We start from the raw sequence: 142,257 nt of genomic DNA on the forward strand, positions 1-142,257 counted from the left end.
CGGATTTGATCGAATTCCAACTGGACTGGATGGCATTGCATGTCTTACAGAGAGGCAGGTTGGTTGCTGTTCCCTGAAAATAATTTAGCAGTAACCATCGAATATACAGATTCCAGTCTATCGACATTAAAAGGCTGCCAAGAAAAAAACGACACCAGGAATTGTCGCAGGGTTTCGGAATTCACATGCATCACAGAATCACACAGATCCCAGCAGCCTCACGTTTACAACGAATTATCAACTGGTCCAGAAAATAGCTTTTATAAATAAAAAATAAAAAAATAAAAAAAACAAAAAAAATACATGATTTTGAACCCGTGACCATAAAAACAGAAGAACATGAAAATAGTATGGAAATGGAAGGACAGACAATCCACCATGCAGATGCAGTTTTGTTTTTGGATAAGATATTAATGTACGAACCGATTAATTGGTTCGTATTCATTTGCACAAAGATTACAGGTGCAACTGTACGTGGGGTTAGCTCAAGTTTTAATGACGGTCAGAAAATGGCTAGAATTAGGTCAAGGATTTTATTTCCAATTTTTAATTGTAACCAGAAAATATAATTACAAGAATAACAAAAGTTATCGCTTAATATTAGAATTTAATAATATTATTCTTTACTTGTAAGTAAGAGATTTTAAGTTCGAATTTTGAGTTTGACAACCTCGTAACCAATTTTTTTCCAACTCCATAGCGTAGATATATCATTACAAGCAATATTACTATTTTAAGTTAGATTAAAAAAAGAGAAAAAGTCTGAATTTAAAATGCATTACATTAACGATGAATGACCTATTCTTTTTACTGGGACAATTCACCACGAAACATTCTTATTTGTAGTTCGAAAATAACTAAATCACAACTGAAAACTCATATCATTAAGAAGATATGTAACTAAATAGTCGGAGTATTTCTGGATATAATGGAAAATTAAGGATTTGATGAAGAAATGAGGAAAAGGAAGCAGTACGTATTTAGGGAGATATTTCAAAATCATCTAGGCCATTGAATGTGGACTGGTTTTTCAACAAATTTGACGGTTAAGTATCAAGGCAGAGTATCATAGGTAATTTCTCGTTTTTTGTGCACATGCAACAAATGCAACGCCTCATCATCACAAACTTTATAGCACAGTATTGAAGATTGTATGTCTGAATCCGAAGCGCCTTTACTTCATCGCCAAAAGTAAGATCAAATGGCTAAATTGATAGAATTGTGGAATAAAAATCCAACGGCTAAAAAGATTCTCGAAACCCTAAACAAGAAAAAAAAGACGAGAGCGACGGCCGAAACTATATGAGTATGCTACTTATACAATGTTTCTGTACCACATTTTCATACTAACTTAGGTGACATTTGATGTAGATAACCACATCATTTGAATTAATCAGATTTTTAAATTTAGTTCATTATTTAATAAACTAATAATTAAGAAAAATTAGTTAATTAAATGATAATTGTGGTATACGAGAAGTCTTTCTCCTTTATTTTCTTAGGTTTTGCAATTTTTTTCAAATAATATGGCTGTCTGCATCAGTTTTCACCTAAAATAGTATAAAAATATGATATGAATAACATTACTTAAACTTTATAGCTTTTATGTACACACGCCGGACCTCAATGATTTGAAGGAGGGAGATAATATCATGATAACAAAATGCATCTGTTACGAGGGAGTAGGGGCCACAGAATAATATCTCATTTATTGGCTTATTAAATGGAGTGTCATATTTTCCACTCAAATAAAGCGTGTTGGAGGCTTTGGATGCTATCTTAATTTTTATTTTATTTTATTTTATTTTATTAACAGAGGGATAATTTGTAATAAGTCATGATTATTTTTTTCTTTCGAGTTCGAAGAGATTATAAGAAATTTTATCTTGTTCATGGCAACAGTCAAGAAGACTCACCAATTTAGAGTATCGAATTCCAAATCTCTCATATTTTTCTGTTTATTAAGAAACTGCAGTTTGCACTCTTATCATTGGATCACTTGTTGCGATTTTGAATGTGATCTTGGTAGAACAATGTGTCTTTTGGTAAAGAAAATGAAAAGTGCAGATAAGATTGCTGAGTTGGCTTCTTGACAGCGATATCAAATAATGATATGGATTATGGGTGTTTGAATATATGACAATCATTTTCGCTATAGGTAGTGCCAATGAACAATATATTGATTTCAAAAATATTTTTTTCGGTCCTGCGTGGTTACTCATTGTAGTTAATCTACCATATTGATTAATCAAACAGATGACAACTGCTAAAATTCTGCATATCTCAAACAACAGTCAATAAACGAATTGCACGTCGACAACTGTGAGTGTTGTTATTTGGACCACATTCATTGATTACACTCACATTCATGGAACCCACCTCTTCCCTTGCATCGACTTCGATCTGTAATAGTAACTTCCATGCGACCTACATTTTTGACAAGACGAACTACTTGAACTTACAGAGATGGAGATTCAAATTTTGGGACGAGAGAACAGACACATTGCCTTAACCAACTAGCCTAATACACGTCAACTCATTCCCTGAACATTGAAGTGTGCGATGAATCTATCAGCCAAATAAATGAACGACTCGAAATTTCAACGAAAATTAGATAGAAAAAGATTGGGAAAGGTTTCTGTATTAACCTAACATTGCTGTAATCGTTGCAACTTGTAAAAGGAACCGAAATATTATTTCTGTCCTCGATTCGAAAAACCTGTTACAACGGCGTGCAGTTGCATAACTAGCCAAGAGCAAAACAGCGATTGTTTTTTGAGTTGGAAAGTTCTTTTCTGTGGCTTCTCTGTATTTCAACTTACTCCACCTTCTTGATAGTTTGGGGATCACTTTCTTCTTCAGATATCACCGCACTCTTCGACTCATCGAACGCCAACAGCTGCATCAATAGAGATCGGAATCTCACTCAGAGTATTTCAAAAAATATAAAAAGATTTACAAATATGTACAAGAAGCGACGCACACGACTAGTTTTCACCCCTCTTTTGGATTTCATCGCTTAAACCGTTAGCTTTAGTTTTCGTTTCCAATATTTCCTTCACCCCAAAACTTTTAGCCCCTTTTAACATCGACTTCACAAACATATATGATAGCATATATCTAACAAAAGGATTCCTAAGTCATTGGCCCGTCACTTGTACAAGAACCAAAACCACTAATGGGATTGCATATATTTTTTTTTCCTGGATTTATGTTGATATTATTACAGATTGTTTGAATGTAATGTCACAAGTAAAAATATTCATAATCTACTTTATGTAATAACATAAACCAAATACATCAAACAAGAAGGCATGGATGTTGGCACATACCGGTTTGACATCGCCATTCCATATGCAGTGAGAAGCCAAAAATCCAATAACAGATGGTACAATATACAACAGTGCAGGCTGTAAACAGAGAACAGAAAGGATGGATCAGGTAATTAATTAGTTATGATTTACGGAGGAGACAAAAGATTAACGTAAAATAAGAAGTGGTCACTATAATAGATTGGGAACTTCAATTAAAATCAAGCCGGCTATTCATAGTGAGAACTAGGTGAAAAGTAATACAACAAACATAATTATGCCAAACTCACCTGTGCTGCCTGAAACCAGTTCATTACAACAATTGTGAGGACCAAACCAACCGTGTATCCCAAAAATGCACTCTTGAAGTACTGGCCCTTTTTCCCCCTAGATACATCAAACCGCAAAGCCAACGCCACGAAAATGCCTGAAGGAGGATATAACATTAAAAGTTAGAACCAACAACCAAAATGAAGAGATTTTACCGAGTCATTCTCAATCAGTAAAATCATTTTCAAGTAATTGATCGATCCCTGTTGTCCACAATACCAGAATATTATAATTCCGTGATAGGATTCAAAAGCAAAGAAAATAAAATGAGAAAATAAAAGTACAAATAAACAAAGTGAACGCAAATGTTTCTGCTTCACAGCATTCCTCAACTATCCAAAAGTGGGAAATATAGATGCTAAATTAGGGAAGACAAAATCAGGTGGCTTGTGGTCCCAGAGGATTCAAAACAAATGTCCTTACAAAATCCATTATGCTTAGGTAGCATATCAAATGGAAAAGAACGAGACCTGTTAGAACTTAGGTAGCATATCAAACCGTCTATTATACATAGATTTTAGTTCCACATAATATAACACTCAAACTCTATAGAACGAATTTACAACAAAATGAGAAATAAAAACCTATTAGAAAAATCATGCAGTAGATACAAGATAATGGCATAAGAAAGTTTTAACCTTACCAGGGATAACAATATCACCAAGTCCAAGCATAGAAAATGGACGTGCAGCATCTGCTGTGGGGAACAACAGCTGCAGACCAATTAAATCATGGTTGCAGGAAGAGCATTAGAAGTTTTTCCACATCAGGAAGCCGACTATTTATTGGTAAAAAGATCTTTGATTAATCGGGAGTACAAACCTTTATAGGCGCATCAAAAGATTTGGCAACACTGACCATAACTGGAGTGAAGAAAACCCAGAAAATATCATACACAAAAAGTCCAGCCTGCAATGCACAAGGACCAAATAGTAAAGAAAATACATGCGTATATATATATAAATACACACGTGCATATACATGGAGTATTAGCATCCAATATTGCAACGGTCAGCAAGAGGAAACAAGGGGTATAATGATAAAATCACAGTGACCCGGAAACCGAAATACTAGATCAAGAGTTAAAGCAGTGAAAACAGAGATAAAAAGGTAGGTTCAGCAGCACAAGCGGTGCTAAAGACAAACAAAAGCAGATAAAAATACGTCAAATTTTTTTTGCAGAAATCCAAGGGTCCCTCTTCTTACCAAAAGGATAGCACCAGTCTTAAAAGACCCAAGAGAAAGCATTTCAATTCCCTGAAAAGAAAAATAATGAAATTCTTCAATACTCGGATTAAATAAACATTTCACAACATACGCAAAACATATAGACAAGAGAAGAACAGATTATTAGAGAGGATGCTAAACATACTCAAATATCTATTAATCGGATGCTGACAGACCTGAATACAGAAGGCGAGCCCCAATATATTGTTAGCCAGCCAATGCTTCTTTGAAGCATACCATGCACAGAAAAAGGTTCCAGGGATTGCAGAAACAATCTGAGATTTTGTGAACTCAATCTCCAAAGCTGTGAAAGAAAAGGTGCAAGGAAATTATCATTCTGCAGGATGCAAGCAAGATAATGTCAACTAGTTCAAACAAAAACTCAGATCACAAGACAAACTGCTTTCACACAATGGTACTCATGTTAAAACAAGAGAGTCATTGATCCATAACGAAAATGTTTTTCTACCTTCCTAATAGTTCTTAGAAGATCCACTAACTATATACACAACACTTCAAGCGATCATATTAATTTCTACACTCAGAAGAATTATAGCATAAAATAAAATCGAATTCATTGACATTGACAGTAAATCCAGAGTTTCAAAAAAAAAAAAAATAAATAAAAAAAAAAAAAAAAAAAAAAAAAAACTCCTTTGCAGTAAAAAAACTGAAAGGGACATCACATACACCGGAAATAAGGAAAACGCCAGACGATAGGGTCCTCATTCCAACTCTCTGGCAAATATCGTGCAATAGCAGGTAACAGTGTTGCCCTGTACACATAAGGGATGTTAAAAAGTATAACAATAATATACAACCACCACAACAACAAAGCCTTATCCCACTAAGTGGGGTCGGCTAATATAACAATAAGAGTAAATTGTAGCTATGGTCCCTTAACTTTAACTCAATTGGAGCAATGGTCCCTCAACTAAAAATCCATTACCATTGGTCCCTCAACTCATCAAAACGTGCAGCTATGGTCCCTCAACTAAAAATCCATTACCATTGGTCCCTCAACTTTAATTCAACTGGAGAAATGGTCCCTTAACTTTAACCCAATTGTAGCAATGGTTATTCCAACATAACTCATTTTGACAAAAATTTTGACGTAGTTGACGAAAAGGACCATAATTACACACTGTGATGAGTTGAGGGACCCTAATTATATAAATGGTTATTCCAACATAACTTATTTTGACAAAATTTAGACGAAATTGATGGAAAAGGACTATAGCTACACATTTTGATAAGTTGAGGGACCAATGGTAATGGATTTTTAGTTGAGGGACCATTGCTCCAATTTGATTAAAGTTGAGGGACCATTACTACAATTTACTCTAACAATAATATAGCAGTTGAAAATAAACTATAAATAAAGGACCTACGAGAGAGCGATGATCCCAAGAACAAAGAAATAGCACGTCAATACAGCATTGACCAAGTCTTTGGATAAGAACTTAAAAAGTAAAAATAGCGATAACAGCATTGCACTCCCCACAAATGGAAATCTCATGGCATGTTCATTAGACATTGTCTCCTGCATAATTGAATGAACGTGAATTTCTAAGCAGGGACAAGAATACAAGGACAGATGCATCACAAAACGAATAAAAAGGACAGTTGTACTTACTGAAGGTGGAGTTGGCTTCACAGACCGGTAGCAACCCACAAAAACCGTGAGACATGCAGGTTAAAACTACATTTAGGTTTGGATCTACCTTCACAACAAGTGGTGCTAACGTTAAACCTGCAGCCAAAAGCAACTTAGTCATTTAATTGCCGAGTGATAACCGTTCCACCAAACCTCAACCATGGCATCTAAACATTACAGAATATACACTGCAAATTTTACTAGATAACTAAGATGCATTGCACTTATAACACTGGGATTGGGCATAAAAACAGATAGGCACGTAATCTCACATACTTTCCCCAAATTCGCTAGTCAAACAAGAACCGTGAGAGTGTACCAAGAAAATTTTCATCCCCTTTTCATTTCAAATACTTAAAGCAACAAAAAACATACAGAACGAAATCTGGCAGTGCATAAACTTTATTAGCCCACTTATCTCAACCACCAAGCATAGCCTACAACATATCGGTCTTAAACCAAATCAATGTGTGGTTCTGTCATTGCCTAAATCCTGTTCATCATATCCCTACTTTCATAAACTAAAAGCAAGGCTATAAATAGCCAATTATATTCTAGTTCTTCAAGATTAGTCCAAGGCCACCAGATGCTCCTCAAATTTTGGTTCTTTTTAAACAAAATAAATAAATAAATAATTTGAAGCTTTTAGAGACTAGAGTGTCATTTTTCCTCACTGAAAGACCCATCAAGATTAGAAATTTATGTAATTCTACTCCCCCACAGATCCATAGCCCAATGAACAACTCAGTCTCAAACATAATTTTTCCTATTTATACCCACAAAAAGAACCCAATAAATTAAAATTGAGAAAAGAAATTTAAATTACTGCTTATAGAGAGCAAACCTGCTAAGGCGATATTGGCAATCCGCTCAACGTTCTTCATCGTTAATGTAATCACTCGAAAGGAACCCGCTTCGAACTGCAATTCCGATCAAATCGAACTGGACTAATACTCCTCCTGAAAACCCTATAAATGAGATCAAATTACAAGGTGAAAAAACCAATCAAATTGCCCAAAACGCAATCTCAATTTCAACAAAAGACGCCAGATTTACACTCAATTTTGAAAATTGACGAAACTACCGCTCTTGTAAGAGAGGGAATTGATAGTACCAGTGGGCCGCGACGCAGACGATTTTCAAACGGCCTCCTTCCGTACAGATCGGAGATCTTGATAAAATTTGCAAAATTAGGGTTTTACCTGAGGAAAGCAATTGGGGGATTTGGGGGGTTAAAGTTACAAATCAGAGCCTGTCTAAGAGACGGGGCTGTTACGTGGGATTTGGTGACGGCCAATAAGGAAAGAGATTTTGTGAGAATTAAAACCGTGGTGTGGTCAAAGCTGGGCTTTTCATACGTGGCGGGAGATGATTGGCAGTTGTTTAAGGAACTTGAGTTCGTTTCTGCAATGTGGATCGTTTTGTCGGTCACAAATTTGATGACCGATTTATACCCTTTTTAAGTAAGCCACGTAGGTCGACGTCTAGTAGCCAATCATATTTCGCCATGTCGGATTTTGGTACCTCAAAAGATCTGCTTTTCCAAGACTTTACCGGCTGATGTCAAAGCTTTTCCGTTTCTCTTTTTGGTCAAAACCGTACTATGGAATTTGTCCCATGTTGCTCGAACATTATAGATTGGGGCTATTGCCCTTCTCCTATAGCACCTCACCCCCTTTTTTTTTTCCTGGTTAATGGAGACAATTGGTGGTGAATTACTGTCATCTACATATTCAGGCTCGAAAAAGACTAGTTGAGAATTGCACTATACTTGTGACCACGATCAATTAGAATCACAGCTTATAAAATATCGGACTTAGGACCTTCTTTTTTCCTTGAGAGAGCTGTTGTTCATAGTTTTTTTTCCCTCATAATTACTCTTACTTGACTAACACTAATATTTTCTTAAAGTCAAATAAAAAATTTTAATTAAAGTTTATGTATAAAGAATATTCAAATTGAGTGGTGGAAACGATAATTGTGGCGTGGTGTGATAATTATGGTAATGATTTTGATGATAATTATTGGAACGGATATGGTGTTAGAGAACTTTTTTAGTGTAGCCTTAATAAATTATCAACGTGCACATTTTATAATAAGCTTGTATATTTATAATACTATGATAATGTCAATAAAATATTAATCATATCATTAATAAGCATGTATATTTATAATACTATGACTTAGTCAATAAAATATTAATCATGTCATTCATTCATGTTAAAACATGTAAAATTAGTCTTTAAATAAGTTCTTTGGTTTGGATTTTTAGTCATTATATCTATTCATTGAATAAGTGATGATCCAATGGTTCTTACTCAGGGAATTTTGGGACTTAGACTTAGTTTGAAAGGGTTTTATTGAATCATCGTGGTTTTAGTATGAATCTGAGGTTTTAATCAATTCTATAGGGTCTTAACAAGAGAATTCCTATCAATAATAAAGAAAACAGCAGTAAAGCCGCATTACACATAAATAACACCAAAGAAAATAGGTAAATAGAAGATTCAAGAGGCCTATAACGATCAATATATAGACGAATGAGCCGACTTGATTTTTTGGCATTATAACCACAAAGAAGAGCTTTCGGATTTTTATTCTTTAGTATCTTCAAAAAAAAATTGAATCATAAATCATAACTTCAAACTTTATATTACACACATCCGTTAGAACTAGTATTTGGGTGTTTCTGTTTGAGCCGTACGAGATGAAATTTTCATATACGGTTCTCCGGGGGGGTCCCCTTGATTTACCTATCTCAATAAAATCTATGATTGGTTCGAAGAACGTCTTGAGATTCAGGCAATTGCCGATGATATAACTAGTAAATATGTTCCTCCTCACGTCAACATATTTTATTGTCTAGGGGGAATTACGCTTACTTGTTTTTTAGTACAAGTAGCTACCGGGTTTGCTATGACTTTTTATTATCGTCCGACCGTTACGGAGGCCTTTGCTTCTGTTCAATATATAATGACTGAAGCTAATTTTGGTTGGTTAATCCGATCAGTTCATCGATGGTCGGCAAGTATGATGGTCCTAATGATGATCCTGCACGTATTTCGCGTGTATCTTACCGGCGGCTTTAAAAAACCTCGTGAATTGACTTGGGTTACAGGTGTGGTTTTGGGTGTATTGACCGCATCTTTTGGTGTAACTGGTTATTCCTTACCTCGGGACCAAATTGGTTATTGGGCAGTAAAAATTGTAACAGGCGTACCAGACGCTATTCCTGTAATAGGCTCGCCTCTGGTAGAGTTATTACGCGGAAGTGCTAGTGTAGGACAATCCACTTTGACTCGTTTTTATAGTTTACACACTTTTGTATTACCTCTTCTTACCGCCGTATTTATGTTAATGCACTTCCCAATGATACGTAAGCAAGGTATTTCTGGTCCTTTATAAAGAATATATACCATCTTGTAATCAATCATCTATCACTTGGGGTAGGAACACTAGTATTTCATTGCTACAAATATGGATTATTGAAAAAAAAATAAGACATGTATTGGGATATTTCTCTTCAACTCTACAAAAATGTATTATTTTTTTGACACTCATAGTTGAAGTGAATTTTCCGAAGATAAAATGGATTATGGGAAATTTTATATTACAAAAGGCATCATCACATATATTTTCTTTAAGAGAGTTTTAACGAAAAGCTCACGGTACTGTTCACTTTAACGAAAAACCATATTTTTACACTAAAAAGTCAAACATAATACTATTCACTTTACCCTTTATTTTGTTCTTATCGTTAAAACTTAAAGTTTTCAAGCCATTTTCATTAGTTTTTATTTTCTTTAACTCTCTAAGCTAGGGTATATTTTGTCGAACAAATACAAGTGCATGACAACATTTTTGGGTGATTAAAGTGGATGTCATGTCGAGTAACCAACAATGGCACATGTTGACTACATAAAAGTGTTACTACACCTATTTGTCATCGTTGATCAACTTAAATGTTAAGACACTTGTGCACTAAATCGCACTTACACTATTTGTAGTAAAACCTCATTAATCGGTTCTCTCAAATTTATGCATGAGAAGTGACTTTTTACTTAAGGCTTAATTTTCGCTCTGCATTTAGTTTTATAATTATTACAATTACAATAATTGATATGACTTATAAGTCCGTCCACAATGATAACTCCTACTCAGTGTTGTGTATTTTATGCAAGATTTAACTGTTATAAAGATTCATTAAATCCCTATATGCAGTAACTAACCGTTTGATTTTTCTAAACTACTCAATGCTACGTACCATAGAAGAAAAATCATACATAATGGAAGAAAAATTATACATCATGTACATAAAAACCAAAAGAACAAACTTGATGAAACAAACCGAACTGATGCAGAGGGGTAAAATGGACATTTACTAACAACCTAAGGAAGAGAACATTGGAAACCCAGCAACCTCCACAACGGAAGCAGAATATGTCCCAGTTTCTCCTTCAGCTCCACAGTCTTCAAACACTCACTAAACCCAGCAAACTCCAATCCATACCCAGCACCTGTTTCTCTCACCATCCCAACCTCACCACTTTTCCTCAAAAACCCACCATACCCAACAAACTCCACCTCTCTCTCCGCCCCTTCTTCCCTCCACCGCTGGATTCCCCATAGTAGTATGCAAATCCAACGGCTCAGGTAAACCCTAACACTCCATCTTTTTCGCTGCAGCCAGTTGTAGTTGGGTTTTTTCAGTTTCTGTTTTATCAACTTATATAGTATGTTTAATTGCTAGACAGGCCTAGACTTCGATGTTCTGTCACAGCCAGAAGAGCGAGGAGGAAGCCGCATCGACGCACCAACGGAATATTCTGGATTATACTTGCTAACATTGGAATTTACTTGGCTGATCATGTGTTTCAGGTAGTGTTTTTAGTGTTTAATTAATCCGAAGTTAACAACTTTGTAACTTGTAATTTGTAATTAGTTCAATGTCTAATTGGATTTAAATTTTTTGATTTGTTTACGGTTGTGTTAGGTTTGCGCGATTAAATGCTCTACTTGTAGCACAATTGGCCTACTTGGTACCAGTTTTTAACAGCAACATTCTGTCATGCTAATTGGTGAGACATATGAATGATATTGTAACAAATTATGGTTGTGTCACTTATGTTGCTGGACTATGAATCTGGATCATTCACTTGGGTTGGTTTTTGTTAGAATGCATGGTTTAGGTTCCATTTAGATTCACAGACGACGTAAGTGTAGCAAGAGAGCATTGCGGTGTTAACTAGTTTACATGTATGTACTGATTCAAAATTCACTATGCATTATTTTCAGGAGACATCTTTCGAGCACCCTTTTCTTCTTGTATATTTTTGGTGAGGGTCATTTTCTTCTTTTCCAATAGGGTCAATTTAATACTGAAGCAAAGGAAATTGGTATCCGACATTTAAAATACCTGTTGAAATTAGATAGTGTCTTTCTTGCTTGAACAGGAAGCTAGTTGAAGAAGAGGAAGGGAATTTTGCTCTGTGGCTTTGTTATATTCTTATTGGGGTTGGAGCAAAGCTTGTTTCGTGACTTGTTCTACCAAGAAATGCAGTTTCCATTGGAGCCTCTGGTGCTGTTTTTGGATTATTTACATTCAGTGTCCTTGCCAAGGTGATTTCCGATCTTGGAATTTTTGTATCTCTTGACGGAGATGAATCAGTATATGCTTAACCAGTCAACCCTTCTTTTGATCAATGTAGATGTCTTGGGACTGGAGGAAGATCCTCGAAGTGCTTATATTGGGTCAATTTGTTATAGAAAGGGTGAGCTGAGGTTTTCAGAACGCTGACCTTGTTGCTCCTCAAATCCTGTTACAGTTTTGTTATAATTTGTGTCAAATTATCTGGGATGACAGGTAATTACACTTCAGACATCTGTAGTTTTTTTGTTTACGTGTACGTGTGTGCGCATGTTTATTTTGTGTTTTTTCGGTTCTTATTTTTCCCAAGATCATTCACCATATGTCCCAAGTACATATTTGGGTACAGATTACCAATATGATTCTGTTTTTGTTGCTGTTTTTGGCCACAAGTAGGTTATGGAAGCGGCCCAAGCTTCTGCTGCATTATCGGGATTCGTTGGCAGAAATTCGTTGATGAATGTCAATCACATTGCACATCTCTCGGGTGCTCTTGTTGGTGTTTTTCTGGTATGGATTATTAGCAAGGTTACTTCTGAACCTCCATCAGAGGAAGGATCAAATTTCCAAAGCAAAACAGGCAGAACTCGATTATAGTTCGATATCAAAACCACACTTATATGCTTGTATTGCAGCATTTAATATCCTGCTCACCATTGTGCTCTATTTTTTGTTGATCATGTGTACATTATTCTGATGCTAATTGGTTCAATACAAAGAGGATATAATTTGCCCCAATTGGGTCAATCTTGGTCTGAACCAGATGCTTTTTCAAATATAAGCTTGATGTTTAGACCAATAGCCATGGGCTTGAAACTGAATCAAGAATGAATGAATAAGGGAAATTCTGATTGGCCCATAAGCACTTTTGTTGGCAGTGCTTTTTTTAGAAGCACTCTGAAATGAAAAGCGCTTAAAAGTATTTTATAACCTGAAAACAGTCAAAGAATTTCTCCACTATTTTTGGTTACCTGAAAGAATTTTTAATTTTTCAAAATGCATTATCAAATATGCCCTTTGACATGCTCCATTGAGCGTGAGTCATTTTTCAAGACAACGACGATAGTCTAAACTACTCTTAAGTTACACAAAAAGTGGGAGAAGCAGCATCACTACTCTCCATGTTCTCAAGAGTCAATAAGTATATTGATGATTAATGTGGGAAGGTACAAGGTGAAACATTTCATTTACAACATGTAATCAACATGCTCAAAAAGAAGCAAATTTCAATGAAAAGAAACTCTCTTCACTATCTACAACATTTATATGCTGAATTTTCCTCGGAGAGAATTGTATGACTCTGTTTACATCCAAATCGCATCGTTCCTTCAGTTCAAGAACACAACTGTACATTGCTGTGCAAACTGACCATACACACCAAGCTGCGCCTGAGATTGCTTCCTGCATATAATCGGTGATCGCTCCCCGAATTTACAATTATGCGACAGATTCATAGACTTTGCAGCAAGCGATGATACGTCCAATGAGAAATCACCATCTCTTAAAACCATTCTTCCTTTTCTAGTTGCTGAAGCTAACCCCTTTTGATCACTTGCTACAGCTGATGGTATCTGTAAAACATTGGGATGAAATGCACTTGCAGACTTCTTTTGATATATTTTCTCCAAGCTCTCAAATGGCTCCTCTTCTTGTTTAACCTGAGGAGTCTTTTCCATACTTCTTGCAGAACCCAGCATCCTGTTTGCCTCTTTTGTTAATCCAATTGAACGCCAAGCGTCTGCAACAAGCGAGACAGTAGATTTCTCTGGCTGAACACCAAACTCTTTCATAATCTGGAGTATTTCTTCAGCTTTCCATGGCAGCTTTGCTTCTCCAAATCCCCATATTAGGGTCTCAAACGTCTTCAAATTGGGAGAAATACCGGACTCATACATCTTATCGAAAACTTTAATCGCGTTCTCCATTCTGCCAGAACTGCACCATCCACTTATGATGGTTGTGAATATCACAACATTGGGACGAACTCCTGATTTGATCATGGTTGCCAATAGTTCTTCAGCTTTCTCAACTTCTTGAGCACGCACGTAACCTTTGGCAAGAATGCTGTATGCATGCGCATCAGGTTTTATGCCGGCCTTCACCATGTCGTCGAATATTTGCCTACACTTCTCCATAAACCCTGCCGTGCTCCATGCATTCATGATGGTGCTGAATGTTATCACATCTGGTTTGACCCCAAATTCTTCCATCAACTTCAGCACCTGCAAATTAACACACATTATTTGTGTCAATAATCGAAACAAACACCATTTCGTGCAATCCAATAGCTATGCGATTCTGGAGGTCAACTCACCTGATCAACCCCATCTCTATCCATGGTGTCTACGAAACCTTTAACCAGCGAGTTAAAGACAACGATGTTCGGGCGCAGACCAAGATCTTTTATTCTGCGCATAAACCTTAAGGCCTCCTTCAACTTACCTTCCTTGCAATACCCGCTTATGATAATGCCACAAGTTCGCTCGTTCGGATACAACTTGTTGTTCTGCATCTCTAAAATCAGGCCTTCTGCCTGACTTGTCTCTCCATTTTGTGCATAAGCTGTTGCTAATGTGTTGTAAGTAACAGCATCAGGCCGCATTCCAGAAGCAACCATCTTATGCACCACGCTCCATGCCTCTGTGATGTTCTTCTTCTTACACCATGCTCTGACTAGTACATTATAAGTCCTGATATTCGGCTTCACATTTTCCTCTCGGGACATCATCTCTAGCACTTTCAAAGAATCCTCAGGCTTACCCGAAATCCCATACCCTTTGATCAATGTGTTATAAGTACTGGTAGTGGGTTTCAATCCACTCTCCTTCATCTTCCTAAACATTTTCATTGCTTCCTCTACGTTCCCAGATTCAGAAAATGCATTTATAACAGCATTGAAGAATATCAAATCAGGACTCAATCCATTCTCTTCTACCTGTGAAATAACAAAAGGAATGGACTCGAAACGCTTCTGGGCAGTCAAGGCAGCCAACAGTGTAGTGTATGATATCAGTGATGGCCTGTGTCCTCCTTCAATCAAACCATTGAAAAGGGACTGAGCCTCCTGAGGCTTCCCTCTTTCCACCAAAATGTTCATTAGCCTAGTTCTCGAACGCACGATTCGACAACTCTCTTGGCAATGCAGATAGCACAATGGGATTGTCTCAATGAATCATTAGACCTTGAAATCAGAGGCAACTGATCCTTATCATCTGGGTAATTTCCCTGTTGGGTTAAAATTACAAAAACATAAAAAAAAAAAAAATATTTACTAAATCAAACCCTCTAAAAACTTCAACTGTAACAAATCAAGCAAAATAATTTACAGTGATTGGAATCAAAGCAACATATAATCATATCATTAAGCTAATTAACAGAAAAAAGTTACCTTGATGGGTAACTCTTGGACCTTTCCATTTACAAAAGTGGCAGTCTTTTCTTCATTTTTGTTGCCTGATTCTCCCATAGGGATGTTTATCTTTGCACTGAACAAAATACCAGGAACATAATATTAATTTTTTAAATAATTTTAATTCTTTTTTTAGCTTTCACAATTTTGGTTTTCTGGGTAGAAAACAATCAGAAGACACCAGAAAATCAAAGCTTGGTTCTTCATGGTCAAATCAACTTGAACATTAAGGAAAAAGATTACTGAAAATATATAAGATTAACTCAAAAAATAGCATCTTGGGCAATAATAATACCAACTAATAAGAAATTGTATGGAAAAGTTATAATCTTTGCAGCAGGATGTGGCATTTTGAACATTTCTTGAAGAGGCAGAGACAAAGGTTTTACCTTTTAGCTTGAGATTGCAGAAATTTGCAGGCAGCGGAGAGAGAGAGTGTGGTTGGAGTTGCAGAGTTGTAAGGAATGGAGGAGTACGGAGACCCACGAATACAGAAGGAGAAAATATAATCTAATCTCGGAGCGGGTGAGAGACAACGCGATGGGATAAGGGGGACAAAGTGAGGCTCTAAAAAATTTTCAGGAAATTTGCTTCTCATTTATCATTTTCCTTTAAAAAAAATCATTTATATATAGAAGGAGAAAATTTGTCCAAAAAAAAAAGAGAAAATGACGAGGCTTTTATAACTTCAAATTGTCTTTCTTCCATTAAATTTTAAAAGAAAAAAATAAATTCACAAAAAAAAAAAGAAAAAAAAAAAGAAAATCACCTGCGTAACAAGGATCAGGATCCTCTCATGAGCTAAGGATGAGGATTCTCTTGACCAAGTCCATCGGACAATTAAAATTTTATCCAACGGTTACAATTATTATAACTTTTAGAGGAGCTCATTGTTTGTAGCCGTTGGATAAAATTTCAATGGCCCGATGAGCTTAGTCAAGAGGATCCTCACCCTTAACTCAGGAGAGAATCCTGATCCGTGTAACAAGACTGCAGGTGTTTAGCAAGTTTATTATTTTTTATTTTTTCCAAACAAATTTTTTTTTTTTTAAAAGAACAAATTGTTACACGTATTGCAGGAAAGAGCGTCGTAAAAGTGCAAGTGTGCACAATTTTATTATGATTTCTTTTTATACATATAATTAAAAAGAGAAATATGAGAGTCAGTTGTATATTGGTGCATAAGCTGATCTAAGCATTCGTGTTTGGACCCATAAAGCAAGAACATTTATATTAACATTATTTTCGGCATGACATGATTTGGCAGAACTGGATTTGATAGAACCCTAATTCGTAAAAGAACGAAAGTGCAGAAAAAGGAAATAAAAGCAAAGAAATTGAAATTCATTAATTTCATTCATGCCTTTCCAATAAAGGTTCATAGCCTCATCACATTCAGTAGAAGCCTAGAAGCATCTAAACCAGTAGTAATCCGAATACCCAACTATATATTGACCTGAACCCATTGGCCCATTAATAATTAAAGTAAGTTTCGGATTCCACACATATTCTAAGCTCGATTCTTGACGTTAGGAATTGTACGATGGTGGCTAGTAGGGTCTGAAATGATTTTGTGAGTCTTTCATATCTCCAAAAGTGTGGACTACAGTGACGTTGCCACCAACGTTCTTTTTTTTATTTTTTATTTTTTTAAGGAAAAGAAAAGTAAACATAATTGTGAAGTGTCCGGCCTAGCCTAGCCAACATTTGTTCACACTTCACTGATTATGTCTACGTAGGTGTATGATTATATCACTTCTCTAATGCAGAGTGACATTCTATTTACATGATGCTGTTTGTGACATGGTAATGTTCTTAAGCGATTATTCTGTTGTAAATGTACCAAAACACTTTCTGATATGAATCACGCTATTCAGCCTAATACCGTGGGCACAGAGTTCCCTAAGGTACTGTTTGGTACGTGGGACGGGACATAATTGAGTGGAACGAGGCGTTCCGTCCCATGTTTGGTGCGCCTAAAATGGATGGAACGCGTTGTTCCATGAGACAAGGTTTGGGTGAATTTTCTTTCCATCTCACCCCCTGGAACGACTTGTTCCACATCCGTGGAACACAAAATTATAACATTTTAAGACAAAAATGCCGCTCTCCCATTGTCTCTTTCCTCAGATCTCAACCTCTCCGTCTCTTTCTTCTTCCTCCTCCCTTCCATTCGAACCCTAGTTTTCCACGACATCTCTCAATATTTAGAAAATGGGGAAGCCATCCAAAGGCAAGAAATATGAGAATTTGGAAAGGGAATAGTCACCCCCGTCCAAATCGCCTTCATCGTTGACCGATACCTCTGCGACAACAACTACTTGGTAACCCGCTCTCTTTTTAGAACCGAAGCTTCGTCCCTCATTGCTAGATCACCGATTCGAGACGTACCCACTTGGTTTTTCCCGATGATTTGTTCTAAATCGGTCTGAAAGATTTCTTATTTGTCTGATTTAGGATTTGGGTTTTTCTGTTTTTTGTAGGCACCAAAGAGTTTGCTAAGCGTGATGAACACTTACAATGTCGGCGGAAGCCCCACAGTCTCTGCACCTCGGTTGTGGCTCCGAAGTCGATGCTTATGGCTACTCTGTCTCACCTGTTTAATGGATCTGTTGCAGGTACAATCCTAAGCCTCCCCGTCTGGTTGTTTGCTTAGTGTTTGAAAAATTGCCTGAATGAATTGAGAAATCTTGTGGAAGTTGCATGTTTAGGGAGATATGCTTCAACCTGAACTCGTAGACTACACATTTTTTTGCCTTAACTAGTTATTTGAACCATTGATGGCTACAATATACAATTGCATGTAATATCTTATTGTTTTTGTTTGTGTTTGAGAAATTTGTTGCATTCATTGACAATATAGTGAAAGTTGTAAGTGACTTTTGAGAGCTTACATGCTTCAACTATCTGACTGTTTCTGGGAATGACTATTAGGCTGACATGGTACTGGAATTCATGTAGAAGATTTCTAATCGTGTTAACAACTCAACAACTTAAGAGTTGCTGTATCATTAGATAACACATGGTGCACTGCTATTTTATTAGCTCGAATGATAGGAATTGTATTCTTTAGCATTACACAGGGGTTTAGTATGGATGTTGAAGTGATTGATATCAAAGGAATGGTGCAACGTGGAATGGCGGAGAAATGATTGGCTTTAATCATTATACAATGCTCGCGCTTAATGGGTACCTGTGTATTTCCGGCATTCCCTTTTTGCTGCTATATCTCCCGATCAAGAGTACGATGGCTTCTTTTTTGAAGGCTACTGTGAATTAATAGACCACATTACCATTGTTCTTTAGGCAATATGAAGGAGCTTTGGAGAACTGGTTTGAAAGGGAAATGGAAGCAGACTTTTCTAATTGTGATTTGTGTAGTTTTTTTGTTTTATTATTACTTACCAATGCTCTTTGCTTTTCGTTTTATAGGTCTCCATGTATGGTGTTGCAGCACGTTAGTTCTGTTGGGATTGTAGGGATATAAGTTAGTTGGTTAGTAGCTTATGAGTGAAGCAAAAAATACTTGTATAAATAACAAAAACCTCTTTCTCTGTAATTCATTCACTGTTCACGGAATACAATCTTTAGTCATTCACTTTCTCTCTCTAAATTCTCTGCCATTGTTTTTCGTTTTGCTTCTTCTGCAATCTCCAAAAGCTAATCATGGTATTGTTATGTGTTCAAATATGTACAAGTTCAAAAAAAAAAAATGTCTCGTCTTGTCCCACGCATAAACATTATACCAAACAACAGACAGAACAAGGGTAAGTTAGTCATTCAATCTTTTGGTTCTGTTCCGTCCAACGCGTACCAAACACAGATGGGACCAACCGTCCTGTTTGGTCCTGCGTGTACCAAACATAACACAGAACCTCTGTTCCGTCCCGTCCCATCCCATCCCATTCCATTTCGTACCGTCCCATCTGCGTACCAAACGGTACCTAAGTTTTGGAATTTCTCAACATTTTATTTTATAATTACATGATCAAATGCATGCTCACAAGAAAATACTAGCAAATTTATTGGTAAGGATTTTTTGGGGGAAAAGATCATACATTCTGAGTGTGTGGACATGTGATTTTGCTGGTATTTTTTAGATCTCGCTCCCACATCAAATGGTGTTGTAGAATTTTACAAAATAAGGGAACCAGTGATGGCAGGCATTTGAGCCTCCTCCTCAAAAAATTTTAGTGTGTTTCCTCTCCTTTCTATGCTGACAGAGACAGTTTTTGAGTTTGGTTTTATTTTCTTTTGCAGGTATGAAGGTTTGGATCGATATATAAGGTCAAGACTTATTCTGCAACCAAACTCAATTTCGGTTTGTTGCTTCTAAAGTGGCGATTGATGGGTTCCTTTTTGGGCCATTGGATTTGCTTGTGTTTTTCACATACATGGGTTTTTCTGCCGGAAAGAGTTTTCCTCAATTCAAGGAAGATGGTAAAAGGGATTTTCTACCAGCCTTTGTTCTGGAAGGAGGCGTATGGCCGATTGTGCAACTAGTAAATTTTCGGTTTACACCTGTGAGATATCAGCTCCTCTATGTCAACTTCTTCTGCTTGTTGGATAGCTCTTTTTTGTCATGGCTCGAGCAACAACAGGACGCTTCATGGAAGCAATGGTTGAAATCCCGTGTACTTGTTAGCAAACAAAAGGGTGAAGGCGATTGATTGCCCTTGGACTACAGATTCAGCTTTCGTTTGAGTCCTCGATGATTACAGTGGCTCACGTCAGAAAAGTAAAACAGTTGAGTGAGAGAACTAAGATACCAACTTAGTTTTTGGAAGTTGGGAATTCAGAAAAGGTGGATTTGCTCTCATGGTAATCCAGTTTTTACTTGCGATCCAAGTTTTCTTTGATTTTTGTTTAACAGATATGAACAAGCAAATAACAGCTGCTACTTCAAACCCAGGAAGAAAGTTACTGTAAAATTATTTACCAGAAACATTAATGTAATCTGTAATTTTTTTTTTTCAGCAGGCAATTGAAAAAAATGGAATATACATAATATAAAATTGAACAAGCAAACAAAAAAAAAAAATCATTCCCCAGAACACAAAGGTTTCGGGATCTTAATTCTTAACTCCAGACCGTTCGTTGGCCCTCGCTGCTGGAGCCGGAAGGGTTAAGACCGTACTCACTGGTAGTATCACTGTACCTACTGATATCATGGTAGCTGATGAAGCGATATTATACTATATATTTTACCCTATTCTTACTTATAGTTTATTGGTTATTTTGGTAGAATTTTAATACTTTGTTATATATTTTTAATGTAGGACATTCCACTTTCTTTGGAGTAAAAAGTAATCAAATGGATGAATTTTGGAGTGGTTCCAATTGGAGGATGTTTGTGAGTCTTTCAAGATGATTGTGTCAAAATTTCAGATTTTTCTACCAAGCCGTTTGACTGTGGCGAAGAAAAGAAAGCCTATCGCAGCTTTCCCAGATTGATGATTTTGGATGTTTTGGGTATTTTGGAGATCAAGATGACATATTTTGAGGAAGATTCCTTTTGAAGATTTGTTAGAGACGTCTTATGCTTTAAACAAGATCTTTTCGGACCAAATCGGAATTGATTTGGTTGGTTAAAAGTCTGATTTTCTGAGAAGTCCGAATTTCAGTTCAAATAGGAAACCTTTTATTTCCTTGTTATCTTATTCTATTATGTTTCATAGTTTTTAGAAGACATTTTCTAAGTAGGATTTTATTTTGTAGTAGTATAAATAAGGATATTTAGCCATTATAAACGAACGCATCAATTTGGAGAACTTAGCTAGGCTTTGACGTTTTAAGGTGTTTTCTATCTTTTTTTATTTCAATAAAATTCCTTTTGTTTTATGGTTGTTCGTAACTAATTTCCATTTACTAGGACAATGCCTTGAGCCTTAACATGAATATGTAGTCTTTATTTAATTGCTTACGATATTATGCATGCATAATTTAAATTATTAATCACTATGTTTAAACTGTTTCTGTATCTTAATGCTTAGCTACCACTAGGATGTTTAGATAAGTAATCGGATGCAATTCGGTCGGAATGCCACCGAAGGATTGAGTATTGCTTCTTGTGATTGATAGTTGTAAGTTTACCTAGGGTGAATGCCACGTCTTAGGGGTTGCATTCAAAGGGTTTTGACTAAGCATAATGAGTCATGCATGTTTATATTTGATCTGAATGCCACAGACGGATTGCATGTTTGATATACATTCTAGCTTGAATGCCACAAGTAGAATATGCATAAGGAAAACCTAACCTTCAAAGTTGCATGTGCAATTCATAAGTAATTAGTAAAACTACATAAGATTTTTAAGGGGATGGTGGAACCCTAGTGCTTTTCCAAATTTGTTTCTCAAAACCTTTTCTTTTTTATTTGATTTCTTCTTAATTGGTTATTAGTTGTTTTTCCTAAATTAGTTTTGTTAAATTCGTCTTTATTATTTTTAAATTAAAAATCAACCTCTTCCAATCTTTGTTTCAAATAATTAACTAAGATTTTGGTTTTGCATAAATTGTTTTAAATAATCCCTACAGAAATGACATTACTTGAGCCATTTATACTACAACTACCTTGTTCTTTTGAAAGTATTTTGTGTAATTTGAATCTCTTTGCGCATGAACTTAAAAATCCTATCAGTAGCTATTGTGTATTGTGCTGTTTCCTGGTGTGATTCCTTCATGAAGCTCCGTCAAGGAAGCGACTCATTCCAAAGCATGGACAACCTGCCCAGTTCGGATCAACTGTAAAAAATTTCAGTTAATTAGATGAACACTTATGAGCTTGGTTTGAAGAAACTACTGTCATAAGCTATAACAGTGAAATAGGAAAAAGGAATTACTTGGCATATTCGCAGTCAAAGCCATGCTGAATGGCGTAAACAAGCAGCAGCGCAAGTAACGATTCGAGCCATCTCATTGCTGTTGTAGTCTTTCTCCAACCTTGGATCAATAAGAGCACTGAAATCGCCATCTTCCAGCGCTTGAGTGAGCAATGGCTTGGCTTGCAATGTCAAAAATGAAAGTTCAGTCAGTTGTTCACTCAAATTTCTGCACTCGAGGACCACGGCTGATGTTTTGCATCCATTGGACAGTCTGATTAGTGATTAATGAAAAATAGGTGAGGGAAATGGTAAGAAACACAGCAAGAGAAGAGAATGCTTTGAATGTGTTAATTGTATTCTTCTCATTCTGAGGTATATATAATCATGTACAATCCTACTACAATAAGGAAAGAATAATTACAAGCAATCTACAACCTAAACTAGGAAATCCAAAATAATAGGAATCCCTAAATTAAAGGGAAATATTATACAAGTCAACACTCCCCCTCAAGTTCGTGCATTTATGTCACACATGCCCAACTTGTCTAAGAAACTTGAGAACTTGTCACTAGAACCAGCCTTTGTGAGTATATCAGCCACTTGATCCCCGATCCTAATCGTGGGAAATTCAATTACTTTTCCCTCTAATTTTTCTTTAATGAAGAACCTATCAACCTCCACATACTTCTTCCTATCATGTTGTACCAGATTATGAGCGATATCCCTAGAAGCCTTGTTGTCACAAAATAACTTCATCGGCAAACTGTGGTTGACCCCCAAATCTTGTAATAGAAACTTAAGCCACAAGAGTTCACAAATACCAAGAGCCATACCTTTATATTTCGCTTTTACACTCGAACGAGCTACTACATTATGCTTTTTACTTCTCCATGTTACTAGATTACCACTAATAAAAGTGAAATATCTTGATGTTGAGCATCGATCGTCTACTGAACCTGCCCAGTCGGCATCGGTATACCCTTCGATTCTGAAATGCTCATTTTTCATAACCACACTCATATGTTGCTCCCTTGGATCATGCATATACTGACTGATTATGCTCAATGCATGAGCAAGATTAGGTCTTGTATGTGCCAAATACATCAATCTCCCAACTAATCGTTGATATCTTCCTTTGTCTATCGGTACTTGATTCTGGAGAAGACTCAACTTCATTCCTTCAGCCAATAGAGTTGCAACAGGTTTACAAGCTGACATCCCGGTTTCCTTTAACAAATCAATGATGTTGATGCACAAAATTGGGTCAATCTTGTACCAACGTAAATCCAACCGTAAATCACATAAATGCACAAGAACACAAAGATATATTGTGGTTTACCTCAAGTTAGGCTATGTCCACATTGGTGTCGATCCAGTTTCACTATGTAAATTGAGGGTTACAATATGGAGGCTAGGGTTTGCTCTATTTGCTATATCCCTTAAAGTGAGGCAAATGATCCCTTTTATAAAATAAGGGTTCGCTTTACCTCATACATGCTTTATGGGCTAGGTCGTGAGGCCCAAATACTAGGGCCCAATATATGGTACAATAAGAGTCTCCCAAGTCTTCAGTCAAGAAAGTCTTTTGGCTGGAGACTTCAAATCCAATCCATGTGAGGGCCGAAGTGACTAGATGTCGTCCAAAACTAGTGCTCGACATAAGGCGGTGCTCAATGTGAAGTAATACTCAGCTTGAGGTAGCACACATTTCAAGGTTGCTCTACTAAAGGCAATGCTCGCGGCGAGGCGGTTGCTTGGCTGGAGGCAGTGCTCGTTGCGAGGCGGCTCGGCTCGTGGCATTCCTCGTTGTGACTATGCACTCGACGTCAGCTTTTACTCATTATGAGTTAACTCTCGACATGACTCGGGTCCACTTGTCAATTTTGCATATTGGGTCTATGTGTCGGGTCCACGGATCGGGTCCATAAGTTGGGTATTTGAGTCGGGGCCATACGTAGGGACTTTGAGTTGGGTCCAAAATTTGGGTCCATGAGTTAAGGTCCGAGTTCAAGGGTGTCCATGTTTGTGGGTGTCCAATCTCGTAGGTGCCTGAATGAATGGGTGTCCAAGCTCGCGGGTGTCCGATCGCATAAGTGTCCAAATGAGTGAGTGTCCAAGCAAGCGGGTGTCCGGCCAAACAAGAGATCACTGTTCGGACTAAATTTTGGTCACCATAAGCATGTGGCTCATAGATCTATAAGCTGATCAGTAGTGTGGACTACCATAATTTTGGTCCCTGGTTAATCAATAATATGTATGAGCATCGTATACAAGCAATTAATCGTCAAAGTGTGCATATTGCGAACATTGTCATACATAGATTATATAAACATATAATAATGTAGCATGCCTAGTGAAAAGTTATATGACAATATGATTCAATGAAATATAATAATGTAACATGTGTGGTGCGGTTGCCATGTACGAATCAAGCAGCTAAAATCATGTTAAAAGAACATGAATTATCTCATTCGTGGGTTTTCCCAGAGAGTGGGACAGTGGTATATATGTAATTCTGTATTTGTACCCTACCATGAATCACTAAAGTTTCACCCTAACATTTAAATAATGAATGTAGTGGTCAGGAATTATTAAAGATATGCCATTCTAAGATGAGGTGGCAAGACTAAGTCACGTGTCAGACAAGTGGTCTTGTAATAAACATTAAATAATAATATAAAATTTTAATATGAATTAGGTTAGATGACGTCTTATCTTTCTCCTGGGTTGGTGGCTGATAGTTCCAGGATGCAGGGCCTGCTCGCGATGAGTTTGCCAGGGTCGACATCGATTATTCGACAAGTTAGCCAACGTCGGGTTCGCTTGGGTTGAGTAGGGACTTGATAGATCCGAATCCCTCAAACTCGCAACTTCAGCGACCTCTGCGAAGAATCATCCATCGACACTTACGCTGCAACTCCCGGCTCATTTCCTAACGATTTGACTACCTCGTCGATCCGAGTGGCTCAAAGATTCTGACATCGATTCCCCAACCTTACATAGCTTCACTATAGACAATGATTTCACCACTTAGCTTGCATCGTAAGCCTTCTCTCCTCCATCGATCTGTCGATCTCCGTCAACTTACCTTCAACCTTCATATAACTCAAAACCCAAGAAGAGGTTGGTGGTGAGAATAGGTAGTTGTGGGTCGGGTTTGTGAAGGGTGATGGCTTCGATGATGGAGACCACTTCAAAGCCATTAACGGCGACAATGGTGATTTTGGGTCTTCTTCTATGGAGAAGGCTAAGCCTATGGAAGGTTTACGTGACGTGTGCTTTCACTCGTTCTTCTCTTAGGCTTTGATGGTTGAGTGTTGCTGTGAAATTTAAGGGAGATAAGAGATGAGGTGGTGGCTGTGTTTCCATTGCTACTACCATGATCGGGAGCTGGAGCGGAAGGCATGGGTTTTGCAGTGACTGTATAGTGTTTGGTTCTTGGGTTTCTACAGATTCACTATGGAGGTTGTGAGGGTTTCACGGTGGTGAGATGAACAAATGAGAGAGAACCAACATGACTTTTCATATTGATTCCCATAGACAGCGCCAAATGTTGATGCACAAAATTGGGTCAATCTTAGACCAACATAAATTCAACCGTAAATCACACAAACGCATGAGAACACAAAGATATATTGTGGTTCACCTCAAGTTAGGCTACGTCCACATTGGTGTCGATCCGGTTTCACTATGTAAATTAAGGGTTACAATATGAAGGCTAGGGTTTGCTTTCTTTGCTATATCCCCTAAAGTGAGGTGAATGATCCTTTTTAAAGGTTCCCTTCACCTTCTACATGCTTTATGGGCTAGGTCATGAGGCCCAAATACTAGAGCCCAATATATGGTACAACAAATGATATACTTTCTTTGCGACAATAATATTCCAGACTTGCCTCTTAATACCTCGATCCCAAGAAAGTATTTCAGAGATCCAAGATCTTTCATTTCGAACTCCGTAGACAAATACTTCTTTAGAGTAGATTGTTCTACTAGGTCATTCTCTGTAACCACCATGTTATCCATATATACAATGAGTGCTGTAATCTTTTCATTCTTTTGTTTCAAGAATAAGGTATAATCCTAATTGCTTTGATTATACCAGAATGCCTTCATTGATTTAGTGAATTTGCTGAACCATGCTTTTGGTGACTGCTTTAATCTATATAATGACTTCTTTAGCTTACATACCTTACCCTTGTTCATGCCTGTTTCGGTACATCCCGGTGAAAGCTCCATTCTTCAGTCAAATCTCCATGTAGGAATGCATTTTTTACATCGAATTGTTGAAATGGCCATTTTTGGTTCGCTGCTAAAGACAATAAAACTCGAACAATATTGATCTTAGCTACTGGAACAAAGGTGTCTGTGTAATCTATGCCATATTTTTTAGATTACCCCTTTGCCACTAGTCTTGCTTTAAACCGATCGACCGTTGCATCTGCTTTGTATTTCATTTTATAGACCAATTTACATCCCATTAGTTTCTTGCATGCTGGCAAGTCTGATAGTTCCCAAGTAGCATTCTTCTTCAGCGATCTTAGTTCCTCATTCATTGATTCTTTCCATCTAGGATCGACTAAGGCTTTCTGCACACTATTAGGAATATATATAGTAGACAATTGATTCACAAACGACTTATTTGATTCAAACAGGTGATAAATGGACACATAGTTGTTTAATGGGTACCTAACTTTTGAGTTATGGGTTTGTTTGCTCACGAATATTTAGTTTTACACGTAGGGTCTGCCTCATAAGTAGGTTTAGGAATACCTTGATTAATCCTTTTAGGGAGATTATGAAGCGGTGGTCCACCTAGAGTAGAAGACGATTGGTTATAAGAATTACTGAGAGACGAGTTGGCATGCATTGTTTCTTATACAATTGTGGGTTTCAACTGCAAAGGGACTGATGGGGTCGTGTTTTTTGCTATCTCGGGTTTGGCAGAAAGTTGTTGTACAGTAAAAACCTGCTCGTAGCTTGGCTGTTGTGTAGTCGACATTTGTTTGGTGGTAGGCTGTTGTGTAGTGGCTTACTTCTCGGTGGCCGACTCTTGTGCGGTAGCTTGCTGCTCGGTGGTAGGCTGCTGTGCAGTGGCCTATGGTTCGATGATGGGTGGTTGTTGCTCGGTTCCATAATCAAACATACGAACATCATCACCTTGAAACTCCCCCTGAAGTGAGGACTTAAAGGAACCAAAATACATCTCCGTTTCATGAAAAGTGACATCAGCAGTGATAAACATTTTCTTGGTTGGAGGGTGATAGCATCGATAGCTTTTCTAAGTAGTAGCATACCCCATAAACACACATCGAAGAGCTTGAGGTTCAAGTTTGTTTTGCTGTTGTGAAGAGTGCACAAGGACGAAAGCCATGCAGCTAAGAACACAAGGGGAAAGGTTAAGGACCAGTGGTTAACTGAGTAGAGACATAAGAGTCTGAAACAGTGTCTGAAAACTTGAAAGTACAAGAAGGAAGCCGATTAATAAGGAAGGCAGCAGATGTGAGGGCCTCACCCCAATAATATAAGGGAAGACGTGCCTCAAGAAAAGAAGCACGAACCATTTCTAACAAGTGTCGATTTTTCTGTTTAGCCACCCCATTCTCAGCAATACCGTGCATGTCAAAGAAAGAATAGAGTTCAGTATTAACATACTCGCCTCCATTATCACTTCGAACCACCTGAATTTTCATATTGTATTGTATTGAAACCATTTTGTGAAATTTCTGAAAGGCCATCCTAACATCACTTTTTGATTTTAACAAAGTAATTGAAGTCATTCTCATATAATCATTAATAAATGTGACAAACCAATGAGCTCCACCAAGAGAGGCGATTTTGGAAGACCCCCAACCGTCTGAGTGCATAATCATAAAAGGAATGAAACTTTTATTTAAACTTGGAGGGAAAAAAGTTCGATGGCTTTTGGCCATTTCACACACATCAAACTTAAATTGAGAAACATTGTTTTTCACAAACAAACTAGGAAATAACTTATGCAAATAACCAAACGAAGCATGGCTAAGACGACGGTGCCATATCCATACGTCGGACCCTTTATTATTCTCGGTTGGAGTCCCAGTCATTGATATTGCTTGAGTGAGCAATCCTGAGCTACTAGAATTCAACTCGAGGAATTACCGCTTCCTTTGTCTAATACCATAACCAATCGTTTTCCGGGTCCGGATGTCCTTAAATACACAAAAATAAGGCCAAAAAACCACCAAACAGTGTAGGGCAAGGGTTATTTGGGCAACTAACAATAAATTATAATTCAAGGAGGGAACCACAAGGACAATATCAAGTTTCATGGTATCAAAAAGGGAAACCGTGCTTTCCCTAAGAACTGGGGCGGCATCACTATTAGCCATATTAACCTCGGTGTGGGTAGAGTTTTTTAGTGAGGAAACTTGTCTAGAATCACAAGTCATATGTTTAGTAGCTCCAGAATCAATTATCCATGTATTATTCATAACAGAAGTAGAGACATTAAGTGCCTTACCATCGGTACCTGTCGCGGGAATCAGAGCAAATGCTTTGCTTGATACATCCGTTGAATCATTCTTGGTTTCTGCAACAGAAGCTTGAGGTTTGTTGAAGCGAGGGTCAAGTGTCTTATCCCAATTCTTGGGATACCCAATCAGCTTGAAACACCAGCTTTTGGAGTGTCCCGTTATACCACAATGTCGACATTTACCCTGAGGACAATCACGATCGGTTTGGCCGGTTCTTGGCTGCCTAGTTTTAGTCTCGAACCCACCTCGGTCGGTGCAGTTAAGGGGGCTCAGGCCTTTGCTGCCATTGCAACCAGTTTTGAGCTTTGGCCTTCCATCTTCATAGCTTCCTTGCAATCCGCTTCACGACGGACATACATATAAGCAGTCTGAAGTCCAAGTGGTGGATCTTTGCGTAGTATTTCTCCACGAACCTGATCAAACACATCATCAAGCCCACCAAGAAACAAATACAACCTTTGTCGCTTGTTTTTCTTCTGAAAAATCAGAAGATCTTGTTCACATGCAATGGCCACTTTGTTAAAGTGGTCCAATTCCTGAAAAATCTCTATCAATTATCCAAAGTAACTAGCCAAAGGCCGCCCATTCTACTTGAGACGTGAAGCTTTGTGATTTAATTCTCATCAAATAGGCAGTCTTAAGAGCATCCCAGATTTCTTTTGAAGTTGACAATCAAATATAACATTTCATGATTTCCAGCTTTATCGTTGACAAGAGCCAATTCTTAATTCTCTGATCTTTAAAGAACTAATCATCATATTTGGGATCATCCTTTGCAGGGGCTTTAATAGACCCATGAAGATATCCAATCTTCTTCCTTCCAGCAATATGAATCTGAATAAGAGGAGCTCATAAATCATAGTTCTTCTCATCCAAAACCATCATAATGTTGAAGCTTGAATTATCCAGTTAAATCATGACTGGAGTGTTGATGAAAACAATCTGGTTATTCTCGACAGACATGTTCCACGAAGGATATGGAACTCGTGTAGCAGCAAAGGTACTCGGGGCAGCAACGACATAAGTTGCTTGATGCAAATTTGGGCAAAAACTCGAAACACAACAATGACTTCACGTCGCTCGCTATTTGTCAGAGGCATAGCGGTGGTGCTGGGCACGGTGCAGTAACAAACCCGGTTAAGGTTCAAAAATTTCTTTCCTTCTTTACGACCTGGCTCTGGTGCTAAGAAAAGAATGCTTTGAATGTGTTAATTGTATTCTTCTCATTCTGAGGTATATATAATCATGTACAATCATACTACATTAAGGAAAGAATAATTACAAGCAATTTACAACCTATACTAGGAAACCCAAAATAATAGGAACCCAGAATTAAAGGGAAATATTATACAAGTCCACAACAGGGATATAAAAGAACTCACCTACTGAACTAGGCCCTTGTTCCTTGTGGATTCTGAAGTACTAATAGGACAGCGTCTAGTGATCAATTCTAGAAGTACAACCCCGTATGAATACACGTCTGATTTGTTTGTTACCTTACCGCTTGATGCATATTCAGGAACCAGGTACATGTATAGATTCAAACAAAGAACAAAGAACAACCGAATAAGGAAGTTCCTCCCAAACTTCCGACAGATTGCAAAGCAAAACTGGCTATGGCGTTGGAGTAACAAGTAAAAAGAGTATCATGTTCTTACCTAAACGTTCCTACTACTTGAGTGGAAATGTGAGTCATGTGAGTGTTGGTATCTAAGAAAGATTTTGCCAGTCTAAAGCCCGAAACCTAAACATAATATCAAGTACGTAATCAAATTATCGCTATTAACACCAATTAATTTGTCAGCTATGTGAAAGGAAAAGTTAGTACAACAATGGCATTAAGTCTTACCTTTGCTTTGAAGTTATGATCCAGAAGAATATTAGCTGCTTTGATGTCGCGATGAATGTTTTTTGTAATGCCTGCAGCCGCAAATGAAGTAGTAAAAAATATGCGCAACTGATTTATGAGGCGAAAAAGATAAAAGCTTCAAGAGACATGTGAAAGGAACTCACAATCTTCATGGATATATGCTAGTCCTTTTACTGATCCAGTAGCAATTCTCAGTCTGATTTCCCACTCCAGAACAGGCCGCTCCCTCCTAAGATATCATTGGCTTATCGAATTATCTACTGAGCGATGAAAATTCAATAATACACAGAAATAGGTGCACTATTGGAGTAACTCCTAATATAACAATAAAAGCAAGACTTGTAGGCATATCAACTCATCAAATGCTTGCATCAGACTCAACTGAATTAGATCAATCACTCGAAATTGGACTTACCATGTAAATGGAATTCCAAGGTGTTTAGGATAAACTCATAAACAAGCAACCTCTCCGTGCCGGTAATGCAGTATCCAACCAAAGAAACCAGATGCTTGTGTTGAACCCGGCTACTAGTGTCAACCTCTGCGTGAAATTCTCGCTCCCCTTGCTGGCTTCCAGTCTTCAACTGCTTGACTGCAACTTCTTTCCTACTTGGAAGTACTCCCTTGTGAACGAACCCGAAGCCACCTTGTCTAAGAAGGGTTGGCTTCAGAAAAGTCGTTAGTTGCCACCACCATTTGATCATATGTGAAGATCCTATATGAGACATCGAAAGGTGAACTAGCAGGCTTTTGAGTTTGAGGCGGATGCGGAAACTGATATCCAAATTTGATCGAAGCAGAGCCGACATCGTTGCTCATTAGAGATTGTGGGACATTGGAGCTGGATAGCACCTTGATAAGATGGACTCATGGTGAAGGAATATTAGACAATGCAATAGAGAAAACACAATAAATCAGTAAATTAAATTAGTTTTTATACTAGGGAATGATATTATTCTTTAACGAATCTAAACTGAGGAGAGGATATTCGAACTCAGGTGTATAGGGGAGAGCACATCCCCTCTAGCTAATGTGGTAAAGACAAAGTAATCACCTTTTGTGGCGAACGGTGGTGTTTTATGGTGATCCTCCAAAAGGGCAATGTTGTTTTTGCTTTGCCTACTATTGTAATGGAGAAACAAAATGGCAGGGGATGAGCGTGACATCGACAAGGCCGGCAATGACACACGATCTGACTAGGAAAGCCATGCTTATGTTTGATCTTGGGTTGTGGACTTGCAAGGTAGTTGGCATGGAGGATGATAGTGGTAGATGCAGTATTGATTGAGGCGGCATTGGCAATGTGGTTGGAGGTGGGTTTATGGAGTTATTGTTGTTGGAGGAAGATGGCTGCAGAGTGCTAGCCAATGTGGTCGACAATGCACGTGGTGGAGAGTCATTGCTTGGACTTGATAAAGGTGATGTTTGAATGGTGGTTGTTGGTGGAATAGGAGTTGGCAATGCAAATGGTGGTGGAGCGGTTAATGGGATTATAGGAAGGGAAACATTTGGTGGTGGTGGTAAAAGTGGTGATGGAGGCAGAACAGTTGATGGCAGAGGAGTTAGTGGTGGTGAATGTAGTGGAGGTGAAAAGGTAACTAGTGGGTGGTGGAGGAGAAGAAGTAGCTAAAGGAGGTGGTGGAGGAGTGATCGTAGCTGATGGTAACATAACGGACAATGGTGGAAGCTAAGTCAGTGGAGATGTTAGAGGAGGTAGTGGTGGTGGGGAAACATGATGGACAGTTTATAGGTGGCAGGGTATGAGGAGTACTAGTGGGTGAAGATGGTGCTATTTAGGGCAATGTTGACATCAACGGTTGTGGCAATGGTGACAACAACAATGGCAGCTGAAGTGGAGGAAATAATGGCAACAATGGAAGTGTTTTGGTTAGAGGAGAAGCAGCATTAAGTGGTGACCATGGCGGAGAAGTCATGGTTGGTTGCAGAGTAAGTTTATAGTGAGTTTATTGATATGTATTGTAATTTATATTTGTATAACACTAATACTCATGTGAGAGAACATATTATATATACTAAAACTTTGTTTTGGATTGGCACTGTTTATCTATAGTGTGCGGATAGAAATGCCCTTGGTTTCTTCTCTGTTCCCATTCTCTTGCCTCTTTGGTATAGCGAAATGATAGTTTTGTCCATCATCGAACTCCATTCAAAAACCTTCTGTCCCTTTCGAACAAGCCCTCCTTCATTCTCAATTTCCTCCCCCTCAATGATCATCTGAAACCAATGATACTTATAGTTACCCATCATCGAACTCCATTCGAAAACCTTATGGAGCGACTTTTCCTCACCAAGCAGCCATTTTGCTCTAGATGTTTCCAGTTGAAATTCCTTTCTTTCACCCTTTGCATGTTGAATTTCACTTCAACATTGGATTCGAGTTTTTTGACGATTCCGGCTGACGCCCACCATCGAGTTTAGTCTAAAACTAAAAGGATTCATACCTTATATCTATATTGCATGTTAAAATTTGTTTCAAATTTGTGATTTAATATAATTAGGCTTTAGAAAATTTTTCATGATTTTGTCTAATCGAATTTAAGGATTAAATTTTTTTCATAATGTTCTGGGTTTGTTGGGGGGATGAGGTTTTTGAATGTGATGTAGAGAACTTGGTTGAATGGACTACACCCTAAAGATTAGCCACGGGGTGCTGGTTGAATTGGCCGAACATAGAAAGGAATTAGAGAAGAAGACGAAGTCTGTTCTTGATACTTTGAGCATCCAGTAGTTTTCTACTTTGGTTAAATTGGTCACATTTTATTTAGATCCTAGAAAGATTGGGAATTTTATGAGATATGTATTTGTGGAGGATAAAGCTTTGGATGTTTTAGCAATTGAGGACAAGAAAAGGCAATATGCTGATGTGGAGAACTATCTCGAAGATGTATTGCATTCAGCTCTAGCCACTTCGGAGTAATGTACCACTAGACTTATTGTTGTCTGATTGTGTCTGTAAAACTATATAGTTTTGTTTGCATTATTAAAGAACTGGTAGATCAAACTCCAAAAGGGTATTAACAAGGCTTACTTGATTCAATGAGTGTGGAAGTTTTGAGTTTTGAAGAAGCAGAGGAGGAGAGTTGTTTACCAAACAACATTATCCATGTATTAGGATGTTCATTCCTTTGTACCGAAAAAGAAATTATGAAAGTGGCTACTTCTCTCTTAGTGATTAAGTTTGAGTTGGATGCTTAATTTCATGCTATTAGTGTGTTGGTTCTTCTATGATTGTATTTCCCGTGGTGGACTGTCATTCCTGTTTTATGGTTCTCCATCAGATGTTTTTGTGTCAACTCTAGATTCTAGACTCTAAACACAATGGCACTTCAATATAGTAAGTTTGGGTATTAAATATCATTGTCAGAAGACATTGTATTGGAAGAGTTCTTTGTCATTATAATTTCTTTGTTTAATATAAAGTTATAAATCTACATCCTTCAAATTCTGAGATAAGTGGAAAATTAATTTAAGGGTAGCAGTAGACGATTTAGTGCATTTGATACATATATTGTATGCATTGTTTATGTTGTAGGATCCAAGATAACTACAGAATTAGAACCATACTATGGTCGCATCTTTCTAACTTATGTCATTTTCTGTAGCTTTCTTCCTTGCTTTCGGATTTAGGACTTAACATCTGTGAAGCACATGTATTCTCGACAACCAATGGCTACTCTTTAGATGTATTTGTGGTGGATGGATGGTTTGTTGAGGTAGTTTTCTTTTACTATATAACTTGTTTATCGATATTCACTATGTATTGGGTTTTGTTTTCCATTACAGGAGTTCTTTTATCTTTGTTGTATCTTTTGTCAGTAATTTAGTTGTTTTCATACATGCCATGCTTCAATCATTAGTCAGTGGATTTTACCTCTTTAATTTCTCTGATAATGAGGATGGATTTCAATGACATCTTTCGAGGATACCAATAAGCAAAACCATTTAATTGATCAAATTAGGTGTGAAAAATCAAATTTTAGGGGAAAGTGTAGGCATGTAAGATGTCTCCAATTCACATAAATTGAACAATTTGATGATATACTAACAAATGTTAATTGATTTATAGGAAATAGAGTCAAACTTTTTGTTTTGGAGAATTCTTGCTACTGCTTGAGCAATGCTTAGTTTATACCGTGCTTTGCAATCTTTGGCATTCTATATCTGTTAAACTGCTGCTACATGGCAATCAAATTTCGAATGTATTTATTATAATTTAAATTCCAACAAATTTGACTGCCATCACCATCACCATGCAACAGGTTCATAATCGACCTTCATCTCCATCTCCATCGTTATGTTATTTGTTTCTTTTTGGCTGTGGTTGAGGTAAACATGAACAGAGAGTGACATAACACAAATGTATTAAAAGCGTGAGGTGTGGGTGAGGCGTCTGAGGCGAAACCCGGCCTAGGTGTGAGGCGTGAAGTGAAATCTTACAGGATTTAATTTATATATATATATATATATGTTTTATATATTATACATATAATTGTATAAAAATTAATACTATGTAAAATAAACATCCATTCTCAATTTTTCATTCAAATCCACGGTCATTCAAAAGATAATATCATCTAAATTCATCATTCAAAGGTAATATCACCCAAATCGTCATTCAAAAGGTAATACAAACAAAGAAAAGCAATCATTCATCCAAATCATCTTCATATAAATCAAAATACAAACAAAGATATCAATCATTAATCTAAATCCTTGTCATCTAAATAAAAGGCAACATCATCCTCTTCATTGCCAACTCTAGATGAACTTGTCGGGTATGTCATCATGTCATCAAAAGAATCTTCCGAATCATATTCCACATTTCTTCTAGTTCTACTTAAGGATTCTTCATCGCCCTGTTTTCTTTTGTATGTAATAGGACCCTAAGGTTGAGTAGGCTCGTGAGGAGGAGGAGGAGTAGGCTCACGAGGAGGAGGAGGATGAGAAGACTCTCTAGGCTCTCGAATGTATGAGCCACCTTCATAAACCGAGAATGTATGACCTCAACATTATACAATAACTCATCCTCAAGCCATGTAGGATCTTCGGGAAGAACGAGATCTTCTATCTCTGTTATCCATTCATCATCGGAGGACAATTTCTTCCACAACAATAGGATCATACTTCTCCATCCTTTTCTTACTTCTTTGGTGTAAAGCCAAATCGTACTTGACATAGGCTAAAGCATTAAGTCTTTTGTGTTCAAGCCTATTCATTCTTTTTGTATGAATCTACAAATAAGTCAATTCTATTATTCAAGTCTAATCATCTTAAGCAAAAATGACACTTAAGATACTAATAATATATTTACTTACCATTGAAAATGTGCTCCAATTCCTCTCACATCCCGATGCACTACAAGTAAGGCTTAGAACTCGGATAGCAAACTTCGTTAATTCGGGTGTTTTGATGCCCAAAGCACTCCCACCAAGCCACTAAAAAAACAATATTAGTAAAGTAAGTAATTTAAGGGTTAATGATAAAAAGATATTAACAATTGACTAATAAATCTTACTTGGTGTTCGCTTTTTCCTAGTTTGCATAGCCATAGAATCCGCAAATGAACCACACCTATTAGTAAATAAATCCAATTGAACATCGGCCTCTTCATGTTCTTTCCCTTTCCTAAGCATCCTATCCATGTAAGCAAACAACCTATTTTGCACGTCATCAGTATCTGAGAAATTATCCTCATATCGAAATTGTGGGTTTAAGTAATAGCCCGTCGCATGTAGTGGTTGATGAAGTTGATCGTCCCACCTACGATCTATCTTTCTCCAAATAGGCATATATTTTTTCTCCACTTTGTTAAGATTGCTTGCAATTTTCTCTTTTGCGGCCTCCATCAATTCATATATAAAACCCATGGGGGTTTCTCCTCCAAATCAACCTCTCTCAAAACACAAACAAGAGGAAGAACACCCTTAATGCAAAAGGAAACTCGACCCCAAAACTCACAATTATATAACACATGATGCTTAGCCAACTTTGCTTCACGGGATTTTGCATAGGTACTCTCCGACCATTCTTGAGAGGTAAACAAAGCAACAAGATTTTCCTTTTGCTTTTGTAAGCTTTGTAGTGTAAGGAAAGAAGTGGCAAACCTAATGACCGCCGGACGAAGAATTTCCAAGTTGTTAGTGTACTTTCTCATCAAAGCTAGTACCCATTGATGCCCATATAGATACTTTGAAATACTCCTAGCACGTTTGAGTGTGTCATCAAACCATGCCATCTTAGAAATATCTTCTAGCATCAAATCAATGCAATGCGCCGCACAAGGAGTTCACCACACCTTTTTTTTCCTCTCCATAAGTTTTGCCCTGACATTCTTGTAGTTCAAAGCATTGTCGAGTATAACTTGAACCACATTCTCCTTCCCAATTTCTTGAATAACGTCATCCAAATAGCCATACAACAAATCTCCATTCTTAATAGAGGCTGATGCATCAACCGATTTCAAGAACCAAGTACCTTGCAGGCTATTGACAAGAAAGTTGATTAAACACCTACTTTTGCCATCCGACCATCCATCCAACATAATAGTGCATCCATATATCTTCCAAGCCTTTTGATGTTCTTTCATCATACTTTGTACATCATCAACTTCTTCTTTGAGCATCCAAGTTCTATATTCATGGCTTGTAGGAGCATCAAAGCCGGGACCAAAATTGGATACCAATTTCATTGCATTAACATAATATTCATTGTTTGCCGCATTGAATGGAATGGCAGTAGTGTAGAACCATCGAGCAAGTGCTCGGGATGCTTGTCTTCTTTCCTCTTTTTTGAAAGGTGTATTCAACGTGGTTTGACGAGCTTCCGATGTAACATACCTATCAAGTGGTCCCCTTGACCTAGGTGGTAGAAAAGAACCGGTTTGTTGTAAATGTGTGGCACTCGTACTCCCACTCCCACTACTTACATATGGTGTCCTTTTTGTGCCCATATCGACACTTTCACTTTCTTCTCCACCACCACAACACAACTCATGGCTAGCTTTCCTCTTTTCTTTAGTTCCCATAACATTAGCAAAGCATTCTTCCTTCACATTGGGTGAGACTTTTTTACAACTTATCATTTCTCCCGAACTTACACCACCCAAGTGATGTTTGAATCTAGAAATTGAACCCGTGCATTTGTGGTTACAAAAAACACAATAGAAGTGCTTGGTGACAGGATCCAAATCTTTTGTCCATTGCCAAGCAAAATCTTTCTTAGAAGAAGAAGCGATATTCTTCAATGCCCTAAACAATAAACATTAGATGCATACATACAGTTAATGAACCAACAATTTATTAATTAATTTATATACCAACAATTTTCAACAATTTATTAATTAATTTATATACCCTTATAGTCCCAACTACTTAGGCCTAGCATTTTGCATTTAGAAATGTTTGGGTTCAGCTAATTGTATCTAAGTGCCAATTTATGGCACACAATGTAGCATTAAATTGTTGATGTATCTAAGTACCAATTTATGGCACACAGTGCAACATTAAATTGTTGAGAAGTTTTATATTGTATTTGTATCTGGTTCTTCTAGTGGCTTTCCTAGTGGGTTGGTTGTGCATCTTTCATTGGTTATCTGACTCTATTTCTCTCTCTATCTCAACTGATGTTTTGCATTTATATACCTATGTTTCGCAGAAAGCTTTTGAAAAACCTTCCCTAGAAAACTTCTTCACTACATGCAAATTTTCAGTCAATCTTAGTTAGGTAGCACGCAGAGGCAGATTAATAACTTTTCTGTCTAACTTTTAACCCCTCTATTATAGCAAAACCTTCCCCAGAAAACTAAATCCCTAATTTCAGAATTTTAAAAACCCTAACCTTTAGGATTTTGCTGACGGCTAGGGCTGGGGTGACGGCGGCGGGTGATGGCAGCATGGCAACGTGGCTACGATGTTGCTCCAAGCAACGACGTGGCGACCAGACCGGTGTTCTAGGCTTCTGAGCTTCTAGCGTGGGGGAATAATAAGCAAGAAGGTAGAAGGCAAAAGGCAGAGGTAGAAAAAGGGGATCGAATTCGAAGGTATGGTATGAAGACTGACAATCCTTACCCAAATGACGTCGTTTTGGGTTTGGATGGTTTAAAAAAAAAAAAAAAAAAAAAAACGGTATGACAAGGCAGTCCAGACGCCTTGAGGCACACCTCTGCCGCCTCGCCATCTCCGGCGAAGCATTTCGCCTACTCCAACAAAACTGAGGCGTTTGCCTCACCGCCCAGCCTTAAGGGCGCCTTAGGCATGCCCTGAGGCGAGTTCTTTAAAACATTGCATAACACACACGCATTCTCTTCTATGGACATTTCCTCACTCCAAATGCTTTTATGCGTATTTTAGTCCTTGCTAATTAAGATTTGTGGTTTATCTTACCTGCACTTTATATTTTTGTACTTTTTTTTTTTTTTTTTTCAAAATCTAATGAACAACTGACCTTTTCTATATGAAACCTCAATAGCACGTTCATAGCGTGTGAACCTCAACATTGCTTGCAACTATTAGAAGGTTAAGAGTTAAAGGAATTCAAGTTTCATATAAAACCATTAAGTCTCTCTATCTCTCTCTGTGCGTTGGTTGTTATGTTGGTTTGGTACTAATAGATAGTGGCTGTAAATAACAGTGCCCATTAAATTTGATATAAGGGTTCAGATTAAAACACTTTCATTTATTCTTTATTTTGGACATCAAATTCAATGACGATACATTTGCCGCTGATTTAGCAAAAAATTTTCAACAGTCTTCGATTATTAAGTTGTTTCGGAAGTGAACCACAACGTAAGTTGACAAAAAAAGAGGTAAAGACTGTTTAAAATTCGGACTACTTAGTAGGCTAGATTAACGAAGATAAGCCTAGTAATTTAGTACTAAAAGAATATTATTCATAAATAAATATTAGATAGATAATGTTGTAAAATCGGCAGTATGTGTGTAGTGGAATAAAAGTAAATAAGACATAATATTTACGAGGTTCCTCTACAGTCAATATGACTGGAGTACGTCATCGGGGCAGCAGTGGTGCTTTTATTTTGTAATCTGGAATAATAGGAGTACAAAGATAACTCTCTATTCTCTCATCTCTTCTTCCTCTCTTTTTCCTTTCTTTTCTTTCCTCTTTCTTCCCCTTTCTTTCTTTCGTTTGTTTTTTCTGTGTGTGCTCTCCTCATTCTCATTCATTTTATAGGCAAATGAATCACTATTCATGTGGGCCATTCACATATTATTTATAACACTCCCCCTTAGATGGCCATATGTAAATATCGGTTGCCTTGTTAAAATCTTGATCAGTTTTGGATGCTCCCCCGATTAGTATCTCCCTTGATTTCAAATTCTTTAGGCTAATGCATGTCAATGCAATACTTGAACTTTGTGGGCTCATGGTTGATTCTTTTACTTCAGTCTCTTGCATAGCAGAAGTGGTGCATAACCTTTGCCTTTGAATGATCTTTCAAAACATCACTTCTCAGCGACTCATCCATGCTTGGCAGATTTAGTGTAAAGAGCCAACATCATATCAATTGTTCTGAGGTATTTGTTAAGGAAATTCGAGACCTAACAATAGTTGAAGATGACTACTTGAGAGCAATGCTAGGTATGCAATTAGGCAAAGGTTCCAGGCAATCAGTTTTAGATCAGAAGTTTGATTTTAGGTTCCGATTGACTACTTTCTTTCTCCTTGTCTTGCAAGTAATAGCCAGGGCAAAGGAAAAGACAGGAAAAAAACATGATATGAGATACTTTTACTTTCGACACTAATGATATGAGATACTTTTGCTCTTAAAGAAAACAATAGAAGGTTTTGATACTGATGCAAAACTTCTTGATCAAAACTATTTTCTTGTTGAGGAACGTGAGCATTTTAAGTGACTTGGTTGAAGAGGTATTCTTGGAGAGGAAGAAAACTGAGTATTTCGAGATGCTTCGTTGAAAATGCACTCTTGGAGAGAGGAAGAGTTGGGTACTCTTGCAGGTCTGCCTTGCCATGGAGGACGGAGGTCAACATATATAGAGATTTCTCAATAGCAAGTAGTGGTGTTGTTGAGATCATTTCCTTTATGCTTGTCAGCAACAATGGTGTAATTGGAACTGTAAAATTCATGCGTTTCAACTTTGTCAGAGATCTTTGACAAAGTTGCCCGTGATATCCTAAAAGTTGAGATTACGTCTAAAAAGTAGCAACGAACTTTATTCATGAAAATATGACTTTTGAAATTCGAAGACCGATGCTTCTTGGATTTTTGAACAAGTGGCCCTGTTACCTCTTCTTTTATAGAGGCACCAATTGTGTTCAAAATACACGCTTGGAAAGTTGCTTGCTGTAGAAATTTTCCCTTTTTGCACTTCTGAGATTTCAATTTATCTGACCTCTTTTTCCTTTATCATTTCTGAAAATGGCTTGCCCATCTGACTGTCGTTTCAATTTGAATGTTATGGAGGATGCAAACATGTCTCCTCAAGACAATATATGGCACTCATCATTCTTATTCGCTAATAGTCCTTTTACGGTTGGGGACCTTGTGATGAAGAATGACATAACCACTTTAGTGGTAGCTAGGAATCTTCTCACTCTCAATGATAACAAGATACTTTCAAAATGGTCCGATGAATTGGTTGTTCAAGACTATCTGGCTTTTAGTGTTCAATGTGCGAGCTCTGTATCCAATATGGGTCAACGTCTACTTGCTCGAACTCGTCAAGTGGAATCATTAATGGTTGAGGTGGGAAGTCTTAGACAAAAGATCAGAGGGCTCAAGCACGAAAATAAAGAGTTACACATGCTTGCAAATAATTACTCAAATAGCATGACAAGAAAGCTTGACGAGCAGCAGGAATCTGAAATTTAGATTCAAAGTGGCCATCAGAGGTTTGTGTGGCTTTCCACTAATTGCCTTTGCCATCTAGAGTTTTATCAAGTATTGAGGTTCCAAATAATCAACCTTTGGTGCCTCTTCTTTCTGGAGTTCCACCAAGTACTGAGGCGTTACATGATCAATTGCCAGTGCCTCCCCTTTATGGGGTTCTGCCAGGTACTTGAGGCTTCACATGAGCAACCTTTGTGAAGGCTCCCCCCTGTCTGTTTGTTTTTGTAGTTGTAACTCATGTGGATGCACATGTATGTAATTTCTCAGAGATGTCAATAGATAAGCTTCATTTCATTCAATGTATTGTGCTAAATACAATAAAACATATACTTCATTATGATGTGGTACTTCTGGACCAAATATCATTTCATCTTTTCCCTCACGCAGATAAATGATCCTTCTTAGAGTCTAAATATTGGTTAATCATTTGAGTATTCAACTCATAATCTTCAATTCATATGGTTCTTTAATATCATAAACATCATAGATAAGATTCGTGTTGGCAGTGGCGAAGTCAGGAATTATTGAGGGGAGGGCGAACTTAAGAGTGCAAGATTAAAAAAAATGGCAACAATCAAATCCTTTTATATAGTAATATCTTTCATAATTTATCAATACAAACAAATTACAATTGTTGCTGGCGAGGTTTCATGTCATAAAAATGTCGCATAATAGGCTCATTATCAATAAAAATAAATACATCTTTCTCTATGTAAACTCAGTGACCTCACTTTGTTGGGAACTACCCGGAATACTTGAAGAAAGAATATCAGGAATATTCAAAGTAGGACTACTCGGAATATTCGAAAAAGGATTAGCCAAAATATTCGAAGGAGGAGTAGCCGGAATATTCAAGAGAGAACTGGCTGGAATATTTGAAGAATGATTTAAGCATTGTTTCATAGTGTCGTTTCATTATGTCATTGTATAATAAGAAAAAAAGAGTCTTAGACTCTTAACCCTAGAGTAAAATGTAGTATATGACTACTAACTAATTAAACCAACAATTCAATTAATCAACACCATTAATCATATAAGCTATTCAATAAACCAAAATTCAATCCAATTAATTAATATCAATAATCAATAAATATGATTCTATATTAATTAGTTTTCAAAAGGGAATGGAGGGACTTAATGGCGTGAAGGTAGAGGTAACGGGGGAACCCGTGGTCCCCACTTTAATTTATTTTTTTAATCAATTAATGAAACAACACTGTTTGGTTATGGAATATTTTAAATTTTTTGTCACTAAATGAAACGGCGTAGTTTCCTTCAAGGATTTTTCTAAAAAAAAAAAAAAAAAAAAAAAAAAGAATTAAAACGCTGCTGCAGTAGCAGGAAGTAGGAACCCAGAAACCAGACAGCAGGTTGAGCAACCATAACTTCCGACGGGACCAGAGGGGTGAACCACCGCTGCTAGGCTTAATTTCTGACGAAGGGAGGGGCGAATGCCACTCCTTTTCCCTTTGTAGCTTCGCCACTGCGTGTTGGCATATTGGTCAATCTGTGGCTCATGACAATATTCCTTTCAACACTTTATAATCTTTCTAGACGCTTCAGGAGTTCCAATCTAACATCATCAACTCTTGCAAGAGATTTAGTGTGTTGCAACAATATCGTAATGATAGTACTCACTAAGGTAATTTATACCATTCATTGGTATTGAGTACATAATTTATGCTATAGCCTTCCAGGGCTTGCTTCAAGCAACTTTAATCCTTCATGGATTTTCTACACTTCATGACACATTACCCTTTTAGAACTTATACAGAGCAATTTGCTCCCATGTATACTTGAGGGAATTTACTTATGGAGATGACGTGGGCATCTCACAACCCTTTGTATATAATTCTCCATTCACATGAACTTGTTTACAAGAGTATAATTTTAGGTTTCAATTCGTAACCTTGTGTCATATCATATGAGTGTATTTTACTGTATTACAAATGTTCATATGTAACCTTCTTGGTTCAACATCTTTTGGCTATTTGTATTATGTACATATATATAGGTCCATTTTCCCACGTTCTTACCAAATTGCAATGGAATTGCCCTTCTCCATTTTTGGTCAATAATTTTTCCTTTCGTCGACAAAAAAGGAACGAGACTTAATATCAACACAGCTGATTGATGAATTTAGTAGCTACTTGTAAAAAATCAAAATTACCATTGGTTATGATCAATCCGTGATCCCATATTCTCATGCATAAAAACTTTTCATTTTTTTGGATATCCATTGCCTCTTCAAGGGCATCGAACTATCTCTTATAGGACAATCATAGTTTAGAGAAAGCGGATCATATCCTCTTCTTGAGCGTTATAGAGCTTGGATTTTTAATCTCCACTTCCAGAAGTTGAGTCATTGTAACCTATACGTTCATCATGCTTGATGTATGAGACATCAACATTCCTATGTCCGCGGATTGTCCTTTTGGGACATGTATGCATGCAACAATTATGCTTCGAGAATGCAATAGTTTAGTAGTGCCATATTCTTCTTCTTTCGAATGACTGAATCTTTTGAGTCTGAAGGTCTGCCACGCTTTAGGCGTGCAATAGATAAATCATTTGTTGCCACATTATTTTGTCCAATAGAGACATCAATTCTTGCAGACACATTTAGAGCTAGTATATGTGATTTTATTACTTTTTGTTGCATCATTAAATGCATCTGGCATTTGATTGGCAATACTTTGAAGATGAACAATTATTCTCACTTCATTTTCACATTGATTTCTTTGTAAATCAAAATAAGACAAAGTGGGTACATCCCACGACAATTCTCGTCATTCTTTTAGAATGATCTTTTTTCCCCCTAACGGCCGGAAAACTGTCTTATCAAAATGACAATTCGCAAACCGCACATTAAACTTATCCCCAGTTAAGGGTTCCAAATATTGAATGATAGATGGTGAATCAAATCCAACATAAATTTCCAATTTGCATTGATGCCTCATTTTAGTACGTTGTGGCAGTGCAATAGGCATATAGATAACACAACCAAAAACTTGTAAATGTGTAATGTTTGGCTGGTGCCCAAACATGAATTGTACTAAGAAGTATTGATGGTTGGCACCAGGTCTCAACCAAACTAATAATGCATCATGTAAAATGGCATGTCCCCATGTAGAAAATGGCATGTACTGAGAAATAAATGTGTAATGTTCCGCTTAATAAATGATTCTGCTAAATATTTTTTACTATGACATGACGAACACAGCTGTTCAACATCAATGCCCAGTGACATGCAATAGTCATAAAAAATTTGAGATGTAAATACTCAAGCAAATATACATGGATTATATCATCATTTGCATGAATCAAGGAACTTCTAGTCCTTATTTAATAGTCTGTGGATTGAGACTTTATGGCTTTATTATAATTAAGTTGTGGCACTGCGGCACTTCAAACTTATGGTACTCATCAAGGAACTTCATGTCCAATCTTGAGGATCAAGGAACTTCATGCTTAATCTTTTTGTATAATGATGATTAAGGAAATTTAGGTCCGTTCTTTTTACATGATGGAATTTCGGGTCCAATCATTTTATATGATGATGATCAAGCAACTGCAGGTTCTAATCTGATCAATGAACTTCAGGTCATGTATATACTCATCATAACAAAAAGAATTACAATAAATAAATTAAAGCAATATGCGGTAATTTCAGCCAATGGTAAATAAATTGCCTTTAAGTAAATAAAGCTTGTGACAAAGGCTTTAATTCATCACCATTCATATAAATAAATCAAAACTTAAAGCAAAGGGCAATAATTCCACTCACTGTAAATAAATTGCTTTTAAGTAAATGGAACTTTTGAAAGGGTTTTAAACCAGCACCATTCACATAAAAACAAAAGTATCATACCCTTTTAATAAAGAAATGCACTTACGGGTCCATTTTGAATATCATCATTTTTCTCTTTTCACATGGTGCCAACTGCAAATACACCATTCCAAAACCTTTTTCTATTTTTTTTTCTTCTTTTCACATGGTGCCGACGCACCATTCCAAAACCTTTGGCTATTGTTTTTCTTCTTTTCACATGGGGAAAAAGGTTTTGGAATGGTGTGTCAGCACCATGTGTAAAGAAGAAAAAAAAATGATGATATTCAAAATGGACCCGCTAGTGCACTTCTTTATTAAAAGGGTTTGATATTTTTGTTTTATGTGAATGGTGCTGGTTTAAAGCCTTTTCTTTTGTTTCATTCCTTTTATTTTATTTTATTTTTACAACTCTTTAAGTTTTTTTAGTTACCCAAGAAGTCATAGTAACAATAAGTCTCAATTTGTGTTCCTCCTCCGGTGAGTTTCGAAAAAGTCTAAACGGTTCCCATAAGTTTTGGAGTCAAGAGTAGTGTCTGCAACTTATGAGAAGATCAAACCATTAGATTTAGTTCAAATTTTAGTATGATATGGATAAGAGGATACTGAACAACTTTCGTGAAGAAATAATTTCAATCTGAGCTACTGAAAATGGAGTTTCGGTATGCATAAGATGGTTGTCCAGCTTTTTGCAGAATTTTCAGACATCTGCAACGATCGCACCGTTGGAATTTTTTGAAAATTTGATATGTTATAGGTACTGAGCCGATGAACAACTTTCAAGAAGAAAGTATTTCAATCCAAGGTCAGCAAGTTAGAGTTCAAAGGTTGTTTACATGGCTGTCAGATATTCTATGGATTTTAAGTCTGTACCCTTTTGCTTCTACAAAGGATGACATACAGTCATACAACAAGATACATAGTTGCTTCAAGAAAATCAGTAGTACAGAGATTTGAAGATGAAATGAAAAGATTTTCTTATCTGTGAGATTCTAGCTGATAGAGGTGAGATGTAGGTAGTGCTTCATCGGATTTGTGGCATTGTGCTTTCCACTGACACGAGAGTTTCTCGTGCTGATAACGTGTTGTAAAATCGACGGTATGTGTGCAGTAGAATAAAAGTAAATAAGATATGATATTGATGAGGTTCCTCTACAGTTAGTGTGACTAAAATACGTCCTCGTGGCAGCAGTGATGCTTTTATTTATAAACTGGAATAATAGGAGTACAAAAATAACTCTCTATGCTCTTATCTCTTCTTCCTCTCTTTTCTTTCCTCTTCCTTCCTCTGTCTTTCTTCCGTTTGTTTTGTGTGTGTGCTCTCCTCCTTCTCATTCATTTTATAGGCAAAAGAATCACTATTTATATGGACCATCCACATGTTATTTATAACAGATAGGACATAATTGAGGAGAGCCCGTGAACGAAATTTTAATTATTTTTTAATAAATTTCTTCCAACTAATCTTCCAATCAACCTCTCACTTACTTTACTTTTATATATGAATGGGGAAGCAACATGTGATCAGTAAGACAGTAACTAGTTGCTGTTGTTGTTGGTGTTGGAAGTGGAAATCCCGTTCACCTTCCATTGTCTCACTAGGGCTATAGGCCACTATGAGTTGATATGGGAAAAGAGCTTGGGTGGACAACATCACGATAACGTCATTCGTAAGATAATTCTCACAATATAAAATTTAATTCTACGTTTTAATAGAGAGAACCTTTGATAGAGGTGTCATGCGATCCAGCATTTAAGACAAGCTAATAAGACGTCGCCACAGTTATATGTATGAAACCAAACCAACCGAACATCGTTAAGGTTTGTGCGTGTTTGCGAGGGGGAAATGGAATCCATTGCCCCACTGAGATTTTTCTACCACCGGATTCCATGCTTGCTCAATCTATGTGAGAGCTGACCTAATAAAGCAGTTATACCGAAGTCTCTCTTTTGATATAGGTGCCCATATTAGATAGTTGAGTCTATAGACTTCAATCATAAAAGTCATTAGGCATCCATCACTCACCCATTCAGTGTTTATCCTTAAGCCCTCTTCACTTGTAAGTCAGATGTCTTAGTTCGATTCTTATCAGAGACAAATTTAAACCACATTATTGTTAGCCCATTGTGAGACTAAGCACATCCCCTCTCCGTTAGTATAGATAATATGGTTTGTGAAAAACAAAGCCTCTTCAACTTCCCAAAGTCTCAAATTCAGATTGAACAAATTTGCATACAGGGCTATTTCACATACAAGTTGACTGACTTTTCTTGTTAGCACTGTTTCTACTGGGAGATGCTCCAATTAATAAGAAGATACAAAGGAAGATGTAAAATTAGGGCAGATGACAACAATGCTTGCTTGGTTCCCATGATTTAGGTTACAAGATTTGGATGCTGTCTTTCTTCTTGAAGTACTTCTTGTCTTTCATCCCGGATCAAAATCTAATATGTTTTTTTCCGTTCCTCGAGAGCCACTTAGTTCTCCGAAACAAGAGATCAAAGCGATTGTCCTCGTTTTTTCAAGTAAGTCGCCAGTGTTACACCGTTGGGATACTTCGAGTAAACTAGAGTATGTATAGGATACATCGGCGCTAAAACCTTTTTTCAGCTAATTTCATGTCGTTCAACCTGTCAGATAATCCTGCTCTTCGATAGCCGGCAACCACCAGATCATAAGTTGATTTCGTAAGTTCATAAGAACCCTCAATACGTTCCAAAAACAACTCCAGCCTGTCATGAGCGGAGCACCTGAAGTACGAACAGATTACCTTTTCGACATCATCCTGATGTTTAAATGACAATCCTTGCTTCAACATCCTCCCAACAGAGTACTCTACATCATCCAATCTATCCAATGCAGCATTCAACCGTATAATTCCACAGTGGACCAGCAACAGAACTTCCGAAACTTGATTGGCCTCCGTAAGAATTACAAGCAACTCCTCCAATTTCTCCATCATCTTAAGTTCAATGTACAATCCCACAACCATCTCAGCCATCTTCTCGTTGATCTTCAATCCGGCATCTAGCACCATCTTCAAAAAGTCTATAACTAAATCAAAGCTTCTCTGTTTACAAATCCCTTCCACCATACTTTCCAATACAGGCAAGCTTGGCATGTGCCCTGATAACACCATTTCTTCATAGAACCTATCACCCAACTCAAAATTGTTTGATTTAATGCACCCTGAAATCAGATATTCATAGGTTTGAACACCAGAAGTGAATCCGGCAGCCTTCTTGGCCGAGTACCAAGCTTGCACAGAATCAGCATTGCCCAACTTTGAGAATGCAAACATGAATGCATCATAAGTGTCGGAATCGGGTTTAAATCCCTCCGAGCTCTTCATTATCTCATATAGGCTTAAAGCTGTCAGCACATTACCAGAAGAGAAGCAAACACGTATAAGGGAGTTGAAAACGGCAGAAGTGGGTTTGATTCCATTAGCCTCCATAGAAGAAAACACTTGCATTGCAAGTGGGAGATTGTGAATTTTTCCACACAGAGATATCAGCTCGGAGTAACGATCATGATCTCTCTCATTCGCCTCGAGCAACTTCTCCAGTTTCCACTCCAAAACCTGACTAATCAAACAATGCGCAGACATATATAAGTAGAAGTTGGTTTCAATCTTCTAGCCAACCAAGAAAAATGCAAATTATCCAATTAGACTAATCAATCACAGGGCCTGTTTGAAAGTGCTTTTACTAAAGCCCTCTTAGATAACCAAAATCGTTTATGGCAATGTTTGTCACAAATTTTTTTTTGCTACTTATGGATTGTAAAATATTAGAAATTGTTTCCACTCCACGTTCTTCCAATAAAAGCACTTCCAGTAAAAGCGCGTATGGGCATTCCGTATAAGCCCAATCGAGTTGAGTTCTGGACTCATTTCCCCACTTAAACAACATAAACCATTTCATTTTCTATTAATTTTATCAGCAACCAAACAGCGGGTGAGAAAATACAAACACTTCTCAAGAATCTAACTTTGAGCTACAACTATCGTAGTTAAGGAGCGGTAACATTACCAATCGGGATTTCTCGGGAGAGGAAGAAGAAGCGAGAGAACTGACGAGGGATTCCCAGGAAAAATCCGAGCTTTGGAGGGCGGAGAATTCATCGGAAGAGAGTAAGGATTTGATGCGTGAATTGGGTTCCTCCACCAACCTCCCAAGGAGAAAGCTTGTTTGGTTGCTCAGCCAACGCCGAGAGTGAGGGCTACTCGCCGAAGCCTTGTGCTTTAAACCCCTTCTCGCAGCTGATAAAACTCGGCAGACTAACGCCATGGCTCTGTTAGTTCGTCTACTCTGCTGGAAAGTCGGAAGAAAACCAACTCACATAAGCACCAGAGAAGTGCAGGCCCAAGCCCAAGTACAACCCAGGCCCAAGCTCAAGTCCAACACAGGCCCAAGCCAAATCTTTCACCTACCGATGACAATGTGGGGGCGGTGGAGAGGGGTAAGGGAAACGATTTTTGCACATTTGTTTTCGCTTTTAAGATAACCTTGTATGCTTCTGTCTCCGAATTAAACAAATTAGCTGATACAAAACTATATGATAGCACCCAATTTTTTTCGATTCGGCAGTTCGACACAACATAAAAGGCAAAAGACTGAGGTAAACGAAGTTTCTCCAAAATAAAGAGCTTGTCAACTCTATGGTCCTTCCCAATCCCTTTGAGGGCTTTTCGCTTTTAAGATAACCTTGTTTGCTTTTTGTTTCCGAATTGGACAAACCATAGGAGAATCAATGAACAAGAATAAACAAGCGCGTACAGAAGTCGTTTTCCATGCCATTCACGTTCTCACCCTGAATAAACAAGAACCCCAACTAGTAAAACATCATGATGTAGTGCAAGGTGCAAGGGTACCGGCTATCGACATGCGTGCGAGTCAAACGAGGTTGTAAGGAAGCTGACTGACGAGATCCCCTAAAGGGGTTGGTTGATAAGTGGGAATTGGACATGGACATAGCTCACTCTCCTGAAGAAACTGAAATCCAATTCCAAAAGTATCTCTACATTACAATGTAAAACTTTATTCTGCCTGCTTAAAAAAACGGAGCACATGAATTTTACACGTCATAGTACTCTCCAAACTTCACCAGAAATTTGAGGGTGGTGGTTTGGGGGATACAACAGAAATATCGGTTCCGGTTTTACAATAAAAGAGGAAAATTTAACATTACGAAAAGAAAAATCCACTCACCCCATATGGAATCTCATGTAGAATATCTGCATCCACAAAATCACACTTGCGCACTTTTCCCTTTGTTTTCGGAGGAAACTAATCGAAGGGACTCACTTGTGCTCTATTTTCTGCTGATGTGAACTAAAACGATCATGGCATGCCAAATTTGGACAAGGCAGACTGGAACACGGATGAAAAGGGTTGAGTTGCATTTTGATCATCGGCTTTAATCTTTATTTGAGCTTTGGCGGATGATGTGTTGACTATACACTCTACCAAAAATGTAGAAGATTCTTCTGCCTTTTGTGCGAAGAAGAAAAACTTGAAGTTGGGGGATTGACCACCGGACGCAATGCAGTGGATGGATTGGCCTTGCATATGCCGTAGGAGAGCTTGAGGCGTTGTCAATGCTGCAACTCCTTGAGGATTAATAGAATACTCCTGCATCAAATGATAGATGAAACTTGTGAAAAAATAAAATATAAAAAAATTGTACAGAAATATAAATCCAGGTATCCAGGTGTAAACATTATGCAGGCCGAATATGGATTCCAAGGTGTACCTGTGATAAAGATATCGGCAGTTGGCGCCACTTCTGCTGGAAAGTTGTTGGATCTAAGACAGCTTTTGGATTAAGCTTCAATGGAGGAGGTGAAGGTGCAGGCGCAGGTGCAGTAGGTAGTCCCAAGCCAAGGAGATCATCAATTGCAAAGCTAGGCTGCGGAACATTTCCAGACACGCTAGGGTTTGAAATTGCCAACTCCGACAGTTGAGAAGTGGGAACAGACAAGGACGAAGCATCATATGAAGGAGCACTATATGCAGAAGAACTATTATTGAGACCTCTTGTCTCCTCCTTCTCTGAAGTACTTAATAGCAGATCCTTATCATTAGCTTCAACTCTATTAGGAACAACAGTATCTGTAGATTCTGTCCCAATAGATAAATTTCCAATTTCATCTGAAAACTCAAACGGTCCTCTGTGTTCCTTATAAGTAAACATGTAGGATGGCTGCAAGCATTTCAAAATATCAATCTTTGTGAGGCCTCCCTTCAACAAAGCTCTCAATATATTGTAAATAAGCGAAAACATGGCAATCAATAAAGGTAAGTACATATGGTTTACAGTTATATTCAGTAGTCACATATACAATGTGTGTGCCTTTTGTTCGTCTATCCTGACACCCAGGAAGGGGAATGGGAGTGTTGTTTTCTTTTAATATGTAATCATTTACATGGGAGGGGAATTGTTATTACCTTTTGATATACCACAGACAGACTGTTAAATTCGTCGAATATCCGATCTTTGATTTCACTGCTCTGGGTATCAGCAAAGACAGAAACAGCTTGCTTTGGAGGGTTCACAACTCGTTCTGCTACACTTATGTTATATTGCAAAAGCCTGTAGTAGAATAAGGCTCGATCATGAACATCCTGCAACCAATTGATAGTTTACTGAACATTCCTAAAGAAAATATGACAAAATTCTCACCAATAGAAAATAATTGTAGAAGTAGAAGACTTTAAAGTTAATCATACAAAATAACAACAAACACACAAGAACAGGCACCTGATGAAAATCAGCAAGGCCTGCAGCCAATGCAGCTCCCAAGGATTTTTGAGTCTCAGGCGCCCTCTTAAAAAAACACTTCATTACTGCTGTGAGTAGATGTAAACGAACCTGTGCAATGAAACTGTTCCATCACTCAATAGTATATAAGTAATTAATAGCACAACAAGAGGTTTAATTCATGAATTTGTACCATTAGAGGTTCAAAAGTATATCTATAGCTGTAAAATGCAAGAAAGAAGACCACAAGATCCTAAACAATCCCCACATTTTATACATTTAAATACAGAAATACTAGACCCCAGTTTTGTTATTAAATTCCAAGCACTAGGATTTGAACCCACATTGGGTGATCAATTGAGACAGCAACACAATACTTTTTCTTTTCATTCATAAAACCCGAGTATATTCTGAGTAATTTATAACCATCAAGAGGCTAAACAGGATATGGATCATCATCAAAACCAACTAAGATACACTTCACCAAAACAAAATAACTTAATATCTTCTGTTTGCCACACGAAGTGAAGACATTGACATATAAACTGTGGCTCATTAAAATTTCAGCATATGTTTAGACGGAACAAAAAATGGAAACTTGGTAAATTACCTCAGCTGAATGCTCATCTTCCCAATTTTCAATCAAACCCTCTAAAATATAAGGTGCATCATGCATTTCGTGAGAATACTCCCCCAGCATCCATATAAGAGCTGCCTTGGCCTTGGGTTCTTGAACATTTTTGCTGCTGATGTTCCCAACAACCGCAATACAATCCTGACTCCATTGTGGATATTTCCTCAGCAGATCTTTTACAAGAACCTGTATAAAAGAACTCCAAACTTGAGTCATTCTGGCCAGTTATTGAGTATATAAAAATAACATGATCATTACTTTGCTTTTATTTTCTATTTTCCTTCACTTTCTTTAACTGACCTATACAATCTCTAAGCCATTTAACATATCATTCACAGGAATGAACCACAGTAAACTGGTTGCTCAGAATTACCATTATAAGTATCTAACAGAACTAAAAAATGATGATTTACCAGAGCTTCAGCAGTTACATAGTCCTTTTCCATCTCCAGAAATTGAAGAAGTCGGTCAACAATTGCATTCACGTCATACTGTTGTAGAGCTATTTTCCCAACTGCACGAATCGACTCTCTTGCAATGGGAATATCAACATTTGCAGCATATTCACATAATTCCGTCACTGAAATGGAATCAAGATCATGCATCAAACTTGAAAGCTAGCAAGAAAAACAGCACCCGTGACCAAACCAAAGAAAGGATCACCTTAAGAACACACTTTTACCATGTCACAGACAGACACAAATACACATATACACATACACTCAACCTATTGCTCAAGAATCTGTAAGGAATTTCAGGTGGTGTTTTCTTACCGATTTCGTAAGTGTTACTCTCATTTGCCACCGCAGTCAACATCTCAAGCTTCAACTTTTTAACATAAGATGGCTCATTGTACTGGCAATAAAAGTGTTTATAGTCTGAAGAAAATATGAAAGGTGCACGCATCACCAAAAGATGCAGATGGCTTAGAACCGCATAAGATTGCTCTGGACTTCCTGAACTCACTAAGGTCAGGAGAGGAGCTTTGATGCGTTCATATACCTAACCAATAAAAAGAGGGAAAATAAACTTTAATTAGAGGAGTTAATCTTATAAAATAGCACGAATAGTACACGATGGTGCAACATGGATCATAGGCATAAAAGTCAAAATCATCAGATCCTCAAATGTTATTTCTTTTCCATGCTAGAATCACTTTTGATACCATATGGATTATTTTCCAACTAACAAAAAAAGGGATGACTAGCAGCCGAAAGTTCTTCTATATTGCTATATATAGAGTAGCTCCTATATGATTATGCAACTACGAGAGGTTACCTTTTCTAACATTAAAACAGCTATATTTCTTCCTACATTTTGAGTTGCAAAAATAAAAGTTTAAATGATATTATCTTTATGTTTACCTGCTGATGAACATCAGTCATTGACAGAGTCAATTGAAGAAATACTTTAGTGGTTGCTAAGACAACAGCACCATTTGCATGCTGAAGTCTATCCTCGAGCAGATTCATGACATCAAATATCTCATTGGGATCTGCAGGTACATACTTAGCTACCAGCTCAAGTACCAGACATTGTGCCCATTCACTAAATTCCCTAATCCTGCATAGGAGAACATGTACCAAACTCAACTGCTGTTTTTTTCATCATTAGTTAAGTTAAATGGAATTATTGATATTAAATCATTTTGAACAATTAAAAATTGGCCCCGAGTGAGAAAGTTGTCATATTACTTTGGCTTTCTACTTATGCACTATGTGGAGGAATCACCATTAGATATTATATTCACTATACCAGCATGATGCAGAACCCATATGGAAAAGAGAAGAGAGAGAGGGAGAGAGATAAACTACCGGTTCAAAAGATAGTATATAACTGGCTTGCTAAGCAAAATTTCTCTTTCCCTGGATACTTCTTCAGACGCGCTTCCTTCTAAGCTCCAAATCTCTTGTAGGGCAGACAAACAATTTGCAACCACCTGACAATATAAGAATATGAGAATCTCTTACCTAAAAAAACAGACGAAACTTCCTGAATCATCCATAACGTTCAATAAAACATGGTGAAAAAAATTAGGCAACATTTAAAAAACTGGAACATGTATAAGTATACATCAGATAAATGATTATTTGATTATTATATCTAAAGCATTGAACTTCGTTCTTCAGCCGATGCTTTATCCTTTTAAAATACAATTTTAGGACAGCATCAAAATCAGCAAAACTTAATATAAAAACAACCCAAAGTAGGGAGATTGTTGTCAAGTTACTTTATAGTTGACCAAGTAAGGAGTATCACTGGTGAAAGAGAGGCCTCAGTATAATAGTTTCAATTGTCAAAGCATCCTTAAGCAAGACATTGTGAGATAAGTGAAATGACCTTACCTGAGTATCCCGGTCGTTAAGCAACAAATGCTTAAGCGTGGTTGGAAAATCTGCATCAACACAAGTTGAGGCCGATATATGATATAACTTCAGAACCCCCATAACTGCTATCATCCTCACATAACTATTATTGTCCTTCAAACCTGCACCTAAAGGCCCCACCAAATACTCCACGAGGTTTGTCACTCGTAGCGAACACAAGCTCCTCAATGCAAGCCCTCGGATCATCGGGTCCTCATCTTTGCAATCTCTTTGAAGAAAATTGATCGTCAAAAGTGCAAGGTCCGGATTGACCTTTGCATAATTCCCAACATAAAGGTAACACATTTTCTTCAAAACTATATCCGACGTTGCTGAGCACATCACCATCTCTCCAAAAACAGACGAGACATCAATGCCAATCGTCATGTAAGAGATAACCTTCTTGAAAAGCTCCCTCTTTGAATCATCAACTCCCGGAGCTCGGCTGCCGGCAAGATTCCGGAGCTGCGATTTCACATCAGCAACTTCGCCTTTTCTGCTTGGAAAGTAAGTTGTGAGTATGGAATCAAATAATTAACTGATGAACATGCAGATTGTTAATGAGAGATTAAACCACGATACGAATGATTCCCAGAAAATGCTGAAACAATTGGAGTAGAATTTGCTTTCTAAGTTCAAATTACGGCTTTCAAAAGATATAGAAAGATCATAACTTTACTTTGAATTCAGCTGTGCTCGGTTTTCTTATCGGAATTTGAATATAACTCTTCAAAACAGTTCCTCAGAAAGTAAATTACTAAATACACTGATAATTCACATACAGACGACCGATGAATGCAGGAAATGAGATTGACCCAAAACTAATCGAAATTTCTTCTACTGTTATAGAAATGCCAATTTTCTATAACAAAATTTTCTCGGGAACCAAACAGGTGATCAGCGTTGGAGACTAGGGTTTAGAGAGAGAGAGGGAGGGAGGGAGGGAGAATCTGGACTTACCCGGAAGGCTGAGACGGTGAAGAAGATCGCTGAGCCTGCGCCGGAGGAGCCATGATCGATCGGAATTGAGGTCGGCCACGGCCGTACGACTGCGTCCAGTGAGCTCGGAGATCTAATCGAGGACGAAGAGTTGGCCACTGAATCTCAGAAACCAAATTGGAAAAACTTGAAAGAGGAGCATCCAAGCAGCCTTCCCCACAGGAGAGAGAAACTTGTCGAGACGATGACCTGACGTGGCTGGATGGTATTGGTTGTCTGTAAATTCTCCCCTCTTCTGTGCTGCACTGGTACAATTGGGCTCCAGGTCCAGAAAGCAATGAACAAAAGTACAAAATAATTGGTTTCAATGGGCTTTTTCCTGGAAGGCCCAACAGCCCAACAATATCATCTAGAACGGGTTTTTTATGTGCTCTATTGTAATTGTCATGGCAAAGCCACCAGCTACATTTTTTTTTTTTTTGTTAAAAAAAAAAAAAAAAAAAAAAAGGCTCAAGGATGATAGGAACATTGGTGAGGAAATTGACAGAAGTTAACATATTTTGTCCTTGAATGAGAACACTTTGAAAACCATGGGAATCAAGTTTGCTGAAATTGGAAATATAGGGATGAAAGTGAAATTTGTTTGTGTTACATGTAAGTTATGTGCAACGCTTAGAAAAGACGTGAAGAGTATGACTCAGTACGCTTTAGATGAATGATAGTGTAAACTAGTATTATAATGATACTACTACACATGAATTGTACGCAAGTACATTTTTTGTGACTTTTTGACATAAAGTTGCTCAGTAGAAGAAGAAGAAAAATGTGAAATCTATGTTACAAGGATTGTTTAAACATTACATTTTGGAGTGGATTTTTTATGTTTAAGATATTGGAGACAACTATAATATTGTGTGGATAATGATATGTACACGAGCGTACAGTTACTTTACAAGTGGAAGAAAGTGCAGTCTATGAGCTTGCCCACATAGTTTCAACATGTCAAAACTTGATCATAAATACAGATAAAACTATGCCTCTAATCAAAATACATATTAGTTGGCTTTGGTTTTTAGGATTACGGGAAGCATTAATCAAAGCAAACTGTATCTTAAGCCTACAACTAGCTTAGCTAAAATTGTGCAAAAGCTGGAGTTGAATATCATGATATTATGAGTTTGTTATTTGGTTCTTGGTAATAAGAATGGTTGTTTGTTAGTATATTAAGTTAGGGTCTGAACGAGAACTAACAATCTTACTCTATCTCATAAACCCTTAACATCATCCCGAGTTCTTTTTGATTGGATAACATTATCTAAAGTTCAACTCAATCCTTAAATTTAAAACTGAAAATATAACTTTAGCCCCTAAAACTTAATTTTCTCTACCTAAAACCCGAAATATGTTTTTTTCTTGAATAAAACCCATTAACTAGATCCACATCAGCAAATTCATTAATTATGTTTGACTTCACACATTAAAAAATTTCGGATGCCTAAAATACCCCTATTTGAATTTTTTTTTTTTTTTGATAAACCCTATTGAATGTTTGATGTACATAATTAATGCCATGTGGATAGATGGTAAGAGAGAATTAATGATTTTACAAAAAAAAAAAAAAATGTTACAAATTCATTGCCTAATATATAATAACATAAAATATGTCTAATGTATGTTATTATACAAGCTTTATTGCTTAATTAATTCAATAAAATTATATTTTACAGATTAATGAAGGTAAATTATTTCGCGCACACACACACATATATATATATAAATGCTTGATATATGCAAAATTCATGCAAAATAATTTACCTGCAAAAAAAAAAAACATTTGATTCAAATAGTGCACCTACTATTAAAATTTTAAAATATTAGATTGCTTAAAAAAAGAAAAATAATATACCCAGTATATGTAAAATACATGAAAAATAATTTACCTACATAATAACAAACCCATACATGCAAAATACATAAAAACTAATTTACCTTATAAATTCATTGTTTTATTTTTAAAAGAAACAATGTTTCTACTAGGTTTTTTTTTTTTTTTTTTTTTTTTTTTTTTTTTTTTTCCAAAAATAAAGTACCTATTATTTAATTTTTACGAAAATTGTGTACCTATTGTGTAATTTAAAAAAAAAAAAATTACACATTGTTTATTTTTTTTTATGAAAATAATGTAAGTATTGTTTAGTTTTTACAAGAAACAATGTATCTACAAGTTTATTTTTACCTTTTTTTTATTTTTTTATTTTCACAAGTTAATGTATCTACTTTTTCAATAGAATGTATATTGAACTAATTAGATTTGGATTAGGCGATTTCACATAAAAGAAGAAAAGAACTTCTTTTTTCTTTTTGTTTTTTTAAATTAAAAGCAAAAAAAACTTGAATTAATTGAATGTTGTTGACAAACAAAAGACAATAAATTAAAAGTCTACAAAAAAACCGTAATAGCCATATTAATGTTGGTGGCATGGTGTTGTAAATAAATTTAAATGTATGGACATCTTTTATCTTACATGACATCAAATTCAAAATTTGGGTTTTATTTAGATGTTTTAATATAGGTGGGTTTATGTCTAGAGTTCAACAGTTGTAAGGGGCTAAATCTAAAGCACCCAATTTAAAATACATATAATCTTCGACAAATTTTAAAATCCATATAATCTTCGAAATTTCAGGTGTAATAATATAGCATTGTCATTTAGATTTTCAATGTTTCCCCTACTTATAAATAGAGGACGTATCCTAGTTATTTATTTACAATTTACAAAGAGGGAGAGCAATTGAAAGAGGGCAAAGTCTATGAGAATTTGCTTGAAGAAAAAAGGCTTAGCTGTTAGAGTTTTTACCTCAACCAAATCAAAGCAATGAATAAAAATGTGGGTAAAAATGCTTAGCAATTAGAGTTTTTACCCCAACCAAATCAAAGCAATGAATGATAAAGGTAGAAAATCGTTTGCTCTTCTTCATATTGACTCCCCATTTTGAGTGAATTGCAAAAAATTATGAAGTAGAGCATATAGGAGAATGGGAGTGAGTGAGTAAATATTCTCTATATGATAAGCTCGCTTTGCTTTTTGTTTAAGGTTTGATGGGTGACTCTATTCTCCTTTAGAGTTGTGTTAAAGTCTAAACAAGTGTCACCAGATGCGCAACTTTCAATTAACTCTTTAATATGTCAAAACTTTATCCAACAAGTGAAGTCGCTCCATTGTGACATCCCCACTAGGAACACCCCTTGATGGTTACTTTCAATGATCAAATGAAGGATTGAGTATTGTCTAGGGATGAATTTTGGACGGTAATTTTCGAAAACTCTGAATTTTGCTTACATTTTTCTATAAGATATTGAAGTCTACAATGGATGCTAGGCTACTCAATTTATTCTATAATGAAATATTTATCTGCAATTTATTATTTTTCAACCCATACCTAAGCTCGAATACACTATTTAAAGATAAAAGTATTTAGGGTTTGAATTGTATGTTTATTCTTCTCTCTAGGAGGTAAATATATAGTTGTACAATATCCCACATAACAGGAAATAAGAATCCCAATTATACAAGGAATAAATTATAGGATTACATTCCTAAACGAAATAGTTGACTCACGCCAACACTCCCCCTCAAGTTGGTGCATAGATATCTCCTAAGCCCAACTTATCAAATGAGTCTTGAAACACCCTTGCTGAAACTGCATAAGTTAACACATTTGCTAATTGTTCTTCAGACCTCACGTATGGAATATCAATCAATTTGACATCTAACTTCTCTTTGATGAAGTGTCTATCTACCTCCACATGCTTTGTACGATCATGCTGAATGAGATTATTGGCTATTTCTCTCATAGCTTGATTGTTGCAGTATAATAACATAGCTCATTAAGGCTTGAACCCAATCTCAGTGAGAAGAATCCTGAGCCATAACAATTCATAAATTCCATGTGTTATCCCTCTGTACTCTGCCTCAGCCGTGGATCTAGCCACTACATTTTGCTTTTTGCTTCTCCAAGTTACCAGATTTCCTGCTACGAATGTGAAGTAGCCTGATGTGGAGTGACGACCAGTAATGTTTCCCACCCAATCAGCATCAATAGACCCCTTTACCTCTATATGTCCATGTTTCCTGAAGATCAGTCATCTACCCGGTGCACCTTTTAGATAACTCAGTATACGCATCACTGCTGCCATGTGAGCCTCACTAGGAGCATGCATGAACTGACTTACAACATTAACTGCAAACGCAATATCCGGATGTGTAAGTGATAGGTAAATCAACCGTCCTACCAATCTTTGATATCTTTCTTTATTGGTAGGAACTTGATTCTGGTATATCGCCAAGTGATGATTCTGCACAATAGGAGTTTCAACTGGTTTACTAGCCAACATTCCAGTTTTAGAGAGAAGATCAAGAACATACTTTCGCTGAGACAAGTAAATACCATCACGAGAATGAGCAACTTCAATGCCCAAGAAGTATTTCAAGCCTCCTAGATCCTTTATCTCAAATTCTAATGAAAGAAACCCCTGCAACCTTTTTATCTCTTCTGTGTCATCACTAGTAACTACCATATCATCTACATAGATAATTAATAAAGTAACTTTACCTTCCATGCGTTTGATGAACAGAGTGTGGTCTGCATTTCCCTGTCTATAGCCGTACTTTTTCATTACTTCAGTGAACCTTCCAAACCATGCTCTGGGTGATTGTTTGAGTCCATAAAGAGCATTTCGGAGTTCCCTGCTTCATTCGGTGTTTCATATCTTGGTGAAAGATCCATTTATACTTCTTTTTCTAGATCTCTATGTAAGAAAGCATTCTTCACATCAAACTGTTTCAAAGGCCAGTCCAGGTTAGCTGCTAAAGATAAAAGGACTTGAATAGTAGTCATTTTTGCGACCGGAGCAAATGTTTCTTGATAGTCAACTCCAAATGTCTGTGTGTACCCTTTAGCTACCAATTTTGCCTTGTATCTATCAATAGACCCATCCGCCTTGTGCTTTATGGTGAACACCTATTTACATCCCACTGGTCTCTTCCCATGTGGTAGTGACACAACATTCCACGTTCCATTTCTTTGTAAGGCTTCCATTTCTACTCCCATGGCTTCTACCCAACGATGGTCTTGCAAAGCCTCTTCCACTTTTGTTGGAATTTTAATCCCAGCCATTTGATTCACCATGGCTTGTACTTGGGTGATAGTCAATGAGTGGACACATACTGTGCAATTGCATATCTCACTTTTCCTTCTAGAGAAAACCTGTCAGGTGGTTTCCCACGGTTTTGCCTAGAAGGTAAAATATAGGAATTTTCAACAATATCTAGAGTATAAGAACGTACCTCTTGGATATCCGCGGGGACATGAGCGTGTACTAATGGAGGAGAATAAGGATTATTTTCTGTTTGCACAGTCTCAATATCACTCGCGGACCCATTACCTTCTACTGAATCTATAAATGGTGTAGGCTCATTATTCAACGCTGCATGAGCTATCTCTTGGTCAGGAGTTTCACGGTCAAGATCTGCTGGGCTTTGGCTTGTTGTGTCGTTGGTCACTACTAGGCTATGAACTGCTGCGTCGCGACCCTTTGGTAAGGTGTGGTTAGGTGGGTTGCTCATAACATCTAAGTCTTCAATCTCGGTCTTGTCTGTACTATTAGGACCATGCCAACTGTCTCATTCATGTGGAACATCAAATCAACTGTAGTCTTCGTATTTACTATTCAACTCCCCTTAAAGAGTACAGTGGGTTTGATCAGAGATGAAAAACAGCTTAGTTTGGGAAAACATTACATCCATGGTGACATAGAAATGCTTAGTAGGTGGATGGTAACATCGATATCCCTTATGTTGGCTATTAAATCCTAGAAATGCACAACGAACAGCACATGGATCCAATTTACTTCGTTGATTCTTGTGAAGATGCACATAAGCCACACATTCAAATATGCGAGGTGATAATTGAAAAGAAGATGGTAGAGTGACATAATCCGTCAAGACTTCCATGGGAGTTCGGAAGTTATGAACTCGACAGAGCATTCAATTAAGAAGATAAACGGAATACATAACTGCATCCACCTAATAGGCATGAGGAGCATGAGCCCCAATTAGAAGTGCCTGTGTAGTTTCCAAGATATGTTTGTTCTTACGTTCTACCACACCATTTTGTTGAGGAGTTTGAGGACAAGTAGTCTCTTGAAGTATGCCGTGCTCTGCGAAAAATTGTGATAGTTCAGAATTAAGATATTCTCCACCATTATCGGATCTCAGGACTTTGATAGGAAGAGAAAATTGATTTCCAATCATTCGATAAAACTGTTGGAAAATTTGCCCAACGTCACTCTTCTGTTTCATGGTATAGAGCTAAGTCATTCTGGTGCAATCATCTACAAAGGTAACAAACCACCGGATACCGTGGCGCGTCGCAATTGGTGAGAGACCCTATACATCAGAGTGAATTAACTTAAAGGGCACTGATCTTGTATTGAGACTCAAGTGGTAAGAAGTACGATGACTTTTTGCAAGAATGTAATCCTAACACTGAAAATCAGAGTCTGAAACGCCATTAAATAAAGACGGAAGTAATTATCTTAAATAACCAAAAGATGCATGTCCTAGTCGACGATGCCATAACCAGATTCTCTTAACCTTGTTGTTATGACCACTACTCACTTGGTTGACTCCGCCTGGTACCACATCATCCACATAATATAACCCTCTCCTCTTAGTACCACGCCCAATGATCGTCCGTGTTTGGATATCCTGTAGGAGACAAAAAGTGGGAAACATGAGTACAACACAATCTAATTGTTCCGTAACTTGACCAACAGAAAGTAAATGATTCGATAGTGAAGGAACAAGAAGAGTGTTATGCAGAGATAAAGAGGGAGTAAGGGCGATCGAACCAGCTTCTGTAACTGGACCAATTTCACCGTTTGCTGTGATAACATTCTCCATGGGTGGCACGGTTAAGTAGTGAAACAAGGATTCATCATATGTCATATGATATGTAGCCCCAGAGTCAATTATCCAGCCAGAATCTCGGTTAACAGATGATGTGAATGCAATGCCAATTTTACTTGGATCATCGGATTGTTCTTGGGACAAAATCAAATTTAATAATGAAAGTTGCTGGTCCATATTGTTTGGGTCCGGTTCTAATTCTTGGTGGTCTTCCGTTGGTGGGCTAAGTGGGCCTTTGCCTATTCTGCTGCCACCATCATGATTTGCTTGCCGTCCAACTGTGTGGGTTGTAGGCGCACCTGCTTGCTGCCCAATTGAATTATGGGCTTCGTTTGAGGCAAGAACTGGATCCATGATGTTCACGGTTTGGTTGTTAGCCATGGAGGAACCGATCGGTGCTTCATATTCCTAGGATGGCTACAACATTCATATGTATTTAAAATAATTAACATTTAACAGTCAGATATGTCACTTCATAAAAAAAAAAAAAAAAAAACCGTCAGATATGATTTATATAAATATATGTATTTATTATAATCATCATTTAATGGTCAGATAATGATTATATTAAATATACGTAAGTACGCTAACCGAATTCCGAATGAATGTTCAGTTTGTAAAAAATTGAGTTATTTGCGATAGCAAACCGCACCGTTTCCAGTCTATCGGTAATTCTCTCCCTCGTCAGTCCCCCGCCTCCAAGATTTCTCCCTCGTCAGTCCCCCGCTCCCATGGCTGCTCCCAAATCATAGACAAAAAATCAAAATAACAAAAATCTTCAGATATGGTTCTGCTTTACCTCCCAAGAACCCACATATCCCTCTCCACCCATTTCTCTCTTTTCCCGAAACCCAAAACCCCGGCCTTGGCCACCGCCACAACTCTCCCCCCAATCCTCACCTCCGCCCTCTTCTCAGCCCCCAAATCCACCCTCTCAGCTTCCGAACCCATTCCCATTTCCGAATTGCCGGAACCCCAAATCGAACCCCCTCAGGAATTTGAAACCCACATCGAAATCCCGCTCGAAAAGCTCTTCGTGCCGCCGGAAACCGAGGTGTCGTACACCGACGCCGGTGCTCTGAGCACCCGAATCTTGAAAGGGTCCAATATTCTGCTCAGTAAATACGCCAGGAACGCTCAGGTGGACCAGGCCGAGTTCGTGAAGAGCAGTGTGAGGACTGAGGATTGCCCCTCTGATGGTCTCCCGGAGTTTGCTCTCGTGGGTCGGTCCAATGTCGGCAAGTCCTCGCTGCTCAACTCGCTGGTGCGACGGAAGCGCCTCGCTTTGACTTCCAAGAAACCTGGTCAGTAATTTGTACTGTAAATTCAATCAATTCAGTTTTCAATTTTTGGGTTGGATGCATTATTCAAGTCCTATAGTGAAGAAAAGCCAACTAAAAATTAGTATTCGTTTGATTCGGGGTGCCGGTTTATTGAAGATTTCGCCATAAGCTCAACAAATTTAAGGATAATGTTGTTGCTTTGCTTGATTGTCTTGTGAAGTTTAGTAGAGTTTGAGAGATACCCTGATGTATGGCATTGTGGCATTTTGGTTTGTGGATTGATCATGCGTTGAAGCATCTTGATTCGCTTTTCGTTCATTATTTCTTGCAGGGAAAACACAATGTATCAATCATTTTCGGATCAATGATAGCTGGTACCTGGTGGATTTGCCAGGCTACGGGTATGACTGAAAGATCTGTCTATTTGATTTCTACGATTCTTTTTGTTTGTGGAGAAGATGCAAACATACTAGTCTGAAATTTCGGATGGTTGCTATGATGAAGAATTTAATTTCCGAGAGCTGTGCGGAGCGCATTACTTGTTGGTTTTAGTTTCTTTACAGTTTGCATTATGCTAGGATTCGTTCTGTTCCTATGATTATGCTCCTGCTAATTATACACACGAGACTGCTGATTTCTCCCTTGTTTATGTGAGTTTCTACTGATGGTCTTGTCGTATCTTTGTGTGTTGTGTAACCTGGCAGGTATGCAGCTGCACCACAGGAACTTAGAACTGACTGGGTTAAGTTTACTAAAGACTACTTCCTGAATAGGTCGACATTAGTTTCGGTTTTCCTTCTCATCGATGCCAGCATTCCTGCCAAAAAAATTGATCTGGAGTATGCTAGTTGGCTGGGTCAGAATCAGGTAATATCCTTTATTAACATTTGATCCTCAGATTACCAGATTGATTAACGTTAGCTTTCCGGCGGCATTGCCTGGCACTAGAGATTCCGACAAATACACACTTGTTTATTTTCTTCAGAATGATGAAGAAACATACATGGTTAATCTAATCTTGAGTTGGCCTCCCTAAACATATCCGGCCGAAAAGTTTCAGTTTTTCGTTTTGTATATGCGAAGGAGAGCATGTCCCTTGGTTGGATGTAACTAAGCATTCGTAAAAACTAAAGGGGCGCTTTCTTGAGCATGCTTCTAATTCTATGTGCCCTTTCAGATTCCTATGACTTTGATATTCACCAAATGTGACAAGCGGAAAAAGAAGAGGCACGGAGGGAAGAAAGCAGAAGAAAATGTGCAGGATTTCCAGGAGTTAATAAGCGGCTTCTTCGAGACCGTGCCTCCGTGGATTATGACCAGCAGCCTGACCAGTCAGGGTCGTGATGAGATGTTATTACATATGGCTCAGCTGCGAAACTACTGGCTGAAGCACTAGGAAAACCGAAAACTTGAATCTTGCCATCACAATCTCGAGTAGGTCCGCTGTCTAAATTGTTCAGATAAATCCAAGTACAAGAACCTGTGATAAAATCCCAACGTTACACAAAGTAGTTTATCCACGAAGACTTTGTAAGTTGTTTGTTGCATCTGAAAATGGTGTTTAAATTGGCAGCCATACATTGAGTAAAAGGAGAGAACGTGATTAATTTGGCAAAAGCTAATAGTTGCTCGATTTTGTTGTTGAAATGGAAATTTTTTCCTTCAACTTTATGCTCCTTTAATCTTGTGTAAACCTATTGAAATCTTTATTTAAAGTTCAGGAACCATAATCTTTGCATTTCGACGTTGTGCTCCTTTTGTAACTTACATATTTGTATCCCAGCCTGCATCAACTTGATGTCTATATTAATCACAGATTGAACACTTACTACACTGGTAAGAAATCAAACAAATCCGACTAAACTTGTCAGAAATCAAGCAAATCCAAAAATCTCCACAAGGGTTGAGAAGTTGTTTTAGGATTGCACTCTGATCATGTACTTCTAAACATCCTGTGTTCCTTCCTGTTATCCCTTTTCAGTTCATATTCTTTTTAGGTCCAAGTTCTAACCCAAGATCTTGGATGCAAGAGTACAATCCCTAAACTCGGGTGCAAGATTCAATCCTAAGACCTCAGGAGAGATTCAATCCCAAGACCTCGGGTGCAAAATTTTAATCCCAGGACCTATGCAAGATTTCGAACCCAAGACCTATGGCGTAAGAGTTTGAACCCAAGACCTATGGCGCAAGAGTTCGAAGCCAAGACCTTTATGCGCAAGAGTTCGAACCCACGACCTTAGGTGCAAGGGTTCGAACTCAAGACCTCAGGTACAAAAGTTCAATCTCAAGACCTAGGGTACAAGATTTAAATCTGAAGACATCAGGTGCAAGAGTTCGAACTTAAGACATAGGGTGCAAGAGTATAATCTAAAGACATCAGGTGCATGAGATTGACGCCAAAAGTTTCGATGAAAGCATATTCCCAAGACTACGAATGCAAAGTGATCTTAATCACTTAAATTACAAGCACCTTAGCATCCGAGTTAAATGTGCAACCTAGTATAATTCCAATTCATTAACAAAATAGAGGCAACTTCAATCTTCGGAAGATACCATGAAGCTAAAGACATGCTAGGATCAACCCAACAAGAAAAATAAAGGCCAAATGTAATTGTAACTGAGAGTCATTTCCGTTCATATCAAAATGCAGCTGCGAATCGAGACAGTCTAAACAAAATTCAAGTGAAATTCAGAACTATCAAGACAACTAAACAAAATTCGAAACAAAAATCCAAACAGGTTTGAGTTCAGTGGGCTCAGAAAACTTATGAGGAAGCAGCAGCAGCTCCCTTGCTCCTTGGAGCAGCCTGTGTACCTTCAAGGAAGCCGCTCTTGAACCTCCTCGGCACATTCCTCAGGTACCTCATCCGCCCAGTTCCGGTAGTCTTTCGGCGCAGCGCCTTCTCACTCCAGTTATCTGAAACAACCCCAAATAATCAAAAATTAAAACTTGCACACTTAATTACATATAATTAATTCAAAAAATTAAAACTAAAAGTTGAGTAGGCTTACATTTTCTGAGACGGGCAGCAGGGTAGGCGCAGGCGGAGCAGCGGCTCTTCTGGAGGTGGAAGCTGCGGCGGCCGCACCGCACACAGAGAGTGTGGGTCTTGTTCCTCCTCTTTCCGAAACTTCCTGTTCCTTTGCCCTAATTCATATTCCCAAATTTACACCATTACAATCGCAATTATAAACTAAACTGTTAATTATAAACTAAACTGTTATCGGAGCTAGAAATGAGAGAGATGAGAGATCGAGAGAGAGTACCATTTCGTTGGTTGCAGAGAGAAACCCTAGATTTCAGAGGAGTTGCGGGAAATCTCTCGCGGACGAAGGTTCAGCTGTTTATATAGCCGTCGTCAGCGACTAGATTAGGGTTTCACTTCCAGCGTTGGGCCTTATTTGGACTGGAAATGTGGGCCCAATGATATAATCACAGGCTTCTCATTTAAATAGGCCCTCTAGTCTAATTGAATGAAGCCCATTTGGTGATACACGTCCATGTCTTGCTGAATCTTCACTAAATTAGTGGAATAGCAACAAATTAGTGCCCGCGGGGATAGCTCAGTTGGGAGAGCGTCAGACTGAAGATCTGAAGGTCAGGTGTTCGATCCACCTTCACCGCAATTTTTTTTCCTTTTCACAATCTTATTACCTGCAATTTTTTTGTTTATTTGTAAAAAGAAAAAAATACAGGCAGTATGGACTTAGCTAGTTAGCTTAACAACTCGAAGTGGTCCTTTTGTGAAATAAAAAATCAACGCAATTTGAACTCAATAACAAAACGAAATTAAGTGTCGCTTTTCTAACGCATACATTAGTGACTCAACTCACCTCATTCTTTTTTATCACTATACCCAAATGGCCACCAACATCGTAATAATATGAAAACTTCCTAATCATACAACTATATAGAACTATAATTATGTGGTGGTGTGTGTATATATCATATCAATCACATACACTATACGTTGAAGATATATATTACTTTTCATGATGCATCAACGAAGAACTAACTTGATCAATGTCGGCAGGGAAATAAGTGGGACACACCAACATATCAAAACATCAACAATTCAAATTCGATTTTTCAAAGTATATTACCAAAGTGGTTGAATTGGCACCATCTTTCTCTCATCTGGGTTTGTTTTTATACCATTTGGCGGTGACAGACATTCCAGAGGAGTAATACTATTCATGATTAGAAAGTGAGCCCCGATATCGTCGATTTGTGACCGTAGATTGGTGGACCATTTGCGTTGGCTAATGATTCCGTGCCATCTGAACGTGATACCGACTTTGTGCATGGTAGTCAATTTATAAAGTTAAGGCTGGAAATGGTCCATCCCCATGCATATCATGTACAAATCAAACCGTTAGGGTAATCAATTTCTCGGACCACAAGCAATTAAGGCAGTTTTGAAGCCGACTATAAAAAAATTGATGGTCCTTATTGGCGTCCATGTACTCAATCATATATATGTATATGTGTGTGTGTATGTATGTATGTCTGTATGTATGTATGTATGTATGTATTACGTACCTCCTAAATTACCCTATCATTAAGCTTGTGGATGATATACAAAACTCACAAAGGACCACTTTGAGTTGTTAAGCTAAGTGCATTTGCTTAAAGATGATTTCATTTGTGTTGTTGATTTGGCTAAGTTCGTAGTTAGCTTTTTAATATGGTTCTTAAAACCTAATTTGCTTTATGTCATTCTTTATTAAATTGTAGGTCTATTTGATTGAACTGTATAAAGGGCAGAGAGGGAGAGCGGGCTGGCGGCAACAAGAGATAAATAGAGGGATTTAATTATGAGGTGTGTGTTGTATCACCCCCTTATGCCTTTATTTATAGTAGTAGGATAGGTTTCTTCCTTACCCTTTTAGGATTACATCTCTTAACAGGTAATCAACTCCTAATAGGAAAAAACTAGATACTCCTAGATATACTAGGATTTATACAATCACATTCCTAATCCAATAGGACTGCAACACTCCTCCTTGAGTGTGTAAATACTCAAACAAAACGTCGCATCAGATCTTCAACAGATGGGGTAGAATAGTTGATGAAGTCATTGGCATAATGGGTGAACGTGAGTCTCAAACACAAGTAAGTAAGTATGCATTGGTAGTAAAACTCACAAAACCTTGCTATGGTAAAACCCAAGGCATGGGGAAAACCCATAGACTAAGGAGAAAAGTGAGAAGTATGCATAATGTCTACAACAAATGTCAAACAGGACAAAAGTAGTGAACTCAACGGAGTATGATCATCCTAAGATGGGTGCCTCAACAAAACCTCGTTAGGTAGTAAAAACCTAGTGGGAAAAATACTCTTAATCGTAGGAAAAAGAGTACATTAAGATCAAGTGAGTATGCTTCAGGATACTCCCTCTGAGTTAGACATAACTTAAAAATAAGAGAACTACAAGCGATTTAATTAAGATAATTTACGCATACCGATTCATTGGATGAGCTTTTGAAAAGTAGACTTGGGCAATGACTTTGTGAAGAGGTATGCCAGGTTGTCCTGGGAACAGATTTGCTTGACTTCAATGTTCTAATGTAGTTGTTGCTAGTGAGAATAAAAGAACTTAGGCGTTATGTGTTTGGTGTTGTCTCCCTTGATGTATCCCTTCTTTAACTGCTCGATATATACTGCATTGTCTTCAAAGATCATCGTAGGAAGGTCAACGACGGAAGAAAGACCACTAGTGCTTCGAATATGTTCCATAACTGTTCTCAGCCAAAAGCACTATCGTGAGGCTTCATGCAGGGCGAGAATCTTAGCATGGTTCAAAGAAGTCGCAACTAGTATTTGCTTGCTAGACCTCCAAGATATAGCGGTGTCTCCAACAGTAAAGACATAACTTATTTGAGAATGTGCCTTATGTGGGTCAGATAGATAACCAGTGAAGCGAGAATCAACCCAAGGACCGAGGAGGGCGGTGGCTCCTCTCGAGGATTCATGGGTGTGGAACAAGCCTAAATCTATCGTACCCTTGAGGTAGCAGTATTTAGCCAAAAGATTAACAGCGAATGAGATGTTGGGTTTAGTGCATTGAGCCAAGTATAATAAAGCACCAATTGCATTTAGGTATGGAACTTCAGGCTCCAAAATCTTCCTCATCCTCATTTGGACGGAAGGGATCTCATTTAGCATCTAGAGTCCGAACGACCATAGGAGTACTCGAAGGCTTTGCTTTATCCTTATTACAACGTCACAACACTTTCTGGGTGCAGTTCGATTGATGTAATAAGATTCCATCCAAATAATGCTTGATCTCTAGGTCGAGACAATATCAAGTTTTCCTAATATCTTTCATCTCAAATTCCGATTTTAAGTGCGTGACAATTTCCTCAAGCTTTGCGGGAGTTATGATAAAGTTCATGTCGTCGACATAAATTGCAACGATCGCAAATCTGGAATGTGACTTCTTAATGAACACGCATGGGCATAATTCATTATTCACATATCCCTGACTTGTCAAATATTCACTCAGACGGTTATACCACATCTGCCCGGATTGTTTAAATCTATAGAGTGATCTCCTCAATTTAATCGAGAAGGCATTCCATGGTCTAGAACTATTTGAACTAGTCAATAGAAGTCATTCTGGAACTTTCATGTACATTTCCGTATCTAGATCCCTATAAAGATACGTGGTTACCACATTCATAAGTTGTATATTCAGTTTTTCAAAAACTACCAAATTGATAAGGTAGCGGAAAGTTATGACATCCATTACGGTGGAATACGTCTCTTTGTAATCAATCTCAGGGTGTTGAGAGAAGCCTTGCACTACGAGACGTGCTTTGTACCGTAGTATATCATTATTCTCATTAAGCTTCCTCACGAAAACCAACTTGTAGCCCACGGGCTTCACATGTGGTGGAGAATAAGCTATAAGCCTAAATACCTTTCGTAAGTGAGTGAATCAAGCTTGACCTGGATTGCTTGTTTCCAGTTTGACCAATCCGTTCTACATCGACATTCATCAACAGAGCGTGGTTCAATGTCATCGCTAAGCATGATGTCGGAAGCAATGGTATATGCGAATGCATTATGGACAATCATCTCATTCTGATTCCAAACCTCATCTAATACTGCGTAATGGACTGAAATCTTGGGATTCTCGAAAGGCCGGGTTGTCTTATCTAAAACATCACCGTATTCTAGAATAACCTCATGCGTTGGAACAAATGAGTAAGCAATGGTCGAATTCAAACTAGGGTCACTAGTGTATGTCGTTTCCTCTTCCGGGGTTGTGAATCCTTTGAACCAGAAGGCTTACTATGCTTCAGGGTAGGAGCAGGTGATTGGTTAGTTGCCAGTGTACTATGCCGTGTGGGAGGTGCAACCACCCTATATTCGGGGTCAATCCGGCCTTCCACGGTGGTTGTTCGGCGTACGTTAAGTACTTTCATCTTTGCATGTGTATTTGGAACGGGTATATGTGATCTTGTCACCTTTGCTAGATTAGTAAAAGCATCTGGCATGCTTTGAGCAATGCTCTGAAGATCTAGAATACGTCGCACTCTAGTTTTAGACTATAGGGTGCGAGGATCTAAATGAGACATAGTAGGAGTAATCCACGACAAGTTGTGACGTTCTACATGAACGTTAATGATCTTATTTCCCCCTAACGACAAGAAGACTGTCTCATCAAAGTGACAATTCGCAAAATGTGCGGTATATAGATCTCCTGTCAAGGGTTCTAAGTAGCATGTAATCGATGGTGAATGATAACCGACATAGATTCTCATTTTTCTATGAGCACCCATTTTGGTATGTAGTGGCAACGCTATTGGCACATAGAATGCGCATCCAAACACATATAAATACGATATCGGTAAATTGGTTATCATAACCAAAGTTCTAACTATCGTTTGAAGACACTTTATGAAAGCTTTTACCAGGCCATTTTGTGTATAAACATGGGGTACATGATGTTCAACTTCAATCCGAATAGACATGCAATAATCGTCAAAGGTTTGTGACGTAAACTCTTCAGTATTATTCAGTCGAATTGACTTAATTGGATAATCAGGGTGGTGAGCCCTAAGCTTAATAATTTGTGCTAGAAGTTTTGCAAATGCAGCATTACATGTAGACAATCAGCAGACATATGACCATCATGTCGATGCATCAAATAACACCATGAAGTATCTAAATGGTCCGCATGTTGGTTGGATAGGTCCACAAATATCCCTTTGAATCCTCTGAAGAAATTTAGGGGGGTCGTGAATAATCTTTGTAATTGAGGGTTGAATGTTCAACTTCCTTAGTGAACATGCTTTGCAAAACGGATGGCCGGGATAAGATTTCAAGTGATGCCCATGAGATACTTTGAGGATACAACGCATCATATCTCGTCCGGGGTGTCCTATTCGATCATGCCAAAGCAAGAGAGTGGCCTGGAACCCAACACTAGGGCCAGCCACATGGTGTGTCTTGGGAGCTCGAATGGTTGTTTTGTACAACCTACTCGGGAGATGTTCCAGCTTCTCGTGATTACGCTTCTAGCTATATTCGTAAGAAGTGATACAAAGAAATTCAGAACCATTCTCTTTAGTGGTTTCAACATGATATTGATTATCTCGAATATCTCTAAAACTCAGCAACGTTCTTCCAGAACATCGAGAATAGAGTGCCTCTTTAATGGTTAATTTAGTACCATCGGACAACATTATACTGGCCTTTTCGTATCCTTCTATTAGGTTGGATGGGCTTGAAAGGGTTGTCAGAGGTGCATTCTTAGGTACAAAGTTAGTAAAATAGTGTTTTTCATGCAATACGGTGTGTATGGTTGCATTATCAGTCAGACAACTAACATCCCTACTAGTTATACCTAGAAATAAATTAATTGAATTGGTCACATGCATAAATATAATTCCATTCATTCAATTAATCAATTTGAGAAATAATATCTATAGTTCAAAACAAACCAAAATCCAACAAATAATTCCAAAGACTTGGAAAAATTGTTTGAAAATTAAACCATAAACCTAAAAATAGGGAGGGGGTTCAGCCACTCCTAGTGGGTTCGGCCACTAGGGGTTAAAACGCCTTAAAAATATGTCTAAAATTTATTCATCCATAGGAGTGGATGCTTCCTGAAAATTTGAAACCTCCATAGATGTAGTAGCATCTTCGGGAAGTTCCAAATGCGTAGTGTTAGACTCATGACGGGAATGATACTTGGCAATAGCCTTGGGGGTAGCTCGCTATATGCGTGACCAATGATCTTTTGATCCATAACGATAGCACATGTCCATTTTAGTGGAATCCGATTGACGGTAGCTTTTCCCTTATTCTTGAAGTTTGGGGCCTTCGGGGCAAGGGGTTGGCGCTTTTGGGTCAAGTTTCCTCCCTTGGATGAGCCTCTATTCGATGGACCTTAGGCCCGTGATGGGCCTTGCCGCCCTTTTCCACGGCCACGATGGGATCTCCGTGGGTTGTGGCTACTAGAATTTGTCGCGTGCACTTCAACGAAAAGTAGAACATATATCAAATCCGAAAATTTGGTGAACTTCTATGCCCTATATTGTTGATGCAGGACAATATTGGTGGCATTGAAGGTCAAATAGGTATTCTCCAAGAGATCCTGTTCGGTTAAGTCCTCTTTACAGAACTTAAGCTGTGATCGGATTCTACAAACTTCAAAGTTGTATTCATTCACAGACTTAAAGTCTTGGAAGCGTGAATGCTGTCTGTTGTGTCTTGCTTTAGGTAAGTAAATGTCTTTTTGGTGATCAAAACGATCCGCTAGGACGAGCTAGAGGGTACGGGGATCATCCTCTGAGAGGTATTCGGTTTGCAGTGCATTATGGATGTGTCTTCAGATGAAGATCATAGCAGTAACTTTATGAGCTTCGTTGACGAGTTCATCGTGGATTGGTTCCTCGATGGTAGCTCTAAAACTCTTTGCAATAAGATGGAGTTTCACGTCTCGAACCCACTTAAGGTAGTTTCTTCCAGAGACTTCCAGAGTGGTGAAATCGAGTTTGTTCAAGTTAGACATGTCCCTAAACAGAGGGTGCACACAAAACGTGGTTAGTCGTATGGAAATCTATAGACATACATTGCAGAACATTCGAGTTCTATAGACATGTATTGGTTTAATTTATGCAAGAAAGCTACAAGTTTCATGTGGTAAGTTTTGAATGAAAACTTTGATTTTCAAAGGCAATAAATTCGAAACTACAGGTTCAATTTGGTTATGAACGTTTAGTTCGTATAGGGGTGCTTGCAAGAACACATAATACAATATGCAATAAAGTGTAGTGGATTTGTGGATTGCTTTATGAACCCAAGTGTGAGTGCTTCGGGACTACGAAAGATAGTCAACGGTTGAATGAAATAATTTATTGAATCGTTAATGCCAAAAAATGAGCTTCAGGTCAATAATTTTGGATTAATTGACAGATTAATGGACTGTTGGTCACTTTAATTAATTCAGTAGATTGAGAGCATTCAGGGTCGATCATAGAAGCAAAAATAATTATAACATGCAGGTTAAAATTATTTTAGAATGTCAAAAATTAGCATTGGGTTTGAAAAACCATAGCCCAAATATGGTGCGCATGGGTGCCGTGAGTAGGGCGTGGCCCTATAGAGTTTATTGGGCTCGGGTGGCTGCTAGAAACAGCCTAAATCATGGTTGTAGGCTATAGGCTGATTTGGGTAAGTCCAATCGTGAAGGCTGGCGAGTTGGCCAGGTCAGACGCACGGGGCAAGCCCAAAAGCTTGCGGGTATGAAAGGAAACCTCAGCCGCAGTTGGGTTTCGAGACTTGGGCCACAAGGACAAGCCCAACAGCATGGGCCATGGCTAAGGCTAAGCCAGCAACAAAGTTGCTGGCGTGGGCTAAAACTACAAACCAGTCCAGCAAGCCAAGAATGTTGTTGCAAACGGGTCGAGGCTTCAGGCCCATGTTAAGGACAGGCTTAACATGCTACTGGCATGCGGGTTGGGTCGGGTTTGGACTAGGGCTGCAGGCTCGTGTGGTAGCCAACCCAGGCCGAGGTCTGGTTGAGTTCCGAGAGAAATAGCAAGCCTAAAAGGCTGTGTGCTAGGTCCAGGGCATCGGAGATGCCATCCAAAGGTTTGCTGCCACACGGCTAGGCTTCAGTCTAGCATGGTGGTGCGGCGGCTTGTCGTAAAATCCCAAATTTATTTATTTATTTATTTTCGAATTCTAGGGTTAAAAACCCTAATTGCTTCTAAATTAATTTCAATTCTTTGACTCACAACTCCACATAGCATATATGCATAATGCATGGACAATTATATATATTGACAAAATATATGAACGTATATACGATATATATAATTGGAAGGAAAATATAAATATAGGGGATTCATGCGTTATGGGGAATGTTTTCATGCTTCAAGGTTTTTTTAAAATTTTTAATTTATTTTAGAAGAACCTGATTGGCAAAAAATGATTGAAAGCCTTTGAATTTGTAGAAGATAGCCTCCTCCTAGGATCCGTCAATTTCTTAGCTTCTGGCAAAAGCATGCTGATAACGTGTTGTAGGCCTATTTGACTAAATTGTATAAAGGGCAGAGAGGGAGAGGGGGCCGGCGGCAACAAGAGAGAAAGAGAGAGATTTAATTCTGAGGTGTGTGTTGTATCACCCCCTTATGCCTTTATTTATAGTAGAAGGATAGGTAGAATCCTTACCCTTTTAGGATTACATCTCTTAATAGGTAATCAACTCCTAATAGGAATAAACTAGATATACTAGGATTTACATAATCACATTCCTAATTCGATAGGACTACAACAATAGTCTTTTTTTTATTATTTTTTTTTTATAAAATTTCCTATACCTCGTATAAGGTCATTTAAGTTCATCTTTCATATTTGATCATTCTAAATCCGTTACAGTTAAGAAAGGAGAACGTTATATTCTTACAAAGAAGAAATGAACGTTTTTGTTACCAATGAGGGTAAGGGGATTTCAAATTTGAGACTTCTTCTACTATTGAGAAGTGAGGAATAAAGAAGAACACTATATTCTTACAAGAATAATAAGTTAACAACACTAGTCATTTCACTAGTCATTTTTTTTTCAGGTTATAGTTCTCACTTCTTAAACTTGAGACAACTGGATCAATATCTAGTTGAAGAAGTAAGAAACGTAACCTGAAAGATTAAGCACCAATAGTTAGTTTAAGAAGTATAGTGAGGATGTAACCAGAAAAAATAAGATCAGCTATTAATTATTCATGCAGAGTAACTTGAGTTGTGTTATCTATATGATTATGGACTTGTTTTAGAATAAATCAATACATATTTAAGGTGCATATTGCAATGTGTCTATTTCGTGCCAAATATTGATAAAAGTAATTTTCATAATTTGGAAGTGTTTTTAACCCTAATTGAAGTACTAATACTTATTATGTCTAAACTTATCTAAATTACCGTTAGATTTATTGTTGTTTTATTTTTAAAAGATCCATTATAAACTACCCTCTCATATCACCATGCATTAATCCATGAGTTTATAAGTTAGACAACTTTTAGATTCAAACGCTAAAACATATAATCATATATAGCATTGAGGTACAAAATAAAGATAGCTCATTACATCAGGTTGGCGGACAGAGGCATAGTTTGTGGCCTCAACTAAATGAGATGTAGATACATGAAATTGAGGTTCCATCATAAAATCAATTGGCAATATGGGGAGTAGCCCAAGACCATGTAAGCACATAGCAAACCTTGTCCCTCACCGATATGAGACAACTCTCAACATGCCCCCACACGTGTGTCCGATTTTCAAGCTACACGTGGACAACATAACAGAGTGACGTGAAGCGCGTGTGACCGTTTGGTTTCACACGAGGACAACCTGCTCTGATACCATGATGAAATTGAGGTTCCACCATAAAACCAATTAGCAATATGGGGAGTAGCTCAAGACCATATAAACTCATAGCAAACCTTATCCCTCACCGATTTGGGACAACTCTCAACAACATAGATGACTTTGAACCTAATTTTTGGTTGGAGAGTGAAATTTCCTGGAAAAAAAGTCTTGCATCGAAACTAATTTTGCAGTAAAGGATATTTCATGTGCTCATGCAATCTACAAGTATAGACAAAAAATGAATTCAACCAAGTAAAAAAAGTGGTTATGGAAATAATGTTCCAAAGGGGCCCTGGCCAGTGGCAACCACCATTTGAGATCGATCTCATGGGCCACACCGCCATTCGCAATCTCTTGCCTTGAATGGGATTGCAGAAGAAAAACACAACCCATTGACGTTGAAAACTCTCTCTCTCTCTCTCTCTCTCTCTCTCTCTGTCTGTGGAGGGTGAAGTGTCCTTATTGTGAAGCAGCATAAGATTCGATTTGTATGTGTTGCCTCATCAAGGCAATTCGGTCGGAAAAAATCCTTCCATGCATCTTGTAATCATCATGAGTTGTCAAACTCAACTCATGCATTCTCCCACAACGTCGTACCATATATGTTATTCCCACGCAAATTGCAATGCAATAAAACATGCAAACCGAAAAAAAAAAACCCACGAATTTGAGTTTGTCTTTTTTAAGGTAAATAATTTCTTAGGCTATATATGTAGGCAATACTTTTTTATTGATTAGTAGCGCGAAATTATCGGCTCGTGATACTTTTATTGAAAATTGACCTTGTGTTCATTGTTTGTACAGTGGGCCTCGAATCAATTTTATCACTTTAAAAAAATGTCAGAGAAAAAGAACCACTGGCCACCCCCACCCTGTGAGGCATCCGGCGATCTCCCACCATATTTGTTTGATAATGGTTTAGTTGTTATATGTGCAACTGAATCATTATAAGATTTTATTTAGAAGTCTTTTATAGATTAATAACTTTAAAACTTAACAAAAAGAAAAAAGAAGATAAATGAGATGAGAGAGGGAGAGAGGAGACCAGATAAAGGAAAAGAGAAAGGGGAAGGGGGGGGGGGGGACGATGCGATGAAAAGAGGCATCACGAGTTAGGGTTCTGCTGGGCTGTCGAGGTGGCGGTTGTTCTTTTATTTATTTATTTTTTGTCAAAGCGGTTGGTTTTATTTTTTTATTCTTCTTCTTTTCCGACGTTTTTATCTTTAATTTATAATTTAAAAATGATTAAAGGACATATGGCATATTTTCAATGACAGTATCACAAGTGACGTGGTTCTTGTTAGTAGCAATATATGAAACTAGCACGACTATTTTACGTGAATAGATAAAATCAAAACCTTATTTATATTGAAGTTTCAATGATATCCAAATTAGATGCATGTGTCGGTATGGTTGAAAATAATTTCGTCAAATATTTGAATTCACGACTTTTTTAACAAAACGAAGACTGTGAACTATGAAAATTAACAATAACGATAATCACGACATCTTTCTTTCTTTTTGCTGACATGCAGCGACATTAATTTGAATTTTGAACCATCCTCATATATATGGTTCCATCCTGCAATTTAAGGGTGATAGAAGTTACTGTAATTAATTAGATAGATCAAGTAGATCTTATTGGTGTTATAGAAACCAAGGAATTTAGCTGAGAGCAAATATGCTGACAGTTTAGTTGGGATCCCCTTGACAAGAGTTTTATTATTTTTATTTTTTTTAACAACGATAATATCTAGGCTAGTAATAATGTGGTTCAAATTCATCTTTGGTGATATCAAACCTATGATCTCTCACTTATAAATGAAGATGAATATCACTAGGCCGTAGTATCAAGTGGCCATTGACATGAGAGATTGATCCTTTCTAGATAATGAAGGATTTAATTGAGGGCTTTATTTGTCGAATTATTAGAGAGACGGACCAAAGGTCCACTTCCAACAATATCGATATTGTCCCAACTTGGTAATTACCATCTACACAATCCGTCAGGTGTGGGGTTTTACCATAAAAGGCCTCGGTATTAGTTGGAGTGGGGTGGGGTTAGGATATTTAAACTATTATTTCTCTTTTTCTATTCCCGATGTGGGTCATATGTGGGAGATCCATACATCGGCAATGCTAGGCTAAGGGACCCACCATCATCGCGCATCGCGCAGGGCCAAGGGGACCCACCCATCACGTGGCAGTACAGTTTATGGGTCTGCTCCCTGGATTTGATACTATGTCGAATTATTACAAAGACCGGCCAACAACATCGATATTGTCCCTAATTTGGTAATTACCACCTGCACAATCCGTCAGAAGTGGGGTTTTAACACAAAATGCCTCAGTATTAATTGGAGTGGGGTTAGGATATTTAAACTATTATTTCTCTTTTTCTATACCCGATGTGGGACTCAACATTATTAACAATTAATCTAGTTGGGATTCCGAGTTTTTTGGATTAAATTCATCAGCCATTGTCAGTGATTGACATATGTTATTCCTATATACAAGAACAACTGATGATAGCATATTCTTTGTTATATGATACATACCGCATATATTTTGGGATGTACATTAATCAGACTCTTCAAGTCTAACACAATTGGGGTCAAGTCTAGCACAATCGGGGTTGGTAGATTCTAATCTTACCCAATTTCACCGGGATTATAGTGACATCATTTTGTCATGCTTAATTACTATTTGGATTCATCAATCATATATATATATATATATATATATATATATATATATATATATCTTACCCTCCCCCTTTTTCTCTAAGTTTGATTATGATGAGATTTGTTTTGCTTTTAATCATTCGAGAAGATGTGGAGAGCTCGATAGTTGCTTCTTTCTTTGTCCATTTCAAGTGTGAGAAAATGGCATATACGAATGCCTACTAGTATAAAATAATAATGGCTTAATGAGATTAATAGTTAAAAAAAAAAAAAAAATTAGGATTTAAATCCATGTGGTGAAGTTTGTTGAGATTTAAGTCCAAAATTGAAAATTTCACTCTCTCAGTTAATTGTTAGCACATAAGACTCACAAATGAGGCTAAAAAGATAATGTTAGCCTCACATGTAAGCTTCACATGCTAACAATTAACAGAGAGTTTCGTTTTAGCCTTATATGTGTGGCTTGCATGCTAATAATTAACGGAGAGTTGACGGAATTTTCAATTTTGGCCCTAAATCCTAATAGATTTTACCACATGGACTTAAATCCTAATTTTTTTCACCTAAGTGACTACCTTTCAACTACCCTATCACCACATAAGCTAATAATTCTATTAGGCCAAATTTTAATTACTGTAAAACTCAGTAAGTGAAGGCTGGCTAGCTAGCTGTATACAGTGCTTCTTTAGGAAAAACATGATCAAACTACTGTAATCGCGTTGATGAATAATTGTTAGCACTTTATATACATGTACATATTTGATTAGAGTGCTATGATTAAAAACGTGGGTTCTCGAACACTTTCTGGTATGATGATCCTATTTTATGTATCTTGGATTGAAAAAGTGGTGGTCCAATCTTCTACTTGGGATTGAAATCATTCTGACAGCGAAATTTGCATGCCAGCAGTAATAAAAATGAGCAAAAAGTTTGGTGCATAATATTTACCCGGTAATACTAAGGAAATTAAATTTGTAAATAAAATTTTAGAAATTAAAGAACGTGCTCATTCTTATTGGTGACACATCATTTAGTTTACAAATTTTGTCTCTAAGTTTAGTCTCCCTATCATTACCCTATTTACCCATACCCAAGTTAACAAGTTTCTCCGTTTTACGAGGGTCGGGGATGGGTGGGAGAAATGCAGTCTTATTCTTGCTTTAAAAAGAGGTTGTTTCCACCACTCGAACTCATGATGTTGATCACAAATGAGCAACATTTTTGTTGCACTAAAGTTCGCCCACGAAAAAGAAAAAGAGTATACGGTAAAAAAATTGAAGTCAGTTGAAATGATTTTCATTATTTATCAGTGGATCAAGTCAAATTTCCCATTGAAGTTGTCTGAACACACTACACCCCTCCAAAATAAATCCAAAAAGAAGAAAGAAATACAAAACCCTAGCTAGGTAAAGAGAAAGAATAACCATACACACAAAACCCTAGCTACATCAATGTTAATACTACTCTCTCAATTCTCTCATCCCAACCCCATTGGAAATACAGGCAAAAAAAACCACAATCATATGCATACATTGATGAAAATTAATACCCCTTAATCTCTCTCGTTGATCTCTCTGCCTCTATAAAAAGTCATACCTAATTAGAGATCAATAATAATGATAATGTAGAAGTGTACATGCTTCTCTCTCAGAATTCCTCTTTCCCAATGCTCTGCAGCTAGCTTCTGTCAGTTTCAAAAATAAAGGAATCATGGACCTAATTCTCTCCCTTTCAACCTTTTCTTGGTAGTAACATCCTTTTTTTTTTTGATTTTTTTTTTACGGAAATGATTTCGACGCACTGTTTTCACTTCATGCATACTTTTCTAATTTTTAGCCATTAAACTGAACAAAGCAAATAAAATCAAGGACTGGAATTAGGAGGGAGTGAGCAGAAATCACTACTTTCTTTTTCTGCACATGGCACCAACCACCAAAAACAGTCGAAGAGGTGATCCTTGGGTAAAATTTTTCCAGGCCAACCGAAATCTCTCTCTCTCTTGCTTTGTCTCCCAGCTGCCTTCTCGATGTTATTAGCTCATCAAATCAAAATCGTCACAGTGTGATGATGATGATGATGATGATGATAATGGGAAAAGTTAGGCGTTAAAGGGAGTACTACAATGCTTTGCCTCAGCTTTCCAACACCGTCCAATATCTTCAGCAATTCTTTTGGCATCCATTGAGGTACCAAGTAGTCCACGTTTGGTAAACCCCACTGCATATAAGCCACATTCACCTTTCCAACCATTTGGAAATGGCCTTCTAGGTAACCCATCTTCTTTTGAAAACATATCACCCTCCTGCAATACCATAAATGTGAAAATTAGGGTAAATGCTAAACTTATATTCCCTATATGTAAAAATTAGGGTAAAATGTTCTTGGTTGACTTACGTTGTCAGGCAAATGCTTTATACATATTCTCAAATTACAATATATATATTTGTACGACATGTTCATGCAAGAATCAACATAAATAATACATATTGTAGTGGGATTGGTACCTTTAGCCAAATGGGTACATTGCTTCTGTAACCTGTTGCTAATATAATGGCATCAAATTTCTCGGTTCGTCCATCAATAAATTCTATAGCGTGAGGTTTTAACCTTTTGATGGCTGGACATACCTACAATATCACATAGTATAACAAGTTAGAAAATCAGGAAAGTGAACTGAGTCGACATTTATATATACAATAAAAAGAAAAAGAAGCTAAACTGATAACATATATTAAACAAGATTCTAAGAGCTCCATGCATATTTTGTCCAATTATGGTGAAAATATTTATTATCATACACAGTTAAACACAGTTCTATGTAAATACAATTCACCGTATGACAATATTTTAAACTTTTTGACTAGAGAAAAAGAAGATTTACTTGTTTGTGGGACATCTATTACATCAAAAGGCATATCTAGGTACCATCATTGGAAAAAGTACTGTGTAAATATTAAAAGGCCATGGCTGGCAAAGAGGAAATTAAAAGAAAAAGAGAAGATTAAAGTGAGATTGAGAATTGACTTGATGAAAAATCTTAGTACCTGTATGTCTCCACTTTTGATCTTTGCCAGTGTACCAACGTCTAAGACAGGTGTCTTTCCAGACAAGTTCTTGAGCTCCAAGGGACCCAATTTCGGCCGGTCTAATCCGAGTTGAGAGGTGTTGCCGAGAAGCAGACGAGACACAACCAGCAAGAACCGATCCACAAGTCGAATGGGCAGCCACTTGAGCAACCACACGGACAGCCCAAAAGTTGACTTTCCAAGCATCTCTCTTGGTAAGACATGAACCTAATTAATTAAAAAAAAAACACGAAATTATAAAGTTAAAAATTACACTCGAAAAAAGCTCAAAAGTGCACAAAAAGAAAGAAAGGCAATCAAAAATTAGCATGGAGGTGATGGGTGAGTCCCATTCCATGTTGTTTGCTAGGACTTTGCCTAGCTAACTCTGGCTAGCTAATTTCTTCATATGCCAACGGACGAACGAATATTAAGGGCACAAATGTTTCTTTATTCTGAGAAAAGAAAGGTTTGAAAGTATGAGAGAGCCCAAGTTTCTGACCAATTTTACGCATGCTTGGGTGTTCCAAGAAAGTGAAAGACCAAAGAAATTTTTGTTTTACCAAAAATAGGGTTTTATATTCATGTTTAATCGACTTTGAACAAACCGTTGGATCTTGAAGTGATAAGTAGCTTGAGGTTTTTTTAGCCAAGAGTACAAATTTCTGAAAAATGGGGTCTCATTTATACAAAAATACACAAATTAAAACTTGTTAAAAACAAAATAATAAAAAACTCAAGGGCACCAAAAATCTTAAAACACTTTAATGGCATTTGTTTAGAGAGAGAGAGAGTGAGAGAGAGAGTTCTTACCGTGTCTCTGACCACAAGAGAAGGCCTAGCATTATGATTACATAGATCCAAGCACACCTCCATGCCTGAATTTCCACAACCAACAACCAAAACTTTCTTCCCTCTAAACTCCTCACCACTCTTGTACGAACTTGTATGCCTTATAGGGCCTTTAAACTCAGTCATTCCCTCAAGCTTCGGCACCACCGCCTCTGCATTCTCACCAGTGGCGGCAATCAACCACCGGCACACATACTCCGTCTCATCATCACCCTTCACTCCCGTTGTCCGCACACGCCAAAACCCGAGCGTGGGATCAAACTCGGCACTGGCCACGGTCACATTGAACTGTGGCCTAATGTCATACTTGGTAGCATAATCTTCAAGGTATTGAATGAATTGTTGCTTTATAGGGTAAGTTGGGAAATCATTAGGGAAAGGCATGAAGGGTAGCTCACAAAATTGCTTCGGCAAGTGAAGGCGAAGGCGGTTGTAGGTCTTAAGCTTCCATAAGGAGGCTATGCAATGGGATCTCTCCAGGATCACACTTGGTACACCTTTTAACTTCAGACATGCGGCTGCTGCAAGCCCTGATGGACCTGCACCTACGATGACCGGCCCTGGAACACACACTACGAGTCTAGAATCTCTAGATGATGGCGATGGTGATGGTGATGATGCTGACAAGGACGAAGACGACAGGGACGAAGAGGACTTGCTCATTTTGTCAATGAAATAAGGATCATTGGATTGTTTGCCTTGTAATTCTCTTGTGTTGTAGTATTCCATGGACATCTAAATGGCGATATGTAACAAATTAATTTACTTCAGGAATACAAGTAATGAATTAAAAGTTGAAGAAGCTAGCAGAGGAATTGGTAGTGAATGAAAGAGTGTGGTTTAAGAGGGAAAAAGTAAGAAAAGTGAGAGGAAAACATTCGGGAGAGGAGATGTAGGTTTTGGGAATATGTGAGTCTCTTAATCAGTCTAAGTTTGACTTTTCTAAGAGGGGATTAAGCTGATGATGATACTGAGTTAGTGGTGATCAAGGTGTTTTCTCTCTCTCTCTCTCTGTGTTATCAGAGAAAGATTGGGCATGTGAGGACGATTCCTTGAATTATGGAGTGGATTAAGAGGGTCTTATCCATTTGTAAGAATGTGTAATTCGTTTTTTGGTGTTTTAAGCTGAGGAATGAGCAAACTACGGGACTAAATCAGCATTCAACACAAGGAGAGAGAGAGAGAGAGAGAGAGAGAGAGAGAGAGAGATGGTGATATGTGTATTTATATTCCTTATTGTCATACAAGAATTTGTATGAGAAAGGCTAAGCGGTGAAGATATGTGATGCAAGTGGACATGACATGAATATTAATAAATACTATAAAGCATACTTTAAAAGTAATATTTTCTTATGCCTTTTACAGTAGGCTGAAAAATGTGTGTTTGATACTAATATATTAGACTCGCATACATATCGGACGTATACAGGAATATGATCCTAATATATGAGTTCAATATATTAAACTCATGCATGTGATAACGATATATTGAACTCATACTAGTGTAATAGTAGTAGGTATCAAACTCAGATTACCTTTTCAAATAGTGACACCTCGAGAGAAGTATTTATCATGAAGTTGGTTATTGTTTGATTATGTAACAAATTGACCCGGTAGATCTGAAATTAGAGGTGTGAATGGACGTCCTTAAAGGGCATAAATTCTTTTACATAATCCAAAAATAATGATCCGAATAGGATAAGTAGTCACTAATCTAGATGATTAAGCGAGTGAATTATTGGCATTGGATAATACGGATCGGACCAACTTGGGTTGGGCCTCGGCGCGGGTGGAGTATGAACTGTATCCAAGATACCATTCACATTACATGGGGATATTTTAGAGGGACCTTTTGATACAAACGCCTCAATTTTAAATTTTTTTATCAAACATTTATGCCTTTTAGTGATTTGATTAAACTTTTTTTTTGTCATAATTTTGGTGCTATATGCACATTGTATTGTAACAAATTTCCTATAATCTAGCTTTTTGATTACACTCTCATCCGTTAGAGATAATTGTCAAAAAAAAAAATGGTTAGATTCAAAATTATTTTCACAATAATGCTACAATTTAGCTATAATTATCTACGATTTAAGATATTTTGTCACATCCCGGCTCGGGGCGGATCACTTCCCGGGCCCGCTCCACCACCGTAGCACGATATTGTCCGCTTTGGGCTTACCATTCCCTCACGGTTTTATTTTTGGGAACTCATGAGCAACCTCCCAGTGGGTTACCCATCATGGGATTGCTCTAGCCCCCTTCTCGCTTAACTTCGAAGTTCCTATGGAACCCGAAGCCAGTGAGCTCCCAAAAGGCCTCGTGCTAGGTAGAGATGGGAATATATATATATAAGGATCACTCCCCTGGGCAATGTAGGATGTCACATATTTTCTTTCCAAATAGTTTAAAATATGTTTAAATCCGCCAAAATCAAACGTACCGAAATAAGTTTTTCTTTTAGTACGTTAAGAGAAAATATGATTGAGAATAATATAAACGTACCAATACACAATGTGTACAAAATAAAACATACCAAAATAAAAATAATGTACCAATATTAACAATATGTATCAAATCAAACGTACCAAATTGCAAATAAACGTACCAATTAATGATTTTTGTAAATTCAAATGTACCTGCAGATAATACATACGTAATGTATTGTACCTAATAATAATTCGTCAACAACTATAATTAAAAAGAAAAAGAAAATAATAATAATAATAATAATTTCACAAAAAAATTGAAAAAAATTACATGGAGCTTTTATATTGATCACCAACTATTTGAAAAAGAAAAAAACCATTTGGAAAAAGAAATAATATTAAATGTTTTCATAACAAAAAAAAAAAAAAAAATGTGATCGAAAAAAACATATTTGGAAGACGAGAAAATATAGTTTAATTAATAATATCTCCACTAAACAAAGAAAAGTGGATCATGCAGATAAAATGATAAATTCAAAAAAAAATTTAATTTTAAAAAATAGAGGTGACTATTGGTCAAAGTACTTTAATCAAATTTAAAGAAGGCACAGATGTTTAATCTAAATGATATAGAAAGAGGGATTCTAATTTTCCCTATTTTAGATGCTGTGGGTGATTTGTGATCATGGAAATTTAAAGTTGATGTACTATGAACAAAAACATGTTTTTGAAAATTAATATTTTTTTGGGCTAAAGAAAAAAAATTATTTTTGAAATTTCTATTCTAGTGGATTTGAATTAAGGGAGTTAGATAAATGTTCTTTCATTTTAAAAGCACTCACAGTAAATGTAAAAACCTCTGGTTACCAAGTTATAGGAGTTCAGCATCCAGCCTTAATATAATATATAGAGTTTATTACAAGTGCATGTGCACAAATATGAATTTTCAAGCCATAAATAAGAGCCCAAAAAATCAAACGTTATTAATCCAAAGTAATCAGAAAAATGCTAACATTAGAATACCTAGAGCAATTAAATGGTCAGAAATTAGTCTACCTTCAGGTTGTTCTTTAACCAACAAAAGTAAACTGGTAGATGTAAACTAGAAAATATACAACAATTCTTTGATGGCACGATAAAAATCAACTTTAATCCTCCTAGAAGATTTAGTGTCTATCTCATGGAGAAATTTTTGTTATGACCGGAACATAGGTGGTACACCATATGTTTTTATGTAAGTGGTGAGAAATTGTATTTTTTAAGTTATTAACTTTAACACACATATCCTACTATTTATATAGTAACACGTCGTATACCATGTCACATTAAAAAATGAAACTAAGTCGATCAACTAGGCATGAAGAATTAGTTAGAAATTCTTTTTTAGAATCAACCTTCACTGACATTTTAGATTGTGATCATGAATTAGAAAATTATTTAATGAATATGAAACTTAAATCAGTAAAAAGAACTTCTCAAGTCGGTCAACCTTGTTATGCAGGCCAAAAGTCAAACTAAACCAAGCCTTCTCAGGAAGAACCAACATCACCTATAGCAATTGATTTCGAATGAAATATAAACCGTCGATTATTAGTTTTAAATAAACCATCTAAAAATAGATTGGAAAACCTTAAATGCTGACATAGAATAAGAAGAAAATATACCCTGAAGAGAATTATATAGGCGGAGTTACCCTCCAAAACTAAGATTAGATATTTTTAAAAGCTGGAAAAGCTTTGTGAAAAAACATAGGATAGATATATCCGTTTTATTTTATTGAAGAACATTATCAATTGGAGAAAAAATTTAAAGTCATCACGAAAGAAAATTGGATTAAACAAGACAAAAGACTAGTCTCAACCACATTCCCCACTAGAAACTATCCTAGTAAATACTTCAAACACTCAAGGAGCGACTTCATACAACATCCCAAAAGACGAGGCTGGAGTCAAACGAGGCATAAAACAAAATAATTTTACTAACCAAAGTTTAAACTTTATAGGAAAACAGTTAGACAAAATTGAAAATAAAATAGATTAACTTCCAAAACAGGAATTAGCAGCTAGCGATAAACCTTTAGTGGAATTTCCTGATGCTTTCTCTAGTAAAATTGTCCTAAAATTAAACTTCACTAGTGAAAAAATTGATAAGAGGTTAAAAGAACTAAAAATAGAACAAAAAACTATTTCCGTAGTAAAACACCTCCAGTCTTTCAAAAAATTAGTATTCAGGCTAACACCTCCGGATAACCAATTTGAAGAAAAATTCCCAAACTTAAATTTTCGTATATGCGGATAAACTATGTATGGAACATAGATTGTTTATTTGAGCAAGAAATCTTAAACAAGTTACAACACATGTCTATGGTTACAAGCTGTTATGTTATTAGCTATAACCTTAGCCAATCAGAGGTCGTTGACCTTTTGGCAACCAGATTCATAGGAATGTTACAGAAAAACACGTCACTGAACAGTCCAAATTAGCCATTAAACATGCAGTTCAATAGAATGAAGTTGGAACCCCTATTTTTGGTGAAAGAATTGGTATGGGAGTCCTGACTCAGTCAACACATTATTTTTGACAATAATAGAACATTTAATAGGAACACCAAGTAATGTAACCTCTATAATACACAATCAACTTAATAATTTAAGATTTTCTACCTTGAGTCATTTTAGATGGTATAAAGATACTTCTTTTTAGTACATCGATATTTTTACATTAAGGGGAGGGGGAGTTTGGCTAAGCCACATAATGGGCAGCCTAATTTGGTATCGATTTTGCCATGTACGAGATTCGAACCTAAGACCTCTCACTTCAAAGTGAAGAGGAATACCACCAGACTGTAGTACTAAGTGGCAGATGATACAAAGATATTTTTATGTCTAAAGTAATGCTTAGAGAAGATAGTAATCAACCATTTTGGAAAAAAAAATTTATTAACGGATTACTAAATCTATTTGCATATAAAACCAGACAAGTATTAGTTAATGAAGATGGTATCATAACATACAATATCATTACTATGGAAATATAATTAATATTACCCAAAAAGAAGGACTAAAAATGTGTACTGACATAAAAATAACTAAACAAGTCAACAAGGATAAAAGAGTAGCTAAATATGAGTTAGGTACATTTTGTGAACAATATGGTCTAACCCTGTTGCCCCTTCCAGTAAAAAGAAAAGAATAGAAAATTACCTGAGTACAAGTTACTATAGACACAACTTGAAAAATAAAAACAAGAATTTCGATACTAGTAAATTTTATGAAAATAGCAAACCTAGGAAAGACTGGTCCAAAATACCAGTTCTAAAATCCATCCCAAAAATCACAGTAAAAATACATGTTACAAGTGTGGTAGATATTGTCATTATGCATACAAATGAAGAGTGAAAAAGACAACTAATTAGTTAAAAATATCTGAAAAAAAGAAAATAGACATAATTAGAATTGTAAAATTAAAAGATACAGACCAAAATGAAGAAGAATAACATGACTTAGAATCCAACTCCCCTGAGTCAAATCCTTCACGCAACTATGACTCTCCAGACATAAATATAGAATCCAGAGATGGTTGTTGTAAAACATTTTCAGTTTTAAACAAACAGGAAGAACAAGAAAATTTGTTATAAAATTAATTAGTAAAAATAATGATTCAGAATTATAATCTTAGTACTTGCAAAAATTAAAGAATTAGTAAAATAAGGAGAAAGTAGTACTAGCCAGACACACAATCATCAAGGTAAAATCCGCCCCAGCACAATTTTAGAAAAATTTAGTAAAACATAAAAGGAAGTTACAATTAAGGATTTACCACACAAAGTAAACAAAATTAAGGAAGACATAAAAATCCTTAAGTCAGACAATCAACAGAATCAAACCCATCTCAGCTTACTTAAAACACAAAATCTTATTAAACAACAAATCGGTAAGAAACCTAATTCTGAAAATGAACCAGTAATTGCAGCCTCATCGATGAAGACTCAAGTAGGGAAAAAACCCTGAGTTTAATTAACAATATAAAAATAAAAAATGGTATTCAAAGGTAAAATTAGTAATAGAAGATTTTTAATTAGAAACCATTGCTCTAATAGATGCATGAGCAGATTTAAATTATATCAAGAAAGAATTATCCCAATAAAATACTTTCATAAATCAACTGAAGCCTTTAGCTCAGCTAATGGTTCGCCCTTGAAATTAAAATATGAAATACCTAGTGCCCACATCTGTCAAGAAAATCGCTGCTTTAAAACATCATTTGTCTTGATAAAAAATAAATCAGACCATATTATTCTTGGTCTTCCATCCCTAGCTTTGTCGTATCCTTTTACAGTACAGTATGATGTAACTTTTACTAATGTGAGTCAAATTTAAATTCTCATAAAAAAAAAAGAAAAAAGAACTTATTAAAAAATATGGTGTCTAAAAAGCAATCAGCCTAATTAAAAGTAAAACACAACAAATTAGTTATCTAAAAGAATAAATAAAGTACAAAAAATAGATGAACAGTAGGCCAGCTATGCTCTACAACATAAGATTAGTATTTTTCAGCAGAAACTTGTTGAATTGATATGCTATACATTCCTAATGCCTTTTGGAGCAGAAAACAACACCGAATCAAACTTCCTTACATCAAATAATTTGATAAAAAGAAAATCCCCACCAAAGCTAGACCAATTCAGATGAGTCAAAAAGTTATGGAATTAAGTAAAAACGAGATTACAGATTTACTTAGCAAATGTATAATAAAAAAAGGGAAAACACCTCAATCATATCCCGCTTTCTATGTTCAGAAGAGTGCTAAATTAAAAAGAGGTGCCCCAAGATTGGTCATTTAATTACAATCCTCTAAATGAAGTTTTAGAGTGGATTAGATATCTTATCACCAACAAAGAAATTTGATAAAAAGATTAAGTCAAGCAATAATTTTTTCAAAATTCGTTATGAAGTCTGTTTTTGGCAAATATAGATACATGAGAATGGCATATACAAACCTGCCTTTGTCACCTCTTTCAATTATTATGAGTGGAGTGTAACGTAATTCGGATTAAAAAATGAACCTAGTGAATTTTAGAACATTATGAATGAACTATTCAATTCTTAGTCATTTTTCTCTTATTTACGTAGATGATGTTCTCATTTACTCAAAGTCAATTGATGACCATTTGAAGCATTTAAGCATGTTTGTCAAAATAATTAGGTCAAATAGGTTAGTTGTTTCGACAACAAAAGTAAAACTGCTCCAAACTAAAGTTTGGTTGCTAGGATACAATATTTACTAGTCAACAATCCAACCCATAGATAGAGTTATCCAATTTTTAGACAAATTTCCCGATGAGATCACTGATAAAACCCAGCTTCAACGATTCTTAGAGTCATTAAATTATCTTGCACAGGTTCTTCCCGAATCTCAAAGAACTGATGTGGTAGAAACTAACACACAAATTAAACCCTATAAATTATGCAATCATAGTATGAGTAAGTAGGGATCGTTTCTATTCCGGAGATTAGAAGGGATGCTAATCAACACAAATTAAACTTATAAAACTGAAAACTAAGTTAAACTAGCATTAAAACAATGATTGGGGGGATTTTGGACGAATTTAATTAAAACAAAAGTAAATGGCAGCAAGTAAATTAAGTTGTGAATGAAATATGGATGAAAATATAGCTAAAGGTTTCTTCTCCACACATGAAATATATGCATACAAATCGATTTCCAGTTATTCTTCCTATAAACCATGAGTGACAATGCCCCAAATTAATCGTGAATAGCACTAATTAACTCTCAGATTTTCCTAAGTTCATTGAATTGGACTCAGCAACGCAACCAAATTATTCTTCTCAAGTTCTCTAACTATGAAAAGCATGATAGAGATGCATCTCAAAGATCATTAAGTTCTGTGAAAATCATAAGCATTGACAAAGCATTCGTAACAATGAAAAGCATGATACTCTTGCCAAGAATTTACTTAACTCAATCATGACTAGTAACTTTTAGTACTTACAAATATAACTTACAAATATAAGTTCATAACGATTAGGTGGAATTCCTTTATATTCTAGCATCAAATCCCTGCATGCAAACTAAGTATGCATCCTTAATAAACATACAAGAATAAGTTCTCCATAAAGTAGATAAGTAAATCTCATTCATGTTTTATGAAACAATAACTAGATGTAATCAATTTATATAAAACATATGATCATGGCTTCGAATTCACCTCTAGTTAAAAAGAAACTTAGTTACACATGTTCATCATAACTGAAAAGCAATCTGAAATATGCATTGAAACTTAAAACAAAGATAGAAGAACTCTGAAAATTCTAGCAACTTCAATGGATGAATGGTAGGGGTGGCACACCCAAAATCGTTGCAGGAATTTCATTTATATGGGGGGGCTGAATCCAAGGAGGAAAAGGTTTTGGTATTTTGAATTATTTTAGGACTCTAAGAATTAGGTAGAAAGTGTTGGAATGTGATTAGGATTCTTGCAGCTGGAGATAAGATAAGATAAGATATGATGAGATAATGTTCCTCTCCAACTAGGATTCATCTTTCTTGTGTAATTCTTTGCCTTTCAAGCCTCAACTTTAATTTCTCCAGATTTTAGCATATGTCTAGCACCATTTAAACACCAAAAATGTCCAGCCCATATGCTATCCACGCATGCTATCCAATCCAAGTCCAAAACTGCTCCAAATTACTCCGTTTGACTATTTATTGTCATCTTTACCAATTGGACCTATAATAATATGAAAATAACTTAAATTACTACAATAAAGTGAAATTAACTAAATAAATGTAAAGAAATAAAATAACAAAGTCGCATAAATATGCTCCCATGAAGAACAATGCAAGCCACTATTTGACAGGCTCAAAACTAATCCTTCGTCTTGGTCTACTGATCATACATCCATAGTCAAACAAATCAAATCTCATGTAAAGTCATTGCCCTGTTTTAGTATTCCTACAATCAATTATTTCAAAATTGTTGAAACTAATGCTTTTGAACTCTATTATGAAGGTATTCTCAAACAAAGAAGTCATTCTAATTCTCCTGAACAAATTGTTGTTTCCATACAAGAGTTTGGAATCCGGCCCATAGAAATTATAGTACTATTACATAAGAAATATTATTCATAATAATGTGTATATCAAAATTTCAAGATGATTTATTAAATAATTTCTATACTAAGAGCCAATTTTAAAAGTGCTAAGCATGTTTTACAAAAAGACATTCAAAACATTGCATCAAAACAAATTTTTGCAAGATGGCAAACCATACTAACCATTTTTTATTTTGAAATTGAGTATTTAAAGGGCAGTCAAAATTGCATCCCTAATTTTCTAACCAGAGAATTCTAACAAGGATGAGATGTTAGGAAAGAAACGTCATACTAATCAGTCAACTAGCAGACTTCCAGCCTCATTCGTAGTAGTAAAACAAGAGTCAACCCTCATTCCTTAAACATTTAGTAGTTCAGTCAACCGATTTAGTCCCCTGGGTTCTACTTTATAGAGTATTAAATCAAACTACCAGTCAGCCTTAGTAAGTGCGTATGATCCATTCCAACCACCAATCAGAAATTCATCCCAACCTATAATAAATAATAGTAAAATCCTCTTACTTTCAAAATCACCAAGTAAAGACCTTTTTTGTATCTCGACAACACTTTGACACATCAAAACACCAGAAAAGTTAGCCAAAGTCTGATTTTCTCTGGGTTTCCTTTACTCTCCGGGAGATTCACTCAAACGCTCAAATTTACAAAAGCATCTTATTTAAAAAAGTCAATATTTATTTAACCAATTAGGAGTTCTACTGACCAAACCAAAATTCTTTACCATTCCATTCACATAAGAAAAGTCATCCCTGAGTCAGAAGGGTTTTCCCATTTATTAATACAAATCTCTCTGTTCATAACTACCAAATATTCAGTATAATTACTATGACTATATTGACGCATCAACTAACATTTTCCTCTATCAAACAGAGGATTTCAGTCATTCTTGGTTTACTAATTTTGACAGTAAATTCAGGACAAACTTCCCAGCTTGTTTTCCAGGTCGTGGATGTCTCATGGACCTATAATCGAAGTTATTCCAAAAACTCTCATGCAAAAAGTCAGGCATTTCCAGTCTCACTACAAGAAAGACACATACGGTGAAAGAGTCCTTATTCTTTTACACTTCATGGACAAATACAAGGTGCCATGAATCTTAAAGTGGAGATATGATGTCAGTTATGAAGATGTTTTTAGAGTCATCCCAGTCAAGTGGTTGGACAAATTCAATCGGCAACGAATCATGGACTAGATCCTCAAAGAGTTCCCAATCGAGTAATCTTCGATTTCTCCAACACAGTCACTCTCATATATTTCCCTTTCCTCTTCCCTTTAAGAATGGTCAAAATCATCCTCCTCAAAAGGAAACAGTTGCAGAAGTTACGAATTTAGCTCAAGTAGCCTAATTAGATTCTAAAAATGAAGATGATTTTTCTTCAGAATCTTTAGATGCTTCCTCCTAGAAGCTGACCACTACAGTTAAAATCGAACAAGTAAAACAAAGGCAGAAGCTTAGATGGGTAGATTGTGAAGACACTCAAGACCCTTATGAATAAATTACCATAAATTAAAAATTAAATTTTGTCGACAATTATTCATCCAAGATATAAATTCAAATAGTAAACCAACAAGATACTATACATCCACGTCATACCAATAATTACTCCGTGTACAAGATCAACAATCAAATATTAATCATTCGGACAACCCACTATTCATGCATGAACTAAAGTCCATCCATCCCATGCTCTCACTGTTGCTCTGTGCTTCTAATGTCAATTGTGCAATCATTCATGCTTTCTCTCCAATCTATAAAAGAAAGGCTCCGAAGCCTAAGTTAGTAAGTTAATTCAATTTTCATTTTCTCAATTTCAAAACTTCTCTGAGTTCTTCTTGTTCCTAGAGACAATTGCAAACAATTTTAATTTCTGCAATTCATTTAGAGAGATGCATGCGTGCATCAATTTCTCATTTTAGTAAACTATACCTTAGTCATTTGTAAGTTTTTTAAATTTACAAAGTAATTTCATAACTCTTTTTTAGTAATTCTTTTGCATCATTATTTTGAATTTATTATTTTATTATACAATGTATGGTCCAATAATCCAAAATAATCTTAAGCATTCCAGAAATGAAGTTTTTGTTTCTTACCTCATTCATAAAATAAACACAGATCCAAATTTCAATCCGATATCAGTCATCTAATCAAGTAAACTTCTAATCCCTTTGATGTGTGTGTGTGTGTGTATATATCTATATATATATATATATATATATATATATATATATATAAACAAATTGGTAAAAATAAATCATCGTTGTGCTAAAAACCCGACATATATGTATACATGTGATAAAAATCATCCTTAACTGCACCATTATATTTGATGAACAAAATATCAGAAGAAATCATTGAGCCTAAAGGGCCAACACTGTCAACACAACATCAAATACTATATATGTGTTAGCTCCCCTACTATTTTCCTTATGTTCAACTCTATTGTTGTTTTGTGATTATTGTTATACTGATAAAATATTAAATAGTCCAATGCAAAACCCGAGGAAACCAATGATTTCAGTAAAATGCAACTACAAGATCCCAAAAATTGTAGCTAGCATCTGCAATCATACCTAATCATTGGAAAATATCAACAAAATTAAGAGCGTTGTGGAAACAAGAACCATACAATTATTAATGACCTGGACGTACGTACGAATTAGAGGGCCACCTCTGAAGACAATATATGTAGGTGGTTTTGATTCTTATATATGAACTTCTCATCAAAAGAAATCATATCGACAATCATTACGTGATATGAATTGGCTCAATGGAAGTAGAATATTAGCCCTCTAATCACCAGTGTGATCAATATCTGTCCCACTGATGTTTTTAATTATAAAATGACGTGTTCAGTTGTTTTTAATTGGTCTCACACTTTTCCAAAATAATGCATTTTTAAGAATGAAAATTTTGTGACATATACTGTGTTATGAAAATATACGAGGTTCAAAAGTTTATCAAGTTAATTATAACCACATCAGGGGTTAATTTTTGACTTTATGTGTATGCGTTTTCAGACAATAATCATTATTCCAAAGATCATGGTGAAATATATATTAGCCTATGTTTTCATTAGGGTTTGGGAGTGTGGTAATTTAGGGTTCCTTAAAAGAAACATAAATCTTTCATATATATATTTATTTTTATGTGTAACAACATTTTAATATGTTTGAGGAACCAAATTTATAATATGTAAAGGAATTTCTGCGACGCCACGTGATGATGAATCTGTTTCATGTAAGTTGCTCTCAAGTTTATGAGCGGGTGAAAAGAGAGGAGATAGAAATTACATACATGTGGCATTTCGTGGTGTCCGTAGTCCTGTCAAGTGATGCATGGTCATTATACAAACATACATACATATATATACATACTATATATATATATATATATATATATATATATATGCAAATATTGGGGCCGGCTAGGGCGGCTAAGCACATTTCTGAAGCACATTGCTTTCAAACAAGAGCACAGCAATAGGGAGAAATTTATCATGGATAAGGTGCTTGATTTTGATATTTGGTACGTAGGCACCTTGCTGTATATATGTCATTCATTTCTTCTCCTTCTTTTTGTTGGGTGAAATAGGATAAGGGTGTATTTGGTAGGGGGTAATATCATGGAACTGTGGGGACTAAAAATTGGTGCATGGCAAATCGCAAACATCTCCAATAGGAAAAATGGTGTTTTCTGTTTTGAAAGTACGAAGGATGTTGGTTAATTACGTAGGATAAGGATTATGATTACTTTCCTTTTTTAAATTAGGGTTCAAGCTTGCTTTCCTAATTAATTCTTCCAAAATACAGTCTTATAACTCGGTATGAAATAAATCTTAATAATATTTATTTATTTATTTTTTTTGGTGATGTAGACAATCTTTAGCGTTTTTTCTCTGCTGTATACTCAAAGCTCTGCAATCAGTTTCTCTTCTTTCCATCATTTATTCAATATGCTAATAATACACCATACATTGAATCATCTAATTTACATGGAGCTATTTCAAGTAGTGATGAGGGAGAGAAACATTGAGTTAAAACATGAATGATATCGTCTGGAATAAATTCAAAAAGTTCAAATTATAGCTTCCTCGGCCAAATTAATTTCATATTTACTTGATTAACTATACGGTTGTATCGTATGCGTATACGCATACAATAATGCATATTTATGATCAGCTGGTTGCTTCCTTTTCTAGAGTATGATTTGGCTTAATAATCAGGTCATGTTTATATGGCCGTCCCAATCCTGAAAGATGATTCTAAAATTTTCTAAGCCACTACTGTGTCTGGAAACCTAACAGTACGACAAATAAAATTTTAGTTTGAAAAGTGCCTCATTATTTGATGAGGAGCAAGCAATCATGTGTGCTTAAGAGACTTGATGATATCGTGCGGGCTGCCTATAAATTTTTCCTAATCACACGGCCGGCATTAAAATATGGGTTGTGATTTTCACACACCCTTAACTACTTTTCCAACACCCCTTCTTATTTTTTAATACTTAATTGGTATCCTACTATTTAATCTTCCATATATATCCTTTCTACTTTTTGATAGTAATTAATGAAAGATTAAATAGGAAGGGGTATATATGGAAGATTAAATAGTAGGATACAAATTAAGTATTAAAAAATATGGAGGGGTGTGAGAAAAGTAGTTAAGGGTGTGTGAAAATCACAACCCTAAAATATTTACATTTCTTAATATTCAATCTATGTACATCTTTTGTTTAAACAAAACCTAAATTCTAAGGGGAAGGAAAGCACTGCAAGAATTTTTTCTCGGGTATGGCATCCATATTGTCATTCTTTCATTTAAAAAAAATAAATCTATGTGCGAAAAAATGATGTGGACAAAAAGTTTGTGTTCAGTGAAAAACACGAATTTATACTTTGTAGTATAGTATTACTAAAATGATGTGGACAAAAAGTTTGTGTTCAGTGAAAACCACACATTTATACTTTGTAGTATAGTATTACTAAAGGCTTGTTTGATAATCATTTAAGAGTTTACACAAAATTGAAAACCAAAATAAAGCTATTTTGAAGACTCCAATTTTTAGTTCACTTGTCTTGTTTTTTTTAATTGAAAACAAAATTATTATAAAACGGCCCATAAATAATATATGTATTATATCTTGCATGAGTATAAGTAATACCATGTGGGAACATTATAGTCACATCGAAAATTCTCAACATTTGAGCAGAACTCTCACCTTGTGTGTGTAGAGATACTATTATACCGCTAAAGTCAGTATCTCCATCTTAACATTCATATATACAAAGTAGCATGCAAAACCATCAAATTAACTTTTTCCCTTTTTAAAAGAATCAAATTAAACCTTTTTCCGTTATCATGGCACTTAAACTACTCAAATCAAGTACGATATAGAAAATTAAAACTGGTTTTTTATTTTTTTTATTTTTTATTTTATTTTCAAAGAAGGAGAAATGCGAAGAACCTAATTAAAAAGGCAGGCATGCAGAAAGCTAAGCCTATATGGAATTAATCTTTGCATGAACTAAATAACAATGTTATCACCAGCCGAAAGCACAAAGTAAACAGAATAGTGTGTTAAAAGTAAGTAATAACACATGAGGGTATAGGCTTACAGCCTTATTGGCCTATCTCCAATATAGATGGAAGAGGCCAAGAGGGGAGCTTAAACTTGACGTTGTTACCATATTTAGCATTTCTCAACAAAAAGTATTGGGAATGAGATTCAGATCAAAAGTCGTTACTATATTTAGTAATATTCCATCTTCCTAACTGAAAATCGAATCTGACCTAGGTGCCTATGGCAATAAGAAAATCTAACCCTACCCTTCAACTTGATTTGCCTCTGAGCGAAAGAGAGAGTTTTGAATGGGACCCTTGAAAACGAATATGGAGCCCAAACTAACCAATAATTTGGGCTTGCTTTTGCATGCGGACTCTTTGAGACCAAGACCTGATAAATGTGAGTACATTAGGCAGATTAAATTTTTAGACCATACTTGCAAATTATGTGATATGTTACCAATAAGAAATAAGCATATTAATTAATATTTAAGTATAAATTCAATCATCAACAACCACGTCATATAGTTTATAAAATATAATTTTAAATTGATGGGTTTCCTAGCATTACCTTTAAGTAGAGAAATGCTAAGGAGACTTTCTCAAAAGTAGGACTCTCTATGGACTCTTCGTCACCTCATGTTTTTGGCACAATTCACATGACAATATTACAAAACATGCAAAAAAAAATAATAAAGAGATGACAGAGAGTTTATAGAAAATCTCACTTTTAATAGAGTCTCCTTAATATTTTTCTTAAGGTTAATATTTTGAATTTTTTATTTTAAAGAAAAAGTAAATGGCCTCGTATTATAAAATGCGGCTTGCAATAGGCAATCAACATGCATATACGAAGTTTTTGTTACCTCTTACCCGAAACCTAGAGATAAATCCTAAGTGCAGAACAGAAAATTTTAGGGAAATTATTATTGGCACTCCACAAATCTTATTTTGCACTCCAAACTTTTTATAATTAGAAAGAAAAATAGACTTGTGAGGAGTACAGAATGAGATTTTTAGAGTGCTAATAACAGTTTTCAATTTTAAAATGCAAACCTAATTGTGTTTAGTTTGACACAATTACAGCAACATGCAGGTACGAGGTTAATTACTTAAGAGTTTATATTCTTCTCACCCGAAAACCCGAGTGCTAAACTCTAAGCGCATAGGGAAATAAGTAAGCATGCGAATCTAGAGATTAAATTTTGATGCCCTGAGCCAAAACTTTGAGTCACACATCTGCAATTGGTAATTCTTGATTGTCAAAAATGAAGCTTTGTATAAGTCTTTAAAATACATCACTACTAAAAAAATCACTTTGTGCGATGAAATAAGATTTGTTGCGCAAAGTAAGATTTTGTCGCTTAAAACCTTGCGCGATGAAATTTTTGTCGTGCATGATTCGTGAAGATAGGGTTTGCGCGACGAAAATTAATCTTCGTCGTGCAAAGTTTTTGTTTTTTTATTTAATTAAATTAATTTAATATTTTGCACGACAAAATATTTTGTGGTGCAAGATTTTGAGCTCGAAAGTTTTAGTTTTTTCTTTTTTATTTAGTTAAATTGACATTTTGTTTTATTAGTTCTATTATTTAATTTAATTATAGTAATTGTTTGTGAAACAAAATATTTGGTAGCCCAAGATTTTTGAATGTTTTACTTTTTGAATTTAATTTATTTGTACGGCTTTATTTTTTTTAATTACTTTAATTTAAATTGACATATTCAAAATAAAATTACATATAAAAAATAGTGATCAAATTATCCATAATATACATTATATTAAAAATGTACATATAAATTAATAAATTACAATAATAAAATCCTAATACAAGTCTATTGTGGTGGTGGTGGCGGGGGTTATGATCCGATAGCATCATAATCCTCAACTCCTCAACTTTCACCGTCAAAGTTCCAACGATTCCATATGAAAAAAACAAACATGGTCAAATAACAAATAAAAAAAAAGAACATAAAATAATACCAAAAAATGGGCATAATTAACCTCCCCTAAAATTGGCATACCCCAAATCTGACCCCAAACTCCACCCCTCACCATATACCCTGTTAACCACATTGAGAAAGAATCAAAGAACAATAAAGGATGGAGCCATATGTAGAACTAGAGAGAGAAACTTTAGAGAGAGAAATGAAAGTTCTGTATATTTGAGGAAAATGACAACTAACTACATTTGTAAGTTGAAGTGCATTATATACTAAACAATACAAGCTTACTTAACCACAAGTAACTAATTAACAAACTAACAAATCATTTAACCACCTAACAAACTTTCTAACAACTTAGGCTGATGTGGCATTGATTACCTAGTACTAATAATCGATAGACATCTGTCTTCATACCCGACCCCAAACCCCACCCAAACCCAAAATTAACTCCAAAAACACATATTAATGAAAAATAAATTAAAATTTAGGGAGAAAATACCTTTTGGTGAGATTGAGATTGAGTGAGAGATAGGGAGAGAGGAGAGAGTGTGAGAGAGTGAAAAGAGATAGTGAGAGAGTGAGTGAGAGTGCGAGATAGAGAGAGAGAGAGAGAAAGAGAGAGAGAGGAGAGATTGAGTGTGAGAGAGGGTCGGATTTGGGGAGAGAGTAAGAGAGAAAAGGTAAGAGAACAAAAGAGAGACATTGAGAAAATTGTGGAGGAGTTATTTTGGTTTTAAAAACCGTATCACTTTGCGTGAGCAAAGTATTAAAAAAAAAATTCCCACATCCCATTTTTGGAGCCCACCCAAATTTTTAGGGTTTTGCGCTATGATATTGGTGGCGCAAAGTTTTAAAAATAAATTTTCAGCGTCCCATTTTCAGCACCCGCCCAAATCTAACGATTTTGAGCAACGAAATATTGGTCGCGCAAAATTTATTGAAATAAATTTTATTAGACAATTTAAAATAAAAAAATTAAATGAACAAGGTTTATGTGACAAAATATTAGTATTCGTCGCACAAAGTTTTTAAAAATTAATAAAAAAAGAAAATAATTTTATTTTACAATTAAAAATATAAATAAAATAAATAGGGTTTAGGTGACAAAATGTTGATTCATCACAAAGAAAATAATAAAAAATAAAGAAAATAATTTAGGGCAACAATATAAAATATAAAATAAAATAAAAATAAAATAAAGAGGATTTAGGTGACGAAATATTAATATTCATCGCACAAAGTTTTTAAAAAATAATAAAAACTATGAAAATAATTAATTTTACAATTTAAAATATAAAATTAAATAAAAAAATAAATAAATTGGGTTAGGCGACGAAATATTTGGATTTCGTCGCACAAAGTTTTTAAAAAATAATTATTTATTGTTTTAAACATATTGCATGAAGTTTAAAATTTTGTCGCGCAAAGTGACTTTGCACGACGATGTGTGTTTCATCGCGTAAAATTTTGTTGAGCAAGGGATTTTTTTTACTAGTGCATGCTTGAACAAATCTACTCATTGTCAATTGATTTTAGGTCGTAACTCTAAGTTTAAATAATAACATAACAATATTATGGACTGATAAATAATCAAATGTATATGCCAAAGTATATATGCAAATTGGAATTATTTGCAAGTGTTGTGGCATGTTTAATCAAGTATTCTTTCACCTTTACTTATTCAATTACTTAATTAAATGCCCACTTTAGCTAAAAAAATAGTTTCGTTTTATAGCTTTAAGAACATTGAAAGCTAATACATACCACTTATTGCACCAGGTGCAATACACACACATATAGTCACAAGCTTTTTGATGCATATCTTCATTGGTCATCATAAATTGCATATCTTTACACTTGTAGCCCACATGAAATCTAATAATGGGTACACACCATAATGCTCTTTTTTTTTTTTGGCTCTTAGAATCTTCATTCATCTCTATCATGTAATTGGATCTGCTCTTTGCAGTCGGTTCCAATTAACAAATCATTGCCACTTAAAATTTGCAATTTACCACTTCGACATTTTGTTGTCTATATTAGTCAATTCCACTACGAGTTGAGAGATATTTTCTTGCTTAAATGATGTTAAAAGAACTGGTAGGCCGGTCAAAGGGGGCGATTCCATCATATTTAAGCATAAATTAAGAAGTGACAATTAGGTTATTTTAGGTACAATCTTCATCTAAACATGAAAGGTTATCATTTAAACACAACATATATTTTCACACTTTGGAAAGCACCTACACCCCTATGTGGTTCCACTTCCATTAATCTATCTTTGTTTATATTGCTAGACATTCTTCAACTTTTCCTAAATCGTGATACGTTTTGTATTAGTCAGCCACCAAATTCTAATAAAGGTATGATCCTGTAATATGTCGGTTAGAAATCTACCTACCATCATGCCGTTTCTTTTCCTATTTCGTTAACAACTTAATCACTCCATTTTAAATGATGAAATTAATCCATATATCAACCTTAACAAGAGAAAAATGTATAATCACAGTCCCACATATACACAGCTGGATGCATATGGGACGTGCGATGTATGTATGGTACATGATGAAACTTCAAAAACTCAGGACTGCCAGCCCTAAGTCTCCAATTTGCTCCTTTCATTTCCTTTCTTTTTTGTCACTTCTTCTAAGTTTTTCTGATTTCATAAACAAATTGCAGTTCAAAATCCAAATTAGAAAAAGAAAAAAAATGAAAAGTGAATGTGTCGAAACTCAACTCCTCATGAATAAGCATATGTGAAATATATAAAGAAAATTACAAAATTAGTATTTACATCCATAATTCTCCTTGAAAATCAAGACCCGCGTGCACAAAACAGTACTTAAACCCACTAAAAGTAATCTAATTATTGCTTGAGTTGACATAATCTTTTGTGGTTTCTTAATCATCCATATTTAATTAGCCCAAAGGCATTATGGGGATGATCCTATAACATTCTGATATTAGCAGTTTATTATTGTTAGTTGTACTATGGATAGATATGATATATATATATATATATATATATATTATTTTTTTAAAGAGAAAATTAGAATTAGATGCTTCATTTTAAACATTGTTAGATAAAGCATTCATTCCTTTTTAACTTTAGATTTAGGTGCTCTAATTTTGATTAAATCATCTATTCCATGTATATTCCTGATTTAGATGCTTTTCAAATTAATTTCTACACTAGAAATGCCTTCAATAATATCCAAATAGATAATAACCAAATTAATTGAGGATTGAGAGACTTAAATTATTAAGAATTTTCAATAGGATAATATACATAAATTGTTTCTAACTTGGTACAATCTTTACTATTGTAAGGTTAATATTCTTTCTCATTCTCTATTTTCTTCGTTAGAGTTCAACTATGATTCAGGTGAAATTAATGTACCATCTTTCTTAACAAAAACATTAAAATGTACCAACACAACTTATTTTTAAATTAAAATGTACCTATGCCGAATTGAAAGTCTTCATAGTATATTAAAATGTGCCATTACTAAATTAAAATGTAACCATGCTGAATTAAAATGCACCCATGTTAAATCGAAGTGCACCGATGGATTTTAGGTACGTTTATTTTAAATGTACATATATGTTTTAGTAACTTTCTATTTTATTGTTTGTATCTACATTTTATGTGTGTATTATGTATATGCCAATTATTTAAATAAAGAACTTTTGCAAGTTGTCTTTTAGGTACGTTTTATGAGTCAAGATAAAACACCAGTGTTGCATAAGTATTGGAAGATTTTAGATTTTCAGAATTTTATGAACTAATGACAATTTTTAAAATTGTAACTGCACGAATAATGAAAAGAAAACGAGATAATTTGCCAAAAGGAAATACTATAAAATGAAAATATAATCTTCAAATTTATAGGAGAATTTTTAATAAAAAATTTAAAAGAAACAGATGTCTTGTCTAAGTAATTAAAAAATAAGGCATCTATATCAAAATGTCCATTTTTTAAAGCACTATAGATATATTTATAAAACCAATCTAATCATCATGAAATTAAGTGGGGACGTGGGGAAAGGAGGACTTAAAGTAACTCACTTTGGAAGTGCTTAAATTAATAAAATTTAAGCACTCAAATATGTATTTAGCATGTTAATGGTAAAGATAGTATAGGTATATAGTATGAATAACTGCACTGAAGTTTAGATCCATTTATTAAATTCCCCTCTAAGTTAAAGCACAATTAGGGATTGAAAATTTAGATTAATTAGACGCTCTGCGTAATTTAAAATTGAAGTTTGTTTTATCTTTTTTAACCTTTCTTTTCTTCGGCTTTCTGAAAGTGCCTGCATCAGAAAAGCAAAGTGAACAATTCATATTTGAGGCTTTGAGTAAGTTAACGGGCAGAAACACCATATAAATTAGTGAAGTATGTCTTGACGAATTAGAAGTGAAAAAGTGTTAAGTGGTATATGAAACCCAGAAGACGACATTTTGATAGTGTAAATCCAGAAAGAAGTTAAACGTCTTCTTCTGCAGCACCAATTTAAATCCCTGCAGCTGGATGATCCATGTAAAACTTACACTGCAGTTTTTCTATTTATTTTCCATTAAAATGAACCTTAGCTCTTTTTGGATTTATTAACCTGGAACTCTTTGTTTGATTTATTAACCTAGAAAGTCAACATGTCCATGTCTATATTACCTAATAGGATCAGTTCTTAAAAAAAAAAAAGTATTAATATTAAAGGGTGAGAGAGGGTTTGAAACTATTACAATAATTTAGTAGATGAGAGTTTAGAATCTGGGATGCATGGGTGGAAACCCAACACCCTATCCATTATAATATTGGACCACATGCACCTTATAATATCAATTCTATTTTGATACTGAAAACCTATTAGATTTAGATTTGTTTGGACATAATCAACCTTTTCAGCAAGTAGCTTCACAAATGGTCCTGGAATTGATATGATAACATTTAATTAGACTTTTGGGATTGAATTATGTGACACATCAACATTTAACAGAATTATTACGGAATGACCATATTGATTGGCGACATTTATTTTTAGGGACTCCATAGATCGATTTTCAATTTCAGAAATTATCTTGATAAGGTGAGTCAATTTCAAGACCATTTTAATAAAATCTCTTTATTTATTTATTTATTTTTGCTATAAATTAATTTCCTTTATTGTAATTTATCCTACAATTATTTAGTGTAATTTGGCTCCGTTGCTCATAAATTGGCACAATCTCTCTATTGTGTTCGACAAATAATAAGGTAATATACACTAGGTTCATCAAATTATAAGAAAAAGGATTCAAACTTGAGGGTAGAGAATGAAATAAATTATTCTAGCCAACTTACTGTTGAATCCCACATCGGTCATAACTCTAACTAATACTGAGGCTTTTTGTGTTAAAATCCTACACTCGTCAAATTGTGCATGTGATAATTAACAAGTTGGAAACAATATTAGTGTTTTTGGAAGTGCGCATTTGGCCTGTCTTTCTAATAATTATGGTATCAGAACCAACGAGTGGGCCTGTATTGCCACATGATGGATGGGTCCCCTTGTCCTCGTGAGATGATGGTGGGTCCCTTGGCACCACATATAAGGTGAGTCCGGTGGCTTCACATGGTTGTTTATGTGTGGATCTCCTAAGTATGACCTACTAATTGGGTCCCACATGAGGGGGCGTGAATCCCATATCGGTCATAGAAAGAGAGGAATAATTATTTAAATATCTTAATCCCACTATAATTAATACCGAGACATTTTGTGGTAAAACCTCACATCCTGTCAAACTGTGCATGTGATAATTAACAAGTTGGAGACAATATTAGTATTTTAAAAGTAGACCTTGGCTTGTCTCTCGGATTATTCGACACTTACTAAACCTAAATATGCAGTATAAGCCTCATTTTATAAGTTTCATTCTTTCTCCCACTATGATTTATGTTTTTATAGTAATGCATGTGGTTGAATATCCATAACTTCCACAAAGTGGTGCAAATGTTTGTTTAATAACCTGCCACACAAAGCAGCAGTATGATTTGATCATGCTTTTGTCCATGTGGACTTTTGCCTCGATGGAAGGCAATGTGGCCTATACAAACAGAGCTGTGCTCTCATGCACATTAAAGGACCAAAAAAAAATAGTTGAAATTTATCTCAATCGTTCATTCTTTTGTGACTAAAAAATGTGCAGGAGAGAATTTCTTCACACAATATGTATTCCACCTTGATAATTGCAAACTCCTAATTTTTTTTTAGAAAAAAAAAATTATTATTAAGGAGAAGGGTGAGAGGATTCAGAATTGTTACATTAATTTTGGGTAGGTAAAAATTTCGAACTAGAAATGCATGAGTAGAAACCCAACATCCAATCTACTAAAAATATTGAATGAAGCTCCCAATTTAATAAGTTCAAATGAGAGCTTTTTAAACCCTTTTCAAACACAATAACACTTTATATTCCTTCAAATATCATTGTGCAACAAGCAATGTATCCATTTGATATCATTGTGCAACAAGCGATGTATCTATTTGATAGAGACCGATATTGATATGATAAGAATAATAAATACATGAATATGATCATATAAAAACACCAATCAGAGGAATCTCTTGAAGCCAGCAAGAGGCAACAATTCCACAAGTCATGGTTAATTATAGCCTTACAGAAGATTAATTCTTTATTAATTGTGAATATACTTCGTCCACTCCCTCCATGGAACAACTTTGTAGAAGAGACAGAATCTGCGTGTTTCATGCCTTCCACTCCCTTCAATAACCTTTAGCCTTTTACACTGCCCAAACCATACCTTTATGTTAATTAAACTCAAAGTTTTGATTAGACGGTTGTGGGGATGCAATTAACTTTAATTTCCTTTATTAAATAAAATTAGCTAGTATTCCACTAATTTCAAAATGCTTGTATATACCACTTCACTCATGAGGATGTGCGTGGAGATGATGTAATTTTAAAGGGGCATGCAACTATAGATTGGATTATAAAGATGCTTATGCCCTAGCTAGAAAACAGTTAGCTAGCTTAAAACTCTTGGATGATACTAAACCAATCATATAAGGTACATGAATGCTTTGCAGTAACCTTCCTAGAAAAAAACAGATATTATACAAGGAGAAGTGCAAAGGAGACTCTCAAAAGTGGGACTCTTTATGGACTCTTTGCTATCTCATATTTTTTTTGCACAATGTTATATAATATTGGCATGAGAATTGACATTAAACTGTGAGATGGTAGAGATTCTATGAAGAATCCTACTTTGAGAGAGCCTCCTTAGCATTTCTCTTATATAATTATAGGATTATGATCGGAGGGCACGCATTTTTTGACAGCCATTTTGTATGGCTCACTTCATCCTTATGTTTCAACGATTTGAACAATCCATCGTTTTAGGTTTTCTCTCAAATATCATCTCTACCAAGTATCATCCAAATCCGAAATCACATAACCGTTGGATTAAATTTAGTGTTTTTTTGTAGAACCGTATTCTTTTTTTATTTTTCACTATAAATAAATACCTTAATAGTTTTGAATTTGTCTAATTTTTCAAAGATGATCTATAAATGATGAATTGAAATATAAATAGTTTAGATCCTTAAAAATATTACAGAATAAGAATTACAGAAATGTATGTCAAAATGTGCTTCGTGACCCTGACCCTAAATTATATAGTACTACTATTCTTTAAATGTTATTTTTTTTACTTTTTTTTTGGTAAAAAGGTAAATATATTACCACAAGAAGCAAACAAACTTACAAACTATACAACGAAAGGTCCAAAGACAAAAGTACATAGACAAGCAAAATGGACCAGCCAAGCAAACCAAAGCAAAGCCCAACCAACAGTGTGGGCCCAAAACAAAAAAAACTAAAGAAAGCCGAGAATTTGGCAACATCCACTTCCGCAACAATATTTCATGATTCGCTCAATTCCACGCCTGCAACCTCACACCGACCATAGCATCCAACCAAGCACCATCTGGTACACATCCTCAACTGAAGAATTCAAGCAACCAGAAGAAGAATTCTGGCTACCAGAAGCAAGAAGCCCGTGAAAATTCATGAGCAACACTGTCAGCAAAGGCAGACATAGAGAAGGTGGTGGTGTTGGGAACTCTCGAGCTTGTGCAAGCACCGAAGCTGTACACACTATCTTAGTTTAGCATGACTGCAGATTGGAGTATGGATAACAAGGAAGAGGGATGCCTGCAGTGGGATAAGAAGAAAAGGGCAAAATGAAATAGAGAGCATGGGAAAAATGCAACCGAAGGTAGAAAGATGAGACAACGAAAGGAAGGGAAGAACGGCTAACCAGCCCCATCCGAAGCTAGGGTTAGTGCCACCATATATGCACAAAATTGAAACCCTCACACAAACAATGAGAAAAACCCTCCATTAGAGAGAAAGGCTCTCACAAGCAATGACGAAGCTATATAGGGGCGAGGGGGGCCGTCGCCCCTCTGCTCGCCGGAAAACAAGCCCAGGAACGTCCCTTTGTTTCGGCCATAAACTGGAAAGTATGGTGGTTTCTGACCTTTGCTGCTGTGCAGCACCCCCTGCGCGCAGCAGGGTTTGATTCATAAAAGAAAAAATATTTATTTAAGCAAAGCGACACCATTTTACTGCTTTATTAAAACAAAATAATAATAAAATATTGGAGGACACCCAACCCAACCTGTTTTACTGCAGCAGGGTTTGGTTTCTGGCCTTTGCTGCTGTGCAGCGTTCCCATTAGCCATTACCCCATTTTCCATCAGAGCCCCAAGCCACAGTAGTAGTCTGAACACCCAACCCAACCCGTTCCATTGGCCTTTCCATTCCAACCGCCATACCAACTTCCATTTCAGTCGTCATCCAGCCGCCACGCCATCCTTCCCAATTTTAGGTAAATTTTTTATTTTTCAAATCCTAATTAACTATTTAATACGAATTTTTGTTTAATTAGTATTGAATTATAGGGTAATAAATTAATATGGTTATTGATTATTGATTGATTAATTGAATTATTGAATAAGTTATATCATTATTCATATTGATTAGTCAAATTGAATTTTTATTTATTAAATATTTGTAGTGATTATTGGTATTGATTAATTGAATTGTTGGTTTGATTAGTTGTTAGTCATATTAGTATGGTCTGAGAGTCAAAGAGTTTTTTTTTCCACCATACTGTTACGTAATAAAATGATACTACAAGAAAAAACAGTGCTAAATCTTTGCACGCACACATGCACACATGCACACATGCATATATATACACACACACGCACACATGCACAGGCGCGCGCGCGCGCATATATATATATATATATATATATATATATATAATCAAATGAAACAATCCTTGGCTTCGTAACTTTTATTGGTTTTCAATTTAAACCAAACCAATTGAGTTTTGAATAATGTTGAGACTACACTGTGTCGGTTTCTAACAAAAACATAGTAAAACAACACTAAGACGTAGAGGAAAGGTTATTGGCGGAGTCAAGTAATGCTCAATCAATCTATGCATAAATAAGCTTGTTGTGTGTATGGTAAGACAACACTAAGGCTAATGACTAAATAGGCCAATAAAATTATCTTAATAGGCAAAACCTGTCAACACTCTTCGTTAATAAAACGAAAGAGAAAAGGAAAAGAAACCTTGCGAGGAATTGCCACCATTCTTTTAAAGTTTAAAACCCATCTCTATTGAGTTCAAACCAAATACAGTGCCACTAATGATCTAACCTCCCATTTTGGCACAATGTTCTTGTCATTTACTATTAAAAAAAAAAAAAAAAACAGAAAAGAGAAACGAAAATCAAGATCACCAAATCTTTATTAGTATTACTATAGCTAGGAGAATCACCTTTGTACAACAAATGACTTCTTTTCCATTTCTTAGTACAATAATTGCTTTCACATGCTCAAGCTGTCCACTTTGATTAGGATACAAATTGAAGATCATCACAATTATCTCCAAAACATTTCCTCAAGAGAACAATCCCTACAAATATATTGCTTTGACAAACATCAAATACCCCACAAGGGAATTGACTAATTTCATGAGTCTTAACAAAATAGAAAAGTAGAAAACTAATTGTTGGGTAACTTTTAGGTTGAGGTGGACATGGGTTTTGCGAGTACTCTTTTGCTTCTGATTCATGTTTTCTTAACAAAGTTCATAATATCTTGACAGAATTAGCACGCCTTAGAAAATATCCCGGTTAGATCAATGACTCAAAGATAACATGATTAAGCAAATAATGACTTGCTCAAGTAAGGCATGGTCTGGAAGCTAGAAGTTTATCAGTTTAGCATGAAAGAAAACTTTGCATGATTGCATGTTGTTCTAAGTTGGTTAGTCTAGGTTTCTATAGTTCTAAGAGGGCTCATCTTGACCCAGAGAAATGAAGGAAGTTCAAGGAAAACACTGAGGTTGCATGAAGGTGACCCTCCCAAAGATTTAAGACCGTTTGCACTTAGAGAATGATTTCCCTTGCTTGGTGAAATACAACCTTGAATGCTTCTCTCCATCTCTCTAACATTCTATTTTGTTCTCTTTGTCCCCCCATCCCCTCTTTCAACTTTTGACCTCTTTTTTGTAGGTGAATGATTCATTTCCTAACTTCCTTCCCCTTTCTACTTGCATAGCTATGACTTTCCCTTTTGGTGTAAGACAAACGAGCTCCTTTGTGAAGACTGCATCGCTTGCCCTTCCCCGAGCGCTAATTTCCCATGTCAGCTTCCACTACTAAATTAAACACTTTGCGTGACGAGGGAGCCTTTGTCGTGAAAAAAGGCCTTGTGCGATGAAGAAGTACACATTCGTCGCGTATCTAAACAATTGTGTGACGCTTTAGTACTCGTCGCTCGAAAGGTATACGAACAAATGCTTTCGTCATATGATATAAAAGGGTACAAGTGCTTTGTGACGAGAAATTTCTGAGGACGTCAACAATTTGTCTTGAAAAAATTTGCATGATGAAAAATGTAAGAGGCGTGTAGTTTTGCGCGACGAAACATATAAGATGCGAGTGGTTTTGAGCGAGGATTAGTCAGCATAGTGCAAGTGTAATTTTTAATAAAAAATAATAAATAGAATAAAAGGACTATTATAAAAATAAAAAAATAAAAAAATAAAAAATAAAAAATAAAAAATAAAAACTATTTCATACAAACGACAAAAAATAAAATTAATGAATAAAAAAACAATGTATGTATAATATATATAAAAATGTACGTACAAATACAAAGTTTTAAAAGAAAGCGGGAATAAGACTATTAAAAAAACGGAATAATCTGTAGGCAAGTCGTTTGGAGGTGCTTGGTAATCTTGTTACTAGTAGGGGGTGGGGTTGGGGACAGGGTCGAAGGTCGACGGGCCTGATTGCTGTGTATGCTTGGGGTAGAGGGGTTTTGACGGTGGTGGTGCAGAAAAATAGGGGAGACGTATTCAGAAGGAATTGAGGGCTTGTACAAGCATTGACATTTGAGACATGTATGATGCCAGCTCATTCCTTAGGCTAGTGACTTCCTGCGTCAAAGCTGTAACCTCACCCTTCAATTGCAAGGATGAAGAGGCTCCACTTTCCCGCCGCCTGGCATTTCCCATCCCCTGACAATATGTCCCTGGCCTCCGATCGAAAGTCTAGTCTAACATCTCTGTCAGGATGCAAAACCCTGCATCCTCAGGGGGATCCACAGACTCCATCAACGTGTTCGGGGGTAGTTGGGAGGCAGACTTTTAAAGCACCGACTGACCCTTCTCCACCATAGCCGCCTATGAAAAAAAAACATGGATTATTAATAGAAAACAATTTGAAATAACTAGTATAAATCTTTAATGCATAAGAAATTACTTACATGAAGGGATTGGGTCAACTCATCCCCAGGTTGAACATAAACATTAGCAAAGACGTCGATCTCTAGGAATTTTGAACCTTCCTAAAAGAGAAAAAGATAAGGAAAATGTTAGTATGAAAAAAAAAAAATATTACCGACATTTTAAAATTGGAAATGAAAGCTATAATATATACCTTCTGTCGCCCCTCCGTTATATATGAGAAATGCTTCGAACCCAAATGGTGGAGAAGAGTCTTCTTCTCCCGATTGTTCTTGTTCACCTTCGCCTTTGCCTTCTTCTGTTATACACAAAATAAACGTATTAGTTGTAATATTTAAAGAAAATAAAAAAAATCATAATAAACATTACTAAAAATTTTAAAAAGTAAAATGAAAGAAGTCCTAATTAAAAACACACCACATATCCCGGCTCCTGAAAATGACTTCAGGGCCAAACCTAACTGTCTTCTTGGTCCTCGAACTCCTTTGGGCAACCCTCCTCGACCTACGGATCATCAAACAGCTCGGAATACTGGTGCAAGTTACTCTTCCACTGCTTGTAGCATTTGAAGAAGAGCCGATTGAGGTATGCCAACATGTCATCATTGATGGCATCGAAATTGTAGTTTGTCTACAATGTAACAAATATTACGAAAGTATTAGTAATAAAAGATAGTAATAAATATAAATATATAAATTTTACATAAAAAGCATTAAAAAGGCGATGCTACTTATCGACAAATGATTGCGCACCGTGTTCTTCACCTCCTTCGGCATCGCCCTCCAAGACTTCCACCGCATAAGGCAAAAGGTTTGCACGATGTGCCCAATGTCGTGGACCAATGCACTATGCTACTCCGTCGTTGGTGCTGCCCAATGTCGCTCATCGTATCCGATTATGATATGACCATTGGTCACCCGAGTGACCTTCATCGTCTTCAATTGCTGACAAGGTCCCCGGGTGTTTTTCTTGGTTGCAAAGAAATGAAAAGAAAAAAAAAAACATTAACCCAAAACTAATAACAAATCCTACTAAAATTTCGGCATAATCTCCTTATAATTTAAACATTTCCCAAAACCCTGAAAATAACATAAACAATATACGTATCCAATACAATGATTTCAATAGTTTAATAATAGGTTTGGAACGATGACAACTTTTTAATCCTTAAATGACATAACTTAACAAATTGAACCTAAAATAACAAAACTTAGTAAACATGGGAATGAGGGGGTAAATTAGGATTGTTTACCTGGCTGTGTACCCAAGACATCGGTTGTGGATCCCAATGGCGACATCTGGTCCAGAGTGCGGGGGCGCCGGTGAGCATGTCAGGTGCTAACAGATAGCGACACCGAAGAAGTCGATGATGCCGATGCTTATGGGACTGAAAGACCAACTGGGTCAACCGGATTCACCGGCATATGTCCATCTCTGCCGAAGCAATGGCGGCAGTAGTAAGTGTAGTCATTAGAAGAGTTGTAGTCGTCAGACTAGGTGTATAAGTAATCATCCTCTGAGTTCTAATGAGCTGTGGCATCTATAAAATTAGAAATAAATTTGTTTCGTACACAAAGATTTAACTTACTGTACACAGGCATACTAATTTCAACTTAAATTTAAAATGAAATTTAGAAACCCAAATTTAAAAATCCTAATTCTAAACCAAATTCAAGTTTGACAGAAACAAAACTTAAAACTCATCTATTATACACAAACTAATCAATGTTAGCTAGGATATAGACCCAGCAATTATAACTTTAAGAAGAAACTAGCATAAAGGAGTAGTTGGAGGCAAAATCATAACTCAACAGCTTGTCATGATGAGAGTGCAGTTTACTACTAATTTGAGTACTTGACACAATGCAATAAAAGAAGGGTTAATTAGATTAAAATTCAATTGAAATATATGGTCTATTGACGAGCTTATGTATGTACAAAAATTTGTTGGTGATTTGGAGTATAGTTATATAGAACTTTTTAATCGTTAGATTGGTTTTGGTGTTTTTAACCAAATATTTAACATTTAAAATGCATACATGCAGGTATCTATATTGATGGGACTCAATATTGGCAATTAACTAATTTACCTGAGCGAGAACAAAACCAGGAGAATTTAGAAAACAGTACTAAAGTTTGCACCAGGAGAATCTAAAGTGATCGCTGCAGCGCATGCTCTTTCAGCCTTATTTTAATGCCCTTTCCCTTAAATCCTTGCTGGTTGATAATCCTAATTCTAAAACCTGAAGACTATTTATTGATTCCATCTGGCAGGTTAAGTTTCTAATCATTCTTTAATTTTATGTTTAGCACAGGTTAGAGCTGGTCCCAGTTCTTGGTTAAAGATTGAATTTTTCCTCTCTATCTTATATTATCTCTATTATATTCGTTGATAGGAAATAATATTATTAGATAAATTTTAACAGTATATTAAAGACGTTGACAAGTAAAAAATACTAAATGTAAAAGTAATAATCTCAAAAGTAAAACTTAAGGAGGAACAAAGTATTAGCTCATTTCACCAAATCCAAGCATAATTCTAAACCAAACTCATGCAACCCAAAATACTCGAAACCGTAAATTAGTGTCAAAAAATCCACAGATTGGTTCTTCCTTACTTGTTTCATCAATGTCTCCTCCTATACCAGTTCCAAATAACAATAATGTTTTGGTTCTTCTGATCAATCAAGTATTTCACCTAGTACTAAGTCATTCAATCAAGAGGGAAAAGAAACCCATACCGAGTTGATTTTTAAGTTGTGTAATTAGTGTTAACTAGTATAAGGCTACCAACCATTTCTTCTTACAAGTTCACTTGAATTGAAGAAGTAAACTCAGAACGTTCACTACAATTTCATACATCAAAATGCACATCCAAATGGGATAACAATCCGAATTCAAATTCCATCAGTCACAAACAAGGTGAATAATCACCAGTATTAATTATAACACAAATTATAATTGGTTTGTGCACTAATTTAATTAGTTTCTCCGATACAATTTCCATTTAAGGTGAAGAAAAAAAAATCATAATTCCTCCCAAAAAACAAATTGCAACTATTAAAACAAGAGGAACATTGCAAGATTTTTCAGCTCCTGCCAGTACATGTTTGAGCAGACTCCAAAGTACTAAAGGCATAAGGAACATTGTCTGTGTTGTTCAATCTAACCCCCAGTGCAGCACCCTAAATCTAACCCCCAATTTAAGAAAACCTAATCTAACCTCACTGCCCAAAATTGTTCCCCTAACTTAAGACCTAAATCTAACCCCAATCTCTAATTTAAGAACCTAAATGTAACCTCCAATTTACGGACCCTAAATCTAACCCCACTACCTGGCCTAATTCTAACCCCCAATTTGGAAAAGAAAAAAAAAGATAAAAAAAACCCAAATTCTAACCCCTAGTCAATAAACATTTTGAAAATAAAAACTGAAGAGGAAATTACCTCTTGGAGACGAAGACGCGACGGCCGGAGAGAGGGACGGAGAGACGAGGTGAGTGAAGGAGAGAGGAACAGAGATACAGAGGAAGGAGATAGAGGGTATCGCTCTGGGAAAAAAAAGAAGAAGAGGGAAGTGGGGGGGGGGGGAATGAGACACACGGGGTTAAAAATATAGAATCTTGTGCGACGAAGGCTTTGTCGTGCAAGGTTAAAAAATCATCATGCAAGTTTTTTAAAATTTCCCCCAAAAAAAAGCGCCTTAATTGAATTTTCAGACACTTGCACGACGAATACATAGTTTCCTCACGGAAAGGGTATTTGAGCGATGACATATACGTATTCCTCGTGCAAGTGTCTGAAAATTCATGCTTCCCACATAAAATTAAAACGCTTGCGCAACCAAAAATTGTTGTGCATCACACAATTATGTTTTAAAATAGTTTTTTTTTTATTTTTTATTTTGATTACAATTTATTATAAAATACAAATAAAACAAATTTATTTACAAAGTAATTCACATATAAAATGGGAATCATTCATACCATTTTTTCTATCACTCTATTTAATGCATTAACCATTTCATGTGTTTTACAAAAAAGGTTACAAATAAATTGCATTAATTTTCATCCAAACTATAATAACTTTCACTTTCGTCGTTATCATCATTTTCAGTGTCCCATTCCTCATAATCGATAGGTATGTCACCATTGTCGTTTTTGGGCACGGGACCATTGTATTGTGGAAGATTACCGAGGTCAATTATGATCGACTGAATCGGTATTTCGATTAAAGATACTCTTTTCTTTAGAAATGGTTCTTAGATAAGATTAGTATCTCGGAGTGTTTCTGCATCATTTTCCATTGAAGATTCTAGACGTTGGTCAACAACATTTTTGATGTCGTCAGTAGGGTCTTTTTCTGGTATAACATACACGTTCCTATGATCCATCTTCTGAACAACTTTCCAACCCCTCCCGGCTTTAGGGTCATCTATATACACAATTTGTTTTGCCATGTTTGCTAAGATGTAAGGGTCATCATCGTACCAAGTTTTGGTAGTGTTCATTGATAGTAATCCATGATCTCTTTTCACACTTCCCTGCCTATTGGGGTTTGTATCAAACCATCGACACTTAAATAGGATCAATTGACACCGGTCTTTGTAAAGCAATTCCACGACACTTGTTAGTTTGCCATAAACTTATGCGTCCAATTCATATGTGTAGAAGGTTTGGTCTTACTGACATTGGTCCTAAAAGGAGCAAAATCCAAATGGTTAAGTTGTTTCAAAATCTGATCATCGGACCATTCTTTGGGTCTGAGGCGATGTTCTTTCTCCTCATCAAACTCTTTATCCTTCTCTCACCACTCGTGATCCCATGGCAATCATCTTCGATGACCAAGGTAACAAACTTTTCCGGCGTGCCAACTAGATGTTACGTCTTTGTTGCATACAGGGCAAGCCATATAACCCCTAGTGCTCCACCCGAAAACCATTGCCTATGCGGGGAAATCATTCACAGTCTACATCATTGTTGCCCGCAAAGTGAACATCTTGCCAATACACTTATCGTATATGCGCACACCGTATATCCATAAATCCATTAGCTTATCCACCAACAGCCATAAGTATACATCGATTGACCTACCAGGATTCTCAGTTATCAATAGAGTCATCATCATGTATTTTTTTTCATACATTTCCATGGAGGCAAATTATACAGAAATACGAAAATCGGCCAAGTATTGTGGTGTTGGTTTAGAACCCCGAACAGATTGAATCTGTCAGTGGCAAGCCCCAATCTAACATTCCGAGGATTAGCAGAAAATTCAAGGAATGATTGATCAAACTCTTTCCATCCCTCTCGATCTGCAGGATGCCTTAAGACATCGCCATGTACCCTCTTTTCCTTATGCCATCTCATGTCGATGGCAGTATGCATTGACATATACAACGGTTGCAACCTAAGGCTTTAAAGGCAAATAATGCATGACTTTTTGTGGGATCTTCGTCGATCTATTCCGAGATGTCATTTTGAACCTCGACTCATTGCATACAGGGCATTTATCCAACGTTTCATTCTCCTTGTAGAACAATACACAATTGTTTTTACAAGCGTGAATTTTTTTATAACCTAATTCGGGACCATTCAACACCTTTTGAGCATTTCTATGGTTTTTAGGCAAACAATTGTCCTTTGGTAGCATTCTCTTGAAAACCCCCAAAAAATAATCAAAACACTAGTTCGACATGCGATACTTTATTTTCCCGTGCATTAGTTCCACTATAACAGTGAGAACGAAAAATCCCTCACACCCTGGGTATAACTCTTGATTGGTAATTTTTAATAATTTTTCATATTCTTCGAATTCTCCCCTATCCATTGGTGTAGGCACATCATCTTCCATTTCCTAATTGGTATTTGTCAACACAAATGGAAAAACGTCATTTAAGATTTCCATGACTTGTTCATTAGGATCCATATTAGGTTTAACATTGCCCACTGTTGTCATGTTTGAAGATGAAGTATTGTGTAATTGTTCCCCGTGATTGCTCCAAATATTATAGGTCTCTACCATTCCATCCCTTACTAAATGAAATTGAACATTGTCAAAAGTTTTCCTTAACGTGTTGTTACACCTCCTACAAGGACACCGGGTTATGTGTACATGCAAAGTCAATAAAATCCTCGAATTCCTTTCAAGTATTCGTTGTCGCATCTATTTGGGTTATGCATCCACATTCTGTCCATCATTCTTGCAACCATAATAATAGTACAACAATCACAAAAACTTCTACATGATCTTCTCAACTTATGCTTCTGATAAGGGCCCTATCCTATTCGGGAATGCAAAATTATGTCACGTAATTTACGGCTACTTCGGATTAGATTTTGATGTGGAGAAATTTTGGCAGTATCTCTGTACAGTTCTTCAAGTGCATGACATAGATATGAAATACCTATGTGCCACCCGAAGAACATACAGAGATGACACTAAAATCCTCAAAACTGAAACTTAATCCTGTAATCGTAAATTACGCAGCATAACTTTGCATTCGCAAACTATTTAAATAATGGGACAATTCAAGAATCAATTGGAATTTCAATTAACTCCGTACATCACAATACATATTTGTATGTCACGTACAAAATTATACATATACAATTCAACATTATACATAATTATAACATAACAATTAATATAATTTAACAACTTTATATAAACAAGTTTAACAACATAATTTCAATATACTTTAACTAATTCATATTTTTATAAAATAAAACGAAGAAAATACCTTCCAAATTGTTATACACCAAGCACTAGTCACACACAATATCCCTATACACAACGAATTTTACGGTGTTAGTATGAATTAGCATTGATAATTTTAAACAAAAATAACAAAAACCCTTACCAAACACAACGAAATACCTCGACCAACCTAGAGATTTAGAGGGATGAAGTTTTAGAGGAAGAAATTGAGAGACAATAGGATTGATGGATCCCAATTTGAAGAAAATCGAAGGGATAAAGTGCAGTTTTCTCCCTCTGCAACTAACGTTAGGTTATAAAGATCACTTTTGGAAGAACAACTTTGCGACGAACATAGAATTTGTCACGCAAGTTCCCTTAGCGCGACGAAAAGTTATGTTCGTCGCGCAAGTGGTTTTTTCTTTTTCTTTTTCTTTTTTTTTTTTTTTTTTTTTTTTTTTTTTTTTTCAAGATTCTCTTTTTTGTTTTCTTTATAATTTAATAATCTATTTGCACGACGAACATTGTATTTGTCATGCAAGTTGCATTATTCTTTTTTTTTTTTTTTTTTTTCCGTTTTATTTCTTATGTAATTTTTTTTATCCAACTAAAATTACCAAACCAAATTATATATTACCATAATATTTATTAAAACTAATTTATTAACTAAAATATATAGTGTAACTAATGTAAACTTTAACCCTTCCATGCATGCAACATAAATTTTAAAAATAAACTCCAACATAACATGCAAATAAAGTTTCTCTCTTAAATAAAAAAAAAAATCAAATTAGGTTCACTCTTCCTCTGCATCATCAGCAGGGGCATCGACATCGGCATTGTCAACTTGTGTGTGCTCTGCAGACCGCTGTACATCGAACTTCCACTCCCGGAACTTCTTCTTGAAAAGGTTGTCCACATACTTCCATTGCTTCTCATCGGTTTCATCAACATCCCAAACAACCTGTAATGGTAGTAAAATTAAATTAAATATCGCAGAAATATTATTTTTATACAAAAACAATTACAAATTCTTTAATATAAACTTACTGATAACTGTTGCACCATGGAGTTCTTCATGTCCACAGGCACCATTTTCCAAGAGTTAGACTCGATAGAACACTTCTCCCGCACCAATCCCCCTACATCACAAATAAGTTCACCGTACGATTCAGCCGAACTTTTGTCAGCAAACGAGGCAAACGCTTACGTTGGTACCTCTTCAATGTTACCACAACTTTCTTCATTTTTTTTCCTACCACAAAAATTTAAACGTAATATAGCCTATTAAAACAATAATTTCAACCATATCAAATGTAAAACAATTAACTCAACAATAAATATTTTTTACCTTTCCCTTCATGAGAGCCTTCTCTATCCCAACCTTTTGTTGACTTTGAAACCAAATTGGCCATCATTTGATATAACACCTTTGCAAAATAGGGTTCTGAAACTGTGTTTATATACAGGTCCACACACTTTGCGCGACAAACCCTTGGTCCACGACCAAGGGTTTGTCGCGCAAGGTTGTCATAAATGCCAACTATAAATGGGAGCGTTTAATACATGACAGACCAATTTGACTGTGTTCATAACCATTTGCGTGACGAACAATAGTAGTCGTCGCGCAAAGTGGTCTTGCGTAACGACCGATTTTTAGTCACTCAAAGACGTTTTGTGCGACGATTACTACTATTTGTTGTGACATCCCGTCCCGGAATTTTTGGAAACGTACGTGTGAAAAGACCGTTTTGCCCCTAGTTTGTTTTCATTACGTATTTTGGTTGTTTTTGTGTTGTGTTGGCATGTCCTTGGGCCACACACACACTCCCACACCTGCACCACCTTCTGTCTCTCTCTCTCTGTGAGTTCCCCGAGCCCCATTCCCTTTCTTCTTCTTTGAAAACGTACGGACCACACACAAACACACTCAAACCTTAGCAGATCGAGGGAACCAAGACCACCTTCGTGCTTGTGAGGCTGAGAGGAGTTCAGTGGTACCATTTTCAGGTAAGAACTTCGACGTTTTCACGTCGATTCGAGGTTTTCCGATTTGAGCACTATTCATGCAAACTCATTCTAGCATGTTTTTGGACTTTTTAAGCTCGTAGATGTCTTTGTGAGGTCCCAAGGAGCCTCGGAGTGCTTCGTTGGACAAATTTGGACGTCGGGAAAGCTTGGTTCGAAGTTGGCCGGTTTTTGAGTTTGAAGACAGGTATGATCGCGTGGTTTTTAGCCTTTAAAAGTAGTCTATCGTGATTCTCCTAAGTCTAAGCTTCATTTTGGTTCAAGAATCATGGAAATTGGTTGAGAAACGAACGAGAAAACACGATTTGAAATTTTTCCAGTTTCCGGCGCCGGCGACGTCGCTGGAGTTTCGCCGGAGAAGGTGACGGAATATTCCGTCAATTCTGACGGAATATTCCTGACGCCGTTAACGGAATCTGTTAGTTTTGACGGAATATTCCTAACGGCGTCAGTTGACGTCGTCCGTGTGCACCGCACGTGCCTGCGCGTGGCCGGCGCGTGCGGCGGGGGAAAATTTTTCTAAAAATATGGTTGTGTTCCTGAGGTTGTGTAGAGCACGTTGGTATATTCATTTATCCATTTTGAGCAATGTATGAGAAGTTATTTCGAAGGGAAGGTTATGTGCTTTAAAATTAACGTTTTTATAGTATTTTCGCATATAGGTGACACGTATCCCGAGGACGAGCGTGCTCACGCGAGGCAGGGGGGCTACGACCCTTCCATATACCAGTGAGTGGGCTTTTGGTTTTCCATATATACCTATATACATTTATATTCCCAGAAATTATTTAAAAAGGGTTATTTGTTTTATGCCATGCACCATATCCTTATTGTTTATGCATTATCATATGCATGATTAGTGGCATATACGTTGATTTATATATTCATTCATATGTCATATATATATATGTTGGTGCTATGGAGGCATAGGTAAGTGCCAGGTAAGCGTTATTTAACTTTTGCATTAAATAGTGATTAGAGGTGCTTAGAGAGCTCATAACCTGCACCCCCGGTGTTAGTGCTCCCGCCCAGAGTAGGGCACAGTCCTTCACGTGTTGTTCACCTCCCGCACCATACGCTCAGCTTGGATCCAAGTTAGGTGCACAGTCTTGTCGTACAGACCACTATAGGTGGTTCCGACTCGTAGGTGACCCGCGATTATTCGCACAGCCTTCACGTGATCGTAGCACTAGAGCGTTTATATGTATTACACCCAGGCTTGTCGTACAGACCACTTTAGGTGGTTCCGACTCGTGGGCAGGTTTAGTGATTGAGATTGAGATTTGAGCTCTAGATTCAGCCGTACAGGTCACTTAGGGGACTCCGGCTGCCAGATGTTATGCTATTGATGTGATTTATACCTGAGCACTTGCATATCATTATGAGGCTTTGACATGGCATACCTTTGAGCATGATTGGCATACCCTTGAGCATGATTGGCATATTTATACATACGTATATATGTTTATTTTCTGGGAAGTATACAGGTTTTACGGCGAGGGGTTAGAATATATTTTATGAAATGGTTTCCAAAGAGCTTTGTTTTTGCCCACTCACGCTTTTGTTTTGCGCCCCTCCAGGTTTTAGTAGCTTAGCGGTTTCGGTGGTTTTCCCAGAGGGCGTCTCGGCATTTCTGACAGACACTCACCGATGTAGGGTCACCTTCGGGTGCACTATTGTTGTATCATTTACTTTGGACTGCTGTAGTCTTTATGCTCTGAATTCAGTGTCTCACTTACGCTAGCACTCATATTGTCACTCATTGTATGCTAGTTTTTAAATTATTCGTACTTTTACATTACTGTTTTTTAGCTTCCGCACTGTGCACATGGCTACGTCACTTCCACGTGACGGCCAGCATGCCCTGATCTCGGTCGGGGTGTGTTCTGCAAAATAATTAAAACCTTAAATAAATTGGTTTAATCCATTCAATTATTTAAAAACCCAAACAAGAATTAAAACCTAATTAAGTCCAAATAGATAACTTATAAAAAAAATAAAAAAATAAAAAAAATAAAAAATAAACCTTAAATTTAAATATTGTTCTCAAAAACTTAAATTTAAAACTACTATTTCGATGGTGCTCCATTCTGTTCGACATCATAACGCCACCAATTGTAACATCCCTTTAACGCATCCTCCATTAACTTCATCAACTGTTCGTTCATTTCATCATCAAGAGTATACTTCCACTGTTACACATATATGCAAATAATTAATTCCAACATATAACAAAAATTTTCACAAAATTACTTATTGATTCATCAACAATATACTTACTAATAATTCATCCATCACTGCCTTCTTCGCATTTTCGGGCACAAATTTCTTAGAGCGCCATTCAGCAGTAGGACAATTATTTCGCATGGCTACAACAATCGCATGCATGAATGCAAAATGTTGCCTCAAATCATATGGATTAGCAGCGGGCACGCTCTGATCCTTGTTTTTATCCTCCATCTTAGCACGAACAAAATTGTGATGAATAAGGAGAATAAAATTATGAAGAATAAGGACAGCAAAAGCACATATTTATAGGAAGGTTAGGGCCTTTGCGCGACGAAGGCTTCGTCATGCAAACATCTGTATTAAATGCAGTATTGATTCCTTTGATTCACTTGCATGAATGGTTTGAGTGAAATGTGACAGCAACTTGCACGATGGACCTTTTGTCGCGCAAAGGTCTAGTTTTCGTCTCACAAGGTGTTTGCGCCAAAAAAAATTACCATGCATTTTCCTTGTTGACTTTACGCGATGACAATGCTTATTCTTCGCGCAATTTTTTTTTCTTTCCTATCTTTTTTGCACGATGACACTTTTTTTGTCGCGCAAAGACCTCTTGTGTGATGAAATTTGCTTCGTCACACAAGCTATTTTTTCTACTAGTGTTCCATAAACGTTAATTCTAGTAACAAGTCTCTTGGCTTTCGTTCATTGTTCTTTTGCTAAGCTAGTTGTTGGCTATCCCACATCGGTGAGGAAAAGAATAAAGAAAGAGTTTAAATATGTTTACCCCATTCTAACTAATACAGGGAATGGTGATGTTGCCCATTTTTCAGTATTAGTGTCTGCTTATTTCTTCATTAAGTGCAGGCTCTGTTAGGCTTTCACTTGAACTTGAAACCTTGAGTCTGATTCTTTTCTAACTGGCTTAGTTGGCTTGCTAGGAAAAGGAAAAACTAGGTTTGTTCTCTCTCAAACTAACCTAGGTGAACTTGAAAGACTGTGAGCTTGGATCTTGAGGCTCCCAAGCAACCCAAAGTCTTCCATAATTTTGACTCCACATAAGCCCAATAAACTTTTGTAAACACTCACACCACAATTCACTTGGCAAGTCTTGGCATGTGACTTGGGCTTATTTTAGCATGAATAGTAGTCAGCTTGATAGAGCTTGGCGTGACGAATATGCGTGGAATAGCATGGGCATGGTGTGATTTATACTAACATCCAACTTATTTATCATAGTGTGGCATGGTTATAAAAATTTTCCTATCTCTATTCTGCACCTTTGCATGTATTAGTCTTAACTCGGGGTTTGTACGACAGTTGGACCTTGACTTGATTGGGCTTGCATGTGACATTTTTAGGCCTAAACAACCTTCTAATTACTGGCTGACACACCCCACCAAAATTTTACTTGCTAATTATTCAACAAGAAGGCCTTAATATTGCTTGTTTGCCTACATGTGAGAAAGTGAAAAGAAGAATTAGTGCACCATATAGGCTGTAGGACTTGAACTTTGGTTATTCAAATTAAAAAAGGAAGCCAACATAAGTTTTAGAAAAACTAAACCATGCCTTCTAATTACATCCCATATTTCATGTTTGATTCATCTAGGAACATCATTCTGGTCAAATTGTTATATTGTTAGGGTAGTGCTATTTATACGTTCATTTTTACTTCTCACAAATTATCTCAATTTTTAATTGTCAGTTCCAAAAAATTAACAAAGGTGTGTAGGAAGTAAAAATGAGTGTGTAAATACTACTATCCTGTTTATATTTTGCAAATGATTATATCAGATGTTTTGGTTTTTGGGATTAAGGTTTTGTGAAGTTTAAAGCAAATATTTCGTTTTCATTACCCATAAAGCCAACAAGCCCATAAATTTAGGATGATGCTATCCACACTCCTAATTTTTTATTGTTTGATCAAATGAATTGAAGAAGATCAATGAACAAAACTTAACAAGATTGTGTAAAGGTAAAAATGGAATGTGTGAATAGCACTATCCTAAATTCAATAATTGCCAATTCTAGGGTAAATTTCTTTATTGGGCCAATATATAAAGTTCCTGCATTATGCTTAAGGCTCAAACCATGAATCTTTGGCAAAAATTGAGGTAGGGAATCACGTATGTTTATATTCATCCAATGCCCATATTGAGAGAATTATTTTGTTCATATTGGAAAATATTAGAAACCCAACAATTTTTATTCGACAACCAACTATCCTTTACTACGCCAATCCTTTCTCGTCTAATAATTAATAATTTAATCCACTAATGCTACTGTTTGTAAAAAAATAAAAATAAAAATAATAAAATAATAAAAAAGGATAAAAAATAAATAAAAAACCAATGTTGCTTGGGAAATTTGAAAATTTTATTCTTTAGGGTAGCAAAAACACTTTTGTCCTCCATTTCAAATTTGTTTTAGAATTGTCATTTTTTTAGTGTGTAAAAACTTAACCGACCTTATAGTTTTGATTGGATTAAAAAATGACAATTCTAAAAAAAAAAAATGAAGAAGATATTAAATAATATGATACCATGCAAATATAACACTCGAGAGAGTCTTCATTTTTTTTTTTTTTTTCTTAATTTAGCCCGGCGTGAGGCGAGTTAAATAGCTAGGTTCGTTACCTTGGAGTAAAGGGACATAAAATATAGTACTTTTACCAATTGGTTTGGTAATTCAAAATACAATTTTTGAAGTTGTGGGAGGAGCAAGCTCTTGGAGTCACCTTAAGCAGTGAGAGAGAGTGAGGTAATTCAAAATACAATTCTTGTATACTGTTCAAACAGAAATCTTGTATAATATTTGGGTGAGCAGTTGTTTTTGTTGAAGAAAAGTAACGGACGAGAAAAGAAAAAAGAGATTTTTTTTGAAATGTCATATGAATTCATACTTATTTTTTAATTTGTCATATGAATTTTCTGAAATCATTAATTTGTCATTTTGCCTTAATTTCATTAAGTGTTACATTCAAAAAATGGTTATCTCGGAATTTTGACCTCATTTTTCACACTACTTGAAATTATCATTTTCTAGATGAATGTTTACTGACGAACTAATTTTCATCATGCAAAGTAACTTTACCCGACGGAATAAAACATTTGGTCAGGCAAAAGTAGTCAACATTTTGGTTTATTTCAGAATTTGGGCCCGACAAAAGACATTCGACAGACAAACTATTGAGCAAAATTTTTTATTGATGAACCAATTTTCATTAGGTAAAGTAACTTTACCTGATAGAATAAAAACAGAATAAAACTTTTGGTCAGGCAAAAGTAGTCAATATTTTGGTTTATTTCAGAGATGTGCTCGATGAAAGATGTTCGACATACTATGCATCGTCGCGCAAAATTTTGGCGCCAAGGAAAACAATGGCATGGATATGCCACATTTTGCCCAACAGAAATAAGTTCGTTGGTGCAGGTAAGTACGCTCGCCGAAATATTTGTCTGGCTAAGTATATGAATCATAGGGCAAAGATTCATAACGACCTGTCACAAACCATACTAACAAATTTTAGCTCAACAACTTTAGTGGCTTTGCCTATGAAGTATTCCGTCGGGCAAACTCCAGTTCATTAAAATAGGTCGTGCGACCTTCCTTTTCCTTTTCCTTCTCTTTTCTTCGTTCTTTCCCAGCTCTTTGTGCTTTCTACTCTCTCTCACTCACACCCATCTCATGCCAATATCTCACTCTCCCACTCCCAGCTAATTTAAGGTTTTTTTTTATTTTGTTTAATTGTGTAATTAATTTAGCTTGTTGTAGGTTTGTGATTTGTGGGACCATAATTTTCCAGGGCTAAAGTATGACGGATCAAAATGCGAATACCTTAAAAGTCTAGTCATAGACTCAACAACTCTTATTAGACTAAGCTGCACAAATAGACTAGTGATGCCACCATTATCCTGTGTTCTAGAAGGCTAGGCAAAGTCTGCCGACTTCACTAAGATTGATCATTCTTGTTCCGCAAGATAAAGAACCAGATCCGATTGGGGCCAAATAAGTTTCCTATATTCGTCGGGCAAAAGTTTTAGCTCAAAAACCTTATTTGGCTCTACCAATATTTTCATTTCCAAGTGTTGAGAAAGTCAAGGATGATCATCAAGATACTTGCCAATATTATTAATATATTGTAATTGATTACATTCCTATCTTGTATCATAAGCTGTCAATTAGTAGCTAGTTAGTAGGAATTAATTGTAAACATATGGCTACATATAGTAGTATTGTATAGAGAATTAATTCAATGAGTATCGATGAATTACCACTTTCTTAAATTTACATGGTATCAGAGCCCCTCCTAGGTTCTTAGTTCTTTTTATTTTTTCTTGGGTTATGGTGGAAGATTCAACATCTGGCATTGAAACAAAATCAGCAATGGCCAAACTTGAACCCTCTAGTGATCCTGCTAGTCTTTTCTACGTTCACTTAGTGTGAAGAACAAATTAGGGTTTGTTGATGGAAATGTTGAACAACCATCTATGAAGACAAAGCCCACAGAATCTGCTCTTTGGCAACGGTGCAACGATATGATCCTTATGTGGATTCTCAATACACTTTCCGACGACCTGGCCACCAGTGTGGTGTACATAACGACAACCAAAGATGTTTGGGATGATATTCGAGAACGTTTTTCTCAACAAAACGTGTCTCGTCTCTTTGAAATCCAACATGACCTTGCACATCTTACGCAAAGTCAACAACCTATCAATGTGTATTTCACCAAGCTTAAAGGTTTATGGGATAAGATGGATTCCTACCAAACTTTAAAGCCGTGTTCTTGCGGGGCTGTTCAATCCAACAATGAACAGGTGGAGAGAACCAAGGTTTTGCAGATTTTAATAGGGCTAGACGACTCGTATTCTGCGATTCGTGGGCAAATTTTGCTTATTCAACCATTGTCTTCGATTCGATCCATCTATTCTATGTTGACACAAAAAGAGAAGCAGAGAGGCATGGCTGTTGGGCCTAGCCTCGTTGAACCTGCATCCATGGCGGTTCAAACAACCCGTGGAAATAGTAGCAACAATGGAAAAGGAAAATTATTTAAGAGGAAGCCGTTACATTGCTCGTATTGCGATAAGGATCATCACGTTATTGAAATGTGTTGGAAGCTCTATGGATACCCACCGGGACACCGTCTTCATGGTAAGTCCAGTGGTTCGAGTAATTATGGTGGGCACGACAACAAGCCGAGCGGCAAACCTGCTGTTAACAATGTGGCATCCACCGTTGCACCGTCCATGCCCAATCTCACCACCGAACAATTTCAGCAACTCTTATCCATGATGAGTCAAAAGATGGGACTTGATTCCAAGGCAAATATAGTAGGTGGGCTTCCTTCTTTCCAATGGGTTATAGACAGTGGTGCCACTGACCACATATCTAGTCTTCCCTTGACTAATGCAACCTTAAATCCACCTCTACCACCCATGGCATTACCTAATGGGACTCGGGTTCCTATAAACTCTGTTAGCACCTACAGTTTTGGTTCCAAAATATCTCTTTATAATGTGCTTGGCATAGCTTCATTTTTTATCAACTTAATTTCCGTTAGTCGGATAACTCGATCATTAGGATGCTCAGTAACCTTTTATCCTGATTTTTGTATTTTACAGGACCTGGAGATGAGGACGATGATTGGTTGGGGGTGACAACGTAATGGCCTTTATCATTTGGTGGACTCCAAAGGGCAGACATCACCAACAACTACCTCATCTTCCAAGGTTTTTTCCATCACATGGCACCGACGACTTGGTCATCCATCACCCTTAAGACTTCAACTGTTAGCTAAACATTTTCCTGAAATTTCTCATTCTGACAATAAACCTTGTGACATTTGCCCTTTGGCAAAACAAACTCAATTGTCTTTCGGATTAAGTCATATTAATACTAAGCATGCTTTTGAACTTATACATTGTGATATTTAGGGCCCCTATAAAGTAGCATCTCGTTCGGGTGCTCGTTATTTCCTTACTATTGTTGATGATTTTACTCGTTGCACTTGGGTTTATCTCATGCGTCATAAATTAGATACTCAATCTTTGTTTAAATCTTTCATTACCTATGCCGAAACACAATTTCACCACAAAATTAAAACCATTAAAACTGACAATGGCGGCGATTTTGTTTCTATGCATACTTTCTTTAATGATCATGGCATAATTTTTCAACGCTTTTGTGTTTCCACCCCTCAACAAAATGGGGTTGTGGAGTGAAAGCATAGACATATTCTTCAAACTGCACAGGCTTTGCATTTTCAGTCACATATTCCCTTGCACTTTTGGGATGAATGCATTCTCACATCCATTTACCTAATTAACCGCATTCCTACCCCCTCTTATCGGGCCTTACACCTTATGAGAAATTATTTGGTCACCCTCCTTCATATACCCATTTACACACTTTTGGGTGTTTAGGATATGCCACTAATCTTCACCCACAACATAAGTTTGATGCTCGGCTAAAAAATGTGTTTTCATCGGGTATTCTTTCGGCCAAAAAACTTACAAATTATATGATCTTAATTCCAAACAAATTTTTACAAGTCGAGATGTCACATTTCATGAGACCATTTTCCCATTCCACAAAAATCCTCAATCCCAAATAGTTACCTCGGACCCAAATATTGGCTTTCCACCAGGCCCAATCTCATCTCCACATGCTACAGTCCAACTCTCTTCCTAATTAAACCACCAAATTGCCGACCTGGGCCTTTCTCCTGGCCCAGCACCAATCCCTCATATACCCATCTCTGCCACTAACGGGCTTGACCAAGTCCCAGCCCTTCTTGATGGGCCTGCTGTCTTTCTAGACCTGTGTCCAACATTTGCCCAGCCTGCCGCTGCTGTCTCTCTAGACCCGTGTCCAACATCTGCTGCTGATGTCTCTTTGTGATATTCCAGTCGCATCCGAGTTCCGCCGACCAAGCTCCATGATTATGTTTGCTCGACTATTACGTTACCCCCCGCCAATTCCTCGCTTTTCGGTCCTAGTACAAGGTATCCTCTTTCTAATTACTTGTCTTATCAAGAGCTCTCTCCCAAGTATCAATCCTTCATTGCATAATTATCTACTATTTTGGAGCCTAACAGTTATACAGAAGCTGTTAAACATCCCCATTGGTGTAAGACCATGGATAAGGAACTCCAGGCGTTTTAGGCTAATGACACTTGGACACTTTCTCCTCTCCCTTCCGGGAAAGTACCAATTGGATGTCGATGGGTTTATAAGATCAAAAGAAAATCCGATGGGAATATTGAGCGTTACAAAGCTCGCTTGGTTGGTAAAGGATACACCCAATTAGAAGGTATTGACTATCACGATACTTTTTCCCCCACAACCAAACTTGTCACTTTCCACTGCTTACTTGCTCTTGCTGCTACTCATTCATGGTCACTTCATCAACTTGATGTCCATAATGCCTTCCTTCATGGCGATCTCATGGAGGAAATCTACATGCTTCCACCACCCGGTCTTCGGCGACAGGGGGAGAACTTGGTGTGTCGCCTTAATAAGTCGCTTTATGGGTTGAAGCAAGCTTCTCGGCAATGGGTTTTCAAGTTCTCACAAGCTATTCAATCAACTGGTTATGTTTAATCCAAAGCAGACTACTCACTTTTCACTAAGAGAAGAGGAAAGTCATTTACTGTGCTTCTCATCTATGTGGATGACATACTGATAATGGGGAATGACTTGAAAGAAATTGATGATCTCAAATCTTTTTTGAATACCAAGTTCCGTATCAAAGATCTTGGTAATTTGAAATATTTTTTGGGGATTAAGGTGGCACGATCGAAATAAGGTATTTTCATTTCACAAAGAAAGTATTTGTTGGATATCCTAAATGATGTTGGTTTTCTAGGATCACGGCCTGCAAGTTTTCCTATAGAACAAAATCTAAAATTACTCCCTGATGATAGGAATGCATTAGATGATCCAGCCAAGTACAGAAGATTGGTTGGTCCGTTCATATATTTCACTATAACCTGACCGGATATTACATATTCAGTTCATTTATTGAGTAGATTCATGCAATCACCTCAAAAGTCTCATTATGAAGTTGCCCTACGCATCTTAAAGTATTTGAAAGGCACACCAGGGCAAGGCATGATGTTTCCCTCTCAAAATTCATTGAAGTTAAAGGCATATTGTGATTCCGATTGGGCAGGATGTCCTACCACTCGGCGTTCAACTACTGGTTATTGCGTTTTCCTTGGAAATAGTCTTATTTCATGAAAAAGCAAACGACAGAAAACTGTATCCTTATCTTCTACTGAAGCCGAATATAGATCCATGGCACCAGCATGTTGTGAGCTTGCATGTCTCCAAAGCCTTTTTCGAGATCTTCAAATTCAAGACCAAGACCAGCTACCTTGTTATGCGACAATCAAGCTGCTCTTCATATTGCGGCAAATCCGGTGTTTCACAAGCGAACAAGGCACATTGAGATTGATTGTCACTTTGTTCGAGATAAGATTATGGAAGGAAAAATTGTGACGGGATTTGTTCTTTCCATATCACAACTTGCTGATTTGTTCACTAAAGCTCTTGGAAAGGAAGCTAGGCAAGTTGGGAGTTCGAAACATTCACTCACCAACTTGAGGGGGAGTGTTCAGAAAGTCAAGGATGATCATCAAGATACTTGCCAATATTATTAATATATTGTAATTGATTACATTCATATCTTGTATTATAAGTTGTCAATTAGTAGCTAGTTAGTAGGAATTAATTGTAAAAATATGGCTACATATAGTAGTATTGTACACAGAATTAATTCAATGAGTATCGATGAATTACCACTTTCTAAAATTTACACCAAGGATGTTTTTTTTGTAGTATCACAAGTTATTCAATTATTTATTTATTATTTTTATACAAAGATATATGTATATTAGGGTTGGGCGATAAATTGGTTTTCAACTTTTGAATTCCTTTTTATGAGTTCTTTACTTGTCTTTTGGTACGACAAAAAAAACATGTCATGTTGGTTTCATAAACTTATGGTGAACTACTAAAAAAGTACATTAGGCTCACTAACCTAAAGTCTTATAAGCTTTGAGAATTCGACTTGGTCAATCATGTTCACAAAAAAAAGGGAGTTGAAATGTTGGAAATAAATCATGAAAATAAAAGGGAGTTCACATGACATTTCAAAAAAAAAAAAAAAAAATCCCAAAAAATAACCAAATTGCAAACTCATAATCATGTTCTAAGAAGATTATAAAATTGTCAAGATGACTACAAATCTGAAAATAGTACATCGCCAAACTTATTTCTTACTAAATTACGAGATTTTTGTATTTATAAAGACCTCATCCAAATACAAACAGAAAAACAATCTTAAATCTTAGCAACCAATAGGAAAGCAATCGTAATTTTATTAATACTAGAAAACCCTAACACAGAGAACACCAAATGCCCTAGTGCATCGGTTAATATATCAAAATGCTAATTAGCTATTTAAGTTTTCGTAAGTTATCAAAGCAATATCAAAATCAGTCAAAATTAGTCAATGAATTAAGATAAAAAAAAAAAAAAATTAGTGCCGTTTTTAAACCTAAAGGAAAACTAATGAAAATGGCTTGAAAACTTTAAGTTTTAACGATAAGGACAAAATAAAGGGTAAAGTGAATAGTACTAGGATTGACTTTTTAGGGTAAAAATGTGGTTTTTCGTTAAAATGAACAGTATCGAGAGCATTTCGTTAAAGTTCCCTATATTAAAAGTGGTGTTATTCACATATCTTTTTTTACCTTTCACATACCTTTTTTAATTTCTCGCTTTTGGATCAAATGAACTAAATAGTAAAGAAAGTTAAGGTTCCACCATAAATCAATTGGCTATATGAGGAGTAGTCCAACCTCTTATAAGCCCTTGCAAGATTTCTCATTTTATCAATGTGAGAATCTTTTACCTTCACATTCTCACGCATCTCCTCACTGTGATGAATTTCAAGCTAAACACGTGGACAACACAAATTTGGTGACGTGAAACATGTGTGGCCGTTGGGCTTTCACACGTGGGTCATTATGATACCATGAAGAAGTTGGAGTTCCACTATAAAACCAATTGCCTATATGGGGAGTAACCCAACCTCTTATAAGCCTTTGCAATGTATCTCCTTTCACTAATATGAGACTCTTTTACCTTCGCATTCTCACAACTATGATCAAATAACATAATAATTAACAAGATGTGTGTGGAAGATAAAAAAGAAATAGCTCCACTCTACATTAATTGAGTAAATGCAAAACACTGAGAATAGAAAACAGTGGTTATAAATTATAATAAGCCAAGAACTGGTTGACTTTTTATCTCTACGTTGTCCTAATAGAATTAATACACCACGTGTTATTTTATAAGTGAAGAAATTTTCTATTTTTTATGTTATTGATTTTTTAGCACAAGAATCTCTTCACTTGTATAGAAACATATGATGTATCACCCCAAATTTCGGGCATAGAAGAATCACTCGTAACATGCATCCTTATAAAAGTCATGCCATTCCAATAGTAAATAATCAAATAAAAGTCATGTCATTTATTATTTTTTGCAATAGCCTTGTAACATAATTTTGATACTACTTCGCTTTCTAGAACTCCAATTTCGCCACCTTACACTTTAAAACTCAATATCCGACTCATTTATCATTTTTAGTTAACTCTGTTAAAATTTATGTTAAGTACATAATGTAGCATGAGTAGTTCCCACTTACTTGCTGGCATGTTTGCCACGTTAGCTTAAAAAATGTATCAATATTTTAAAAAGAGTAATGCAAGGAAGACCATCTATTCGAATTATATTTTGTAAACCATATGACATGATTGTAGATGATTTGATTATTATTTAAATGTTGATTAACGAGCTCATTTTTTACTGGTGACATATCACATGATTTACAAATATGATTTAAAAAGTCGGTCTATCTAGCATTATTCTTTAAAGAATGTTAAAAATAAAATAAAATAAAATTCAACTAAGAAGATAAAAAAGGTAGTGGCATGTAGGGGCGGTTTTGGTTTGGAAATCGAACCGAAGTTGGCAGCCCATTTGGAAAGGGCAAAAAAAAAAACCAAAACCAAACTGATTATTTTGGTTTACCGAAATTGAATCGATTTTTTGGGTCGGTATCAACACATAATTCAAATTTTGTTGGGCTTCTGATTTTAAGTTGCGTTTCAACCCAATTGCGAAAGCTCGACCAAATTATTTTATTTTTTTCTCCTAACTCCAGAAACGCTTCACCTGTCCAAATAATTAGACTTTAGAATCCAGGCGATTGATTAGAGGGGCTTTTAGATCTAGGTCTATAAACATAGATGATTTTTAGAAGTGAGTCGAATTATCTAATTACATGTTTTTATTTCTTTTATACTCAGTTTATATTTTTTTTAAATATTAAAAATCAATTAAAAATCTTCTAATATTATGCATTTTTCAACTCCAAAAAATCTAATTAATATCTTACAACAACAAAAATTAATATACTAACATAAATTATCTACAAAACATTCTACCTTAACTCAAGTAACAAATATATGAATATATATTATACATGTAAGCGAGATATGAAACCTAACTAAAAGGTAGGAAAAAACATAATATACCTACAAGCAAGACACATTAATTTGTGACACGTTGATTATAAAAAAGAATATGTCATATAGATACATAAAAATAATTAACCTGTGATATAGGTTGATTATAAAAATTTAAAATAAAATCTATAAATGGGGTTTAAAATAGGAGGAAGAACAAGAAATAATAAAAAAAATAATAAAAAAAAGAAATAATCAAAGAGATAATTAGGAAGAAATTTGATTTTTATAATAAATTTTATCATTGAACAAATAATTATTGATAATAAAATAGTTAAATTTAAGGAATTGGACTTATTTTAATAAATTGGACAATTCCTACTATTGACTAAAAAAATTGAACTTATATCATGTTTTCCCTTGATTAAAATCCTAATTAGTAATAGTATGTTCATACCTTAATTCAATTTCACATCAAACCTATAGCGAAAACCCTAAGAGAAGACAGAATATGGTGAGCGTTGATACGATTCAAATCGAAACCTTAATTTTGATTCAAAATTCCCAAATCAAACCCCTAATTACAATTTCAAATCCCCAAATTGAAACCCTAATTCTATTTCAGAATCCCCAAATCGAAACCCAATTCAAATTCACAAGGGCTTATTATATTAACGCCCCACAAATTGTCGAATAAACCTCATACACTTAATACACCCAACATTTACTTTTTCAATTAAAAATTATCTTAATACACCCCACGTTACTTCCCCATAATACCCTCACACCCCACATTCTTAATATACACCTTACATTTTCTACATGCACCCCATATTTTTTATACACCTCATATTTCTCAAATCGTATAAAGCTTTTAATTTGGACAAAAAATGCCGACTAGAATTTTGACAAAAGATTTCGTCTGGGATTTAAAGTATATGTGGGTTGTTTTCAATTCCACCATTAAAACTCATGTAGTCTGGTTTTAATATTTGGTGGTTATTTTAGTGTTTAATAATCCATGTGATCCCTAAAAGATGAATACGAATATAGAAGCTTGAAAAACTCATCAAAAGCAAGATTAAATAATTATCAATGTCGTCAAAATCACTAAAACAATAAAAAAAAATATGAAGTCTTACCTTATGTGAAGCTTCTGAAACATCGATTTCGTGTTTCATTTATCAAAAATAATTTTTCTCAATCAATATGTTTGTAGTTTCATTGGTTAGGATTTTGTTCAATAATGGAGGGTCTAAGGGGTTTTAATAGTTGAAGAAAATAAATAATACGTTAAAAGTGATTTGGGGTGTATATAGAATTTTTAATTTTTTTTTTAACCTAATAAGGTCAAAATTGCCATTACATAGTAGAGTAAATAAGTCATTCAATATTAACTTTTAATGTGGGGTGCATTCAACATTTTGTGGGGTGTTACCCCAATTTTTGAAACTTCGAAACCCTAATCCCAATTTCAGAATCACAAATCAAAAGTATAATTAAATTTTACTATTTAGGGTAAAATTTCTTACCTTCAACATTGTTAGGGGGTGGGCATAAAAACTGCCAAACCGCATCGAACCGTATGAAAAAAAAAACATAAAAGAATCGTGTTGACCAGAAAAGTCAACTTTGAGTCAAAAACCGAACCAAACAGTTCAAATCGGTTTCGGTTTTTTGAATGAACAAGAACCGGCCGGAACCGAACCAAACCGTTTTATTAATAATAAATAAATAAATTATATATACACACACACACACACATGTCATGGTATAATAAGTTGAAAAATTAGTTTCACCAAGTTGCAAAGCAGTGGATCCCATCCCATTTAGGGCTTACTCACCTCACCCTCACCGCACTCACGAGAGCTCATTTCCCCATTTCACACAGTCGACCCCTCTTCCTTGTCAACGCTCTTCGTTGATTTCTTCGTTAATAGAGAAACATCCTCACCTTAGAGATGGTTTTTGCGCCAAAATAATTTCCTTGATGAAAATATATTATATAGAACATGCCATTGTTCCATAAGCATGATTACTCTGATCAAGTCTAACTATTAGTTACACATTGTACATCGTGCTTAGGACTTCTTGCAATACTAACATGTTCCACTCACGGAGCAGAAAAGAAGCCTACTATTTAATTTCTATTACTTTTATAGTTGAGATTTTTTACATATTTTGGTTTTGCTGCTTATCTGTTCCCACTTAATTAGTTTTACAGTTATGCTTGTTCTTTGGTATCTGTCTTCCAAATCAATTTCAATAATTGAGTAAGGGCCAAGTCTACTATCAAATGTTATATTGTCTCCATTTACTTTTAGTATTCGGAACCGTAAACCGGTAAGAACCGAATTGAAATCGGGGTAGACCTAACCGTACTGTTCTAGTAATAAATTTAAGCGAAACCGCACCGAATTGAACCATTGATATTTTTCGGTTTTGGTTCCAATTTAGGGGTGAAACCACACCGTGCCCACCCCTAAGCATTGTAGCTAGCCGTCGAAAGAGATAGTGAAAGAAGGCGTCAAAAGAGAGAGAGATGAGTTTAATTGAATAGTGGAGATTAAATCTCAACCAATCCTATGGCTATAACATTTATAATCTTAAATATTTTATATCTTAATTAAAATTATTATACATATGATATATTATTTAATTCGGTTTTGGTCCAGTATTACTGAACTAACTTATGTGTGATACCGATACTCATACCAAATTTCGTTTTGGTTACCAAAGTTTTCGGTATTATCGGTTAAGTATTTTTTTTTTGTTCTGTTTCGATATGGATCAATCGGTTTTATATTTTTTTGGATTTTTTCAGCCCTAGTAAAGTGGTTTTGGTGGTTCGATGGTTGCGGCGTTGGAAAGAGAGAGAAGGGAAGAAGATGAGATAAAGTTATCTTTTTTCCTTTTATTCTTTTATTCTTTTATTGTTGTAGGGATTCTCTCACAAAACTCTCAAATGTCTTTTTCCATTTTCTGGCGAGATCTTATCAGGATTCCTGAGTGATGTTGGCTTCACACTCGGTGGACTAGGCGTCAATATCCTTGAGCTGGTAGGAGGCCGAGTCGATCACCCGCCTTGGTCCAAGTATTAAGGCGAGTGGTTGATAGGCCCAACACTTCATGCTTACGGCCGTCGAAGGGAGATGGCGAAGAGCTTGACGATTCGATTAAACTTTGGCGGAGTGGGTGCGTGAGATTGTGGAGGCTTTTAAATTCTCAAATACTAAATGCATTAACATTGTGGCAATGTTGTGAGGATGGGTGGGTGAGGATGGGAAGCTGAAGTGGCAAACATGTTAGCAAGAAAGTCAGCTTTACTCATGTCACATTTGTTATAAATAGGTAAAAGTTAGAGAGATAACCTTTACTAGTAACAGGAGCGAAGCAGGTGTAAAATATCATACTATAATTGTAACACAAGGGAATGACTAATAAAAGTGAGAGGAATAGATACTGATGTTATTTATCTTTCCTTTCTTTCTCTTCTCTATATATGTTGATAGCAGTCGAAGTACTCTATTTATAGAGCAACTCCGTATTATTACATGTTGAAAATTTACAACACACCTTTTGACAAATGATCTCCTTCATTTCCAAGTCCACATATCAACACTGCCAATGTTTTCATTCATCTGCTTAGGTTTTCAATATTACTGTGGGCATTCATTAACCCACTAGCATTTTCAACACTCCCCCTTGGATGCCCACATATCAACATTAGTTGCCTCATTAAAACCTTGCTTGGAAAAACCCAGTGGGAAAAAACTATAGCGAAGGAAAAAGAGTACAACTTTACTTGGATTGTTATGCTTATGTTGCCTCGTTAAAACCTTGATAGGAAAAATCCAGTGGGAAAAATCCTAATCGAAGGAAAAAGAGTACAACATGCATGTATCATGGATGCTCCCCCTGATTCCGCATTCTCCAAATTTAGCTGTTTGGTAAGTCGACGTAATCTGATACTTTGCACTATCTTCTAAAATGTGCACTTTGGTAGAGATTTGGTGAATAAATCTGCCAGATTTTCATTGGAACGGATTTGTCTGACTTCAATAACTTTAGCCTTCTGAAGCTCATGTACACTGAAAAACTTGGGAGATATGTGTTTAGTCTTATCACCCTTAATGAATCCTTCTTTCATTTGGGCAACACAGGCTAGCATTATCTTCATAAATGACAGTTGAAGTGTCTGTCTTTGAAGGTAGACCACATAAATTCCGAATATGATGGATCATTGATCTTAACCAAGAACATTCACAACTTGTTTCTATTTCTGAATGATTTGAAGATGTAGCAACTAATGTTTACTTTGTTGAGCGTCATGAGATTGTTGTATCTCCATTCTTGAATATATATCCAGTTTGTGAGCGGGTTTTATGCGGATCAGAGAGAAAACCAGCATCTGCATATCCAACAAGGATCTCGTCATTTGTGGATTTCTTTGAGTAGAAGAGACCTATGTCTGTTATTCCACGAAGGTATCGCACTACATCTTTGACTTCCATTCCAATGACAAATTCTTGGAGCAGAGTTGTACCTTGCTAACAAGTTTACTGAAAAAGCTATATCTGGTCTAGTACATTGTACTAAATATAATAAAGCACCTATTGCACTCAAATATGGTTCTTCTAGACCAAGAACCAGTTCATCATCTTTTTTTGGACGGAATGGATCTTTCTTAATGTCCAAAGAACGAACGACCATTAGCATGCTGAGTGGATAAGCCTTGTCCATGCCAAATCGCTTCAGGATTTTTTCAATGTAAGCTGATTAGTGGACCAAAATTCCACTAGAACAATGCTCAATCTGCAGGCTGAGACAAAATTTTGTTTTTCCAAGGTCTTTCATTTCAAATTTGCTTTTCAGATATTCAACAGTTTTAATGAGCTCTTTAGGGGTTCCAACTAAGTTCATATCATCGACATACACTGCCACTATAGCACATCCAGAGTTGGATTTCTTAATGAACAAACAAGGGCAAATGACATTGTTGATATATCCTTCTTTAATCAAATACTCACTGAGACGATTATACCACATTCGTCCAGATTGTTTCAACCCATACAATGATCGCCTTAATTTGATTGAGAGCATACCTCATGGTTTGTTAGTTGTTTCAGGCAACTTAAGTCCTTTTGGGACTTGCATATATATGTCAGCATCTAATTCTCCAAATAGATACACGGTGATGACATTCATAAGTCGCATGTTAAGTTTTTTCTGAAACCACTAAACTTATTAAGTAACGGAACGTAATTGTGTCCATTACAGGGGAGTATGTCTCCTCATAACCAATTCCAGGTCTTTACAAAAAGTCTTGTGCAACGAATCGTTCTTTATATCTTGCAATCGTCATTTTTCTCATTGCGTTTCCTTGTGAATACCCATTTGTAACCCACAGGATTTACACCAGGCGGGGTTTGGACTACCGGTCCAAAAACATTTCGCCTTTCTAAGGAATTTAATTCTACCTGGATTGCATCTTTCCACTTAGACCAATCTTGTCTCTGTTTGCATTCATCAACAGAACGGGGCTCAAGATCATCACTTAATATGATTTCAGTGGTCACCGCGAATGTGAACATGTCGTCGATGATTATTTCATTCTTATCCCACAATTCATTAGTACAAACATATTTTATGGAGATTTCTTTGCTTTCATGTACCTCTGTTCTTCAGGTACATGTGTCTCATCAAGGACATTTTCTTTTTCTGAAAGTACAGAATCATGAATTGTGGATGTGTCATTCATTTTTTCTTCTTGAATGATTTCATTTGGATTCACTTGTGTCTTCGACTTTCTCTTTCGAGAGGCTGAATCTTTTGAACCTGGAGGTCTACCATGCTTCAGGCGTGCACCAGATGAATCATTCGCTGCCACTTTATTTATCCAACAAGGACATCAATTCTTGCAGGTGCATTTGCAGCTGGTATATGTGATTTTATCACTTTCATAGCATTATTAAATGCATCTAGCATTTGATTGGCAATACTTTGAAGATGAACGATCATTTTCACTTCATTTTCACATTGAGTGCTACGTGGATCAAAATGAGATAAGATGGGAACAACCCATGTCAGCTCTTTCCGTTCTTCTAGAACGGTCTTTTCTCTCCCAAACGATAGGAAGACTGTCTCATCAAAATGACAATCAGCAAAATGAGCTGTAAATATATCACATGTCAAGGGTTCCAAATATCTAATGATAGATGGTGAATCAAAACCTACGTAAATTACCAGTCGACGCTGGGTCCCATTTTAGTGCGTTGTGGTGGTGCAATAGGTACATAAACAGTACAACCAAAAACTCGTAAATGTGAAATGCTTGGTTGATGCCCAAACATGAGTTGTATTGATGAGTATTGGTAGTTGGCTATAGGTCTCAATCGAACCAATGATGCAGCATGTAAGATGGCATATCCCCATGCAGAAACTGGTAATTTTGTTTTCATAAGCAGAGTGCGGGCTATTAACTGAAGACGCTTGATCAATGCTTCTGCTAAACCATTCTGAGTATGAACATGAGGAACATGGTGTTCAACATCGATGCCCAATGTCATGCAGTAATCATCAAAAGCTACATTCCGAGTAGACAGGAGACAAACATGTGACTATTGGGAAGATGCATTAACAAAAACCATAAAATATCGAAATGGTCCACAAGATGGTTGAATAGGCCCATAAATATCCCCTTGAATTCTTTACAGAAATGATGGGGATTCAGCATCAACCTTTAATTGTGATGGTCTAATTACCAACTTCCCTTGAGAACAAGCCTTGCAAGGGTTATCATTTGAGATAAGAATGTGTCTGCTCAATAATGGATGTCTATTAGAGTTGGTAATAATTCTACACATCATGGTAGATCCTAGGTGACCCA

At 36.2% G+C, this 142,257-nt stretch overlaps 8 protein-coding genes, 2 long non-coding RNA genes, 1 other non-coding gene and 1 pseudogene across 15 annotated transcripts; 5 read left to right on the plus strand and 7 right to left on the minus strand.

Annotated features, from left to right (window-relative positions):
• Positions 1-2,584: 2,584 nt before the first annotated feature.
• On the minus strand, positions 2,585-7,793 carry LOC125475531 (signal peptide peptidase-like). Its single transcript, XM_048580352.1, is given in 13 exon segments — positions 2,585-2,899; positions 3,333-3,410; positions 3,602-3,738; positions 4,285-4,354; positions 4,464-4,550; positions 4,848-4,898; positions 5,045-5,172; positions 5,559-5,644; positions 6,260-6,411; positions 6,505-6,561; positions 6,563-6,621; positions 7,370-7,484; positions 7,640-7,793. Coding segments are annotated over 12 exon segments (1,026 nt in total). The 5' UTR covers positions 7,410-7,484; positions 7,640-7,793; the 3' UTR covers positions 2,585-2,818.
• Positions 7,794-10,907: 3,114 nt separating this feature from the next.
• On the plus strand, positions 10,908-12,910 carry LOC125475604. Of its 3 annotated transcripts, XR_007256927.1 has the most exons (7): positions 10,909-11,178; positions 11,280-11,403; positions 11,519-11,603; positions 11,821-11,861; positions 11,979-12,144; positions 12,234-12,388; positions 12,569-12,910. It is a non-coding gene; the product is annotated as an uncharacterized LOC125475604 (long non-coding RNA). The 3 variants fall into 3 exon arrangements; XR_007256926.1 differs by having other exon boundaries at positions 10,908-11,178; positions 11,276-11,403; positions 12,234-12,910; XR_007256925.1 differs by having other exon boundaries at positions 12,234-12,910.
• Positions 12,911-13,294: 384 nt separating this feature from the next.
• Positions 13,295-15,657, minus strand: LOC103957556 (pentatricopeptide repeat-containing protein At5g25630-like). Its single transcript, XM_048580353.1, has 3 exons — positions 15,561-15,657; positions 14,487-15,397; positions 13,295-14,394 (listed from the first exon to the last, which is right to left on the minus strand). Exons 2-3 carry the CDS (start codon positions 15,267-15,269, stop codon positions 13,501-13,503), a joined length of 1,677 nt encoding a protein of 558 aa, XP_048436310.1. The 5' UTR covers positions 15,270-15,397; positions 15,561-15,657; the 3' UTR covers positions 13,295-13,500.
• Positions 15,658-17,655: 1,998 nt separating this feature from the next.
• Positions 17,656-21,396, plus strand: LOC125475532. The gene is made up of 4 exons (XR_007256878.1): positions 17,656-17,905; positions 18,065-18,199; positions 19,842-20,724; positions 20,861-21,396. It is a non-coding gene; the product is annotated as an uncharacterized LOC125475532 (long non-coding RNA).
• Positions 21,397-22,215: 819 nt separating this feature from the next.
• LOC125475452 lies at positions 22,216-31,604 on the minus strand (annotated as a pseudogene).
• Positions 31,605-47,699: 16,095 nt separating this feature from the next.
• Positions 47,700-50,344, minus strand: LOC125475533 (pentatricopeptide repeat-containing protein At3g18110, chloroplastic-like). 2 transcript variants are annotated; one of them, XM_048580355.1, is made up of 2 exons: positions 49,538-50,344; positions 47,700-49,086 (listed from the first exon to the last, which is right to left on the minus strand). In XM_048580355.1, exons 1-2 carry the CDS (start codon positions 49,793-49,795, stop codon positions 48,097-48,099), a joined length of 1,248 nt encoding a protein of 415 aa, XP_048436312.1. In that variant the 5' UTR covers positions 49,796-50,344; the 3' UTR covers positions 47,700-48,096. The 2 variants fall into 2 exon arrangements, with proteins under 2 accessions (XP_048436312.1, XP_048436313.1); XM_048580356.1 differs by having other exon boundaries at positions 47,700-49,090; positions 49,538-49,670.
• Positions 50,345-50,492: 148 nt separating this feature from the next.
• Positions 50,493-56,442, minus strand: LOC103957483 (beta-adaptin-like protein A). The gene is made up of 11 exons (XM_009369647.3): positions 56,229-56,442; positions 55,248-55,764; positions 54,717-54,841; positions 54,267-54,465; positions 53,676-53,904; positions 53,316-53,482; positions 52,879-53,088; positions 52,269-52,379; positions 51,956-52,132; positions 51,261-51,710; positions 50,493-51,139 (listed from the first exon to the last, which is right to left on the minus strand). The coding sequence occupies exons 1-11, from the start codon at positions 56,279-56,281 to the stop codon at positions 50,849-50,851; spliced, it is 2,529 nt and encodes an 842-aa protein (XP_009367922.2). The 5' UTR covers positions 56,282-56,442; the 3' UTR covers positions 50,493-50,848.
• A 7,520-nt stretch (positions 56,443-63,962) lies between these two features.
• LOC125475534 (GTP-binding protein At2g22870-like) lies at positions 63,963-66,199 on the plus strand. Its single transcript, XM_048580357.1, has 4 exons — positions 63,963-64,482; positions 64,793-64,862; positions 65,166-65,328; positions 65,639-66,199. The coding sequence occupies exons 1-4, from the start codon at positions 63,963-63,965 to the stop codon at positions 65,855-65,857; spliced, it is 972 nt and encodes a 323-aa protein (XP_048436314.1). The 3' UTR covers positions 65,858-66,199.
• An 853-nt stretch (positions 66,200-67,052) lies between these two features.
• On the minus strand, positions 67,053-67,883 carry LOC103957485 (60S ribosomal protein L37-3). The gene is made up of 3 exons (XM_009369648.3): positions 67,729-67,883; positions 67,474-67,609; positions 67,053-67,378 (listed from the first exon to the last, which is right to left on the minus strand). Exons 1-3 carry the CDS (start codon positions 67,729-67,731, stop codon positions 67,227-67,229), a joined length of 291 nt encoding a protein of 96 aa, XP_009367923.2. The 5' UTR covers positions 67,732-67,883; the 3' UTR covers positions 67,053-67,226.
• A 131-nt stretch (positions 67,884-68,014) lies between these two features.
• Positions 68,015-68,087, plus strand: TRNAF-GAA. Its single transcript has one exon. It is a non-coding gene; the product is annotated as a tRNA-Phe (tRNA).
• Positions 68,088-81,312: 13,225 nt separating this feature from the next.
• Positions 81,313-85,149, minus strand: LOC125475535 (indole-3-pyruvate monooxygenase YUCCA6-like). Of its 2 annotated transcripts, XR_007256879.1 has the most exons (5): positions 83,911-85,149; positions 83,077-83,325; positions 82,537-82,659; positions 81,937-82,334; positions 81,313-81,716 (listed from the first exon to the last, which is right to left on the minus strand). XR_007256879.1 is itself a non-coding variant. In XM_048580358.1 (4 exons), the coding sequence occupies exons 1-4, from the start codon at positions 84,682-84,684 to the stop codon at positions 82,131-82,133; spliced, it is 1,350 nt and encodes a 449-aa protein (XP_048436315.1). In that variant the 5' UTR covers positions 84,685-85,149; the 3' UTR covers positions 81,313-82,130. The 2 variants fall into 2 exon arrangements, 1 of the variants encoding a protein (XP_048436315.1); XM_048580358.1 differs by having other exon boundaries at positions 81,313-82,334.
• A 43,160-nt stretch (positions 85,150-128,309) lies between these two features.
• LOC103937069 lies at positions 128,310-129,490 on the plus strand. The gene is made up of 2 exons (XM_048580183.1): positions 128,310-129,318; positions 129,447-129,490. Exons 1-2 carry the CDS (start codon positions 128,310-128,312, stop codon positions 129,488-129,490), a joined length of 1,053 nt encoding a protein of 350 aa, XP_048436140.1.
• Positions 129,491-142,257: the final 12,767 nt, after the last annotated feature.

The sequence above is a fragment of a genome, unplaced genomic scaffold (genome assembly GCF_019419815.1).
Source record: "Pyrus x bretschneideri cultivar Hongxiangsu unplaced genomic scaffold, Pyrus_bretschneideri_v1 Contig15, whole genome shotgun sequence".
NCBI lineage: Eukaryota > Viridiplantae > Streptophyta > Magnoliopsida > Rosales > Rosaceae > Pyrus > Pyrus x bretschneideri.

Coding starts and splice junctions, on each gene's coding strand:
- LOC103957556 (XM_048580353.1), bottom strand. CDS start 15,269: ATGAACATTTTGGTGGAAAGAGGGAAGCCTCAGGAGGCTCAGTCCCTT. Junction 14,395..14,486: donor ATAGAGATGGGGTTGATCAG/GTGAGTTGACCT, acceptor GTTAATTTGCAG/GTGCTGAAGTTGATGGAAGA.
- LOC125475533 (XM_048580355.1), bottom strand. CDS start 49,795: ATGGCGTTAGTCTGCCGAGTTTTATCAGCTGCGAGAAGGGGTTTAAAG. Junction 49,087..49,537: donor CTCCCGAGAAATCCCGATTG/GTAATGTTACCG, acceptor TTGATTAGTCAG/GTTTTGGAGTGGAAACTGGA.
- LOC103957483 (XM_009369647.3), bottom strand. CDS start 56,281: ATGGCTCCTCCGGCGCAGGCTCAGCGATCTTCTTCACCGTCTCAGCCT. Junction 53,483..53,675: donor GAGTAACACTTACGAAATCG/GTAAGAAAACAC, acceptor ATTCCATTTCAG/TGACGGAATTATGTGAATAT. Junction 53,089..53,315: donor ATGTAACTGCTGAAGCTCTG/GTAAATCATCAT, acceptor TCTTTTATACAG/GTTCTTGTAAAAGATCTGCT.
- LOC125475534 (XM_048580357.1), top strand. CDS start 63,963: ATGGTTCTGCTTTACCTCCCAAGAACCCACATATCCCTCTCCACCCAT. Junction 64,483..64,792: donor TTTGACTTCCAAGAAACCTG/GTCAGTAATTTG, acceptor TATTTCTTGCAG/GGAAAACACAATGTATCAAT. Junction 65,329..65,638: donor GTTGGCTGGGTCAGAATCAG/GTAATATCCTTT, acceptor GTGCCCTTTCAG/ATTCCTATGACTTTGATATT.
- LOC103957485 (XM_009369648.3), bottom strand. Junction 67,379..67,473: donor TGCTGCCCGTCTCAGAAAAT/GTAAGCCTACTC, acceptor GGGTTGTTTCAG/ATAACTGGAGTGAGAAGGCG.
- LOC125475535 (XM_048580358.1), bottom strand. CDS start 84,684: ATGTCCATGGAATACTACAACACAAGAGAATTACAAGGCAAACAATCC. Junction 82,660..83,076: donor TCAAAAGTGGAGACATACAG/GTACTAAGATTT, acceptor GTGATATTGTAG/GTATGTCCAGCCATCAAAAG. Junction 82,335..82,536: donor ATGTACCCATTTGGCTAAAG/GTACCAATCCCA, acceptor ATGGTATTGCAG/GAGGGTGATATGTTTTCAAA.
- LOC103937069 (XM_048580183.1), top strand. CDS start 128,310: ATGAAGACAAAGCCCACAGAATCTGCTCTTTGGCAACGGTGCAACGAT. Junction 129,319..129,446: donor TGTTAGCACCTACAGTTTTG/GTTCCAAAATAT, acceptor TGTATTTTACAG/GACCTGGAGATGAGGACGAT.